General features: G+C 48.2%; 6 protein-coding genes across 11 annotated transcripts; 2 read left to right on the plus strand and 4 right to left on the minus strand.

Annotated features, from left to right (window-relative positions):
* Nucleotides 1-22,620: 22,620 nt before the first annotated feature.
* On the plus strand, nt 22,621-31,203 carry Agmat (agmatinase (putative)). The gene is made up of 7 exons (XM_076862645.1): nt 22,621-22,892; nt 24,345-24,547; nt 26,487-26,535; nt 28,011-28,206; nt 28,773-28,952; nt 29,776-29,860; nt 31,130-31,203. The coding sequence occupies exons 1-7, from the start codon at nt 22,621-22,623 to the stop codon at nt 31,201-31,203; spliced, it is 1,059 nt and encodes a 352-aa protein (XP_076718760.1).
* A 764-nt stretch (nt 31,204-31,967) lies between these two features.
* On the minus strand, nt 31,968-76,127 carry Dnajc16 (DnaJ heat shock protein family (Hsp40) member C16). 6 transcript variants are annotated; one of them, XR_013091854.2, is made up of 16 exons: nt 70,914-71,001; nt 68,938-69,122; nt 64,539-64,605; nt 60,948-61,284; nt 50,855-51,039; nt 48,359-48,463; nt 47,193-47,351; nt 43,542-43,672; nt 41,398-41,581; nt 40,007-40,189; nt 39,770-39,846; nt 38,406-38,486; nt 38,148-38,246; nt 36,270-36,440; nt 35,138-35,592; nt 31,968-34,364 (listed from the first exon to the last, which is right to left on the minus strand). XR_013091854.2 is itself a non-coding variant. In XM_076861235.2 (15 exons), exons 2-15 carry the CDS (start codon nt 69,102-69,104, stop codon nt 35,193-35,195), a joined length of 2,343 nt encoding a protein of 780 aa, XP_076717350.2. In that variant the 5' UTR covers nt 69,105-69,122; nt 70,914-71,001; the 3' UTR covers nt 31,968-35,192. The 6 variants fall into 6 exon arrangements, 5 of the variants coding, with proteins under 5 accessions (XP_076717350.2, XP_076717348.2, XP_076717349.2 ...); XM_076861235.2 differs by having other exon boundaries at nt 31,968-35,589; XM_076861233.2 differs by having other exon boundaries at nt 31,968-35,592.
* Nucleotides 76,128-76,505: 378 nt separating this feature from the next.
* Nucleotides 76,506-97,974, plus strand: Casp9 (caspase 9). The gene is made up of 9 exons (XM_076861238.2): nt 76,506-76,672; nt 79,672-80,023; nt 87,019-87,053; nt 87,818-87,994; nt 88,392-88,481; nt 89,438-89,585; nt 94,105-94,284; nt 94,831-94,940; nt 95,952-97,974. The coding sequence occupies exons 1-9, from the start codon at nt 76,541-76,543 to the stop codon at nt 96,039-96,041; spliced, it is 1,314 nt and encodes a 437-aa protein (XP_076717353.2). The 5' UTR covers nt 76,506-76,540; the 3' UTR covers nt 96,042-97,974.
* On the minus strand, nt 97,076-109,332 carry LOC143403284 (chymotrypsin-like elastase family member 2A). The gene is made up of 8 exons (XM_076861239.2): nt 109,293-109,332; nt 108,929-109,017; nt 104,722-104,819; nt 103,478-103,603; nt 102,868-103,004; nt 100,910-101,055; nt 100,051-100,203; nt 97,076-97,118 (listed from the first exon to the last, which is right to left on the minus strand). Exons 1-8 carry the CDS (start codon nt 109,330-109,332, stop codon nt 97,101-97,103), a joined length of 807 nt encoding a protein of 268 aa, XP_076717354.1. The 3' UTR covers nt 97,076-97,100.
* A 12,136-nt stretch (nt 109,333-121,468) lies between these two features.
* LOC143404540 (chymotrypsin-C) lies at nt 121,469-126,943 on the minus strand. Its single transcript, XM_076862646.2, has 8 exons — nt 126,904-126,943; nt 126,442-126,533; nt 126,248-126,345; nt 125,197-125,319; nt 124,365-124,501; nt 122,931-123,076; nt 121,934-122,086; nt 121,469-121,483 (listed from the first exon to the last, which is right to left on the minus strand). The coding sequence occupies exons 1-8, from the start codon at nt 126,941-126,943 to the stop codon at nt 121,469-121,471; spliced, it is 804 nt and encodes a 267-aa protein (XP_076718761.2).
* Nucleotides 126,944-132,158: 5,215 nt separating this feature from the next.
* Nucleotides 132,159-136,743, minus strand: LOC143404541 (chymotrypsin-C-like). The gene is made up of 7 exons (XM_076862647.2): nt 136,704-136,743; nt 136,242-136,333; nt 136,048-136,145; nt 135,475-135,597; nt 134,662-134,798; nt 133,243-133,388; nt 132,159-132,404 (listed from the first exon to the last, which is right to left on the minus strand). Exons 1-7 carry the CDS (start codon nt 136,741-136,743, stop codon nt 132,159-132,161), a joined length of 882 nt encoding a protein of 293 aa, XP_076718762.2.
* Nucleotides 136,744-139,537: the final 2,794 nt, after the last annotated feature.

Below are 139,537 nucleotides of genomic sequence, written 5' to 3' on the forward strand. Positions count from 1 at the left end.
ATTGGTTCAGTGACTCAGTGATATCAGGGTGAATACTTCTACAATTTTTTTGGCTTCTCCCTGAGGGTTACAGTATGGCTGGCAGCCTCTAATCCATGCGTCATTTTACTTGTTCAATACAGGGGCTTGCCCAGAAGTAACTCAGCAGATTTTTGCATGCCTCTCACTGGACAAAACTGTATTACATAGATGCAAGAGAGGCTAGGAAAATGAGTATGTTGCCTTTTCAACCTATTTCCCCCTTTTGTGGCACAGAGGATTAAACCCAGGGCCTTTGCATATGCCAGAAGAGTACTTACCACCGAGCTCCATCCCCAGCCCCCTTTTCAACCTCTTCAATGGACATTGTCAAGAGAAAAAGGGTTTGTGGGTCCAGAAAAAGATTGAAATGACCATTGTAAGTTGAAGTAAATTAAGCACAGAAATTATACAGGATTTCCAGGTGGTGTCAGCTGAAGTTAGAATAACAATTGATTGATTTCTCTATTGTGTTTTTTTCTAGTAGTGCTCAGGTTCCTAGCTCTGGCAGAATTAATTTTGCAGACAGGCACAACAGTATCTCCCATCCTGTGTGTTCTTCCTGCAACGTGGTGACATTCCTCCCATTTAGAGGTAAGGCTTATGTCCTTCCATTTAGATCAAGTCAGGGTGACCCTGGCATAAGTGACAAAGTATGATTTCTGAGACTAAGTAACACATTTTCTCCTTGCTTCTTTTGGAACACTTGATCTCAGAACCAGTAGTTTTGCTGCGAGGGAACCCAAATTACTCCATGCAGTGAGACCACCGTGCACTGTGTATAGATATTCCAGAAAACAGCTCAGCTGAAGACAAAATAGGTTATGAGGAAAATCCACCAAGTCAAGTATATGAGTAAAGACACTCTCAGATGAATCAACCCCAGCGGTGAGTCATCTCCAGCCTTTGAGTCTTTCCGGTTGAGACTTCAAACATCATGGAACTGCTTTGGCAGTCCGCTCCTTCAAATTCTGACCCGCAGAATTTGTGAGCATAAGAAAATGGAAATGCAAATTAAATCAACAGTAAGAGACTACTCAGTCCTATTAGGGTGACTATAATAAAGAAGTCAGATGATACAATGGTGGCGAGGACAAGGGAGGTCTGGAACCCTAATACACTGCCACTGGGAATGTGAAATGGTGCAGCCACCTTGAGATACTGTTTGGCAGTTCCTCAAAATGTTAGCTAGTGGGGGTAGGCGGGGTGTGGCTTGCTAGCATGCTGGAAGCCCTCAGTGTAAACAACTCAAGCCCAGTTTGGTGAGGCACACCTGTCATCCCAGCAACTCAGGAGGCTGAGGCAGGAGGATCACAAGTTCCACATCAGCCTCATACCCAGTCCTCATGTCTCAGGAACCAAGATGTACTCTGTGTTAAAACAGGATACAGACACAAGATCCTAGTGGGTGGAAGCAGGGGTATATTCTACAAGCCTTCCTACCTAGATCCACCAAGCCCATGTAGCAGGGCCCTCTGCCAATAGCTCTGCTCACTGGTTTAATGGCCCTGAACTCCCTCTTACCTCTGGAGCACAGAGTTCTCTCAGCTCCTCACCAGTCAGCCCCTTTCCTATTTGGACTCTGATCAGTTGCCTCCTGGGATCTGGCTCAGAGTGTGAACTTTTCTCTCACTGCCCCTGAGATAGACTTCACACCTCTATTACCTGCAACCACTAATGGCTTGAGAAGTTTCTAGTACTTAATGCCAAATCAGGATGGGGTGGAGTGGGGTAGAGGTTAAGAGAAGGGAGGTCTCAGAATCTGAAATCCTGCTCTAGACCAGCAGGGCTACAAAGAATGGACCCTGTTAATTGCTCACTGCTGCCAGAGGCAGTGGTGCCCTCCTGGAATCCTAGTGACTTAGGAGTCTGAGATAGGAGGATCACAAGTTCAAGGCCAGCCTCAGCAATTCAGGGTGACCTTCAGCTCTCTTAGCAAGACCCTGTCTCACAAATTAAAAGGGCTGGGGTTATATCTCATGGTGAAGCATCCCTGGTTCAATTCCCAGTACAAACAAAGCAAACAACAACAACAACAACAAAACACCTCACTACTGTGTGCCAGGCACCTTGCAAATGATTGCTGACATTTACTGAATGCTGTCTTTTCAAGCACTCTTCAAAGCACTTTGTGTTATTTAATCCTTGTAAAAATCCCATGAGGTAGTGTTTCTATTTTACAGATTAAGAATCCAAGGCATAGATAGGGGATAGTCTCTTGCCCAAGGATCCAAAAATAATAAAGGTCAGCTTCAGGAAATCTGACTTGAGCCCACAGACATTTTCCTTTCTTTTATTTGGGGGTGGTGATGCTGGGGATTGAACCCAGGGACACTCTACCACTGAGCTAGCCCTTTTTATTTTTATTTTTGAGACAAAGATCTTGCCAAATTGCCCAGGCTGGCTCAGACTCCTGAGTAGATGGGATTACAGGCATGTGCCACTGCACCCAGAAAGCCCGCAGTTTTTGTTTGTTTTTTATTTTGGTCCTGGGGATTGAACTCTGGGGCACTCAGCCACTGAGCCATATCTTCAGCCCTATTTTATTTAGAGACAGGGTCTCACTGAGTTGCTTAATGCCTCACCATTGCTGAGGCTGGCTTTGAACTCGACATCCTCCTATCTCAGCCCTCCGAGCCACTGGGATTACAGGTGTGCGCCATCACACCTGCCAAAAGCCCACAGTCTGAACCACTTTGTTACACTGCTACCACGTAGGATCTCATTTTATTCTTTTAAATGCCCTCAGAGGGCATTGTGTTCATCAGTTTTTGGTCGCTATGGCCAAACTACAAGATACAAGCTACTTAAAGGTGGAAAGATTCATGTTGGCTCGCAGTTCCAGTTCATGGTCAATCCATTGCTTTGGGCCTGGGAAGAAGCAGAATGTCATGGCAGAGGGTGTGGTAGAGGCAGGCAGCTCACCTCCTGGCAACCAGGAAGTTGAGGGAGAAGAGGGGGCCAGAGACAAGATCTAGTCCTCAGGGCATGTTCCCAAGGACCCACTCCCTGCAACTGAGCTCTACCTCCTGCAGTCCTCACTGCCTTCCACTAATATCATCAGATGACTAATCTGTCAATGGATTAATCTGCTGATAAGACCAGAGCCCTCAGGATCCAGTGAATTCTCCTAAAGTCTTGCATTTGAATATTGCTGTGTTGGAGAACAAGCTTCCAGCAAGTGAGGCCTTGAGGGACATTTCAGATCCAAATTGATACAGGCATCCTTCCCATTTCACAGGTAAGGCAACTGAGGCCTGGGCACTTGGATTAATTTACCTGTGTTCACAGGGTCAGTGAGTGGCAGACTCCTCACACTGGGAAACAACTTTAAGGGCATAAACATCTATTCCAACCTTTTATCTAGAACCCAAATGCTGGGCTGGGGATGTGGCTCAAGCGGTAGTGTGCTCGCCTGGCATGCGTGCGGCCCAGGTTCGATCCTCAACACCACATACAAACAAAGATGTTGTGTCCGCCAAAAACTAAAAAATAAATATTAAGAAAAAAAAAAAAAAAAAAGAACCCAAATGCTCTGCCTATGCATGTGTGTGGAATCACCTTGTTCTGCTCCCAAACCCTTTCTCACCATGGTGACCACCCCAATCTTCCATCACCGGGGTTCTTGCCTAATTCTTTTCTAGTTGAAAGAACAAGTCAAAAAGGCATCTACCTCAGTTGATTTTTAACATGCCTATAGTAGGACCTAAATCTCTCTAACATAGTCATACTTGGTTTGGTATTTGGGAACTGTTTTTTTTTTTTTTTTTTTTAAGGCAAGTATATATTGTTTAGAATTTCCCCTTATCATCATGTCCTGGTTATGTTGCTCAAAGAAGCCTCTCTCAACACTGTACTATTTCTAGCATATTAATGGATAGCAAATAGAGCTTCATTTTACTGGTTTTACTCTAATGCAAAAACTTCCCGTTTCTTTGGCCAGAATCACATGATTCTGTTTAAGGTGACGTCTCCTCCCTCTCCTGCTTATCTTTCTGAAGATCCAAAGGTGGTTTACTCTGTTCCCAGGTAGCCCCTCCTTTCTGGTGTTCCTGGAATCATTTCTTATCAAAACATCTTGAGTAACTATGGACTTTTCTCACCTCTGAGTTCAGGTCTCATGATTTGCTGACTCACATGTTTGGGGCTAGAAATCAATATGTAGGATTGTGAGAATCCGCCCTGGGCAAAACTAGAAAATAGGCCAAAGTTTGTCCTTGCAAGCTCAACTTTGTGCCCCCTCCCTCGCCCCTGGACTGTCTCTCTGAGTTCTTACTTTCTTCACTTTCCTTTTCTTTTTTTTTCTTTTCTTTCTTTCTTTCTTTTTTTTTTTTTAGTTGTAGGTGAACATAATTCCTTTATTTTATTTATTTTTATGTGGTGCTGAGGATTGAACCCAGGGCCTCACACATCCTAGGCAAGCGCTCTACCTCTGAGCTCCAGCCACAGCTCCACTTTCATTTTCAAAAACTTCTCTTAAGAAAGGATCTGATCCTCAGCACCACGTACAAAGATGTTGCGTCTGCTGAAAACTAAAAAAATAAAATATAAAAAATTCTCTCTCTCTCTCTCTCTCTCTCTCTCTCTCTAAAAAAAAGGATCTGAAAAAACAAAAAGAAAAAGAAAAGAAAGGATCTGAACTAACATTGGGGTATTAATGATTGCTGAAAATATGATTGCTCTTAAGTTACTTGTATTTTAATAGGGGATAAAGTTGTCCATCATAGGCTACAGATTTCTAGGTTTCAAGGAACTTGGGGAAGGTAAATTTTCCCGAGAACCTTCTGGATTGAACAAGCCTACTTCATCACTGTTCCTGAGAAGGGTTTTGTTGATCTATTATTGACACATCTAGTTCATACCTACCTTCATATTCAATTGTTCTTTTTCTTCTCTCTCTTCCAGAAACATTTCATTCTTTACACACAAAGAAAACCTTGGGTGTCCTTCTTGGAACACCACATCATAGTTATGGAGGAATATCAAGGCCAAGATTATAAAGAACCAGCTTTAAAGGTACAAAGTGGATACAGAACACTCTGAAGTGGACACTGCCAGTATTGTTGGAAGCCTTTTACCCACTTGGAACACGGGTCCACTCAACATAAGAAGTAACAGAACCATATTAGGTATAGAACATTTATGCATATCTTCAACAATAATTAACACCTACTACATGATAAACATTGTCCTAGGTACTAGTAGTTCAACAGGGAACAACTGTCTATTCATGTGGAATTTACATTCTAGTAGGAGGTGATGGACAAAGAACATAAATGTGTCAGGTGGTGATTAAGTGCTCTATACCAGGGGGAAAGCAAGGAGTGAACCGGGGCATGGAGGTGGGTTGACAAATGGAGGCAGTGGAGTAGTTGCTACTTGGTACAGGGTGGTCAGGGAAGGGTCCCTTATAAAGTGACATTCAAGCTGGGCACAGTGGTTCATGCCTATAATCCAAGCAACTCGGAGGCAGAGGTAGGAGAATGGTAAGACCCTCAGCAATTTGACAGTATCCTGTCTTAAAAATAAAAAGGGCTGGGGATTTAGCTCAGAGATAGGGTGCCCCTGGGTTCAATCCCCAGGGGCAAATAAATGAAAAATCTTCAAGTAGGTGAGTGAAGGTATAAGACAGGTGGACATCTGGGAAGATACTCAACACAGGTAAAAGCACAGGTAAAAGTGAATGCAGAGACCTCATCGTGTTTGCCCTGTTTGAGAAACAGCATCAAAGGCAGCACTTTTGGGAGAAATGAATTAAAAGGCAAGTGGATAGGAGTCTCTGGGACCAGATTAAGTGTAAGTAATTGTAAGGACCCTGACTTATTGACTGAAATAAGAAGCCACTGGAGAGAGTTTGTTGTTGTTGTTTTGTTTTCTTGTGGGGAGGATCAAAGTTAAGCAATGCTGTACCACTGAGCTACACCTCCCACATTTTCTGGAAGGTTTTGAGCAGAGAAGTGGTATGATGTGGCTTGTGTACTAAAAAAGATCCCTTTGAGCTGGAAGGTGTAGCTCAGCGGTAGAGCATGGGCTTGGCATGGTTCAGTAACAAAAAAAAAAAAAAAAAAAAAAGAGGATAAACCGGGCGCCACTGTGCTGGCCTGTAATTCCAGCTACTTGGGAGGCTGAGGAAGGATCACAAGTTCTAGTTCATCTTCTGCAATTTAGGGAGACACTGTCTCACAAGAAACAGAGCACCCCTAGGTTCAATCCCTGGTACTGAAACACCAAACACTAAATACTTCTTTTGCTCCAGGTAAATCTCTCTTCAGAGCTGAGTAAACACTGCGCAACTCATTATCTTTAACTCCTTGTCTTGAAACATCTTATCACCTAACATTTGCTGGCATTGAACTCTTTGGTCAGAACTTCCTCTGTTCCTAGAGGAAGCCTCTGACATAGCTGGGTTTTTTTTTTTTTTTTTGGAGAGGGTTGCTCGGGATTGGAACCAGGAGTGCTTAACCATTGAGCTACATCCTCAGCCCTTTCTGTTTTTTTAATTTTGCGAAAGTGTCTCACTAAGTTACTGAGGCTGTCCTTGAGATCCTCCTGCCTCAGCCTCCCCAGTCTCCAGGAGAACAGGAAGGCGCCACGCGCCTGACAGACATCAAGTCTTATTCAAAGCAAATGCTCCTCCGCGACCAATTCAGGACCATTTCACGCCTAGCCACGGCGGGCGCATAAAGGCCTCGGTGGCCACGGCTGCTTCCCTGGTCCTATCAGTGGAGGCCTGGACTCTGTACCATGACAGGGCGAAACTCCACCAAGCAGCTTCTCTAAAGGACCTCCGCGATCGCGATTGGTGAGAGCTTGGCGGTGCCGCTTCACGTGACCGCCGCGCCCTCTCCTAGTGGACAGGGGTGCCTGCTCACGTGACGGGAACTGGCCAATGGCTGGCCTCTGCGCGCTTGGCTCCTGGTTGCTAGGCGACCCGGTGGCGGCCGGTCCTCCTGGGCGGCGGACTTGCTACGGGAAGTTTTCGGTGGCTGTGGAAGCTCCTCCTGGCTGCCGCTTTCGCTCCCGCGGGAGTCCCGGGTGGCAGCCCCCTTCCAGGCTTGAGCCAGGCTTCCCGCCCCCACGGTCAGGCGGGCGCTGGATCCTGGAGGCTGACCCGGCGGCCTTGGTGCTGCAGGGGCGGGCTAGCCAGCATCCACCCTGGGCCTCTCAGCTCAAGGGAACGGGTCGCGCTCCACGTCCTAGGCACTGGCGGGCAGAAGTGCTAGGACCTGGTAGTAGCGCCGGGCGTGGCTTCCTGCAACTTTCTTGCTGTGCAGGCCAGGGCTCTTGCCTGGGCTGGAGGAAGTGCGCGATGGGGGCTCTACACAGTGCTTCGATTAAAACAAAAGCAAAAACCCAACTTGAACCCAGAGGTGTAGCTCAGTAGTAGAGTATTTGCTTAACATGTACAGGGCCCTGAGTTCCATCCCCAGCACGCAAAAATAAATAAAAATGAAAATAATATTCAAAGCATCAGATAAGGGCAAATCTGTTTTTCTTTTTAAAAAATTTGTTCTTCTTAGATTTACATTACAGTAGAGTGTATTTTGACATACACATACGCGGAGTATAAATTCCCATTCTTTTACATAATGCCGAGTTACTGGTTCCGCTGGTCATGTGTCATATATGAACGTAGGAAAGCATGGGATTCATTCCACTGTCCTTCCTATTACCATCCCCTTCCCTTCATTCCCCTTTGTCTAATTCAGTGAGCTCTATTCTCTGTCCCCCACCCCTTATTGTGTGTTAGCATCCATATATCAAAACATTCGGCCTTCGGGTTTTTGAGGACTGGCTTATTTCCCATCCATTTACCAGCAAATGTCATAATTTCATTTTTCTTTATGGCTAAGTAATATTCTATTGTGCATATGTACCACATTTTCTTTACCCAGTCATCTGTTGAAGGACACGGAGGTTGGTTCCATAGCTTAGCTATTGTGAATTGAGCTGCTATGAACATTGATGTGGCTGCACCTCTATAGTATGCTGATTTTAAGTCCTTTGGGTATATGCTGAGGAGTGGGTTAACCGGGTCAAATGGTGGCAAACCTAGTTTCTGATACGAAGCCAGAGCAGTGAAGGTTAGCACACTTTTATTCTATTTACAAGAGAAGAAATTTCTCAAATTATATAGGAAACATTTGGGTATCCAGAAACCCAGTGTAATGATTTATAGGCTTGATGGGATTTCATTTATGTAAAAGTTTACTGGAAGGAAAGTGACTACAACACTTGGAGCGACCAAGAGATCTTTATTACAGCAGTGCAACAGAGGAGAAGAGAGAGAAAGAGAAGGAAAGAGAGGGAGAGAGAGAGAGAGCGAGAGAGAGACAGAGAAAGCAAGAGAGATAGCAAGAGAGAGAGCAAGAGAGAGAGGGAGTCCGGCAGGAGGGAGTTTTTATAGCCCAAATCTAATGAGGTCTCTGAGTCTGCAAGCTGCCTTGTTGGCACAAGGGGGGTTAAGTGTTTGGCCTTGAGCGGGGGCTTGGGCCTTTGGGCTTGAAGCAAATAGTTGATAAAGAACCAGACAGAGGGTTTGAGTGGCCAGGTCATCCTGCAGCTAACTTTGTTTGGCATTCCCTGCAGACAGCTTACTCAGTCTGTCCTGCACCTAACATTTACAAAAACCATTATACTGGAATTATGAAATTCAAATGTCTCAAGTAAACTTTGACTCAGATAAAGAACTATGGTTTTCTTACAGTTTGTTGTTCTTGGAGTTCACTGAATTGTTTGAACTGCTGAGGTTTTAATTTTCATCAAGTTTGGGAGAAATTTGAGGTCTCCAATTGCACATGCATTAGGCCACTTGATCTGACCTTGAATTCAATGATGCTTTATTCTCCCTGCCCCCTCTTTCTTTTGTCACTCACTAACTCTTGGTATCCTCTATTACTGTGCTTTTCAAACTTAACTAATTTTATTTCTGTTTGTGGTGGGGTCTCTCCTGGGGCCTCATACATGCTACGCAAGAGCTCTCTGAGCTCTCTCTCAGTCAGACTTACTACATTTTATTTGGTTTTGTTCCGTTTTGTTTTTTCCTTTTGGTTGTGGGGTTGAACCTAGGGCTTTGCACATGCTAAGCATAGACTCTACTGATTCCCAGCCCAAACCCACAATTTTTGGGGGGCAGTGTTTACTCTACCTTTAATCCTATCTCTTGTGGTTTCAGACATTATAGTTTTCATCTATACAAGTTCAATTTTATCTCTTATGTCTCTAACATTTGGAACATGGAATATAGTTATGGTAACTTTCAATGTCATTGATGCTAATTCTAACATCTGTGTCACTTCTGGCTCGCTTGCTCTCTCTCTCTCTCTCTCTCTCTCTCTCTCTTTCTTTCTTTGATACGAGGAATTGAACTCAGGGGCGCTTAACCACTGAGCCATGCCCCCAGCCCTTTTTTATTTTTTTGACACAGGGTCTCACTAAGTTGCTTAGGGCCTCACTAAATTGCTGAGACTGGCTTTGAACTTGGGATTCTCCTACTGTAAGGGTCCAGCGAACGTTGGAGGAAGAGATCACCAAGAGACTGGCTCATGCAATAGCAAAAGGGGTTTATTGAGGATCCAATCCAGCGCTCTGGGGCTCCGTGCTCACTCAAGAAGGGAGAACAGCCCAGAGCCCCGAGCAGGGCTTGAAAAGTGTTTAAGTACACTTTTTGGGGAGGGTGGGGGCTTTGCATACATCACAGTCTCCTTTAACAAATCATCATACACTGCGGGAAAATCAAACAACAATTCTTAGACATGATTAGTACATTCATTAGCGGGAACAGGTTGGGCGGGGGTGATTGGTCACCCCTAAGTGGGGTACACATTCAAACTGATTGGTTTTGGGCCCTGAATGCCTACGTGCCAGGCTACACAGGGTCCTAGGTTATTAAACAACCAGAGGGTCAGGGGGAATATTTACTGGGCAGTTCGGGTATTGTCCTAACAGCTACAGGAATTTCAGGTTTTGGGGGTAGCAGAGGAACTTAACAATACCTGGTCCTTTACTTTTTAACTCAGGCCTTGCAGCTTAGAAACTTTACAATGCCCGGTCTTTTATACTTTAACTTCAATTTCTTTTACCCTTACACTACCTTAGCTCCTGAGCCGCTGGGATTACTAGCATGTGCCACTGCACCTAGGATGTTCTGGGTCAGTTTTAATTGTTTGCCTTGTTTCTTCATCATGGGTTATATTTTCCTATCTCTTTGCTTGCCTGGTCATTTTTTATGAGTTGCCAGACATTTTGAGTTTTGAGTTGTTTGGTCCTGGGTATTTTTGTATTCCTGTAGATCTTCTTGGGGATGGCATTAAGTACTTGGAAAAATTTTTACTCTTTTGAATCTTTTAAGATTTGTTAGGCAGAACCAAAGCAATTCAAATTATTTTCCTAAGGAAGACCTTCATAAGTACTTTTCCCAATGCCCCATAAATTATGGGATTTTTCCAGTTCAGCTGGCAGTAAGACACCCTTCCCTCTAATCCTATTATCTCCTCCTCCCCCTCCTCCTCCTCCTCCTCCTTTTACATGGTTCTTGTCTATTTTGCAGTGCTGGGATTGATCCCAGGGCTTTGTGCATGCCAAGCTCTTGCTTTCCCACTGAGCCCCACAGTAGCTCTTTCCCAAACCTCAGCTAGCTTGCTTGCTTCCTTCCTTCCTCTCTTTCTTTCTCAGGATCTTGCCATGTTGCCCAGGCAGGCCTTGAACCCTCAGACTCCTGAGTGGCTGGGATTGCTGGTGTGTACCACCATGCCTGCCCAAGGCATTTTCTTACAAAGCAGTGGTCTGCTGAATTCTAGAGGCATGTACTTTACCCGCCTCTGGGGTTCTCTCCTGGCCCCCTCCTCTCTGATGCTCTAGCTGCCTCTGCCTCCTTGGACTCTCAGTTCTGCTCAACTCAGGGATTCCACCGAGATCGGCCTTGGTTTTCCTTCTCTGCATGGTAGCCTGGAAACTCTCAAGGCAGTGAACTGGGACAATAATCACACTGAACTTATTTGTCGTACATTTTCAAAACATTACTTTCCTCTGTGGCCCAATGTTCAGTGGGTCTCTCTCTCTCTCTCTCTTTTTAATTGTCTTTTGTAGTTGTAGATGGACAGAATGCCATTATTTTATTTGTTTATTTTTATGTGGTGCTGAGGATCCAACCCAGGGCCTCACGCATGCCAGACAAGTGCTCTGCCACTGAGCCACAGCCCCAGCACCAATGTCCAGTGGGACTTAAAAAACTTTTTTACCTTTCTTTCCTTTTTTTGGTCGTTCTTTTCTTTGTTCTAGGCAGCAAAGTAAATACAGTCTGTTTCTTTGTCTCTATTTCTGAAAGCAGAAATCCTGTTAGATCAGGACACAAGAAAAGACCACTGACTCCAATTAAAATCAAATTAAAGCAAGCTTATTATTTCGACCAGCCGGGCTGCCTCTTCCTCCCAAAATGGCGGGAACAAGACAGCAACCCCACCTTTCCTACAGCCCAGCCTTATAGCCCAGAAAGTTACACAAAAAGGGGGTTACAGATAACAGAACTCTGACAAGCATCACACTAATGGTAGTTTACATTTTTTTTTTTGCTGGCCCCAACATCAGAATTTATGAGGACCATTAGAGCCTCAGAGAGGGTCGTTGTCTGGCCAGGGAAGGCCAATATTTATAAGGTGTCACTAAAGTTTCAGAGAGGGCTGCTATCTGGTCAGAGAGCCAGGCATGGGCGAGTTCAAGGCACGGGCAGGCATTCCAAGCAGGTTCAGAATTTGCAGTTGAAAGACCCACCGATTCCCTGTCCAAGAAAGACGCACGAGGCACTGGCTGCAAACGCAAGAGGTTTATTCAGACACAGACGCCTGTGGGTGCTCAGCAAAACCCCAGCCGGAGCTTTGGTGAACTGGCACACCGGGCTTTGGGGTACAGGTCTTTTATAGGATAATGGGGCAGGTTTCGCGCGCGCGGGAAGTGACAGGTTTCTTATTGGTTATTTTGAACCCAACATATAGATTACCTAAAGGGCAAAGTTGTTTTTCACTTTATGTTCCTGGATAAACCTCATGACAGTTACATATTAACACTCTGGTTTTTCTGCTCCTGCTTATCATTATCAGTTCCTGTTTGTTCAGGCATGCCTTGGGATCTGCTTTTCTGTTCTTCCTCAACCATCCTGTCCCCTCACAATAGACTACCCTTAACTGATTAACAGAGAGACCTCTCTTTACGTGGGTTAGCAACATGCCCTGATGGTTTCACAATGGGGCCTGGGGTTTCTGGGCTGGGGTCTTTCACAGTAATTTATAGTAAAGCCGAAATTATCTTTTCATGGCTTTGTGGCAAGATGGCTCCCAATTTTAATAAAAGATCAGGTTGGGTCTATCAGTCCAAATATCTTGCCCATCTGCAACACTTTGAACACCCCAAATCACTGCATATTGAAAATTCTTTTTTTGTTTAGTGTATCTTTATTTTATTTTATTGTTTTGTGGTACTGGGGATGGAACCCAGTGCCATCACACATGCTAGACAACTGTTCTACCAATAAGCTACATCACCAGTCTGTTTTTCTTTTGGTTTTGAGATAGGGTCTTTTTATGACACCCAGGCTGACCTCTAACTTGAGATTCTCCTGCCTCAGCTACTTGAGTAGCTGGGATTATAGGTGTGCACCACCGCACCAGGCTGAAACTCTTTTTAAATTGGATTATATGCTGTTGAATTTATAACCAGTTATTTCCAGGGGAAGAAAGCTTTTGTCCTGCTTTCTACCCCTGGCAGACTGAACCAAAGCCTGGCACTTGGCTCATGCCCAGTGAGAGCTGGAGTAGATGGATAAACTATTTTGAGCAAACAGCTGTTGATGAGCTTATGGTGTTTTCTTGCAACATTTGCTGATGGGCTTTTGCAATCTTCTTCTTGCCTGCCAGCAGAAAAATGGAAGCCAGGCAAAATGGAAATTTCTGAGATTTGTTATTCATGATTGCAATTATCTACAAAATGTACCCTTTAAGGGCTGGGGCTGTAGTTCAGAGGTAGAATGTTGAGGGCCACAGCCCAGTCGGGATGAGGAGTGGCATTCTGCCAGAAGGGAGCCATTGAGATGATGATGGTTATGTTAATCTGTGTATTCAGTTGTATATGGACCCCTGCTGTCCAGCCTTAGGGTGGCTTCCAGGATAGGGTGGTTCCTGCTGCCTCAGGTGCTGGCTACTTTGGAGTTCCAGTGGGTCCGAATGGGGTAGGCATGGAGCCCAGGGGAGAGCAGGGAGAGTTCCCAAGGAGTGTGAGTGGAGTGCTGGTGGAGTTTGGGGCACGGTGATTTGTGCCCAGCCAGACTGCGGCAGTAGAACTTTTGCCTACCATGTGCAAAGCCCTGGATCTGACCTCAGTGCCTGCCCCCGCCCAAATAAAAAACCAACCCAATCAAAAACTGCTTCATTTTAGCTTGGTGCTGTAGCAGCTACTCAGGAGACTGAGGCAGGAGGATGGATTGAGCCCAGAAATTCAAGGCCAGCCTGGCATGGCAAGAGAAATCTACAAAAAGAGCTCCAAAACAATTTTGATAGTAGCTTTGGGAAAGATGTCAACACCGGGGATCCTTTTGTCCCCTTCTTAGTTCTTCAGTAAGTGATGAGGCTCCTTTTCTACCAATCACTCTGACCTAAACCAAACAGGTAAGGCTATCTCTAATTGTCCTGGTACAATAACATCATTGTCTTAGCATTTCGGTTTCTTATCAAACATAAATATTTTACAGGGTAATCGGAAGTACAAATGAAAGTATGTCAACCGTTGAATTCAGAAGAAATTTAGATGTAAAGGCAAGTCATAAAAGAGAACAAATATTTTATGGTCTCACTGATTTTTTTTTTTAAAAGAGAGAGAGAATTTTTTAATATTTATTTTTTAGTTCTCGGCGGACACAACATCTTTGTTGGTATGTGGTGCTGAGGATCGAACCCAGGCCGCACGCATGCCAGGTGAGCGCTACCAATTGAGCCACATCCCCAGCCCAGTCTCACTGATTTTGTTAGGCCACAGGACACATTGTCTCACAGGCGCTTGACTTATGTGAACCCTCTATCTGAACTTCAAGCATTATTATCCTCCAAGCACATACAATGTTTTCTTCCTTTTTATTGCTTAGCACACATTGGCTTAAAGAGGCATTTTTGTCTAAAACACAATTTCCCATGTGTCTTTTAAGTTACAGTCCCTTTAATCATCAATTATTGAGTATTCAGTCTTACTAATAACTTGAGTCAGATCTATTTAGCCAGAGTATATAGTTTAAAATTAATAATCATCCTTTGCATTTGTCTAATGCCTTTCTCTCTAAGGAGCAGGTTGATGGTGACAGTATGCCATCACTGGGCAGACAGGAAGGATAAGTGGCAGTTCTCACTTTGCAGACAAGAGGAGCTACTCAGAAGTAGCTAACTTAGGTGGGTGTGGTGGTGCATGCCTGTAATCCCAGCCATTTGGAAGGCAGAGGCAGAAGGATCCCAAGTTTGAGGCCAGCCTTGGCAATTTATCTAGACCATGTCTCAATAAACTCAGTGGTACCTCACCTGGGTCTAATCCCTAGTACCAAGAGGGGGCAGGTAGAAGCAGCAACTGAAGTCCTTACACTCATGGAGTGCCATCTAAAGCAAATGTATCTGAGACTGGCTGGAGCTTGGAAAAAAAATCTCAGTGTTTTCTTCAAGAAAACTTTAAGAGTGGGTGCAGGGGTGCACACCTGTAATCCCAGGGCCTTGGGAGCCTAAGGCAAGAAGATGGCAAGTTTGAGGCTAGCCTGGGCAATTTAGAGAGACCCTGTCTCAAAATAAAAAATAAAAAGGTCTGGGGATGTGAATCAGTGGTTAAGTGCCCCTGGAATTTGTCCCTGGCTCCCCCGACCCCCCAAAAAAGGAAAAAATTAAGGGAGGAAGTTTAAGCCTAACTCCAGCAACGCAATAAAAAAAAAAATAAATAGTTAATTAAAATAAAATTTTTTTTAAAGAGAGAGAGAATTTTAACATTTATTTATTTTTTTTAGTTTTCGGCGGACACAACATGTATATGGTGCTGAGGATCAAACCTGGGCCGCACACATGCCAGGCGAGCGCGCTACCACTTGAGCCACATCCCCAGCCCAAAATAAAATATTAAAAAAATAAAACTTTAAGTAGTGCAAAGACTACATTAAGATAGCCTAATGTGTAATAAAACTACCGAGGTGTCAGGATGAAGTCAGATGACTCGGTTATTTTTCTGGATGGTTTGAGAGGCGTCCGGTCTTTAGGGTCTCTCCTAAAGTTACCTTGTTACCATAATCTCAGGTGTCAGTTGAAGGGGACAGATGTAAATTGTGTCATAGCTGTGATATAAACTGTCACCTGATTGAGGTGGGGAGAGCTCTATCCACTGTCTGAATTCCTCTCTTCCTCTCTGTTAGCAGATCAAGCAGAGGTTTTCTGGGCCCTCTCCTGGCTTGACATTGAAACTACGTAACAGTGACTTTTCTCCCCTTCAGGGATGGGTCTTTATATAAATCCATGTTCTTCCATCTTCCATCCCTTTCTCTTGCTCTAGGAGGCTCATATTATTATTACTTTTTTTTTTTTTTTTTTTGGTACTAGGGATAGAACCCAGGGGAGCTTAACACTGAGCCACATCCCCAGTCCCTTTTTATTTTTTCAATTTTGAGACAGGGTCTTGCTAAATTGCTGAATCTGGCCTCTAACCTGATTTTCCTCCTCAGCCTCCTAGATGGCTACATTTACACATGTAAACGAATGGCAGGAGGCTCATTTTAGATGATGAGGGATAGAGACAATGAGGGATAGATAGAGCCAATAACTTAGTATCTGGAGAAAAGTGGTGAGATTAATCTGGTTTCAGATGTTCATGGGTCATGCTGAACTGAGACTGAATAACTAATCACATGTTCAAATAATACACACTACTCACTACTCTCTCTCATATATATATCTTTTTTTTTGTACCAGGGATTAAATTCAGGGGCACTCAACCACTGAGCCACACCACCATCCCTCTTTAGTATTTTATTTAGAGACAGGGTCTCACTGAGTTGCTTAGCTCCTTGCCGTTGCTGAGACTGGCTTTGTCTCAGCCCCTGGAGCCCCTGGGATTGCAGGTGTGCACCACCATACCCGGCTCACACTGCATTCTGTATTAAAAATGGTATTGCTGGAGGTAACGCCATGTGAGTTTGTGAACTATACCATGAGGTGTTGTTGAGCGTGTAAGGGTACGGTGAAGCGTCAGAGGAAGAGACCACCAAGAGACTGACTTTATGCAATAAGCAAGAGGGAGTTTATTGAGGATCCAATTTCAGCGCGCTGAGGCTCCAGGCAGGCTCGCTCAAAAAGGGAGAGCAGCCCAGAGCCCCGAGCAGAGGTCAAGCAGTGCTTAAGTACACTTTTTGGGGACGGTGGGGGCTTTGCATACATCAGAACAAATCATCATGAGGCACGGGAAAATTGAACAACAACTCTGAGACATGATTAGTACATTCATTGGCGGGAACAGATTGGACGGGGTGATTGGTCACTTCTAAGTGGGGTACACATTCAAACTGATTGGTTTTAGGGCCTAAATGCCTACGTGACATACTACACAGAGTTCTAAGTTATTAGGCATCCTGGGAGTCAGTGAGAACATTTACTGAGCAGTTCGGGTATTGTCTTAACAGCTACAGGGATTACAGGTTTTGGGGGTAGCAGGGGAATTTAACAATACTTGGTCTTTTACTCTTTAACCCAGGCCCCGAAGCTTTTCAATGCCCGGTCTTTTACACTTTAACTCAGGCTTTGCAGTTTAGAATCAGCTTAGAAATTTTACCCTTACAAGTGTATACCCTTATAGGCAAAATAAACAGCTTTGAATCCCAGACTTCACATACGAATGCTAGGTAAGCACTCTACCACTAAGCTACAGCCTCAGTCCTTCTTTAAAAATTTTTATTTTAGCCTGGTGTGGTAGCATATGCCTGTAATCCCAGCACCTATGGAGACCAAGATACGTAGACCTCAAGTTCAAGGCCAGCCTTGGCAATCTAGCAAGACCCCGTCTCAAAATAAAAAATAAAAAAGGACTGGATGAAAGTGGTAAAGTTCGGTGGTAAAGTGCCCTTGGGTTCAATCCCTGTGGGAGACCAACCTCGCACGGACTGAATTAACTCCCCTGCTGGGGGATATGGCGTCAGGCACCCATGCTGCTAGACTGCCGCACTCTTCTAGGGTTCTAGTGTAAGGGTCCAGCGAAGCGTCGGAGGAAGAGACCACCAAGAGACTGACTTTATGCAATAATCAGGAGGGGGTTTATTGAGATTCCAGCATGCTGGGGCTCCGTGCCCACTTGAGAAAGGAGCGCAGCCCAGAGCCCAGAGCAGAGGTCAAGCAGTGCTTAAGTACACTTTTTGAGGAGGGCGGGGGCTTTGCATACATCAGAACAAATCATCATGAGGTGTGGGAAAATTAAACAACAACTCTGAGACATGATTAGTACATTCATTGGTGGGAACAGATTGGGCAGGGGTGATTGGTCACTCCTAAGCGGAGTACACATTCAAACTGATTGTTTTAGGTCCTGCAATGCCTACGTGCCAGGCTACACAGAGCCCCAGGTTATTAGACAACCAGGGAGTCAGTGGGAATATTTACTGAGCAGTTCGGGCATTGTCTTAACAGCTACAGGGATTACAGATTTTGGGGGTAGCAGAAGAATTTAACAATACCTGGTCTTTTACTTTTTAACTCAGGCCCTACAGCTTGGAAACTTTACAATGCCCGGTCTTTTACAGTTTAACTCAGGCTTTGCAGTTTAGAAACAGCTTAGAAATTTTACCCTTACACTAGTGACTGTCTTCTTGCCTGAGTGTGTCTTGCTACAGCCCCACGGGTGGAGCTACGCTCACCTGTTCCTTTGTAATATAACCCCTTGCCCCATTTAGGGTAGAATCTTCCATGGAAGTGCCTTGTGTGTGTCCCCTTCTCTTACTGTGCCCTTGGGTGTGGCCTACCCAGGTGTCAGTCAACCTGCTGACAGTGGACATCATGAAGATAGACTCAGACCCCTGAAACCTGACCCCTTGCCTCATTTGAATAGCTTCTCCTCAATAAAAGGGGTCAGCGCATGCTCTTGTTCTCTTTCTGCGGACCCTTAAGGTCAGAGGAGCCGTCACAGTGACCCCAAAGAAAAAGGTATTTGTGTCTCTTGTGTGGTTATTTTGCATAGCCCAGTCAGCCCAGTTCAACTGGAGTGACCCCTGAGCCTTTTAGTTGAGAACAGAAACCCGGCAAATCCCCAGTACCAATACAACCATAAACAAACAAATAAATAACTTTGAGACAAGCTCTCATTTAGTTTCCCAGCTAGCCTCAAACTTATGATCCTCCTGCCTTGGCCTCTTTTTTTGTTCTTTTTTTTTTTTTTTTTTGGTGGTGCTGGGGATTGAACTCAGGGCCTCACACATGATTGCTGAGAGCCATAGCCAAGTAGGAATGACGCATGGCAATTTCCTTGTCAGCCTACCCAATGTTGCTTAGAGGGAGGACTCTCCATTGTGGAAATGGGCTTGCCTTGGACCCAGGTCATTTGCAGTGACATTGCATGAATGTTTGAGAAAGGTGACCCTGCTCAAGGACCAGGGTGAATCCGGGTTTAGGGTGTATCCTGCTGGGAATAGGGCGTATCCTGCTGCCTCAGGCACCTGCTCCTTGAGTTCCCGCAGGATTCAGAGAGTATTTGGTATGCAGAGCCCGGTGGAGTGTGTGGATTCTCCCCAGAACAGGCTTGTAGAGTGCCGGTGACAGTTCGAGAATAAAGAGTTGCTGTTTGAATCTACAAGGTGTGTGGTGGCTCGGTTATTTTGTGCCCAGCCAGACTGCGGCACATGATAGGCATTACCTCAAACTCTTGAGTCCCTGGGATTACCAAGTGTCCGCCACTGTGCCTGGGTGGATTTGGACACACCTGGATGTGACCGATTCTTTGCTTGGTCAAACTTTATTCAGGTTTCTGAATCATCTTCTGGGCCTTTTTGTGTATTTTCTTATAAAATCAAGTGTTAGCAAAGAACCCTACAAAGTCAATTTAGCAAGAACTCCATACTGTGGATATCTGATCATTCTCAGTATCCAATCAATTCCCGCAGGTGAAGTCTGCTCCTTCCCCCACCCCCTGTCTTCAGCAAACATCCAGCTAGGTCGAGTGAGCCAGGACACTCCTTACCTCTTGGTCACTACATAGACTGTCCCCCATAACCCGCTCCTTGGCTATAGCCACTCACCATGCTGTATTGACTGAAGCCCAATCTCTGTCTCCTCTCTGCAGAATCCTATTGCAACAGTCCTGTACCCATTTCCACAATCCTAAGTGAAGTACACATTTCCACACGTGCCTTAGCAAGTGTGATTGAATTTTTTTTTCTTTAACATAGGCATGTATTCCAAATGGCATGGTTTGGATGTAGTTCATCCCTGAAGGTCTCCAGTGGCCATGTTAGAGGTGGCAGCAACTTTAAAAGGTGGGGGTGTATTGGGAGGTAATTAGGTCATTTGGGGTCACCGTGAGAAGGGATTAATGTAGTTCTGATGGGACCCAGTTTGTTCCCAAGAGAGTAGGTTGTTATAACAAGAGCAAGAATGGCTTCCTGTTTCTTGTTCTACCATTGCGATAGCAACCCCTGTGTAGCCCTCAGCACGGGGCTAACCAACAGGGATGTCCAAGCTCAGCCTCCAAAACTGTGTGAGTTTTCTTATAAGTAGCCAGCTTCAGGCATTTTGATATGGGAAGAGAAAATGAACTAATACACTAAACATGATAAAAAAAATATCAATTTTTTTTTTTTTTTGGCTAAGGGTGTAGCTCAGTGGTACAGAACTTGCATAGCTCTATCAGGAGTAAGAAAATGATACATTCGGGCCAAACGATATGAAAGAAATAGTAGAACCTGTGTCTGGGATTGGGGTCTCTGGTAAACTGCATGATTGTGGCCTGCTTGGTGACTAGGAAGTTTCTGTGCAAAGACACAGGATGCCTGGCTGCTATAGCAATGTGCTTTACAAGGAAACTCTGTGTTGGAGTCTTATCAGTTTTGCCCTTCACCTCAGGCACACAGCTCCTGGGAATATAGGGACCTGTAGGTATTCTGGCCATGGAAATGTACAGGGAAGCGTTTCTCTGGTGAGCAAACTCCGGGGCTGGGGGGGAACAGGTGCTCTGTCCTCCACCCTCGGAATGCCCAGCAATTTCTCTTTGAAGCTAGTAAGATAACTCTACAGGTGCAGTATCTAGTTACTATGGTAATGTCCTTAGAGAAAAGGGGGCTGTCTTAAACAGCTCGGACTTTGGTCTCAATTATCTAGCACCTGGGATTAAAGGAATACTAAATAAGAATGTAGTCACAGTAATAAGGAGCTATGGAACTTTTGATATAAAGAAACCTGGCTGCTTGGAGGGACGGCCACTCTTTTTCTCTTCTTCCTGGCTCTGTATCTCGTCTCTGTCTCTCTTTTTATTTTCCTTACGGAAAGAAAAGAAAAACCAGGAGAAAAAAAATGATACACTTAGGACAAAAGATGTGAAACAAATAGTAGAATCTGAGTGTTGACAATAACAGAAATTGTTGAATTTGTTTTGGAAAATGGTCAGGACTCGCCGAAAGGTCTCTTGCAACAATGAACTCATTATTTACCACTAGAGAACTTTGTTCTGGTCCTGCAGAGTGGAGCCTGGGGTGATGTGGGTTCAATGTGTCATCTTTGTATAGAAGTTACAATTTAATTCAAACTTGGGCCATCCAATGTCAGAGATTAAAAACAAAACAATGAATGGGTCACATAATTCATCACAGTCACTCCTTTCCTTCCCTGGTGTATTTTTCTTCTTAGAAATAAAGAGGATAGCAGATTAGTGGACTTCTGGTTCTGTGCCCTGTCCCAAGTCCTTTTAAATCTATTATTTATTTATTTATTTTTGCATGTGTGGCACTGGGGATCAAGCCCAGTACTTTGTGAATACTAGGCAAATGCTTTATCACTGAACTACACCCTCAGCCCTCCTTTTAAAAAACAAAGTTAGGGCTGGGCACGGTGGCACATGCCTGGTAATCCCAGTGGCTAGGGAGGTTGAGACAAGAGAATCACAAGTTCAAAGCCAGCCTCAGCCACAGCGAAGCGCTAAGCAACTCATTGAGATTCTGTCTCTAAATAAAATATGAAATAGGCTGGGCTGGGGCTGGGGCTCAGTGGCAGAGCGCTTGCTGAGCACAGGTGAGGCACTGGGTTCAATCCTCAGCACCACATAAAAATAAAAAATATTTTAAAAATACAAAATAGGGCTGTGGATGCGGTTCAGTGGTCCATGAACTTTGTCCAGAACTTTGTCCTGGTCCTGCAGAGTGGAGGCTGGGGTGATGTGGGGTTCAATGTGTCATCTTTGTATAGAGGTTACAATTTAATTCAAACTTGGGCCATCCAATGTCAGAGATGAAAAAAATAAAACCACTGAATGGTTCACATAATTCCATCACAGTCACTTTTGGTACCAGTTCAATCTCTGGTACCAAAAAAACAAAATCAGCTGGGCACTACCCTGCCTGTAATCTCCGGAGGCTGAGGCAGAAGAAAAGAAAGTTCAACACCAGCCTCAGCAAAAAGTGAGGCATTAAGCAACTCAATGAGACTCTGTCTCTAAATAAAATACAGAATAGGTCTGGGGATGTGGCTCAGTGGTCAGTGCCCCTGAGTTCAATCCCCAATAACCGCACCCCCTTGCCCCCCCAAAAAGTTAGCCAGGCATAGTGGCACATACCTGTAATCCCAGCAAAGTTTGAGGCCAGCCTCAGCAAATTAGCAGGACCATTCTCAAAAACTAAAAATATATAATGGCCTGGGGGTGTAGCTTAATAATACAGTGTCCCTGTGTGTAATCCCCAGTAAAAAATAAAAAAAAATAAAAAATAAAGATCAGACTGCTTTCTGAGAATTCCTTTTTCTTTCTTTTTTTTTTTTTTTCGGTACTGGGAATTGAACCCAGATGTATTCTACCAGTGAGCCATATCCCCAGCCTTTTTTATTTATTTCTTTATTTTTCAGACAGGGTTTTGCTAAATTGCTGAGGCTGGCCTCGAACTTGGATCTTGCTGCCTTGACCTCCCCTGTCCCTGGGATTACACGTGAGCGCCAAAGCAACCAGCTCAGACATGTCTTGATACATTATTGTTTAAAAAATGCATTTCCATTTCCATTGCTTAATGAAAGATCACTTTTCCTTCAAACCTTTTGGGCTTTAAAAATGATACTCTGAATGGGAGAAGAGCCTGCCAGAGGCCAGGTGCGGGGGGACGCAGGGCGCAGCTGGGGCAGGAATGGTGGCAGGAGCTGGGAGCCCTGCTGGCTGTTTACCTACGGAGCCAGAGGCTGAAGTTCAGCCTGCGCTGGGGGCAGAGACGCTGGTCCCGAGGACCTCCCCCGACTTTGATCGCAGGGCGCCCTGTCCTTTGAGCCTGGCGGCTCCCTCCGGGCTGGCACTCTCGCCTTGCGGGCTAGTGGGACCCTTCGGGTGCACTCTGGTCCCGTGGCCTCGAGGGCTCGGAAGCGGGCGGGCGACATGCTGCGTCTGCTGGCGTCTCGCTGCACCCGGGGCCTGGGGTCCAGCGTGCCTGCGCGTCCTGCCACCGGCCTCTGCCTCCCGGGGCGCAGCCCGAGCCGCCGGGCCTCCGACATGCCCCGGAACCACCCGCCCAGCTCCGAGTTCGTGGCACGGTCGGTGGGCATCTGCTCCATGATGCGCCTGCCGGTGCACACGTCCCCAGAGGGGCTGGACGCTGCCTTCATTGGGGTGCCCCTGGACATTGGGACCTCCAACCGGCCCGGTGCGAGGTAAGGTTCCCCGGCGTCGGGGTTGGGACGTGTGGCTGGGACTGATTATGGAGCGTGGAAGGCGCGCGGACAGACACCTCCGCTCACCCTGGGTAGGTTGGAAGCTGGTGGCCGGCTCCAAAATGGTTTGAGAGACCTTTGATTCCCCTCCTTCCTCCACAAGCCGTCCAGGGCTCAACACGTGACTGGCTGGTCATCATTGGTCAGGAAGGGTTTCTGGAGCCCCCTCCTGGGACCTTGCTGGGATGGAGGATGTGGGTACCTTCTCTGCTCTCTCCACCCGGCCTTACAGTGGAAGGTGACGTTTTGTTTGAGAACAGAAACTGGCTGCCCCTTCCCCAAATCTCTAAGTATAACTGACTGGGGGTGGTGGGGAAGCAAAGAAGCTCAAATTAAGGAAAATTTCTCAGGATCAAATTACAGAAAGTAAAACCCCTTTTCCTAATTATTGCGCATCAGCAATTTCTAATTCAGCTCTTTGAATCTGATTGTAACTGTCTGAATAGTCAAAGCCTTATTTTATTTATTTATGTAGGTACTGGGGATTGAACCCAGGGGCACTTTACCACTGAGTTACATCCCCAGCCCTTAATTGTTTATTTTTTGAGACAGTCTTGCTAAATTGCCAAGACTGGTTTTGAACTTGTGATCCTTCTGCCTCATTTTCCTGGGTCACTGGGATTACAGGTGTGGCCCATAGGCCCAGCTCCAAAGCCACCATTTATTATTTAAATGTAAGGTACTTTGCATAGATTACCTAATTTCTTAGAACAAGGATGTGAAGTAAATACCATTATTATCATATGGATTTGGAAACTGAGTCTTGGAGAGATTAAAATATTATCTAATGTCATTTAATAAGTGGTGATGAGTGGGCCCCTAACTCTGTGTTTTTATTTATTTGCAGAACTGGGAATTGGACCCAGAGATGCTCTACCACTGAGCTATATCCCCAGCCGCCCCCCACCCCCCGCATTTTTTTGAGGCAGGGTCTTGTTTGATTGCCTAGGCTGATCTAGAATTTGTAATCCTCCTATCTCAGCCTCACCAAATTGATGAGCTTATAGGTTGCGCTGCCATGCCCAGCAAATTTGTGCCTTTAATTTCTTTAATATACAACCTAGGGCTGGGAGGTAGACAGCTTACTTAGCATGCACAAGACCCTGTGTTTGGTTCCCAGCACCGCAAAAAGAAGAAAAAAAATTATGATCAGTGGTTCTCGTAGGGGTGGGTTTGCACCCAGGGGACATCTGGCAATGCCTAGAAGTATTTTGCTTTTCACAACTTGGGGGAGAAAGTGCTACTGACATCTAGTGGGTACAGGCCAGAGAAGCTGTTAAACATCCTGCAAGGCAAAAACCCGCAGAAGAGACCCGAGCTGGCAAAGCCTGGCCTAGCAGAGAGAGCTTTTGCACCTGGGCATGGGGCTGACAGGTGATTCTTTTCCTCCAGATTCGGGCCCCGACGCATCCGGGAAGAATCTGTGATGCTTCAGACAGTCAATCCTAGCACGGGGGCCCTGCCCTTCCAGTCCCTCACAGTAGCTGACCTGGGTGATGTGAATGTCAATCTTTACAACCTTCAGGACAGCTGCCGGCTAATTCAAGAAGCCTATCAGAAAATAGTAGCAGCTGGTTGTGTTCCTCTGACCTTGGGTAATGTCTGCTAGGGTGAAGGGAGTTCTCTGGGCTCATTTGTCATTCGCTTGAGTACTGCTATTTCTGCAGAAGATGGTAACAGTAGGAAAGAGAACATTCTAATTCCTTTATTTTAGTCCCTGGGGACAGGATATGTAAAATATTGGAGTAGTGTGGCCAGTAGGGCTGGTGGACTAGGGGAAGGCGGATGAGGCCTTTGCTTTGGTGTATAATTTAAAGGATGCCAAAAAAAAAAAAAAAAAGAAAAAAAGAAAAAAAATCAGCAATCAAAATCAATATGGCAGGATAAATATTACCAATTTTTCTTTTTTGCCTTTGGCTCCAGCATGGCTGGAACAGCATGGTTACTGATCTTGTCTTTATTTTTATTTTTTGGTCATCACAGATTTTTTTTTTAAATCTTTTGTAAGGTTAAGGGTAGAACCAAGGGCCTTGTCAATGCTTGGCTAGCGAGAGTTCTATCACTGAGCTATCTCTGCAGCCCTGCATTGATTTTGATCTTCAACAATACTGTGTTAAGCCTGGCATAATGGTGCACATTTATAATCCCAGCAACTTGGGAGGCTGAAGCAGGAGGATTAAAAGTTGGAAGCCAGCTTCAGTAATTTAGTGAGAACCTGTCTCAAAATTAAAAGTAAAAAAGACTGGAGGTATAGCTCAGTGGTGGAGCACTCCTGGTTTCAATCCTCAGTACAAAAATAAACAAGCAAACAAACAAACAAAAATCTGTGTTAAAATAGGGTCACTATTTTACTAAGTGCTATGGCTTCCTTTAAATGTTATACCCCAGCATGTGTCTCACCATCTCAGGCCCTGGGAAGGCTGCCAGTAGGGACTCCCTGTGACTTTCCAAGGATTTCAAAGACAATGTTCATTCATGACTGTGGGGAGAGCTGCAAAGGGTGTCTGTCCTGGTCAGGATCCTCATCAACCTGTAGGGTAACTTTCCCTTCACCCTCCTCCACTCTCACTTTCTTATTTCTTTCTTCTCTGATTTGTAAATAGTTAAAATGACCCACAACTTTTTCTAAATATTCCAATTTATTTTTGCCAAATGAGAGGTCTGCACAGCATGGTGGTAGAGACCTTGGCTTCTAGGTGGAAGGTTTGAAATCTCAGCTCTACCTTTCACTAGCTGTGTTACTGTATCCACTGCTTGGTGCCTCATTTCCTCGTTGTGAAATGGGCATAGTAATAATGCCTACCCATTGTATTGTGGAAGAAGCATATAATAAATGGGCATATAAGATGCCCATCCTAGCTGGGCATGATGGGGCCCACCTGTAGTCCCAGCGACTCAAGAGGCTGAGGCAGGATGATTGCACCTTGAAGACCGCCTCAGCAATGTAGTGAGGCCCTAAGTGACTTAATGAGATTCTGTCTCAAAATGAAAGGGGCTAGGGGATGCGGCTCAGTAGTAGAGCACTTGCCTGGCATGTGAGAGGGTGTAGGCTTGATTTCTGCCACCACAAATGAACACATAAACTGCCCATCGTTGTGCCTGGCCTATTTTAGGCTTAAATAAACGTTAACTATTGATTATTAATAATTATCAATAGTAGTACTTTCCTAGGCCTGCACTGCTCAAAAGGGTAGCCATTAGCTACATGTTAAGTTTAAATTAATTAAAATATGCAGTTCCTCAGCCACCATATTGGCTAGTGCAGACAGAACATTTCCATCATCCCAGAAAGTTCTCTTGGACAGAGTTGATCTAGGGAATTACTTGTAAGCAATTCAATTCATAGATTCATCTAATTTTCTCTTTTCAGTGACAGTGACATCTGAAGCGTCCCTCTACTGACCACGATCGCTCTTTGGCTGTGTTTTTAGACCTCTAGTCCAGCTGAAAGGAGGCAGAATTGGCAAACTCGGGGTTGTTGCACATGATCATCTAACTTATGTTCCAGATGTTTCTCTATTTTATGCTTTGCAGGTGGAGATCACACAATCACGTATCCCATATTGCAAGCACTGGCAAAAAAGTAAGTCCCAAATGGCCAAGTGAGGTTTCAAGATTCAGGAGCTAAGGAGCAGCAGTTTGCTGCCAGGTGGTATTGGGTGACTGCTGTGGGCTCAGGTTATTGGGAGTGACAGGAAAATCCCAACCAACTTGCTTTTTTTTTGAGAGAGAGAGAGAGAGAATTTTAATATTTATTTTTTAGCTTTCAGCGGACACAACAACTTTGTTTGTATGTGGTGCTGAGGATCGAACCTGGGCCGCACGCATGCCAGGCAACTTGCTTTTGAGATCAAAGTTAAGGCTCAGGGGCTGGGGCTGTAGCTCAGTGGTGGAGCACACACCTAGCTCGTGTGAGGCATTGGCTTTGATCCTCAGCACCACATAAAATAAGTAAATCAAATAAAGGTATCTACAACTAAAAAAATTAAAAAAAAATTAAGGCTGAGCTCCAGGTGTGTCTGTCAGTCTCTGGCCCTTCCCTTGGCCCAGACCTGCTCTGGTGCGCACCCGGCCCTCTCCACTGGCCTGTTGGGGAAGATGAGCCCCTCGTGAAATACACAACCCCAGTTCACTTTGGTTTCTGTTTCGCTTCAAGGGCTGAATCCAAACTGTGATGGGCACAGCAGTGAAGGGCCCTGTTTTCTCGTGCCAGGGCCCCTTTCCCAGGCAGTGTCTTTTCAGGGATGAAGTCAACCAGGGACTGACCAGCTTTGGTTAATTTAGTTGGAGGAGGAGACAGAGGGCTGAGGCAGTGGGTGGCAGCTCCAGAATTAGTTTTTGGGAAGGGCGTATGGGCGCTTTGCGGCTGGAGGTACATGGATCAGAGCCCGTCTCCAAGCTGCGCCTGCCTCCCACTGGCGGGGACCACATGTCCCTGTGGGGAGCCCTCAGGGTTGCTGGTGGTTCTGGAGAAGAACCGGCTCACAGCTCCCTGTTGGTTCCGCAGTCGGAATCGCCGTGGCTGCTTGGTCTGGCCTTCATCTGAGCTCTCTCCCGTCCTCCCGGCCTCTTTTATTTATCCATTTATTCATTTAATTTTGGTTCTGGAGGTTGAATCCAGGATGCTTTACTACTGAGCCACACCCCCAGCCCTTTTACTTTTTCATTTTGAGTCAGGGCCTCCCTAACTTTCTTAGGTCTTGCTAAGTGACCAAGGTTGGCCTTGAACTTGCAGTCCTCCCGCCCAGTCTCTGGAGTTGCTAGAATTACAACTGCCACCCTGTCCAGCCCTCCAGCCCTCTGAAGGTGCAGCAGTCCTGGATGGGAGACCCGGGTGGTAGCCTAATTACATGTCTCTTTCTGCCTGGCTGCTCTCTGTTTACCGCTGCTCTGAGATGCTGAGTGATTTGAAGACACAAACCAGTTGGCACGCGGGTAGTTGAGGCCAAGTCTCTCCTCTGTGACTCTGAACTGTCACCAAGTTTTGGCGACCTGAAGGGTGGCTGTGCTTGGGCCCCACAGGGATGTTTGGCCTCTAAGCTGTCCTGTGGTCCTCAGGTATGGCCCTGTGGGGCTGCTGCATGTGGACGCCCACCTGGACACAGCCGACAAGGCCCTGGGGGAGAAGCTCTACCACGGGACACCCTTCCGGCGGTGCGTGGAGGAGGGGCTCCTGGACTGTCAGCGGGTGGTGCAGATTGGCATCCGGGGCTCTTCCATGACCCTGGATCCCTACAGATACAACAGGAACCAGGTGACAGACTGAGTGCTCCCTAACTCCTTTCCATTGCCTATCACGTGGTTCAAGGTGGGGTCAAAGGGCTGATTTTCCTTCAAGAGGGTCATGTGGCAAAGAGGAGTGAGGGTGCTAGTAAGGCAGAGGAGACCTATTTGGGGGCTGGGGAGGCCAAAAGAAACAACCAACCTCTCAGAAAAGAGGTGGGGGGTCCCAACACAAGGGACCCCCACCTTCTGATTTCTCATCCTTACCACTTGGTAGAGTGGCTCTGGGGTCAACACAGGATAAAGATCCAAGTGGGAAGACACCTCCCTTGCTGTTGGGGCTTGCCAAGGCAGTGTTCTGGACAGAACCATCCAGAAGGGGCTCTTGTGAGCAGCCCAGGTTCTGCCTCTTGCCTTAGCAAAGCTTCCCTCTGTTCCCTGTTCAGTGCTTAGCTTTAACCCTGTTCCCTCCCCTTACCTGTGAACCAGGGACAGCAGTTCCTCCCCGGGGAGGCTGAGGGTCGGATGTGATGTGCCCATAAGAACTGAGCAAGGAGCTGGCCTTGACTTCCAGCTCTTCCATTGTCCCCTCCTCAGGGCTTCCGTGTGGTCCTGGCTGAAGACTGCTGGATGAAGTCGCTGGTCCCTCTGATGGCGGAGGTCCGGCAACAGATGGGAGGCAAACCCCTTTACATCAGCTTTGATATTGACGCCTTGGATCCTGCCTATGCCCCGGGGACAGGGACGCCTGAAATTGCTGGTCTCACCCCTGGTCAGGTAAGGAGCCTTCCCCAGGAAGAGTCCTGGGCCAGGGGAAACTTGACCCCCCACTCTCCTAGGACTTGTAGTCCTTAGTATCAGGAGAGGATTTCATGGAACTGGACTTGAATCCAGGGGTGCTCTACCACTGAGCTACATCCCAGTTCTTTTTATTTTTTGAGACAGGTCCTCACCAAGTTGACCAGGCTGGCCTTGAAATTGCCAGCCTCCTGTCTCAGCCTCCCCAGTAGCAGGGATTACAGATGTGCATCACTGTACCCAGGCTGCGGTGCCCTTAGAATTCAGAAATTGGAAGGATTTCCTCACCCTCTGCAGATCCTCCTTCTGGGCTTCCTGCCTGCAGGATGGAAACCCTTCCACGCCATCTTCCTACCTGTCCTCCCTTGTCCTGTCTTCAGGCCACACCTCACTACCTGGGCTCCTCCCATCACCGTGTCTACCCCTTCTTTCCCTGGGCCTGGGGTGTCCTTTTCCGCATGAGCTTAGCCAAGGCCTTGAAATGTTTCTACATTTCGAAGCCTTCCTCCCCCTCCTCCTCTCCAGGCTGTCACTTGTGCTTTTTCTATTCTGGACTTGCTTTTCTTAAAGCCCTTCATACACAACATTGAACAGACTGGCCTGTCTCATCATCAGTGAAGTGCTCAGGAGCAGGGACCGGGCACTAGTTATTCGTTCCTCTGGGAGGCCACTGATGTGGCTGCAGGAATTCTAAGGATGGCATGTGCCCGGAGCAACCCACGGAATCTTCTCCACTGGTCATTTTTCTTCGTTAATGATTCTAGTAATGACAACTTACTAGTATGGTTTTCATCTTGGACAGGCTCTGGAGGTCATCCGGGGCTGTCAGGGCCTAAACGTGGTGGGCTGTGATCTTGTGGAGGTTTCCCCGCTGTACGATCTCTCTGGTGAGTAAGCAGGAAAACTGACCTGTGGGCAGCTGCTGGTTCACGTTTTCTTTGGCATGGGGGATTGAACCCAGGGGTGTTCTACCAAAGAGCTGCATTCCCTCAACACCCCACCCCCGGCCCTATTTTTTTTTTTTTTTTTGAGAAAAAGAAAAAGATTTACTGCTTTGCTAGCAAAGGAGAAACACAGGAGACTTCTGTCCCAGAGGCTGTGATTCTGCCATCAGCAGGAAATGGGGAGGGGGTGGCTGGGAGGGTTTAAGTGACTCTAAGGCTACAGTCCACTGGTCTGTTGAGTTGTAATCCACTTGTTGATTTGGGAGATAGTCATTTCTGAGATCTTCTGGTACCAGCCCCAAAGCCTAGATTACTTCCTTCCTATGGTGGGTGTGTACTCAGGGACAGAAAATTTGTGCCTAAAATGGGGAAGAAAGACAATCCCTTTTCCCCTGAGATTAGGGAGGACCAGTGAGGGGAAGAGAACCACATCCATTTAAAAAAATCAAGTTGCAGTGGCAGAGCAGCAAGGGCTGTATTCAGAGCACAAGGTGGCCCACTGTGGCATCTCCACATTGCCAATTTCTACATTGCATTTCTATGGAAAAATGGGTGACTACGTCTCCAAGCTGCTTCTTGCTGAAAGAGGGTGAAGTTGGGGGAAGTACCCCGAAGTCCTTGTTCTCTATCAGTGGGGCACCTCCCTGCCTTTTTTGGAGTCAGGGTCTCATTAAATCGCCCAGGCTGGCCTTGGATCTGTGAACCTTCTGCCTCAGCCTCTCTGGTAGCTGAGGTTAGAGGTGTGCACCCCCACCTCCAGCCTGGGGAACCTGCTGAGTATGTCTGACAGGGGAGAAAATAAGCCTCTATAAATATGAGCAGCAACCCCAATAAAACCCTGGAGTTGCCAGGTATTAATAGCTTGCCCACATCAGGAGGAGATGGGTGCCATCTGTCCTCCTCTGATACTTCACTTTTTTTTTTTTTTTTTGTGGCGCTGAGAATCAAAAAAGCTCATAAAGTTAGGCCTATGAGCCTCAGAGGATAAATATAATATAGTACATGCCATTATTATAAAATTTCCTTTTGGGGAAAAAAGATCTAAGTGTAAACCAAGAAGCTTCTGAATTTTCAAATACTATTTTCACATGTTGCTTGAGGAGGGCAGAGTGCCAGGGGGGCACCCTCAGGGTGGGAGTTGGGGGATGGGCAGCAGGGAGGGCGGCCATGTGCCCCACTCACCCGGGTCTCACTCTTCTGCTTTTGTCCTAGGGAACACGGCCCTCCTGGCAGCTAACCTGCTGTTTGAGATGCTGTGTATTCTCCCCAAAGTGGCAACTGCCTGAACCTTGTCTCTTCTAGACAAAATGGGTGCACTGCCTACCACTCCTCAGGAGCTTACTAGCGAGCAGTACGAGTACTGAAGAGGGTAGGCCAGGACAGCTTGCTGCTCAGGGTCGTTGGTGGCTATAGAACAAGGACATTGAGAATTCTAACCCAAACACATTTCTAAGGGTTTCAATTGACTTTAAAAACTGAGGCACTTGACACTGCTTAGATTTTTTTCTTTTTTTCTTTGATGAAAGATGGAGGAGGAGAGGAAGTGGAGGGAGAATTTCACTCAAGGTCACCTAAAAATGGGATGAAGGAATAAAAAAAATTATGAAAGGATAGTGCACAAAGACTCCACATTTCTATACTCTCTTCCTTTAAGAGAGCTCCTTTGAGGAGCTCAGAGCTGCATCTTGGTTGACTTATTTATTTGCGGTGACTGAACTCGGGGCCTCACTCATGCCATCACTGAGCCACGTTCCCAGCCCCCGCATCTTGGTTTTAGGATCACTGAAACATAAATGATCTTTGAAGAAAAACAACATGCAGTTCCTAATAAAGAAATGTCCCCAGAAGCCCAGATAACATCAGCTGAGCCCTTGATGGACCTTCTAATCCATTCTCTAGGAGACTCAGTTTTGCATTATTTACTTTAAGCCAACACACTCTCCTGGCCAGCAGTTCCTGAAATCTTCAGCTGGGCTGTGCTGATCCCAAGCGTTGCTGAGAGAAACTTCAAGATGATCATCTTGCAGTTCAAGAGCTACCCACAGTCATCACACATTAAAATAGTTTATTTGTTTCCAGTCTGTAATATTCTTAAAACAAAATAATATCAGCTTCAGTGCCTGTTCACAATACAAAAAACAAAACTTAAAAAACAACAAACAAAAAACCCTAAAACATAAAAAAGACACAATTTGCCAAATAAGTTATTCGTTCCTAAGGGTATCAAAAGTGCAAAATAGTCACCTTCTTAGATATGTCTCCCAAGTACCATCATCTTTCTGAATAAACTCAACAGGGTCAGCAGCTGCCATATGGCGTGTGTTTTTCAAGAGACAATGTAAGTTCAGGCTAAGAGTGTTTTGCATGTTTCTTTATTTTGCAGTGCTAGGGTTGTAGGCAGGTGTAGCCACTCCCCAGGCCCTGTATCAGCTTTAGTAGTTTTTTTTTTTTTTTGTGGCGCTGAGGATTGAACCAGGGCCTTCTGCACTAGATGCACGCACTCTACCTACTGAGCTGTATCCCCGCCCCTGCATCAGCTTTTAAGGAGTTCTATTTTAAAGGGACCCAAAACAAAACAAGGCTGGGTGTTTGTTTCCAATTTCTATTCCCAAACAAAGCAAATCACTTAACAATAGTTCCCCTGTCTTTCTACACCAGGGGAACTCTTAAGCACTAATGGCAGCTGCAAACTGATTAGGATGATAATAAGTAACAGGCTAGAGTAGAAGAGGATGTGAATCAGGAGGAGTTCCACCTATTTGAAAACCACAACCCAGCTCTCCTGGGAGACCAGGATGCCTCCCAGGCTCGGCAGTCCTGCTGGTGGAGAGGAAGGGCCAAGGACGTCAGTGTTAGGCAAATACCTGAGCGATAAACAAGTATTTCTGAGATGGGAGTGTATTCTACAAAGACTCACTTCAGGCTAGTTCTCATTCCTCTGCTAAACATGATGCACAGTCTGTACAGACCAGAAATACCCACCTCTGAGAACATCAGCGTTGATATTTGAAGACTAGAGAGTTACACCCCAACTGGATGATTACGTACAACAGAATGAGAAGTGGTGGCACTGGCTGAGTGTGACAACGGCTCATACATTTGACACAAAATAAAACTCATGGAAATAACATTCAGGAGGAAAGGCTTGCATGGTTAAGGATAAAGTTCAATCTAAAAAGCTCCCTAGCGTCCTCGTGGAACACATCTACCAGCCCCCGACAGAGCTGCAGAATTTTTGGACTGAAATATTTGCCGGGATTATTGTCAACTCCAATCACCATTTTCCTTTCCTAGTGCAAATGGAAAGTGCAGTGGTCTGTAGGTTCTCTTCACTTTAATGGTACAAAAAGGGGGGGGAAAATCGGGGGGAGTTTTTGGTTTTCCATTAGTACCAGAAATTAAAAACAAAAGCCTGCCAATTGAACAAAGCACTGTTCACATGAGCAACAGGCCATAAAAAATCCAGACAACGGCAGGGCACAGCGCACCTGTGATCCCAGTGGCTCCAGAGGCGAAGGCAGGAGGATCACAAGTTCAAAGCCAGCCTCAGCAACTTAGCGAGGCCCTAAGCAACTTAGCGAGACCCTGTCTCAAAAAATAAAAAGGGCTGGGAGTGTGGCTCAGTGGTAAAGTGTCCCTGGGTTCAGTCCCTAGTATCCAAACAAAACCAAACCCCAGAAATAAATTTTAAGGACTGGTTTATCAAAGAGCTAAGGAGCTCCCGGGGCTGGGTGCCATGAGACAGGAATTCCAGAGTGAGCATCCACTTCCAAAGGATCATGGGAAGAATGAAGCCCTGGCAGTGATTTATTTATATTTAAATAAAGCTCTAGACTGACTCCATGAAGCTGTATGAATTCCTGGGCTCATATGATTTATTATTTACCACTGTAGCTCAAGGTTTAAATTATTCAGGATCCAAGTGGCTTGGTTTAAAGCAATTATGATTAAAGAAATACTAACTTAGTAAATGACCCATCCCTGATTTTTGCCCTTTACTCTACAAAAGGGCATTTGCTTTGACAGAGAGACCACTCTTGGAAATTGTCCAAATTCCTGGTGGTCTGGCCCTAAAAACAAAGGCCTGCCCTCAAGGGGCTCAGAGCCCGTGTAGAGTGTACAGCAAACCCAGAGCTGACAGTTGAGGGAGAGGGGAACAAAGCCGTAGTGCCAAAGCACAGCCAGAGGCGGAAGGCAGGCTGCTTGCAAAATGGGCCTGGAGTCCGTCTGAGCTCACCTGTCACAAAAGACGACTTGAAGACAAAGCATTTTTTGGGTAACAGTGTTCAAAATACAGTTGTTGAGGGTTTAAGTTCCTTGATACAAAGATGTGTCTAGAGTGTTACTAGACAGACGCCACCGGAGTGAAGAGCTTCCTCCCCGACTCTGGCAGGCAGGAATAATCTGTTTTCAATTTGACATCTACTGGCTTTATATAGCAGCTTATCTACGTTCAGAGAACAAGATCACAAGTTATGGCTCCTAATATCCACACCCTACAGGCAGAAAGGCATCTGAGAACTACAGGTCAACGGCTCAAAGTCATGACAGTGCTCTTGCTGGGCAGACTCCTCCCTGGGATGGGCGGGGGTGATGTGATGCTCATAAAGGATCCCTCCAGCCGCCGCCCAGACCTCCCTTCCCCTGGGAGGAAACAGGCTCCTATGCGGAGACCCCACTAGACCCTTTCCTTTCAAAGCTGTGGCTGGCAACTGCCGTGGGGGATACCCCGCAAGATGCACTCCTTGCCACTGTGCATGAGACTGCTTGGCACCAGGCCTCGTTCAAGGGGCAGGCCGAGAAGGCAAGGTGGTGGTCAGGGTGGGGAGCATGCGCCTGGGCAGAAGCTCAGCAGGGGCCAGCGTGGGCCTGAGGGTGCGCAGGGGCAAGTGACTGGACTTGTGGGACAGGCTCCTGAGGTTCCGTCTGGGTGCCGCTGTTTCTCCAATGAAGGGTCAGGAAGGGGCAGGTGGTGTGAGCCTGGGATAGGGGCAGCAAAGAGGAGGGAATGAGCAGTCTATTTAAATAGTGCGGCATTCAACTGAAGTCAAAAAACCCAAAGGGAAATATTTTGATCTAGAGAATTCGAACCTGTAGCGTGTTTCCCTCCCCAGTGAGGACGGGAGTGAGGGCCGGACGGAGAGGTTCTTCCCACCACTGTTCTAAAAGAGGAATCTAAAATCTATGCTTTGTCCGTGGTGATTGAGTCCTGAAAAATACCTGTTCCTGGGGCATGTTAAAAAGCTGGAGAGTTCACATCTCTTTTTGAAGCCTCTCAGTCTAGCTCGGGCCAGGAGGGGATGTAGAACCTCTGCAGGGACCCTTCCAACAGGCGCTCCATCCATAGGGACAACTTGCTCAACTTTCCCTTGATGGGCCGGGGTCCCAGGCCGCAGGAGGGTCTCCCCCGAGACTCGCCCAGGGGGAGGGAGGGGTCGAGGTCCCCGCAGGACCCCATGGCCTCCTCCTCTTCCACTGTTTTTTGGGGTTTGAAGAGGCAGAAGTATTTCTTGTGGCCGTTCAGGGCCAGGACGTAGCCAGTGTAGTCCCGCTCCAGGAAGTGCTTGTCATACTGGTTTGGGATTGGGGCTGCGTCTTGAGCGAATTCCAGTAAGTATTCCAGCCACTCTCTGTGCTTGTCCAGGCTCAGGAAGGAGAAGTGCAGGCAGCTGCTGCTGTAGGGAGAAGGGGCGGACTCAGGGAGCTTCCCACGCCAGTCAGACTGGAAAGGACAGGAAAAGGAGGGGCCTGGACACAGGAAGAAGCCCAGGGCCTGTGACAGTCCCTTGGCTCACTCACCCGCCCCCACTCATTGCTGGCTCAGAGAGTGGCGGGGACAGTCTGTTTTCTGAAGGGCTCAGGGAGCAGCATGGATTTCAAGCTCTGTTCTGAACAGAGAGATCATGAAAGTTGAGGGGGAAAGAGGGCCCCGTGATGGCCCAATGTGTCCAAGACCTCGCTGCATGGATCAAGCCCACAGCCACAGAGGAGTGGGCACAGTGGTCCCCAGGGGCCCTTCACCCGAAGGTGCATACCTGCTCCCTCTCTCCCTGCGGCTTCCACACCCCTGCAGACTCCTTGAAGGCGGTAAACTTACAACCCCTCAGGAAAAAGGAAACTTAGGGCTCTGACCTCTCGTCATTTCCCAGATGTGCCCAGGTTCCCATGACCCCCAAAAGTATCTGACCTACTCCTCCCCTGACAGGTGCTAATAAACCCTACACAGCTCGGCCCTTGGCATAGCCAGTGCCAGTTCCCTCTGGAAACTGTGCCCCTCCACCGCTTAACAAAGCATCTCTGATCCGCTGAGGTCTTTTTCTTTCTGGGTTCTCTTTCCTCACACCACGCTTACCCAGTGAACGAGTACACCTCCAGGGCAAACTTCTGCAGCAGGCTGTTCTTGGTGGAATTGGACAGGATGAGGACCACGTTCATGTGGCCTGGCCTAAGGCGCACCAGGTTGCTGGTGTATGTCACATCCGTGAGTTCTGTTACCTCCACGAAGCCTTTCTTAGGAATCTTGCTGTGGGGAAACGGGGAGAAGTTAAGATGTTACCAGGGCAGCTGATGCCACTACTTTAAAAGGGAACAAGTTGAATGACACACTGTGTTCTTTTTTTTTTGTACCAGGGATTGAACCCAGGGGTGCTTAACTACTGAGCCACATCCATAGCTCCCTTTATTCTATTTTTTATTTTTAGACAGGGTCTTGCCAAGTTGCTTAGGGCTCACTAATTTGTGAGGCTGACTTTTGACCTTGGGATCCTCCTGCTTCCATCTCCTGAGCTGCTGGAATTACCGGTGTGCGCCACTGCACTTGGCTGAGAGGCTGTATTTGAACCAGACCACGTTATTTAGTAGCGACTCTGATGTGGCAGGACAAGACAACCTTGATTTAGTAAGTAGCCCTTGGCCTACAGCAGCCCTTCTCCCGAGGCTGAAGGGTGGCACTACGGAGGCAGGTCTGCTTTGTCACAGAGACCCAGGTCCCTCGATATTGGTTGTGTGCTCTCAACAGATCAGTCATCAACACTGTTATGAATTATGGTGACATGCCACTCTGCTTCTGGGTAATCTACCACCTTTCTGGTTGTGTGTATGTGTGGGTTGCAGTTTTGGCCTCCCATGTGCTGGGCAAGCACTCCTACATCTCTGGTCCTTTTTACTTTCTGAGACAGGCCTCAAACCTGTGATCCTCCTGGCCTCGGCCTCCTAAGTCACTGGGATTGCAGGTGTGCGCCACTGTACGTGGCCTGACGTGCTTTTTCACTTCCTGCCTTCATTATTACATCTGTGACTGAGAAAGCAAAGTCCCAGGGCATAAAGTAAGTAGGTCATATGGCTAGATGCCTAGGAGGTCTTAGTGAACACGAGCCAGCAGCTGCCTTTCCCTGGATAGGCTGAGTATCCTCCATCTGAAATGCTCAGGATGAAATGTTTCAGGTTTTAGATTTTCCCATGTTTTATTTATTTGTTTATTTATTTATTTATTAAAGATAAACATCACATTTTTAAAAATTTTTTTAGTTGTAGTTGGACACAACACCTTCATTTATTTATTTTATGTGGTGCTGAGGATTGAACTCAGGGACCGGCATGTGCCAGGCTAGTGATCTACCACTAAGCCACAACCCCAGCCCTAGATTTTTCCACGTTTTAAAATATTTGCATACATATAATGAGATATTGTAGGGCAAGCTCCCAAATCTGCTTTTTTTTAATACTAGGGATTAAACCTAGAGGTGCTTTACGACTGATATACATCCCCAATCCTTTATACTGTTTGAGACAGAGTCTCACTAAGTTGCTGAAGCTGGCCTTAAACTTGGGATCCTCCTGCCTCAGCCTCCCGGGCAGCTGGGATTACAGGTGTGTGCCACTGTGCCCAGTTACACCCAAATCCAAACATGGAATTAACCTATGTTCTGTGTACCCCTTACCCACACAGCCCAGAGGGAACGTCACACTGTGTGTCTGGTGCACCTGCATTTTGACTATGACCTGTCATACAAATCAGGTATGGAACTTTTTACTTGTGCTGTTAAGTTGGTGCTAAAAAATTTCAGATCCTGGATCATTTCAGATTCTGGGTCTTAATCAGGGGCGCTCAACCTGTATTCCCATCTCTCACTCAGGAGCGGAGCCAGCCACTCTACACACTCGCGTCCTGACACTGCTCGGGGATCTCTGGGGCGGGCGCCCAGGGCAGCGGAGGTGGTGTGGGAAAAACCTGCTGTTCTCCTTGGTGAAGCTCGGCTCAGTCTTCCCAGCCTTCTCAGGGGCTTCCTCTTTGTCTGGAGGGTGGGACTCTCGCTCATCATTTGAGTCACTAAAGAAGGAAAAAGGATATTATGCGTATAAATGAACACACGACAACCCCCAACATGATGACAATAATAATGCACCAGCAAAAAATGTGGGGAAAAACAAGGAAAAGAAATTTTACGAAAAAAGAGCATATAAGCTGTGGGCAGCCCTCTGCACTCACCTGAAGGCCTGGACGATGACCGTGCCGAAGAGGATGAAGAGGGCAGAGAAGATGAGGGAAAGGAGGGGCATCATCTCCCGCCTGAAATCAAGAGCACAGCTGGGTGAGCGCCTGCGCGGTGCCGGCTTTAGTTTCTACTCTCAGTTCTCAGAAGAAACAACCCAGCCCAGAAGCCGTCATCCCAGCAGACAGCGCTGCTTCTGGGGTGGCGGGGAGGGGGAGGTGGTGTCCTCAGAGTTCTGATTCAAACAGCTCATTCAGGAAGTCTGACTGTGTAATGGGTTGTGCTTAGGAAGCTCTGTGGGGGACACGACAGGATAAAAAGGATTTAAATTGTAAATGTGGACCAACCTTCTGATGCTGAGATATCAGTGATTAAAACGTCTGTGGAATGACCTCAACTTTATTATATGTATATGTTTTACATATTTATTATATATAATATATATTCTTAACCTTCATTTATTTCTATGTGGTGCTGAGGATCAAACTCAGTGCTGTACAAGTGCTAGGCAAGTGCTCTATGCTGAGCTACAGCCCCGGCCCGTCTATATCTATGTTTGTGTGTGTATGTGTGTGTGTATATACACATACATACATACACACAGATAGACAGATAGAAAGAAAGAAAGAATAATCCAGATGGGGTCAAGGCATGGAGCAGGGAGGGAATGATGGTTTTTCATGATTCCCCCCGGGGCTGCTGTTCTAAAACTCTATGCTCTTGCAACACCCACCAAGGGCGTGCCATCTTTCAGGGGCCCTACTGGGTGCCAAGAGTTAGAAGTGTGAATTCGAGGTGGTTCTGCCCTTCAGGAGAAAAGGGTAGAACTGCCTCTTGACCGAGAGGCAGCATGGGCATCCTGCTGTGCCCACTGCGCTGCTTCACTGGTGCACCTGCAAACGAACTCCACGTGCCAGGCCTGTGCTGAGCACCAGAGGCCCTAGCTCTGCTCTCTGGAAGGGCAGTGGGTCATCTTTTCCCAGCCAATGGGAAAGATTCATTGGCAAATTTTTTAAAAAGTGAAGTTGCTGAAAGCAAGTAGGTGAGCAGTTAATGGAAACTGTAAAAGTTCTTCCACTTGCTATGTTAAGTGCACACTGAAATCAAAGTAGGCCGGGCATGGTAGTGCATGCCTGTGATCCCAGAGACCAGCAGGCTGAGGCAACTTGGCAAGACCCTGTCTCAAAATAAAGTGAAAAAGACTTTGGGTGTAGCTCAGTGCCCCTGGGTGCAATCCACAGCTCTGCAATTAAAAAAGAGAAAGAAATAGAACTCAAGGGAGGATGGGCTCTTTCCAAAAGAAAATGGGTGACGCTGGTATCAGTAGATGAAGGGCACCTCACCCCAGCATCATTCCTACCAGTTGCTATGGAATATGCCGTCCCAGCAGTCGGCCAAGTAGTCAGAGGCAGAGTAGAGCCACCGGAGGAGAAAGATCTATCAAGGGAGAAAATGGACATGGTCAGCACTGACCAGAGGGGTCCCCACCCCACAGCACTGAGCTGTTGTGACACTCTGCTCTTAGCAGGACTTAGTTGCTGGCCCTGGCAGCCCATGGGCCCCCTGGCAGCCCACCCTCCCTGGTGATGATGCTCACGGGAGCAAGTTCGTCCATTAGGTCGGGGAGCACAGCTTCAGAGGACAGAAGAGCTGGATCTTTCCGCAGTTGGTCGAGGTAACCCAAAAGGATAAATTTATCACTCTCACTCCCAGTCCAGGGATCTTCCAGGGTTTTATACACCACTCTTCCTGCTGTGTTACGTCTTTCTAAAATAGACACCTGGGAGACAAGGAGAGAAAAATCATGAGAAGTCTCAAAAGCGTCATAAGTTATAGTTGTTTGTATTTTTGCAGGGAGGATGGACGAGAGAAGTCACAGTAGGCTCAAACATAAATGCTAGAGTCTAAAATATTTGCAAGAGATTGAAATCTTTCTCATAAAAGGAGCTGTTATTATCATTATTATTATTTATTTTTTTTTGAGAGAGAGAATTTTTTAATATTTATTTTTTAGTTATTGGCGGACATAACATCTTTGTTTGTACGTGGTGCTGAGAATTGAACCCGGGCTGCACGCATGCCAGGCGAGCGCGCTACCACTTGAGCCACATCCCCAGCCCTGTTATTATTTTTTGAGACAGGGTCTCATTATGTTGCTCAGGTTGGCTGTGAACTCTGAGGTTAAAGTCATTCTTCTGGCTCAGCTCCCAGAAGAATCATTTTCATGGTGAATTTTCAAAGCTTTTGTCAAAAGTTAAAGTTCTTTCTTCCCCCTCAATAGGCTTCGTTCTATAATTTAATAAATGAAACCTTAGTGTTTTTTTTTTAGTTGGCAATGGACCTTTATTTAATTAATCTATTTATGTATTTGTTTGTGGTGCTGAGGATTGAACCCAATGCCTCACGCATGCTAGGCAAGCGCTCTACCACTGAGCCCTGGCCCCAGTCCCCAAAACCTTAGTTTTTTTAGAAAATTTTTTCATGATTACCAAAATGAGGACAGAGAAGAATTTCTTTTTTCCCCCAGTGCAAGGGATGGAACCCAGGGCCTAGGTAAATGCTCTACCACTAGCTACATCTCCAAGAGGAGAACTTCATGCTTCTGGAGAAGAGGGAAAAAGGAGAAATCCATTAGGATGAAGCGGAAAAGGCAGAAGGCGGGGAACTTGCCAGGAGTACCATCAATGCCTATGGGTTTGTAAAATCTGGCATCTTGGATTCTGCAGACCAGATCTGGGCAACCTGATGAGATGGGCCAATGTACCTTAACCTTTACTCATAGGAGACATGCCTTCGGTGGAGGCCTAGGCTGACCTCTAGGAGGTGAAATGACCACGTGGAAGACTGTTGTCAGGGTAGCCTTACAAAACAGGGCCCGGAAGGTTCCAGATTTTTGGAATCTGTAGTCAACGTCCCCCAGAAAGAAGGAAACGGAAGCGACGGCAGTGCTTGGGAAGGGGCTGGGTCAGGAGAGAATCCGTGGCTCACCGCTGACTTCCCCTGAAACGCCTCGCTGTCTGGCAGCAGGGTGCGGGCAAACTCCTGCTGCCGCCCACTGTGGACGTGTACAAACCGCACGGTGTCCTGCGTGTTTGCCAGGGCAAAGGACAGGAAGGCCTCAAAGGGTCTGCTCAACTTGGGAGCCTCGGCAGTCAGTAAGACCACACAGTACCTGCATGAGAACAGAGAGAGGACTATAACCAGTTCCTGGGCAGGGCCAGAATCTGCAATCCATGATGAAGGGTAGGAGGAGTCACTTTACAGAGTGAAGATATTGTGCATCAGGAGAGCTACCATCTCTTTTTTATATATTTTTTTTTTGTGATCCTGGGGATTGAAAGTGGTGTGCTCCACCACTGAACTACGTCCCTGGTCCTTTCTTTTCTTTCTTTTTTAAATTTTTTTAATTCTTTTTTCTTCATTTATTGCCTTCAATATGTTGCTGAGTCCACCCCAGGGGCAGATTTTTTTTTTTTTTTAATGTGGTGCTGCGGATTAGAACCCAGGGCCTTGTGCATGCAAGGCAAGCACTCTGCCAACTGAGTACATCCCCAGCCCTCTTTTTATTCTTTATATTGAGACAGGGTCTTGCTAGGTTGCCCAGGCTGGCCTTGAACTTATAATAACTTTGTCTCAATCTCCCAAGTAGCTGGGATTACAGGGCCCCTCATCGTGCCCAGCTTGCGAGCTGCCATCTCTGAGACTTCCAAGTCAGTAATGACCTGTTGTTCCTTTTCCAGACTAGTAATGTTCTCCACACACCCAACTCCATAACATCTAGGAATTTCTTTTAGGCAATTGGGCCTTGATCCTTGATGCAGAAGGTCCTTTTAAGGAAGCCATCTTGTCCCAGTTCTGCTACCACAGGAAAGACTAGTTGAATCTATCTTAGGACAGTGGCTACCAAACCTCATTCTGAAGGAGTTTCCTTTGCAAGGTTCCAATGTAAACTCAGCCATTCATTCTCCTGAATACTGACTGAGCACCTGCTACATGCCAGGGAAGACAGAGGACTTCCTTGCCCTCAGAGCTCACGTTCCAGTGAGGAAGACAGACAACAAACAGATTTCACAATAAACAATCAGTGCTCTAAGAAAGAGAGGAGAAAGGGATATAGAGAGGCCAGTGTTGGGGGAGGTGAGGGAAATGGCACCTGAGAAGGTAACACTTCTGCAGAGACCTGAATGAAGTATGTACGAGAGGCAACAAGGTCAGAGTGTCCTGGGTAGAGAGAACCACAGCATGGAGACCCCAGGATGGAGAGTGATGGGTTTGGGTGTTTGAGATCACGGCTGGTGTGTGGAGAACCCGCCTGGAGCAGAGGAGGAGGACATGGCGCAGAGGCGAGCAGGAGGCTGCATGGGAGATGGGGCCTGCTCCAGGGCCGCAGCGGTAAGGAAGCCAGGCGTGTGGGTTTGGAACACGTTTTATGTAAATGACAATCCTTACAGTTCAGGACACTCTTTAAAAATCTAATTAAAGTCTTTTTTTTTTTTCCTTCCCTCTCAGACTCTGAAGGAATTGGCAAAGTCTGAAAATACAGAGGGATTTTTAAAATTTAAACAATATTTTCAAACAATATGATCAGATACCTTTTACAGATAAAATAATTCTAAATTTAAAGCTCCACTGATTCATTAATTGTACCTATCTGAAAAAGGTATACGAGACATTCCCCTGTATTTCCAGGCTTTTTAGACACTCTGCACAATCACATTCCTCATTCTTTACTGAAATCACAGGCTAATCATTCTGACATTCCTCTGCACCCTACCTCACTTTCCCTATCATTTAACTGTTGTCCTGGCTCTCTCCAGACCTCCAGGGACTCGCCAGGCATGCATGCTCTGTAGGGAGAGGGACAGTCATGCTTATGCTTCACTAAGGGACCTGCCTCCTGACACCTGCTAACATCTGCTTGTCTGTCAGGTTCCAGCTAAAGTGTTACATCTTGGTGTGCTCTGACCCCGAGGCCAGGCTGGCACAACCAAAAATTTGACCCTAAGGTATCCTGGTTGAAAACACCCACTAACATCACAGCTGTTAATTGAATGAAGAATAAATGCTGTCACCAGGTGGGTGCTCAGTTCCCCTGTAGTAAACTCCAAGACAGGAAAAGTCTTGGGCCTTACTTCCTCTGTCGGTGAGATCGTTTCACTGGGCAGAGCTCATGGAACAACTTCTGGCTGGTAAGCCTGGCTGCCAACAGGTACTTGTTTTGGGTTATAAAGTCTTCAATGACCTGCTTCTTCAGACCTCGAGCCTGGGGGAGAACCAAGAAGCAATTAGCTGGATTCAGTTTTCTCACTGCAAGTTGACTTTACTTAAAAGACTAATAAAAACCTGGTGGACCCCGGCTAAAATAAGAAAACCGGGTTAGATGGGCCAGTCTGAGTAAATGAATACAGTGACCTAGGCCAACCATGCAGGATGAGAGGAATGATGTTGCTATTCCAGTCAAAGCAAAAGTCAAAGGGTCTTTCCACAGAGAACTTCTGTAGGTTGTTTCATGATGACAATTTAAAAAGTCAGTCAGGATCTGTAGCAAGCTGTACAATTAAAAATAAACTCCCAAGTAACAATGTTACTTCACATTAAAGACAGACTACAAAATCATATGAGGGCCAAGTGCAGTAGCACAAGCCTGAACGCCCGTAATCTCAATGGCTTGGGAGGCTGAGGCACGAGGATCACAAGTTGAAAGCCAGCCTCAGCAATTTAGTTGGGCACTAAGCAATTCAGCAAGATCCAGTCTCAAGACAAAAATAAAAAGGGGTGAGGATATGACTCAGTGGTTAAGTGCCCTTGGGTTCAATCCCCAGTACCAAAATAAAAAAAAAATCACATGACGACTGTTTTATACCTTTTGAAAGACTAAAATCAGAGGCAGCAGGTTCATAGAACATAATGTAATTAAACTAAACCTTAATATGAGATAAGCTTGGGTGCATTCAGAGTGGCATGGCCGCAGACTAAAAATATGAATCAGACTAAAACTTAATATGAATATAAGCCAGAAATCCATTTTTTTGTTTGGAAATTAAACACACTTTGAATAAACCATTTACCTAAGAAAAAAGCCTATCAGATATTAGAATACATTTAGAATTAAAAGAAAAATACTGTCAAAATTACTACTTGGGAGGCTGAGGCAGGAAGATGGCTTGAGCCCAGAGTTCAAAGCCAGTCTAGGATCTAACAGATGTGAAACACAGTTTAGGATAATAATCTACAGCATTCATGGAGGAACTCAGTCACTAAGGAACAGAGAACTTCTTGAATCTGATAAAAAGTATCTCTGAAAAGCCTTCTGAGAAATACTTATTGGGGGACTGCCAAAAGCAGTTTAAGATTAAACACAAGGTGCCCCTCCCATCACGCCACTTCTCATCTATACCAGAGCTCAGTGCAAGAAAGGATCAAAAAAAAAAAGAAAACGGGGGGTGGGGTGGGGTGGAAGAAGCAGCAAAATTGTCGTTAATCTCAGATGATACAATTGTGTACTTAGTAAATCCAAAAGATGACAGAGATCAATTTTTAAAACCGGTAAGTGTTTGGCAAGAGTGATGGATGATCATGCAGCATCAGTATTTAAAAGTCAACTATATGTTTTATGCCAGCAAACTGAAAATGTAACAAAAAAGATTCCCTTTCTAATAGCAAGAAAGTATGAGGTATCAGAAATAAGTTGAGAAAAAAATTTCTTCACAGGGAAAATCATAACACCTTAGGGAGACACATACACAAAGCAACCAAGCAAATCCCACAGAGTCGTCATGTTTATGGGCTAGAAGGCTCAGATTTGTAAAGATCGATTTAAATAATTGGTACAAACTCCCCAAACCGATTGTGTTCAAACAGATTTAAACAATCAGTACAAACTCTCAAAACCCCAGTAGATTTTTTTTTTCTGTTTTTTTGATGTAACTTGATGGACAGAATTTAAAATATATATAAAAAAGTACAAAAGACTAAAAATAGCCAAGATGCTTTTTGAAGAAAAACAAAAACAAAACAACCCCCCCAAACTCTCTTTCAAAAAAACAAACAAAAAAACACCCAAACTTCCCCAGATGCCAAAACAAAGGATATGATTCTCCTATCGACTTTCACATTTGTTCTGACCAGAACTTTGTGTGTGTGTATGTGTGTGTGTGTGTGAGAGAGAGAGAGAGAGAGAGAGAGAGAGAGAGAGAGAGAGAGAGAGAGAGGGAGAGAGAGGGAGGGAGGGAGGGAGAGAGAGGGGGAGAGAGAGAGAGGGGGAGAGAGAGAGAGAGAGAGAGAGAGAGAGAGAGAGGGAGAGAGAGGGAGGGAGGGAGGGAGAGAGGGGGGGGGAGAGAGAGAGAGAGAGAGAGAGAGAGAGAGAGAGAGAGAGAGAGATATTAAATCAGGGGCACTCTATCAATAAGCTACATGCCCAGCTCTTTTTACATTTTTTTATTTTGAGGGGCACTGAGGATCAAACCTCAGGTGCTCTACCACTGAGCCACATCTCCAGCACTTTCTAGTTTATTTTTAGACAGGATCTTGCTGAGTTTCCAGGGCTGGCCTTGAACTTGTGATCCTCCTGCCTTGACCTCCAGAGTCACTGGGATTACAGGGTGCAGTGCTAACATTTTATTAGGCTCAATATCCCACCCCACTGATTGCCAGGGCTGAAACCCCACTTCCCACAGATAATACAGTTGGAAAAGGGAGGCTTGTTTTCAGATATCTGTGACTATTCTTTGCTATATCAAAACTCAATTAATGGTAGTTTCTTTAGGGTTAATTGCTGCGTTGATACAATAAATGCTGGATAGTTTATCAATTACCTTTTACTTAGAATGGATATTTTTTCATGTTCTATTTTAGTAACACTCCTGATTCTATAATATCATGCATTAGTCATTTGGAATATTTGTTCACTAACCTTCAGTACATTGATATGGTTAATTATACCTATGGGAAAAAGAATCACATCGCATTGATGGACCAATCTAATCAGAAAGTTCTGAGGAGCTGTTAATTTGCCAATGCAAATTTTCTGAACTTCAAATTTTCTTGGAAGTCCGAATTTTATCGCTGGCAATGGATGCCATCAGTTGTTTTCATCAAGTTCCAGCCTCACTCCACTCATTTTTGCAGAAATGTTTTACAGAGCCCTGATTCCTGCACAGGTGCTAACAGCTTTACCCACTGCTGTTTGTCCTGTCAGTGCAAATGTCACCACAGTGAAATAGGCAAATTAGGTCTTGGTGTTATCATGAAGTCAGCTTTCCCCTTGGATTCCCTCTTAAAGGGTCTTTGGAACTCCCAAGGCCGTGACCACATTATGAAACTGCTGTCCTTTTGAACTCAGGTGCAGCAAGGGACGTATGATATTCATGGCAACACTGCTCCTCAAAGCCCCCCAGTGGCTACTGACAGAAGTATGAATTAATAAATTATAACGTAGCCAAACCACAATATAGCCAGGAAAACAAATTACTTAGAGTACAGGAAACAACTGGCGCTACCAGTGTTACTTATGCTAAGCAGCTTGCCTTGGGAGAGTTTACGTTAAGTATATAGTTCTTTTTTTTTTTAAATTTAAATTACTGGGGATTGAATCTAGGAGTACTTTACTTCTGAGCTACAGCTCCAACCCTTTTTTTGGAGACAGAGTCTTGTTGAGTTGTGGAGGCTGGCCTTGAACTTGCAATCCTCCTGCCTTAGCTTCCTAAGTCACTGGGATTACAGGTGTGGCCACCAAGCCCAAGTAAATGTGAAGTCTATCTTGAAACATGGAGATTCTCACATACCTGGATCATGTCAGCCGGCTTGTTTATGTGCTCTTTAAAGATCAAGATGGTGGGGGCATATACATTGATGTTGTACTGCCTGGTCATCTCCTCCACCCCTCTCAAACCGACATATACATATCCAAAGGACAAATAATCTTTGTATGCAAAAGCGGTCAACTGTGAGAGCATAAGGGAGAAGAAAATGAAGTTTATAGCATGCCATCTAAGGTACAAATCAAATGGCAAGTTGACATCAATGGGTGGAGATGCACATCCCCACACAGCCCCACCAGGTCTCTTACACCCTCCCACACCTCCCGAATGTCATGGCGTTCCAGCACAAAAACTGTACCAATAAAAGTAAACAGCTATTTTTTTTTCCACAGATAAAAAGTAAAATAATCATTTTATTGAGATTTGTACTAGATCTAAGGCTGGGATGTTTGGAGAGTTATGTCAGAAGGCAGTGGCTGTGCCAATGGATGGGCACTCTCCTCTCATCTCAGGTCACAGTGATGACAGATGTGAGTGGGAAGTGTAGTCCAGGGTCTCACAAAGAGCAGGTGTGCAGTGAGACCAGGGGCAGGTTGGATGTCCGCCGTGAGCCTCAGCATCTTGGGCTCTAGAATATGGATAATATTCCTACCCCTAGATTCCTCTAGGGACGGAGGGCACCTGGGGGCGGAGAGCACTTGCACATGAGGTGACCAGCATCATGAGGTGCTCCATGGGCACCGGTGAGGAAAATGTCTGGGCTTCAAACATTTCTCATGCAATTAACTAGCACAGGCTCAGCGTCCCTTGTCTGAAATGCCTGGGACGAGTGTTTTGGATTTTTTCAGATTTTGGAATATTAAAATATGCACAGAGAGACAGCCTGGGGGCAGGGCCGAGCCATGACATACCTGATTTGTTCCATATCCCCTGGACACACACAGCCTGACAGTAATTTTACGCAGTATTTCTAGCGCACCTGCATTTTGACGGTGCCCTATCCACGAGGTCGAGTGTGGAATTTCCCACTCATGATGCCATAAAAGTGCTCAGAAAGTTTCTGATTATGGAGCTTTCAGATTTTGGTTTTATGGGTTAGGGAGGCTCAGATTCACTTGTACTTACAAAAAGACACACAGGTTACAAGTGTTCCACCTAAAATATAAGAACACTTTACCAGATATAAGTACCTTGTACAGCAGTGGCACAGTAGGCCCCTGGTCGAACAGAAGGACGTGAGGTTTATTCTCTTGCTGCCAGCCAGAGAGGAATCGGATGTAATTTTTATTTGTAACCTTAAATTAAAAAGAGGACGTTAGTTTCAATATTTATTCTTTTTTTTTTTTTTAAAGAAAGAGAGAGAGAGAGAGAGAGAGAGAGAATTTTTTAAATATTTATTTTTAGTTTTCGGCGGACACAACATCTTTGTTTATATGTGGTGCTGAGGATCGAACCCGGGCCTCACGCATGCCAGGAGAGTGCACTACCACTTGAGCCACATCCCTAGTCCTCAATATTTATTCTTAACAACTACATTATACTCCAGTCATAAAATAATTAAAAAACTAGATATGTGTAAAAGATTGTCTGCAAAACGTAAAAAACACAGACAACTTTTTTCTTCCCCTGGTACTGCAGATTGAACCTGGGGGTGGGGGTGGGGGGAGTTGTGTTCAAGCTCGGAGCCACTTCCCTAGCCTTGCCCTTTTCATTTTTTATTTTGAGACAGGATCTCACTAAGTTGTGATGGCTGGCCTCGAACTTCTGATCCTTCTGCTTCAGCCTCTGGAGTTGCTGGGATTACGGGCATGCACCATTGCACCCAGCTGATTCTTGCTTAATGGTAGAATGTAATTTTTTTTTTCCATGGTGGGGATTGAATGCAGGGGTCTCCTGCGTGCTAATAAGCAAGCATGTACTCTACAACCAACACCTGAGAGTGTGCTTCTTGATCTACTAAAGCCAAAGATATTTGATACTTGCCATTTTACTTATTTACTTATTTTTTGGGGGACGGTACCAGGATTGAAATCAGGGGCACTCAACCACTGAGCCACATCCCCAGCCCTATTTTATTTAGAGACAGGGTCTCACTGAGTTGCTTAGCACCTCGCTGTTGCTGAGGCTGGCTTTGAACTTGTGATCCTCCTGCCTCAGCCTCCCAAGCCACTGGGATTACAGGTGTGCGCCACTGCGTCCGGTTGATACTTGCCATTTTTAAATGGCATAAATAAAAATAAGGTAGCCCATCCCACCGTACATCAGGTAATTTCACTTAGAAGTTCCATATTTGAATTGTTACTTCCAGGTTTCTTGCAGGGCCTGGAGGTACTCTGAGGCTCTCCCAGCCAGGTTCCTGTAAACCCATCTAACCCGCTCACCAAGGAGCCTGCGGCTCACTCCCTGCTTTTCTCACCTTACCTGCCAAATCACTATAGGTACCATTTCTGTAAAGAAGCCTTTTCCAATTCTTAGGATGGGCTCCAAAACACTCCAAAGCCCAGGAGCTGCTCAGAAAGTGTCCTCAACGCTATTCTATACCTGACACTGAATAGATTTTTTTTTAAAAATACATTTTTTAGTTGTAGATGGACATAATACCTTTATTTTATTTATTTATGTGGTGCTGAGGTTCGAACCCAGGGCCTCACACATGCTAGGCAAGCACTTTACCACTAAGCCACAGCCCCACCCCAAGAACAGATGTTTTATAAATGTCTCAGAACTTATTGTAACAACCTCTTGTCTTTTTAGGAGCCTATGATGCTCTCTGACCTTTTAAGCCGACTCTAACAAATCTTTCTCCTGTGGATAACCCTGGTGGGACAGTCAGTAAACAGCCCAGGTAAAAATATTATAGAAATTTTTATAATTCCTCTCTGGTATTGTGAATGAATGAATTATTTAAAGTACAATAAGAGTCCTTTCCTAGATGCTTTGATCCCTATCCTAACACACTTGGAAAAACATTAAGGTGCTTAAATATACAAATCATATGAACTGTATGTCTGTTTCTTTTTTTTTAATTTTTTAGATGCTAATGGACCTTTATTTTATTCATTTACTTACACATGGTGCTGAGGATTGAACCCAGTGCCTCATACATGCAAGGCAAGTGCTCGATTACGGAGCCACAACTCTAGCCCTGTATGTCTGATTTCTTTAGATCAAGTTTTTCTTCATGAATTTCATCCATATTATTGTATCACTGTAAGTTTTCAGAGACCCCTAAACAATAACTGAGTTCATGGAATCTGGTGTTTTCTATAGATATGAACATTCAATGCATGAGCAAATGTAATTTTATTTGAATATTTTCACAAGACAAATAACTCTGCATGAACCAATTCATGAGCCACAAAGAAATCTTTTATCCTACTATGTGATCTAATTTTTTGTTGTTGTTGTTGACTAGAAAACAAGTCATTTTGGCTCAAATGAAATTTTACCTATAACAAGGTAAAATCTGCAAGATGCTTATTAACATGAATGAATTTGTTCAGTCTCTGTACTTCATCTGTTTTGGTCTCCTACAGTTTTCATTTAAATGATTCATTTTAAAGTGATCAATTAATATATCTTATCCTGTTCAAAATGAAACTCAAGTCTGAGAGTGTCACAGGTAGACTGTGGGCAGCCAGGCACCTGGTAAACCACTTCCTGCCATATTCTCCCCAGGTACTCACCTTCTCCACCAAGTTCCCTGGAAGAAGGCTTTCTACAAACTGCCGGAGGTTCTCACGAACAACTGCATTGTGGAAGAAGGAGATTTTCCCATTTATGATTCCTAGGATAGAGGGTGTGCTGTGTGCTCCCAGGTGATGGGCCAGGCGTCTCTCGTACCCAGCATGGACCACGCCGATTCCCACACCTGCAAAGTATGAAAAATCTACATGTAGGCTCTGTGTGTCCCACCGCAGCTGGGAGAAACATTGACAAGGAAGTTTTCAGTGTGAAATTAAAACTGACTTAGCAGGAGAGAATTTCCTCCCCCTTCCCTTCCTTCCTTGGTACTGGGGATTGAACCCAGGGGTGCTCTACCACTGAGCCATATCCCAGCCCTTTTCCTTTTTTAAGACAGGGTCCTGCTAATGACCTTACTAAGTTGCCCAGGTTCACCTTGCTTGCAATCCTCCTCCTGCCTGAGCCCCTGGGGAGCAGGGATCACAGATGTGCACCACTGCACCTGGCAGGAGAGAGCACCATTCTAACAGACTGGCTTGTATTTTCATTGTTGAAATTCTAGATTGGTCAGTTTTTCTGCAGAAATGGCAATATTTATTTATTTGCTTATTTTTAAAATATTTTTTTAGTTGTAGATAGACACAATATCTTTTTTAAAAAAATATTTATTTTTTTGTTTTAGGTGGACACAATATCTTCATTTATTTTTATGTGGTGCTGAGGATCGAACCCAGTGCCTCGCGCATGCAAGGCAAGCACTCTACCACTGATCTACAAACCCAGCCCCACAAAACAGCAATATTAAGAAGCACATATATCTCAAGTCTATTACTTCTAATTTTGGGAATCATCATCATGGGAATCATCATCATCATCATCATCATCATCATCATCTTGGTACTGGGTAGTGAATCCAGGGTGCTTAAACACTGAGCCACATCCCCAGTCTTGTTTTGTATTTATTTAGAGACAGGGTCTCACTGAGTTGGCTTAGGGCCTCGTTAAGTTGCTGAGGCTGGCTTTGAACTTGTGATCCTCCTGCCTCAGCCTCAGGAGCCACTTGTATTACAGGCATTCACCACCATGCCTGGCTTATAGAAATTATTTTATTGAGATATTAGTAAAATACAGATTCCTGGAAAAGTAAAAGAAACTATAAAGTTAATATCACTTGAAAACCCATATCCCACTTGATCTGTTAATATTTTGGTATCTGTTTGTCGCTGTTCTGTATGTACAGTATGCCTAAAATAAAGTGGGGGTCATCTGATCCTTATTTCCTTAATAAGAATAACTTCTCTTGTTCTTTGATTCAACCAATGTATCTAGAGGGCTAGTATTCTGCTACTCACTGGAAGATTAATCTACTCACGTGAAATATTAATGGTCAACAAATAACAAGTGAACATTTTCATTTGGATGTTTAATAGACTTTTAAAATTAATTAATTAATTTATTATTGTAGTGCTGGGGATTGAACCCAGGGCCTTGTGCATGTGAGGCAAGCACTACACCATCTGAGCTATATCCCAGCCTGTAACAGATTCTTGAGCTTCAAAGCGCAACTCCTGATCTATGACTGTTCAGCCCACGCCTCTGCCACTTCAGCTGGTGACTCCCTCGTTCCTGTTACTGGGGCCATACATCTGAGGAGTCATCTTCCACTTCTCCAACTTCTCACATCCCACGTCCAATCTGTCAGCAAGTCTGGATGGTTCTCTCTTCAGAGTGTGGCCAGAATTTGACTATTTTTTTTTTTTTTTAAATCGCTTCTATTATCCCGAGTCACCCCCCTCTAGCCTGGGTGGCTATACTAATCTCCTAGATTGACTTTCAGTTTTGCCTGCTTTTCTTTTTTTTTTTCTTTCTGGTTCTGGAGATTGCACCCAGGGGTGCTCTACCACTGAACCGAATCCCCAGCCCTTTAAATTTTTTAAATACCATTTTTTTTTGTAAGAGTCTTATAGTTACACACAGTTGTTGGGTTCATTCTGACAAACTCATACATGCATGGAAGCCCTTTTTGATTTTTATTCTGAGACAGGGTTTTGCTAAGTTGCCCAGGGCTGGCCTCAAACTTGTCATCCTCCTGTCTCTGCCCCTTGATGGCTGGATCACAGGCCTGCACCACATGCCTGGTTCTGACAGTCTATTCTTAACATAGTTACTGGGTGGTTCCTTCTAAATCATAAAAATGGTTCACAATGCTCTTCAGCTCAAACCCTGCAAAGACTCACTCATTTCACTCAGAATAAAACCCACGATCCACAAACAGGCCAACAGAACCCACTGTGCTGTGGTTCCTGGTCCCCTCTGCCTTGGGTCCACTCCTCCTGCAGCTTGCTCCATCCCTGCACTTTTGCTCCTGTATGAACGCTAGCTAGTGTGCTCCAGCCTGGGCCTGGCGCTGGGGGCGCTTGCTGGGGTGCCCATCTCCCCTCTCACTCTTCATCAGCTTCAAGGAGCTGCCCTTAGCCAGGGGTCAACCTGGCCCAGTGTGTGAAGCAGCACTCCCCACCCTGCACCCTGCTTGCTTTCACTCCTGTCACAGTGCTTACTCTATCCTATGTTCTTCCCCATCCCTGCCCCGTGGGCCCCCCCCCCCCCAGTATTGGGGATTGAACCTAGAGGTGCTCTCCCGCTGGGCTCCACCTCCAGCCCTTTTTGACACAGTGTCTCACAAAGTTGCCCAGGCTGGCTTAGAACTAGCGATCCTCCTGCCTCTCCTGCCTCTGCCTACGGAGCAGCGCAGGCTTACTGTTGTCTTTTGTGGTGCTGGGAATGGAACTTAGGGCCTTGCAGGTGCTAAGCACATGCTCTACCACTGAGCTAGACCCTGGCCCCTGCTACCTTCTTCTAACAAACAACAGGTGCCACCTTTTTCTGTTGATTTTTATTTATTTATTTATTTTGGGGTACTGGGGATTGAACTCAGGGGCACTCGACCACTGAGCCACATCCCCAGACCTATTTTGTATTTTATTTAGAGATAGGGCTTAGCACCTCGCTTTTGCTCAGGCTGGCTTTGAACTCATGATCCTCCTGCCTCAGCCTCTGTTGATTACTTATTGCCTGCCTTTTCCTTCCAGAACAGAGGCCTCATGAAGGCAAAAATCTTTGTTTCATTCACTGACGTGTACCTAGCATCAGAAGAGAGCTGGGCAGAGCAGGGCACACTGGAACTGGGGTCATCAGGCTACCTTGCTAGTGCCCTACTGTTATCCACTGAAGTCATGAAAGCGAAAGGAGGGCTGGGGATGTGGCTCAAGCGGTAGCACGCTCGCCTGGTGTGCGTGGGGCCCGGGTTCGATCCTCAGCACCACATACAAACAAAGATGTTGTGTCCGCCAAAAACTAAAAAATAAATATTAAAAAAATTCTCTCTCTCTCTCTCTCTCTCTCTCTCTCTCTCTCTCTCTCCTCTATTTAAAAAAAAAATAAAAAAAAAAAAAGAAAGCAAAAGGAAACACAAACTGATTTCCCTACTCTCACCCCTACACACATCTGTACTGCACTTCCGATGCCAGGTATTCAGGGGTTTCCCTAAACAGCAAGAGATCTCCAGGGGTCACCAAGGCGGGGATCCTATAATTCAAACCAGTTCTGATGCCACCTCCCTAACTGGAGAGCAGGAGCTCCCGCAGGCTCAGGGCTGGGTCCCACAGCACTGCTCCCACGTCAGATGCCAGCTCAAAGCCCCCGGCTGTGATCTGCTCCCCTGCCCGACTGGCTCTAAACCAAGGGTTCCCATGATCCTGTCCTTCACTTTGATTAATTTGCTAGAATGGCTCAGAGGACTGCTTACCTATTTATTACAAAGGATACTATAAAGGACACAGGTGACAAACTGCAGGGAAGTGACACAGAGAGCAAGGCATGGGGAAGGGGTATGCAGCTACTGCCTGCCTGGGCGTGCCCCTCCAGTACACCACATGTTGGCCCCCAGAAGCTCAGGGGCTTTATGGAGGATGGAGGGAGGGCTGAAGCTTCCAAACTTGTAGTCATGGCATGGTTATTTTTGTCCAGCCCCCGTCCAGGAGCCCACCCAGAGTGGCCAGGAGATGCAGCACTGTTCTAACAGGGCCATGAGGTCTGGCAGGACTTAGGGTCTCAAGTCATAGCAAACAAGTTTCCCCCGACTTCTCTATCTTCAAATTCTCACACTAAGGATTCTTTTCCTTTTTTTGGTGGGCACTAAGGATGGAAGCCAGAGCCTCTCGCATGCCAGGCTAGCACTCTGCCACCGAGCTACCCTCCCCGCTCCTTAACTTCAGGATGCTGTGTGTGTGTGTGTATGTGACACCAGGGATTGAATATAGGTTGCTCCTCCACTGAGCTATTTCGACAGCCCATTTTATATTTTTATTTTGATATAATGTCTCACTAATTGCTCAGGTTGGCCTTGAACTTGCAATCTTCCTGTTTCAGCCTCCTGAGTTGCTGGAGGATTCTTAAAACAAGTTGAGAGAGGCCAATAGCAAGTGAAGCCATTTACACATACTTGTCCTTATTCAGCAGGATCTGGCTAGATGACAGACAGACCTGCCCAGAGGCCAATAAACTTGAGCAACATAGCTTTTGTGTATGTGGTGCTGAGATCTAGGTTTGATCAAACCCAGAGCCTCCCACATGCCGTTGAGTCCTCTGCCACTGTGTCACCTCTAGCCCTTAGTAGCAACTTAAAAGTACAGGGGACGTCTTTCAGTGATGTTGTTTTTCATGTGGACCTGTGTTTCTGGACAATTTGTATGCCCTGGGAAATTAAAAACACCATATTTTCTCCTCTTTTTGAGAGCCTTCCTTCTGAGCAGTGCTGAACTCTCGGCTACGCCTGTATTTTGAGGTGCCAAGTGATCCTCGTGCCATTGCAGAGCCCCACACACACAGTGAATCCTTTAGGGATGTTCCTTCCCCCCTCAGTACACTTACATAAACATTTATTTTTTTCCACCTCTGAATATGCCTTAAAGGGCCAGTGGGGAATCCACCATTGTCAAATCTGGCTAAAAACAAACCTGCTGCTAAACAAACTATGAAGATGCAAAATGATGTGAAATAAAACCAAGAAAACAGAATTAATTGCTATTAAAAATATATATATATATCTATCAATTTGCACGCAAATTTTTCTCCTAGATTATATGAGACTGTTATACACAGCAAATACTTGAAAGAGAGGGATTTTTTGCTTTTTATTTTTGGTACTCGGGATTGAACCCAGAGGTGCTTACCCACTGAGCCACATTCCCAGCCCTTTTTTATATTTTATTTAGAGATAGGGTCTCATGGAGTTGCTTAGGGCCTAGCTAAGTTTCTGAGGCTGGCTTCAAACTTGTGATCCTCCTGCCTCAGCCTCCCAAGTCTCTGGGATTATAGGTGTGTGCCACCGCACTGGGCCGGACTTTCTTATTTCTGAAGCAGTGCTCACAGTGCGGTGTCTAAGAGGGTGAGACTTCTGGGTCCTTACCCCACCATTGTTGTTTATTGATAGTGTGACCTTGAATCTATTCCTTAACCTTCTTCTGCCTGTTCTTACATTCATAAAATAGGGATAATAATAGCCTCTCCCTCACTGCGTTGCTTTGCAGATAAAGATAATCCATGTAAGTGTTTAGCACAATGGAAGGTAATGAAATGCTCAATCAGTAAAATTATTATTACATATTCTTCAGTGCCTAATGTAATAATTGGCACACAAAAATTGATCAAGAAAAAAGGTTTAAATGAGAATATAAACTGGGTGTGGTGGCACATGCCTGTAATTCCAAGGATTCAGGAGACTGAAGACAGGAGCATCACATGTTTGAGGCTAGCCTGGGCAACTTAGTAAGACCCTATCTCAAAATAAAAAATGAAAAAGGAAGGCTGGGATTGTGGCTCAGTGGTAGAGCACTTGTTTGGCATGTGCAAGGCCCTGGATTTGATCCTCAGCACACATAAAAATAAAATTTGATCAACTGCAACTAAAAAATAAATATTTAAAAAAAAAAAAAAAAAAGGACTGAGGAGATGCAGTCAGTGGTACAGCACCCCTGATTCAATTCCCTGTACCAAAAAACAAAACAAACACAAAAAAACAGAATGTGGGACAAATTCCCTGGTCCCCCCACCTACTCCTCCTTCAGCAGTATGTTGTTCTGCATTTGCAAATATGAGGTCCATGTTAATTCTCTGCATACACTAAGGGGTGCACTCCCTGAGGCCGGGGATGGCGCTGACCATTTCTGGGCCCTCCTTCCCAGGGCAGCTGTCGATGGCGGCTGCTTTTCTACACTGGTTATTTCAACATTGCACAGCTGTCGACTGACCCTAAAGAGTCGTGACACCTCTGCTCCAGGCAGAACTGTTCTACTTCCTCCACACGCTGCATTTTAGGGACCAATTCTAAGATGATGTCCAAGCTTCCCCAGATCACTCAGCTAATTCTGAGACTGTGCTGCTCCTGTCGATTCAAAATAGAAATATTCTCTCAGCAACCTCCTAAGGTGTGGTGTTACCTCAGAGGGGGAACAGCCATGGGGACGGTCCTGACCTCATCTCAACGTCACCAAACTACAACCAAGTAGAACCAGCTGTCAGGAATCTTCAGCCAATCTGAATGTTCCAAAAGGGAAAATGTCCTATAAACCTAATTAATCTAACACATTTTTTAAATTAGTTGTTGGTGGACCTTTATTTATTTTTAAGTGGTGCGAGAATTGAACCTAATGCCTCACATGTGCTAGGCAAGTGCTCTGCCACTGAACCCCAGCCCCAGCCCCTAAACTAACACGTTCAACTTCCCGTCTTCCAGGGCTGTTGTCTAATAAGAGCTGCACTGATAACGCGAGCTGGCGTCATGACTGTGCCTGTGTGTGTCACGGTGACCACTCAAGCAGTGTTAATTCTGACCACTTCTCCCCTGCTGACTCGGCTCTCAACTGTATTCCCTGAAACCTGGTAGCTCAAGTGCAGAGTCCACCTTGACCCCTTTCTCTTCTTTTCTCATGTCTTACATTTCAATGGTTCCTGGAGAGCCTGCACTTTCCATCTCTCTCTCCCTGCTGCCCTGTCCAGGTCAGTGGCTGCTCTCTTGCCAGGGCTGGAGCACTCCCTGCCTCCATTCTTACCTTCCTCAAATGCTCTTCAAGTAGCCTTCCCAGCGGGGCTTTCTGAAGTGCAGATGTGATAACGCCACTCCTCTGGGTGCAGACCCTATTCTGTACTACTGACCTTTTTACACACTACAGCATCAAGCCCAGCTCCCCTGGCCTGGAGTCCAGGCTCCTTCCTGCTTGGCTCCTCGCTGCTCTTCCTGCTTCCTCCTCTTCCACCCACGCAGCCTTGCCCAGCAGCGATGCTGCAGCTGGTCTGTGGGTGCTCCTGTTTCTCTGCTGCCCTGCTCCTGCGGCTGGACGCCACTGCTCACTTTTCTGCCCAGCCAGCTTCCAGCCCTCTTCAAGGCTCAGTCAGTTCAACATAAGTCAAAAGCCGTGCTCTGCAGTTAATGAGCTTGAAGATAGTGGAGTAATTCACTCAAGAGAGTTTTCAAAAGGGGTTTGTAAAACAGACACTTAAAAAATTTTTACTCTTGGGCTGGGGATGTGGCTCAAGCGGTAGCGTGCTCGCCTGGCATGTGTGCAGCCCGGGTTCGATCCTCAGCATCACATACAAACAAAGATGTTGTGTCGGCTGAAAACTAAAACGTAAATATTAAAATTCTCTCTAAAAAAAAAAAAAAATTTACTCTGGGGGCTGGGGTTGTGGCTCAGTGGTAGAGCGCTCACCTAGCATATGTGAGGCCCTGGGTTCAATCCTCAGCACCATATATAAATAAGTAAATAAAATAAAGGTATTGTGTCAACTACAACAAGAAAATATTTTTAAAAATTTGTTTTACTCTGGTGTAAGGCATAATAGTGCATGCCTGTAATCCCAGTGACTTGGGAGGCTGAGGCAGGAGGATCAAAAGTTTGAGACCAGCCTCAGCAACTCAATGAGAGCCTGTCTTAAAATATAAAGGGCTGGGGATGTGGATAAGTGGTGTGCCCATGGACTCAGTCACCAGTACCACCCCTGCCCACATCCAACCCCTAAATTTACTTTGGTAAACCATAAAACCCAGTTAATCAGAAATTCCCTAAGTTTCATTTATTAGGTGCTTAATATCTATTAGGCACTTGGCATAAGTTTTTCTCATTTAATCTTCATAATGATAGGGCTGGTTTGACATTATTGCTCCTGCTTTAGGGGTGAAGAAACCTGGGTTAGATAATATTTCAAAAGGATATAAAGACAGTAAATGACAAGTTGACATGTGAACACTGGTCCTCCTGATCTCAAGCCCACAGCCATGACCACTGTGCTGTGCTGCCTCACACCACCTATGTCTGTCTGGCACGTTAAAAATGAAGTTTGGGCCCTGATTTGATTTTGGTCCTGACCATGCAGTGGCTTAGTTTTATGCTCTAGGACAACGTCAGCTACTGGATTAGCTTTCAGTACACCACTGAGCATGGCATGAGACATACCTAGCCTTGTGATGAAGGAGCTGTTTGATTCTGTGACTTCCACCTGATTCATTCACAGTTGGCCACACTAAGCATCCACTGGCAGTCCACCACATGCCAGACCCTGCTACACTCTGCCCCTCAGTTTCTTCCAAGGGCAGCTTCAGTCAGTCTCAGGAAAGCACCCCACCAAATCTGAGTACCCAAGTGCTTCTGGACAACAGGTTCAATATCTGTTGTGAAATAAATGAACCAATGATTTCCAGCAGTCTGCTCTCTCCAGAGAAATCCAGGCCCCTCAGCCCCTAGGGTTGAATTTGTTCCCTTTTAGGTACTGAGGAACTGGGTCTGCTAATGCCTATAAAACATAGCATACACATACTTAATTCAGTAATTCCAACTTTTAGGAAATAATAGAATCACTACTATCTTCCTGGCACTAAGAAGTAAATATGGGTGAAAGAGAGGTTAATGTGTACCCTACAGCTATTGCAGACTGCTATGGGCTGAATGTGGGTTCTCCCCAAATCCTTACTTTGAAGCCCTCACCCCATTTATGATGCTATCTGGACAGGGGCCAGAGGAAGAAAATTAGGTCATGAAAGGTGACATCCTCATGATGGGATTATTGGCCTTATAAGAAGAGATATGAGATACAGCAAGATGGCCTCCCATAAGCCTGGAAAAGAGTTTTCACAAGAACCCAACCAAGCTGGCCCCTTACCTTGGACTTACAGCCTCCAGAACTGTGAGAAAGAAACCTACTGTTTAAGCCACCTAACCTGTGGTGTTTTATTGTGGCAGCCTGAGCTAAGAGTGAAACTTTTAGAAGAAATTCAGTGAAACTGTGCCCATTAAGATGAGCTCTAATCTGAAATGACGTGTCCTTACAAGAGGTAAAGATACAAAAAAAGATGCTCAGAGAGATGACCGTGCGGCCCCACAGTGAGAAGCTGGCCATTTGCCAGGCGAGAAGAGGTCTCAGACTTCTAGCCTTCATAACTTATGAGAAAATAAACCTCTTCTTTAAGCCACCCAGGCTGTGGCATTTTGTTAAGGCAGCTCTAGAAAACTCATGCACAGTGAAATGACAAGTACCGTAGCATCTGCAGTACCCACTGGCATTAAAATTCATGCTTGAAGATAGGTGTGGTTGAACATACCTGCAATCCCAGTGACCTAGGAGGTTGAGGCAGGAGGACCACAAGTTTGAGGCCAGCCTTGGCAATTTAGTAAGACTGTGTCTCAAAATAAAAATAAAAAGGGCAGGGTGTGTGTGTGGCTCAGTGGTAAAGTACCCCCGGGTTCAATGCCCAGTACCAAAATAAAACAAAACAAACCCCAATACTGGGGGCTGCTTTAATCAACCATAATTAATTTGTTAGCTTCTTTATGTGTTAGGTAGGCATCTAATGTATCTATAAGGTTCCAATCAGTAATGCAAAATCAAAGCAGCTTACACATCTACCCTCTGCAAAAATGCACCCTTGGAAAGCACTGATCACCATGAACCTGTGCTGAGGTCACGCTCATTGCTTCCTTCCCCCAGAGACCCATAAAAGTCACCTGGTGAATAAGTCTCCCCCAATGGAGAGAATTATCTTACCCAATCCTTCCAGTTCTTGGACTACTTCTTTCCAAACAGGCTCAATATGGATACAACTGAAGCACCAATCCGAGGTGATCTTAATGAGGTAGGGTTTCTTGAAGCTGTCTGGAACTACTTCGTTCACATAGTGGGAAAAGTGCAATAAATACTTCTCATCGATGGAGTCCCGCCGCTCAGAATTGAAAGGAAAGTGAAAGAAGGATTCATCAAAATAAAAATTCTCATGGAAATGGCGGAAGCGATATTCCCGCTGCTGCTGCTTCTGGTAGTCCTGGCTCTCCCCAGCATCGCCATAGTGGTCATAGTGGGATCGCTTTTCTTCATTGGAAAGAATCTATAAAGAAAGAAAGAAAGAAAGATGAGAAATCTAATCCACAAAAAGGTTAAACCAAAGGACTTTTCTTAAGCAGTTTGAGAAGCAGGAAGAATATAAATGTAGAGAATAAGACATGATTAGACACTCTAAACACACAGTCTCAACATACGAGAAACTTCTCTCAAGAGAAACAGGGCAGGGTGGGGGATGGTGGAATGAGATGGACATCATCACCCCTAGGTATGGGTAATAATGGTGTGACTCTGCATCATGTACAACCAGGGAAAGAAAAGTTGTGCTCCATTTATGTAAAAAAATAAAATTAATTAGAGGGAGAAAGAGAGAGAGAAACAGTGAAGAAAACTCAAGACTGACGTGTTTCAGGTGTTCAATACTCATGCCTGTGTCGGCATTAAAGACTTTGATCTCGGCAGTGAGCCCTTCAGTAAAACAGATTAAACTTAACATAGCGTTGACCCCCAGGGCTCAGTCACAGGAAAACTGACTTGGTCATGCTTTAGAGGTTGGAAAGTTCAGATCAAGGTAGGGAAAGCTGTGAGTCCCAAAGAGAAGCCACAGAATTGAGTCCAGGGCCTGTAGGTTGGTTGACTTTGTTTTACCTAAAAATGTCTTTGACATCTAGCATTCGAGAATCTGTTTAGGAAGATGAGTCAAGCTGAGACAGGTGGGCTCTTAGGGATAGAGCAAGAGAACCTTACTAGATGGAGACCTGGATCTATGAGCATGACCAGCCATGCTTGTCACTTTAGTTAGGTGAAGAAAACCTCCAGGGCATGTTTGTACCAGATCAACCAGAACAAAAACATAATTGATATAAATGTCACCAGATCCACAGACCTACACAATGTGCCCACAACTGATTATGGCTGGACTACTTACACATGAAACACCCTGAACCCCGGATATCAAATGATTGACACAGAATTTGATTTTCACAAAAGTATGCCTGGGAATCCACACTTCTCTCTCTCTCTCTCTCTTTTTTTTTTTAAAGAGAGAGAGAGGTAGAGAGAGAGAGAATTTTTAATATTTATTTTTTAGTTATCGGCGGGCACAACATCTTTGTTTGTATGTGGTGCTGAGGATCGAACCCGGGCCACATGCATGCCAGGCGAGCGCGCTACCGCTTGAGCCCCATCCCCAGCCCTGAATCTGCACTTCTCTTCCCAGGAAAATCCTCCACATAGAGGGCTCATTCCTCGCCCTGCCTCTGCTTCGCTGCCCTTTGACCAACCTTTGCCTGTGCCCTCCTTCCCACACACCCTCAAATTCCTCTTTTCCGGGCTATAAGTTAAGAGTCCATCTGGAAGTTGAAGAATATCATGCTAATCAAAGTAAGCCAATCCACCAAAACCAAAGGCCGAATGTTCACTCTGATAAGTGGATGCTGATCCTTAATGTGGAGGAGGGAGGCAGGGAAAACGGAGGAACTTTGATTGGGCAAAGGGGAGGGAAGGTAGGGAGGGTGCATGGGGGCAGGAAAGATGGTGGAATGAGACAGACATCGTTACCTTAGGAACATGTGAGATGCTACATTGTGTACAATCATAGAAATGTAAAGTTGTGCTGCAATTGTGTACAATGAATCAAAATGCAACTGTTGTTATATATACCTAATCAAAAAACAAAAAACAAAACTCCTTGAAAGCAGGGAGTGTTTCATTTGTCACTGTATCCCACACCGAATACCAACCTTAACATGGATGAGGTCTCAGTAGATCCCATTAAATGAATTAATACCTATCCACTGAATTCATGACACACATTTCTATTTATGTTGCTCCATAATGTCAAACATCTCACTTCACTTTCAATATCTGGATAGATAATAAATATGTCCATTCAAAAAAAAAAAAAAAAAAGGTTGGGCTGGGTTTGTAGTAGCTCAGGGGTAGAGTGCTTGCCTTGCATGTGTGAGGCGCTGGGTTCAATCCTCAGCACCACATAAAATAAAATATTGTGTTCATCTAACAACTAGAAAAATTTTAAAACACACACACACACACACACACACACACACAAAAAAAAAAACCCAAAAACAAAACAAACAAACAAAAATTCTATCTGGGCCAAGTCAAAGTTACACTGCCTCTCAGAAGGGACCTCCTTGGAACCCTGTCTGGTAACAAACCTAGGGGCTCAGTTGTATTTGCTCAAGAGCATCCTCTATCCAAATTGGGAAGCCAGGGAATTCTCTGTTAAGCTCATCCCAGACCAAGCTACTCGAGCTGCTATGCTGGAAGATTAATGAAAACCTTGTGTTTAAAGGTATCTGGGCACTGTATCACTGTAATAAACATAGGCATAATGGTGGCGATTCTTTTTGTTGGTATTGGGGATTTAACCCAGGGACACTTAACCACTGAGCCGCACTCCCAGCCCCCCCCCCACCTTTTCTATTTGAGACAGGGTTTTGTTAAGTTGCTCAGGGCCTTGCTAAGTGGCTGAGGCTGGCATGAACTTGTGGTCCTCCTACCTCAGCCTCCCAAGCCAATGGGATTACAGGCATGTTTCTACAAAGGTAATAAAGACACGTTCTGGGTAATTTTACAATTCTAATTAAACCTTTAAAATAGGCAGGACTTGGGTTGGGGCTCAGTGGCAGAGTGCTTGCCTATCATGTCTGAGGTACTGCATTCAATATCTAGCACCACATAAAAATGAACAAATAAAACAAAGGCATGCTGTTTATACACAACTACCAAAAATTAAAAAAAAAAAAATTGCAGTACTTAGCAGGGCTTGGTGGTCAAGTTGGTGCAGGCAATCCCAGCGGCTCGGGATGATCAAAGCCAGCCTCAGCAACTGCGAGGCGCTAAGCAACTCAGTGAGACCCTGTCTCTAAATAAAATACAAAATAGGGATGGGGATGTGGCTCAGTGGTTGAGTGTCCCTGAGTTTAATCCCTGGTACCCCACCCCCCAAAAAAGGCAGGACTTGGGGTTGGGGCTGTAGATCACACACAAGGCACTAGGTTCGATCCTCCTCAGCAATACACAAAAATAAATAAATGAAATACAGGTATTGTGTCCCTCTAAAGCTAAAAAACATTAAAAAAAATAAAAATAAAATAGGCTGGACTTTTTAAGAGCTGATGATCAGGCACATGATTCAACATAATGGATGTGACAAGTAGGTTTTCTCCACCATTTTTCAGAAACCGGGTCAGAGCATGCTTTTCAGAAAGGACATTCTAGAACTGACCACCCAAGTCAAAGAACTTGTGGCTGCACCACAGGTTGACATAGTACCTCATAAGCCTTGCTGATCTGAATGAATTTGTCTTCTGCTCCAGGGTCTTTGTTTTTGTCAGGATGCCTGAAACACAGACGGGCAGCCAGTGAGACAGGGTTTCATTCTTTACCCACAATTACTTAACATCCTTACATACACAGTTCACCACATCAGAGGCAAATGGAAGACATTTTGTTAGGACAGTTTCCTAAAATAAATGGTAGAAGCAATCATTTGCTTCACATGACTATAATAAATGAAATTTTGAAATAGGCAATTTCCTCCCAGCTGGGCACATTTTCAAAGTGCCAGATAGCATGGCACTTCGCTGAGAAGGGGGACACGTGCCTGTCTTTGCTCTACTCCCCAATGCTGCTCAAGTGGGTTCAGGCTAAATCACTTATCCTTAAAGAACAGGTGTTTTCTCTCAGGACAGCAGCGTTCCCTCATGTTAGCTTGATATGATGCAGGTGTGTCTGTGACAGCGCAGGCAAGTTTTAAGGTTCTATGATGAAAGTAATGCAGGTTTCCAGTAGCATCTTGCTGCTAACTTTCATGTTAGAACACTTTAGTGTTCATCAGTACTCTGGTTGTCCATTCTGCCTTCTACCTATGAAAGGATAATGACTTTCCAAGGCCATGTGTTTAAGCTGTGAAAACGTCTATCATTCATGCAAGGTTACTTCAACTGATATGAACAAAATCTTCAACATTTGCTGTTATTTACAGCTGGTAATGAACTGTCTCATCTTCTTAAAGTCATGTATCATTCTATGACCCTTTTGTGTTTATACTAATTTCAGCTTTGGGGCTTTTAAAGCCCTGGGGAGCTGGGGCTAAGTTTACTTCCATGCAACCCACCAAGATCTAAATCTGTGTTTTGTATAGATTAATTTTTCAAGACATCCTGTATATCAAGAGTTTTATTCTTTATGTAACCTTGTTTATTAACCTCTACTAAATCTCCCTTAGCAAAGGTCCTGGAAAGGAAAATAATTCACAGGAAAGCAAATGACTAAAACACATCATGTGTCTTGGAATAATAATTTTTTAAAAAACTACAATTTGACAAACTTATTCTAGCCAGAATATGTTTGAATTAATTACACCACATATTCTGGTCTCTCTAAAAACAATGAAACTTCAAAATGTTTGCTCTTGAATGAGGACATCATGCCTCCTTCACTATTTAACCCTTGTTATGGATGTTAGTCAGGGAAAAAAATCCTGGCTAGGTGTAACGAAAAGAGCATGACTTAAGGAAGTGAGAGGGCGACTCCACAGAAGGGTTCTGAATGACAGACAAACAAACAAACAAAAAACCAAAGTGTTTCCAATTTCAAATTCAGGCTAAAGGCTGAGTAGATAAGATTATGCAGTCATACAAATGATTTAACAAAAAGAATTTGGGGGAGAAGGGTAGAAAGGGATTTTTTTGGGAGACTGAAGCAAAATCTCAAGGATGGCTGGCTTAGGGAACATGGATCCTGCGACAAGGTGGCCAAGGCTTAAGAACCAGGGAGAGCACAAGACAGTGTCAGCTTAGAAAGAGCATTTTCCTAAATGTGGGAAGATACCGCAAAGTTGAAAACACTTAGAAAAGGGTAAGTTTAGCCTTAAGAAAGTATCTCCAATGCTGTTTTCAATGAATATGAAATTATCTCATGAGCTGTAATGATAGGCAACCTTTAAATTCCAGTGAAGAGAACAGTGTGCATGGTACCTCCTGGCTATCGAGGAGGTACCTTTGCCTTAAACACTAAAGGAATAAAAACAAAGAAAAATACAGCAGAGAACAAGACGAAATCATTTAACCATGCAGTTGCCTGAGCCATGCCATACCAATTTGTTTTTCTTGGGGTAGAAGGACCCTTTTATTTTGCTAATAGAGATGATAAATGAAAAGTACCTAGGAGAAAACTTAATTATTGGGAAAGAAACATAGTTTTCCTGAGAGGAAAAAGATAATTTCAAGTGGTTTCACCAAACAAGGGAAGATTCTTGTGAAGTCTAAGAAATGGTTAGTAAATCACTTAGTAAAATATGATCTAACAACCACTTCTCCCTTCTACAAGGGAAACACAGCTTTTTTCAGTGTATATGAAACCATTATGAAGTGAAATGGAAACTGTTCCAAGTGATAAAATGCTGCCATGGCCAAAGCTGCAGAAAATAACAGTATAGAGACACAAAAAAAAATAAAATTTTAGATTTTCACTAGATGACACTATATATTTGTATGGTGATGAATTACTCCTAGAGAGAATCTAATTAAAGAAGAGAAGCATATGACTCATTTAATTAATATCATAACACCCCTTTCAGCTCTGGAAGACAGAAAAGTCAAAGCAGTACAATTTAATAGGTCCTATGTCCCCAAGCTATCTTTTCTGCTCTGAAACTACTATGCGAGGCTTTGCCCTGTCCAAGTGTGTACATATGGATTAACTGCAGATTTGTACACTTTGCCTTAAACACAAAGCAAGAGTTTAAAAATGTTATTGAGAGCAATGTACGTGTATATGTGTGTATATATATGTGTGTGTGCACACACACATGGACACACACACACACGTATTGGTACTGGGGATGGAGCTCAGAGATACTTTACCACCGAGCCATATCTCCAGCCTTTTAATTTTTTGAGACAGGGTCTCACTAAATTGCTTAGGGCCTTGCTAAATTGCCTAGGCTGGCCCTGAACCTGTGATACTCTCAGACTCCCAAGCTGCTGGGGTTATAGAAGTGTGCCACTGCATCTGGCTCAAAATCTTATATTTTAAACTCTTTTACCTTTATTGCAACCAGGCCAATTCTAAGATACATCTGCTTACTGAAGAAGAATGGTGCCAGGCAGAGTCACACGCCATCACCCACACGTGGCAGCTCTGCTCCTGCCCAAGTCCCTCCTCCCCTTCAGATCCTTCCCCTACAAACACTAACCCACTCACCCATACTTTAAATGATTAAAAGCAAAAAAAAAAAAAAAAAAAAAACTGCAAAAAGACCGCCCCCCCCAAAATACTAATGGCGCAGAGATCAAACCATGGAACTGAGAGGTAGTGTACCTTTACCAACCCAAGCCTTGATTTTCTCATCTGTACAGCAGGGCAAATGATATCTTCTTTCATGGGTTAATAATAAGATTTCTTTTTAAAGAAATATTTTCTTTTATTTATTTATTTTTATGTGGTGCTAAGGATCGAATCCAGTGCCTCATACGTGCTAGGTAAGCACTCTATCACTAAGCTACAACCCCATCCCCAATTAAAAGATTTCAATGAAATAAGATGCATAAAACTGAAGGCTAGTATACAGTAGGTGCTCAATGACAGCACCTATTACAAACTTTTCTTCACTGCTGATGGGTTGGTTCAACCTGTGTCCTTTCTAACCTTTTTTCTCCTCTCCCTGATAGCTACATAAGCTACATAACCAACAATTCTTCTGTGTCATAGCCAGACCTTTGGTGGGAGAAACCAATGATGTCTATCCAAAATAATTTTTAGATTGTTATTCTGCCAACAAACAAAAACAATTATTTTACTAAAAATTTTTTTCTTAATAGTTATGTACTCAGTTCCTGAATATTATTTTTTGAAATGAAGGCAAAAAGCTCTTGAAACTTTCTCTATTTTTCTACTGGGAATTGAACCCATGGGTCATTTATCAGCTACAACCCCAGCCCTTTTTACTTTTTTTTAATTTTGAGACAGGGTCTGGCTAAGTTGATCAGGGCCTTGCCAAGTTGCGGAGGCTGGCCTTGAACTTGTCATCAGGAGCTCCTGCTTCAGCCTCCTAAATCACTGGGATTACAGGTGTGCCCCACTGTGCCTGCCTCTAAACTGTTTATTAAAGCTGAAAAATTAATAATTTAGGGCTGGGGAGGTAGGTCAGTGGTCCAGCACTTTCGTAGCATGTGTGAGGGGTCCTGGGTTGAATCCCTAGCACTTTAATTTTTTTAAGTGAACATGATATTTGTGTTCCCCTTAGCAATTATACTAATAAAGAATTGATTTATGAATAACATATCATGGGAAGGTTAGCTTACCCATTGTTGATTGCATTTTTTTTTTAATCAAAGTTTCTTCTTACTTTAGTTTAACACTAAATATGCTAACAGTATTAAGGGAAGAATTTAAGCTAAAGTATTCCTAAAAGGGAATTCATAGTAAATATAATCTTGAATCTTACCACTAAAAATTTTAGTACATAAACATTAGTTCTACATAAATATTCTAGACAAATATGTATATATATACGTATATATATATATATATATATATATACGTATATATATATATATATTTTGAACATAGAAACAGAGACAGATATAAGCCAATTATGAATGAGGCTTCATTCCTTTGCTGAGACTTCTTAGCTTATATTAAACTTCCATTTCTTTGTTTCACCTACCATTCCCGGGCGAGCTTCTTATAAGCCTTTTTAATATCAGCCTGACTGGCTGTTCGGCTGACCCCTAGGACTCTGTATGGGTCAAAATCCAACGCAGACAGAATTTGCAGGATCAGAACCAGAACTATCAAGAACTGCCAGGAAATGCTCAATTTTTTCACTTCCATTTCTCTTCCTTTCCAGAGCTGAAATGATTGAAGAGGCAGTAAGTTTTAGTGGTAGAAACCTGGACAGTCTTGCTTTTCAGGTAAAGGTATAAGATATATAGATGAAAAACAAAATAAACAAAACCTGTTTTTCGGGAAATATATCAAGCCGTTTGACCATATCTTTTAAAATCAACAATCTCACTACCACTCTTGAATATCATAATTAAGAACAATTATAGATGAAAAGATAATAGCAACTCTTTAGAATCCTTGGATTAGAAAAGCTTTAACAATGACTGAAAATGAGATGAAGAAATAAGTGAGTGTGAAAACATTAGTAAGATAATCAGGGCAACTATATCTCAAATACATTATTTCATCTACCCTGACAGAAAACTTAAAATATGTGGTTTAAGATGACTTCACTGAATATGTTAAATAAACTCATGAAGTCACAAGATTTACCATGTGCTGAACTATAGAGTGAATCACTATGCTGTTCTTGGGCTTTCAGTAAGTACAAATATAAAAGTGAAATACTCTAGGCAAGTTTCAGTATGCCTCAATTTTATGTTTTTCTCATCATGTCCCTTCAAACTAGGAAAAAAAAAATCAAACTGCTTTTTAATTTAATCATCACCAATATGGTCATTACAAATGAAAACTTCAGATGAGAAAAAGTAGTTGCTATTTAGTTTTCTACATAAAGGAGAAATAATGGCAAAGAGTGAAGAATAGGCTTGGTCTTAAAATGTCTTAAGCTCTATCTCTGGTGAGTGTAGTGATTGAATTCATTGTAGGTTTTGGAAATATTCCTGGCGGTTTCACGAGCATGTTAGGGCTAGTATCACAGACATTCACATCCCAAGATTATGATCTGTGTTTACCATACAATGCTTTTTCCATGGGTCACATGTGTCTTGACATCTCATAAGCTACTATGTGTTAAGGTTCAAGTGTGTAATGTGATGCTTTACTCAAAGGGGGCAAAGCTTAACAGCAGTGGATTTTTGATAAGTGGAAGACTAATGCTGCCTGGGAGTCCCCACAAAATTGATTAATCTGATGACCAATGTTCAGAATTGCATGCAAGCCGAATCAAATCCTAAAGCAATTTTTTCCTAAAGACAACCTCTTCTGTCCTAAAGCAAAAACAAACAAACAAACAAACAAAAAAAGCGAAGGCGAGTTGGTTACTGGTTAAGCACATGGGCTTGGGAACCAGACTCTACCGTCCTCAGCCACTCTGTGACCTAGGACGAGTTACTTAAACTTACTAAGCCTGTGTCCTTATTCATAAAACGGGAATGAATATCACCACCTGGAAGGATCGTCACGGGGGGTTAAACGTATGTAAAAGACGAAGTAGAGCCGACAGTGAGAGGTGGCATTAGCACTAGTTCTGCCACGCAGGGCTGCGCTGCCTGATTCAACTCTGTCAGTCCAGTCCCTTCAGTTAGAGGTGCGGGGCGGGGGCTGTGAAGTTCTCTGCGGACAGTCTCGAGCTCCACGGTGCGGGCCTCAGGGCAGGAAACCACCTGCCCAACAGGTAGGATGCCCGCCCTCTGGGCAGCATCCCCCGGACCAGGCGGCGGCTCCCGGGGACACGCTCTAGGTCTCCGCCGGGCCTCGAGCCACAGGTCGCAACCTTCCAGGAGGCGGCCCCCTCCCCCGCCGCCCCCGAGAGCCCTGGGCTGGGCCCTGTCGGCTCTCGGTTCCCTCCGGGCCCAGTGGGGACCGGAACGAGAAGGAACTGACGGGAAATCCCTGAGCCTGCCCGGCCCCGCCGCGTCCGCGGCTCCGCGCGTCACGCCGGGAAGGAGTTACCGGGAAAGGGCACCGGCCCAACCGGCTGCAGCGTCCGCACTCCAGCTAGTCCGCCGGGCCGGGAGCTTCCCGTCCACACCAGCGCTCACCCCGGCCTGGGGAGGGGAAAGAGGCGGGGACCCGGCAGAGGGAAGGCACGTGATACTTAAAGGGCCCATGCACCAAAGTCAGAGACTGACCTGAATTAGATATGCTAGTTATGCTAGTTTGCGAATATATTTTGACCCTTTCTACCCGCCGTGGTCGCATGGACCTGGTGCGGTTGCTATAGAAACGAGGCGCACTCTTTGGCTGGATCCGAAGGGTTGATCGTGACCAAAGAGACCGAGACGTGCCTCCTAGCGAGGAGAAGTCGCTATGCATTATGGGATGCCTGGAGGACCTCCCAGATTCACAGAGGGGTTTCCACTCCTACCAGGAGATGGCCCTAGTCTAGCAACAGTTACTAAGATGGGGAAGCAATAGCTGGTCCCTGTTCTCTTTAACCCTATTCATAGAATCCTGGAGCGTCAGGGTTGCAAGAGGCCTTAGGGATCATTTTCTAGTCTGACTCCTCCGTATGCTGAGGCCCAAGAAGGTCAGGGACTTAACCAAGTCCTAGAATCCAGGACTCCTAGTCCTGTGTACCGATCGGGAGCTCCACTCTAGAATGTGGAGGCACAGGTGAATGAGGTGAACTTTTTTTGAGCCATCAGAGGTCCTTTGGGGGCAGGAAGAAAGCTTTCCTATTTCCCTGCCCTGTTCTTGTTGTGGTGTGGACTAATCAATAAAGTCAATAAGAGTAAAAGTTGTAGGTATAGGTTATAGACTGATCCTGGGTGTGTAAAGCAATTGCTGTGCTAAAACTACCTGATCACTTGTAACAGTTCCCTCCTTGCTGGAGCAGCAGGAATGGAGTCACTATGGCTATAGGAGCAAACAGGTGTGGCTGTAGGGACTCCATCTCAGCTATTCTAGCTCCACCTTAGTTTTTCTGTTATAGCTTCCGTGAAGAGACAGTTGCAGGACCCATTTCTGAGAAAACAAAATGAAAGCTGTTTTCTGCTAAATTCAAAAAAACATTGTCTTCTGTACTTTGTTCCCCACAAAATGTACTCAACGCAGGATATGGTGGTCTTGGTGACCTATATGACTTTGAAGTAGATTCTCACCCCAGCTGACCACCTGTTTGACTGTTGTCTAGCACCTGCTGGACCCAAGATGAGGTTGACTGAGTTGTTCTGCTAACAGCTTTCTTTTTAAAATTTTTAAATTTTTTTATCTTATTTTTTTTAGCTTCTGTAACTTGCTTGCTTACTAACTGAAAAATTCCATAGGATGTGGTTTTCCTCCTTACATAGCAAATTTCCCTCAGAGGGGGCTCCTGTTCTTTCAGAGGGTCACTTGGACTCTGTTAGACTCAGCCCCTGGACAGGTATAATTGGCAATATAGGTAAAATAAAAATTCTTCAAATGATTTCAAATTCGGATTTGGTGTATTTTCTGAGCAGTCTCCCCACAACATTCTTAGTTTTCTATCATTTGCATTTATCACTATTTATCATGCTGTATCTTTTATTTGTTTATAATTTTTTATGATCTATCTCCCTACTGCAATGTAAGCTCCTGAGGCAAAGGTTTTATTTTGTCTGTGTGGTCCTGGAGGGGGATCCAACTCAGGGCCTTAGATATGCAAAGCTCTGTCCTGAGCTACCTCCTCAGTCCTTAAAGGATCTTATCTGTATTGTCTACATCTATATTCTTTGTGCCTGCACAGACCTTGGCACATGCAGTCTCCAATACTTGTGAAATATGTGAAAGAATGGAGCTGCTTTTGATTTTCTCCAGTATTGGGGACTGAATTGAGGCTCTCAGTCCCATGCTAGGTAAGTGCTCTAATCATTGAACTACACCACAGCTTCTGAGCTACCGTTCTGCAGCTCAAGTGGTTTCATTTGTTAAGCCAAAATTAGTTGTTTTGGACTGAGCGCGGGTACTAAGTCCCAACAGATCAAAACAGTCTCTGTAAGCAAAAGTTTTGCTCAAAGGAGGAGGGCTGGAAGTGGGAAGCAGGCCTCAGATCTGCAAGCTCTTTCTTATTCAACGACAGAGTCAATAAGTGGAACAACTTGTGTGGCTCATTTTCACCGTGGAAAATGGTGAAGGCTGAAACAAGGGTGTGGGTTATCCTCAGGATGGCAAACGTGCGACCCTAAGGGATGTCAAGGGGAGACATGAAGAATGTCCATGTGCTAATGCTGTTTTCAATGCTTAAATCACTCAATACAATTTGACTCTATAGGTTCTTTTTTTTTAATCATTGATTAAGAACCTAGTTAAGAACTTAATCTAGATTAAGAACTAGATTATTAATCAAGAAAATGACAACCTTTAGTGCTGGGCACTGCAATAGACATAATCAATTCAAAACAAACAATTCTAAGTTAACTCTAAGCACTGCAAACACACTTAATCATGACAGACTCGTGCCAGACATTCCCTCTGCACGCTCAGCTTAAGTGCCAAGTCTAGAGTCTCAAGCCTTAGGGTTTAAGTCCAGCAGATGCACACTCACTCAGGCTGCAGTGATCAGGTCAGGAACTCATGGAGGCTTCTCCTGGGGTGGAGTTGATGAGGAGAGAGTCCTAAAGAGAAGTCACCATTCTCACCAGGGTCTTCACTCTTGGTTTTGTCAGGGGTGTAGAGAGTGACTTGTCTTTATCAGGCTATGCCTGATTCATATTGGAGGGCTCTGGAGGCTGTGCCTGGTGGACCTGCAGGTTTATTTTAAACTGGAGTTACTTAGGCTAAGGCCATTGTTAGGTTAAGGCTTCATTTGGTGGTGACAGGAGGGTAGTTTCTGGGGTTCATTGTATTGGGGTTGGCTGATACCTTAGGGTGGGACAGGAGTGTGAATAGGGAATTTCCTGGGGCTTATGGTATTGGGGTCTGGTGCCAATCAGGTTCTTTTTGTGTTACTTCCCTCTGGCTGAGGCCTGGACTTTTAAATGACAAAAGTTTCAATTTTACCCCAGAGAAGCCGGACAGGTGGGGGAACAGTTGCAAATAGTGGAAATGTCCTTGGACTTATTATTGTGAATATCCTTCAGTCTCTCCAGCCAAAATTCTGACCCCAAGCCAAAGCTAAGCTGTTTATCTGACCTGAGAATTCAGGAGAGAGATAATATCCAATCCCCAAACAGGCCAGTTTTAGCCAACATGATAAGTCTCCCTTTTGTGTGTGTGTGTGTGTGTGTGTTGCTGGGGATAGAACCCCGGGTCTTGTGCATGCAAGGAAAGTACTCTACCAACTGAGCTATATCTTCAACCCCAAGTCTCCCCTGTTTTAACCTGTGTAAGGAGAGTTGATGAACTCAGCCTAATTCCATCTTAAGATTGGGAGCCATCTTGTCACAAAGTCATGAAAAGATAATTTCTATTTTATTATAAATTACTGAGATTTCTAAACATGTTTGTAATTCCTGGCCATGCTCTGAACACACCCATTCCTGGCTCCCTTTAATCAGATAACAACCATCTCTAAAACCTTAGTGGTGCCTCATAAATCCTGGCTCCCCTTGATCAGATAACAACTCTCTCTGAAATCTCAGCGGCACCTCATAAATTCTGATGTTGGGGTCTGAATTTACTCCCTACCTTGAAATATCATGCCATGTAGATCATTAAGCTGTTATCTGCCCTTATAATATGTTTGCCAGAACCCTTTTGGCTGTAAGTTCCCAAGACAACCGCCTTTGGTCACTTTTTACGCTATATAAAAACCTTTTCTTTCCTGAGAGCTGGGCTGATCTCTAGCCTGATCTCTAGCCTGGCTTTGGAAGACACAGCCGCTGGCCAGCTTTTGTGTACACAATACAAGCTTGCTTTAATTTGATTTAAAATTGGAGTCAGTGGTCTTGTCTTTGCGTCCTGATTCAACAGAGTAACTTTGAAACAACTAATCTGTTTTCAGTTTCCTCTTTCTGCTTTCCTTAACTTTGATTTGTCTAGAAAATCAATCTCCCCTGCTCAATTTATCAGAATGTTCATTCCATTTTATGGGATGAAGTGTTTCCTGATTTTAGAATCATGAAGCAAATTGAGATCTTACAGTATTTTTGTGTTTTGACATATTCCAAAGTGGATTCTTGGTTAAGAGTGTAGAGTCAGCTGGCCACAGAGGCACATGCCTGTAATCCCAGCAGCTCAGCTCTGCAGGCTAAGGCAGGAGAATCTTGAGTTCAAAGTCAGCCTCAGCAAGGTGAGGTGCTAAGTAACTCAGTGAGACCCTGTCTCTAAATGAAATACAAAATGGGGCTGGGGATGTGGCTCAGTGGTCGAGTGCCCCTGAGTTCAAGCCCCAGTACCCCTCTCCAAAAATGTGTAGAGTGCCATCAGTGCCTCTGAGATGCTGCGTGACCAGATGAGCGTGTAGTGGTGCACGCCTGCAGTTCCAGAGACTCAGGAGGCTGTGGGGGAGCTCAAGTTTGAGGCCAGCCTGAGCAATTCAACAACCCCATCTTAAAATAGAAAGGGCTGGGGATGTAGCTCAGTGGTAGACCTGCGTTCAATCCCCATACCGTAGGGGTGAAAGTGTATGGAGAGTCAGGTTAGGGTTTGAGTTCTGCATGTCTCTGCATGTCTCTGCCTGTCTTTGACTTCCCTTCCCTGAACCCCAGTGTCTACATCTGTATATCAGGCAAAGATTTTTTTCTCTGGCAGGACTTAGTCAGGGATAAGTGATATAAAGTTTGTAGAGTAGTACAAAGATGGCGTTTAGTAGACGCTCAACAGAACAACTAGTTTTGAAAAGTAGGAAGAAATGAGCACAAGAAAACTATTAGCGTTCAGAAGACTAGATTTCTGCAGTGTTTTTTCTTGGTGGGATGTGCTGCGGTGGGAGGGAGGGAAGGGGGGCTTGGAGACTGTATAAGGTAGGCTTGGTCGGATGAGACACACGCCTTTGGAAGGTAAGCGCCAGATCCGAGTCTCCGGGAGGAATGGGAGCGGAGGCAGGCGGCTAGAGGGGAGCCTCACGCTGGAGGGGGCCGAACGCGTCAGGACAGACAGGGCACTAGGCCGGGCTTTCCCTTTTGCTAGTCGTGTGAGTGCCCCGAGTCTCCATAAAAGAGGGTCATCGTGCCGAAGGCAGGGAGAGGGGAAGGTGTAAAATCGCTTACAGTTACCTGCACGCGGCGGCGCGGGCCGCAGGAGGGCCCCCGAAGGGAAGCCCCGACTCAGGGGCGGAGCAGTGGCGTCGGGGTTGACCCGAGGGCGGGGTAAGTAGGCGGCATTGGTGTGGGGGCGGTTCCAGGGGCGGGACAGTGACGTAACCGCACGCAGGGGGCGGGGTTAAGGCTCAAGGGCGGAGAATGACATGGGGGCAGGCCCTGGGCGGGGCGAGGGCGGAGCAGCATCGTGGGGCGGGGTTATGGGGCGGGGCGATATGCTGGGGGCGGAGCCAAGTGGGCCCGGAAGTAGCTGTGGCTCGGCCTATTGACGGGCTCCCGGGAAGCGGTGCGGTGCGGGGGCGGGGCCTGCGGAGGGCGCGGGGCGATGAAGGGGCGGGGCCTGCGGGGCGCGGGGCGCGGGGCGCGGCCCTGGTGCCCGGAAGCTGGCAGGGTCCCGGGTCCAGCGTTCTGCAGGCCATGGATGAAGCGGACCGGCAGCTCCTGCGGCGCTGCCGGGTGCGCTTGGTGAGCGAGCTGCAGGTGGCCCCGCTCTGGGACGCCCTGCTGAGTCGCGAGCTCTTCACGCCCGACATGATCGAGGACATCCAGGTACGCGTGTGTCCCTGCTCGTCTGCGTTCTCTGCTCCTTGCGCGGCGCGTGGACGTTCACGTCTCTGGTGGGAACCGCGAGGATGTGCCAGGAAGGCTGTAGAAGCCACCCCTTGGCTTAAAGGCCCCGCTCGCGCCCTCCTCTCTCCGCGTTGCACTTACGGTGCCCATCCCTCTTGGGGAGCCCCCGAAATCCTGCAACGGAAGCAGAGAATCCCAGGCCCCCCTGGTTGCGGGTCTGCTGAGGCGATTCGACGCCCCGCACGGTCGGCGCTGCCACCACGCGCGTGTCTTGTGAGGAGGAGGCTGTGTGTTTTCATTCGGTAGCACAGAGGTTCTGGACGCCCACTCCTGTCCCCTGAGAGTCCGATCCCCTGAGAAATGGGGCAGCGGTGATGGCCCGAGGACGAAGCGAAACAGTATGTGAAATGGGGCGGCGCCAGGTGCAGACAGTGTGCCCGTGCCCTCTTCACCCACCTCCTGCATGAAGTGAGAGGTTTTGAAAATGGGGGATGGATGGACTAATAAAGGCAAACTGGAGGCTTTCTAAACAAGCACTTTCACATCTTTGCCCAGTTTGAGCCTCACCACAGGCCTGTAAAGATACAGGAAGGAGTATTTCCCGCCATGAGGTGAGGTGGGTGTGAATGGCCAGCTGGAGGTCCCTGGCTGGCGCCCCAGGGGCTGCTTTACAGGCCAAGGCTCCATCCTCTGCATCATCCAGGAGCTTGGCCTGGTCCTGAGAAGGCAACTTTAATAGGATAAAGTGGTCCAGTGTCATATGGGTAATTACCAGTTAATAATAAAAGAAGTATCAGGAGAACCTGTTCTGTGGCCCATACTGGGCAGTGAAAGTGGTTTGAGGCCATAGTCCTTGCTTTCAGACACATGCACAGGGACCACAAGCTAAAGGGAAGGCCCACAGGTGGACACTAGAGCAGCCTCTGCCCTCAGCCTCACTCTAGCTGAGTGTTGCTACCTTTTTCAAATTTTGAGAGAGGCTGGGAATCTCAATTTCTGTCATTTTTCCTTGACTTAAAATGTTAGCAACAAATTCAAATTTTTTTCAGGTAACCACAGGTGGCCATTTTGACACCACTGGTATGGCTGGTAAACACACAGGCTTAGGACCTAGATGAATCTGAACCCCATTCTGGCTTTGTTACATGCAGGTTGAATCAATATCTTGTATCCAAAATGCTTGGGACCAAAAAGTTTTGGATTTTTGATTTTGGGAGATTTTTGAAATACTTGTATGTACATAATGAAGTACCTTGGGGATGGAACCCAATTCTAAATAAGAAGTTCATTTATGTGTCATATATATACCTTATACACATTGCCTGAAGGTATTTATTTTCCCAAAGTGATGCACAATTAAATAATTTTATTGTTGTTGACTGTCATTTTATTACATTAAATATATTTTCTTATGTATATGAAACTTTTAATATACACCAATAACATACTCATTAAAAAATCATAAAATAAATACCTATCTACTACCCACTTTAAGAAATAAAATAACCACTATCTTTAAAATACACATTCATGTCCTTCTCCCCCAAAGGTAATTTTTAACATAATGTTTTATGTAATCTTGTGCATGAAATAAAGTTTCATAATGTGAATTTTTCCACTTGTAGTATCATTTTTGTGCTCCAAATATTTAGGATTTTTGGAACGGTTTTGATTTTCTGATTAGGGTTGCTCAGTCTGTATTAGTGAATAGCAAAAGAAACTAAAACAAAAAACTTTTGGGGACTCAGTTTCCCTCACGAGTAAGGTGAAAAAGTTGTAACTTAGCCCTTCGAGGTGGTTGACGGGGGAAAATGAAATGATGCATCTAATATCACCATTAGTGCCCAGAGAAATCACAACACCACTGTCTGTTTGCAGGAAGCCATTTTGCCAGAGACATTATCCTCCCAGTAACATGGAGGGCTATTGTTTAGTTTAGTAGCCATTGGCCACTTGTGGCTATTTAAATGGATATTAAGTAACTAAAAAGTTGGGTTCCTCATCTGTTTGTCCCAGGCACTCAACAGCCACAAGTGACTGATAGCTGGCATGTCAAACAGCTCAGATGCAGATTTGCAGCACCATGGAAAGTTATCTTGGACAGTGCTGCAGTAGAAATTTTGAGGACAAGATGGTGTCATATCCCTGTGGATCTTGAGGTCCCACCTCTATTTTTGTCCTGTGGATCCTGAAGAACTTGTCCAGTGTCAGGTCTCCAAGAAAGGGCAGCAGATAACCAGCATCTTGTCTTCCACCTGTTCTGTGACGGTCTTGATCATTCTGTCCTCACGTCCCACCCAGTCAGTGCCTATGTCCTGTGGATTCTCCCTCCTGATCTGTCCTCTCATTTCTCTCCATTCCAGCCATTTTTGGGCACCTCCCGGTGTGGCTGTGGCTCACTCCTTTCCGTTGTCCTCCCTGTCCGCAGGTGACTTTTCAAAAGTCAGATCTCACTCTGTCGCTTTGGTTGCTCCTCACAGCTCTCAGGATGAGTTCTAGGCCTGGTCACACAAAGGTCTCATCCCTCACCACTACCCACCTCCTCCCTTTGGTTTCTGTAGTTCACTGTTCATTCTTCATCTTCCCTGGGGTCTCAGCTAAGCCTTCCCATCCTGGGGCCTTTCCAGCCCTCAGGGCTGAGTTGGCTGGCAGTTGTACCCTGACAGCCTCATGGGCTTTCCCTTGCTGTGTCACCGGGGCTTTTCCTCCCTGTACCCCCACTAGATGTTTGCACCTGAGGAGTGCCCTGTCCCTGCTGTGCTTTTAGCACGTAGCATCATGCTGGGCAAAAGCATGTGCCTCTGAGATGCTGCGTGACCAGATGAGCAAAGGCTGCAGAGGAGCGTGGGCTCACGTGCAGCTCAGTTTCTGCCTGGTGGCCTGGTTGTCTAGACTTCTGCTAGGTGGGAAATGGGGCACAGATGAGGGCCACATGAAGGTGCCTGGGGTAATGTATGTCTGATCTTTCTCTCCAACAGCTGGCAGGCTCTGGGTCTCGCCGGGATCAGGCCCGGCAGCTGGTCATAGATCTTGAGACCCGAGGGAGGCAGGCCCTTCCTTTGTTCATCTCCTGCTTAGAGGACACGGGCCAGGATACACTGGCTTCATTGCTGCGGACAAGTCGGCAAGCGGTAAAGTGGGATCCTGAGGCCGTCAGATCCCTGGACCTTGTGCCAGAGGAGCTGCGTGTGATGATGCTGGATCCAGTGAAGCCAGCCTCAGGAAACCTCACCCCAGTGGTGCTGGGGCCCAGGGAGCTCCCGCCAGCTAAGCTCAGGCCAGAGGTTCTCAGGCCAGTGGACGTTGGTTCTGGAGAATTCAGGGATGCCCGTGAGTACTGAGAGGGTGGTTGGTGGGTGGGCATGATGCGTGGTCACTGGTGACTGGGTACGGCTAGGTAGGCTAAGGTTCAGAATTCAATCATGGTGTTGCCTTACTGAATGCTGATAGGTAGAACATTCTAGTAGGTCTTCAGAGACATAATTTTGGCAGGTGCTGAAGTCTATTTTGGGTGTCCCTGTTTTTGATCAGAGTGTTGAAGCCCAGCTGTTCTGGATTTGCCTTTGGGTCTTGGTGAGTACCTTGGACTAGCCCATGGCTTGTGGCAGAAGGGGGTCAGCCCAGCGTGTTGTACACCCTGACCTCCTTCCCTCACAGCAGCCCTAAAAGGCAGTATTTAGTGCTATCTGTCCTGAGTGACAGGAATGAAGCCAGATCCAGGGAGGTGAAATATTTGCCTGAAGTCACAAGGTTACATCCAGTAACATGCATAAATCCCCGGAGTGCAGCTGGATGATTCTCTCCACACAGGTAACCACTGCGCAGTTCGTCATGGTACAGAATATTCCAGTGTCTTAGGAGACTCTTCTCTTCCGCCTATCCCCCTTCTCAGCCTGAGGTAGTCATTGTTCCAGTCTCTGTCATCACTGATCCCTTTTGCTTGAAGTGCAACGTGAGTGACATCTGTGAGTGTGAGTCTGGAGTCTCTGGCTTCTTCCTGTCATGTCTCTGTGGGATCCAGTCACTGTGCTGTGCGGTCAATACTTCATTCCATGCGGGAGGTGGCAACTCCTATTCTGAGCAGCTTAGGGTTTATCTAACCTCCTGTTGGTGGTTTATTGTCAGTTAGGGCTTTGCCTCCAGGGAGACTTCATGTCCCCTACCCCTACCTCCAGGCACTCTACCACAGAGCTATTTCCCCAGCCCGTTTTATACTTTGAGACAGGGTCTCACTTAGTGTCCCAGATTGGCCTTGAACTTAGGATCCTCTGCCTCAGCCTTGTGTGATTACAGTGTGCACAACCTCACTTGGCATGTGCTTCCTCTTCTGTGACTGCCTAAGGGACCCTTGCGTGCCATTGAGCTAGTAACAACAGTAGGGTTAGCGTCATCCACTGCTTGCTGTCTGCCAGGCCCTCTTCGCCGCTTGCATGATTTAATTTAATCTTTCCAACTCAGGTGAAGCAGGTGCTATGGTTTTCCTGTTTTACTGTTGAACAAAGTAAGTTACAGGCTTGGAAATGATTGTCCCCAAATCACACAGCTGGTGTGAGGTGGAAATGGAAATGAAATGGATAACTGCCCAGGCCACCCTGCTCTGCCTGCACCGCTCTCTAGCCCTGGCAGCGGAGATAAGATAACACCTGAGCTTCCTGGAGGTCACAGGTCATGCTGTGTTCTCAGCTCAGTGTCTGTGTGAGAGGATTTCAAGCAAGACACAAGACTTGATCAAAGTATAGCGCAGTTTATTAAAAGAGGAAGAGGATGGGGAAAATCACCCAGGGAGAGGGTAGGTGCACTCAGAGGAGAGTGACAGCTCACTTCCTGGTGTCCCAACTTTTATTGGGGAAGGAGGGAGTTTGATAGATCCTGCCCAGGTGTCACCTCTGGGCTTGGGGTTGACTACAACCGAGGGCATCTCTTGGTGGTCTTGGCCTGGCTGACAGGTCCTAATTGGAATGGTTTTGCAGAGTTTATGGTGGGTGGGCTCCATCTCTAGCACCAGGCTTTCCCAGGTCTGGAAATCACTGCTCTGTGCTGCGCAGGGTGGTGTTGAGAGGTCTAGGCGGTGTGCTCTTCTGAGCAAACATACCTTTGTCCTCCCTTGACTATATATCTCTTTCTCTTGCTGTTAGAGGAATAGATTATAGGGCTGAGGTCAAACCAGCCGTCCTGAGATAGCTACCTTTTCAGACCTTAGGTGCCACCAAAGCAGGGCTGTGGATTGACCAGTTTGTTCTGTGCTAAGTACTCAATCCTGCAGCTTCATGTGGGCTGCTGTGTGTCATTTGTCCCACCCCTCCTGGCACACGTCTCTCTCTGACAGGGGACGTTGTTGTGGGGCAGGTTGCTCAGAAAACACATGAAGTCCCAGTTTTGTCCAAATTGAAGAGTCTTTATTTAGCTGTCTGGCCGTGACTGCTGCCCCACAAGACCCATAAGCGTCTCTGCAAGGAACAGTCCCGAGCCTGAGCATTTTAGGATAGTTAAAGGCAAAAACCTATCCGGGTTACCGTAGCTGCAAGCAAGCAGGTACAGAAGCTGAGCTGGGCAGTTAGCGAGACTCCATTGGTATTTCCCACAGGACTTTCCAGGTTGGCATGGCAGCAAGCCAGCAGAAGGGAAGGGGGTCAAAATGACCCTAGTTCAGTACATGTTAGAGAATGGTTTCTAATGTCTAGACAGTCAATCTTGACAAGGTACATTGCCCAAGAAAAATGGAAACCAGGGGCTGGGGATGTGGCTCAAGCGGTAGCGCGCTCGCCTGGCATGCGTGCGATTCGGGGTCGATCCTCAGCACCACATACAAAGAAAGATGTTGTGTCCGCCGAAAACTAAAAAATAAATATTAAAAAATTCTTTCTCTCTCTCTCTCTCTCTCTCTCTCACTCTCAAAAAAAAAAATGGAAACCAAAGAGAACAATTTTACATTGTATAAGAATTGCTATTTTGTGTTGTGTTGCCAAGTATGCTCTGCTGGGTGACTATTAGTGGGAACAGAGGCGGGCTTTCCCACAGGAGAAGCCTTTCGTACATGATAAGGAGTCCAGGGTAAAATGGAGTCTGTGTGGGCATTGCCCATATAGCCTGGCCCATAACTACGTGTATCTTCAAAAGAAATTGTGGTTATCCCTGTGATAGATGCTACCAGCTTGGCTTTCAAAAATGTGTTTTATAATCTCGTGAAGTGAGGGTAGAGGTGATCCCTCCTCCACGTCCTTGCCAACAGTGACCGCCCTTTTTGATGCCTTACACGTTTTCCTGTGAGCCGTGTGAGAAGTGCTCTGTCCTGATGACTGTGACTTCAGACAGCCTGCGAAAGCAGAACAGCCAACAACATGAGGAAGTGAGGTGCTGGAGTTGTTCTATGCATTATTGCCCGGCTAGGGAAGAGGCAGGCAACATACAAAGTTCCCATGTTGCCGTCTGGTTCTGAGAAGTGTCCGTTTGAGTCATTTAGGACCAATGGTCTGGACTTGAAGTGTGCTGTCCTAAGGGTAGATAGATGATACTAGTGATAATAGGATCACCTTAAATATGAATATCACTTTACTGTGCATGCTGTTTTTTTCTAGGTAGTCTAAACTGTGCCATGGCCATATGCGGTGGTGTACACACCTGTAATCCCACAACTCAGAGGCTGAGGCAGGAGGATCATAAGTTGGAGGCCAGTCTGGGCAACTTAGTGAGATCTTGTTTCAAGATAAAATAAAAAGGAACATACGTTATATACAGAGATATGAAAAATTGTGCTCTATATGTGTAATAAGAATTGTAATGAAAAAAAAAAAGATAAAATAAAAAGGGTGGGATGTAACTCAGTGGTTGAACACTAGGTTTCCATCCCCAGTACCAAAAAACAAAGCCCCAAAACACTAAAAAACCTCAAGAAGTAAACAAATGATGCCGGGTAGTGGCGGGCAGGGAAAGCCCTTTGTTATCATCTCCAGTTTGTAGGGGAAGAAGCAGGCCTCTGAGAGCAGGTCCATAAGGGTTCCGGTGCAGCACTGGGCTCTGACTTCTGGTGCTGGTCAGAGTTGTCCTTTTTAGGTGCTGGGCGTGAGGTCATGGGCACTGTCCAGAGGGTTTTCTTAGGTGGATTTCATTCTGCAGTCGAGGGTAGGAACATCTGGGCTACGGCAGCAGGGCCACCAGCAGGACTTCACAGGGCCTTTGCTGAGTCGGCCCGGGAAGAGTGCTATAGGAAGGTCAGTGTGTCTGAGCAAAGAGCAATTTTTATTTTGTCCCCCTCCCCAGGGGTGTTTGGCAGTGCCTAGAGGTACATCTGGTCATTACAGCTGAAGGTGAGTGGGTGCTGCTGGCATCTGGTGGGTACAGGCTGGGGATGTGGCTGTACATCCCATGACACATGGGACAGCCATCCAAAATAGAGTAACCCAGCCCAAAATGTCAGGGTGCTGGTTAGTACCCCTGCTGCTCTGGAGCAGGAGTGTGAATAAAAACAAAAATGGGCACACTCAGTGTTACTGAGCTGTCGATTACGGCAGGACTGATGTGCCCATCAACTGGGAACTCACCACAACCCTGATGCTGGCAGCTGCTTCTCTCATCCTGGGATACAGATGGGGGAACAGAGGCTCAGAGACTCTGAGCAACTTGCCCAGGGTCATGCAGCAGATAAGTGGGAGGGCTAGGATTTGAACCTTGGCTCCAAGATCTCACTCACTCCATCTACTGCCTCAAAGAACAAATGGCTCATCTTCTTTCTTGTCTCCGTTTGTGTGCCACCAGAGCACGTGGCTTTGTTTCTGTACACTGGGGGGAAATGTGTTTGCTTCAGAATGGAATGAGCTTTTAAAATGGGATGGCTCGGGTGGCGGGTGCTGGGGTTGTGGCTCAGCGGTAGAGTACTTGCCTTGCATGCACAAGACCCTGGGTTCCATCCTCAGCACCACATAAAAATAAATAAGTTAAATAAAAGTATTATGTCCAACTACAACTAAAAAATAAATATTAAAAAAAAAATGTGATGGCTCGCTTGTAGCTGCTTGTCCTGGCCAGGGCCTCCTGCATCAGGGAGCTGGGAGAGCTGTTGGTGGCTGTATCAGGCAGGGTTCTTCTGAGAAACAGGACCAACAGTCTCTGTGTACATACACATCTAGAAAGAAACTTCTCATAAGGAATTGACTTGTGTGATTATGGAGGCCGAGAAGTCCACGACTTGCTGTCCCCAGGCTGCAGACCCAGCTCTGCAATCCTGATTCATGTAACTCTGGTTCGAGTCCAAAGGCCTGAGAACCAGGTGCACTCAAGTGTCAGTCCCAGTCTTAAGACAGAAGCGTGACGTCCCGGCTCCAGCAGTCAGGCAGAGAGAGCGAATTTTCCTTCCTCCGCTTTTTTGTTCTTCTCAGGCCCCTGGCGAGTGGGGGAAGCCTGCCATGCTGGGCGGGGCCCCTGCTCTGCCCAGTCCACTGAGCCAACCATCTCCTCCAGAAGCTCATCACAGACACACCCACAGGTAATGGCTAACCAGATACCTGGGCACCTTGTTGCCCAGTCAAGTTGACACAAAAATTAATCACCACCATGACTTTCTCTGCCCGTGCCCTACCTGGGTTGGAATTTTCTTGAAAGTAGAAGTTGGCTGTTCACGCTATCTGGCCTCTCACCTGGCTGGTGGCTATCCTCTCCTCTCATGGCCACTCAGGTTCTCTGAGCCTCTGATTCCCTCTGGCTCAAGGGGACAAATGACAGCACTTCCTTGTTGAAAGCACAGCTCCAAGGGTGAGTGAGGCAGCCCTGGGAAAGGACTTCACACAGGGACTCACACTGCCTGAGCCTGGATCCAGTCGGTCAGCTCTCTGCCTCTGATTTCTGAATTGCCAGGGCTGCTGAGGGGCTGGTTCTGCACCTCCCCTTCCTTCCCTGGGTGGCAGAGAGGAGCAGTCACAGCTCATGTTTTAAGTTGGAAATGGTAGCTGGGTGCCATGGTGCACACATGTAATCCCAGCTACTCGAGAGTCGGAAGCAGGAGGATCCTGAGCTTGAGGCCACTGGGCAACTTAGCGAGACCCTGTCTCCAAGTAAAAAAAGGAAAAATCTGGAGTGTGGCTCAGTGGTAGAGAATCCCCTGAGTTCAGTCCTCAGTACTGAAAAGAGAAAGGAAGGGAGGGAGGGAGGGAGAGAAAGGAAGAAGAGAAGGAAAAAAAAGAAGAGAGGGAAGGGAAGCCGCTGACCGGCCTGGACACTCCCCTTTTTACTGGAGACATGGGCGTGTGCCAGTGACTCGGGCCATCAGGCTGGTTCTTTTGTACATACACTTTACACTTTGCCATGGGAGTGCGTTGTCCCCATGTCCACGGAACAAGTTTAGAGAAGCTGCTCTTGTGCACAGGTCTCTGTCCCTGTTGCTGCTGGCCCCGCCCACTTTCCCCTGGTGTGTGAGTTGAATTGCTCCTTCCAGGCGCCTTCTGCCTGTGAGCCCCATTCGGAACCAGTGAACTCTTTGGTAGTGGATAATGGTTATATTTTGGGGGGTGAGTGGAAATTTGGGAATGAGCAAACATTCTCAGGATGAAGCCCGCAGACTAACAGGAGTCCTTGGGCTAGATCAGGCCATTTCTAATTTAAAGTCATGGGTACTGCTGTTTAAAGGGCAAGGGTGTAGTTCCCAGCAGGGACCTGGTGGGAGCCCTGAGCCATAAGTGGCAGGGCACCACTGTCACCCCAGGCAGCACTGTGGCCTCCTGGCTTCAAAAGGAAAGAATGTCTCAGAGCTTTACAGGCTGGCGGCCACTTGAATTCTTGCTAATTGAAATTATAGAGTCATCTTCACTCATTGATTCTCCTTCTGCAAATATTTCTGGAGGACCTACTGTGTGCCAGGCCATGGATCCCACAGACCGTGGGCATCTGCTGCCTGGAACGTCTCTGACCCTTTCTGTTTTGGGATTTCATGTAAGTGGACCCCCGTCTACAGTCCTCAGCATCTGGCGTTCTGATGCAGTACCTGTTTTAAGGCCGCCTGTGGCACCGCGTGTGTGGTAGCCCGTTCTGTGGTGGGCTGTGTGGCTGCTTGTCAGTTTGTGTGTCCGTCGGCCTGTTGTTGGGTTGGTAGCTTCGCTCTGGGGCTTTATGAGGAGGCCTCTTGGAGAGGTGGCCAGAGGCCCAGGGTCTGTGTGTGTTCGACTTTGTTAGAAACTTCCACTCAGTTCTCCATGGTGGCTGTGCCACTTGATCCCATCACCAGCAGAGCGCAGGGTCCCGAGTCCCGGCTTGCTCTGTTTTGTGGGAGCTCTCCCCACGTGGTCCCTTGGCCTTTCCCTGGGGACCCAACACTCACGTTTCTCTGTCTGTCTCTCCAGATGCTCAGGAGCCGTCGAGGGGAAACGCAGATTTGGTGAGTCTCCATGAGACTAGGGGCCTGTCCCTCTCATCAGCCTCGCCCCTTCCCTGCAGCCATCAGGAGTCCTGGGGACCCAGCCCAGTTGGGGAACGAGGTTCCGGCCCCACCGTCCATGGCTCTGACCTGGGCTTGGTGCTCACTGAAGCCATCGAGCGGGCCTGCTTCACCCCAGCGGTAGAATCAGGTCCCACCTAATGGACGTCGTCAGCACCGGCCATGGCGCTGTTCCATGCCAGGACACTTGCGCTCTTGTCCCCACCTGTGTATTGTTGGGTGGCTCCTGGGTGCTGCCCTGGGATGGAGGCCACAGGGAGCCCTCAGTCTGACCCGGGAGGGAAGCTCAGCAAGGGAAGGCGCAAATAAAGGGCACCAAGTCCCAGAGCAGGAAGAGGCAGCTGAGGAGGGTCGCGGGGGCTGAGCCGGGGGAGGTGGCCTCGGCCTCCGGGGCCAGGCCTGGGTGAAGTCTGTGGACACAGCTGCCTCACGACGCCAGGTGCACCTGGGTGAGAGCCAGCTGCTCCGTCCCTGAGCACAGAGTCGGGAGCCTGCCTCTCTCGGTAGAGGGGCAGCCAGTGCCCGCCCTGCGGCTCCCTAGGTCCCTCTGTGTCCTGGAGTCCCCGGTGGGGCCTGCAGTGGAAGGGACCCCCAGGCCTCTCCCACCTCTCAGCTGTCAGCCCCTGAGTGAGAAGCAGGGTCACCTCCTCCAGGAAGTGGGACAGCCCCACTCACATTGGTCCTGTCCCCTGTCCCTGGGGCAGGCGTACGTCCTGCGCGCGGACCCCTGCGGCCACTGCCTCATCATCAACAACGTGAGCTTCTCCCGTGCATCGGGGCTCAGCACGCGCCTGGGCTCCAACGTAGACTGTGAGAAGATGCAACGCCGCTTCCGCTCGCTGCATTTCACTGTGGAGGTGACGTGCAACCTGACTGCCAAGGTACAGTCACAGGTCACTGCATGTGGGGGAGCCAAGGCGAGTGGGCAGTGCCCTGTAGGGGACCCTGGGAGCAAGCTGGGGACTTCCCTGTAGGACCATGGGGTGTGGCCCAGGGTGACACTCAGGAGGGCATGAGGCCTGGTGCCTGCATGTGACACGTGCCTCAGTGTCCCTGTCTAGAAGGCCAGAAGAGTTCCCTGGGGGGCTGCTGTGGGATTACAAGAAGGTGCCTGAGCTCAGACCTTTGCCCCTGAGCATGGGGCTGTCGTGACAATCGTGGTGACCATTACCTCAGAATTGGCCCTTGGAGGCAGGGCGAATGCTGGGCCCTGCCCTCTGCGGCAGGCGGGTGGCCTGATGGCCAGTGCTCTGGCTCATCTGCAGCTTTCCCTTGTAGAAGATGGTCCAGGCTTTGGTAGAGCTGGCGCAGCGGGACCACCGCGCCCTGGACTGCTGTGCGGTGGTCATCCTCTCCCACGGCTGTCAGGTAGGAGGCCTCTCCTGGACCCTGCTCCCCGTCAGGCACAGGCGAAGCTGGGCGAGAGGCCCTGCAGGACTCCTGTCCCTCATGTCCACCGCACCCTCGGCTTTGTGAAGAACCGTGCAGCCCTGTCCACCTCTTGCTGTTCTCCCAGGGGTCCCTGGGTGGGCAGCCTCCCAAGAGAAGCCCGCAGGACACGAGGGAGGGGCGAGCTGTACTCCTGTAGCTTCCACTCGGTTCTGTGCAGAGCTGTGTGCGGCACTCAAATCCTCAGGCCCCGCAGGGTGTTCAGGCTCCTGCCCCTGCCAGGCCTTGGAGTCCTTATGTTTTATCCTGGGGGTTGGACAGACCAACAGTCACCCCTTGGCCTTCACTGTGTTTTCAGAACACATAAAAATCAGGATTTCCCCTTCTTGGAAACCATCATGGACTGGCCTGCCAGCCTGCCATCCTCCCAGAGCGGAACTCTGGCCTGACACCAGCAGGCGCTACCTTTTGGGCCTTTCACTCACAATGTGGCAGCAGGGGTGTCCCCTGAGCCCTCATGAGAAGCCTCAGGCCCCATGTGGACCTGTGTCCAGAGCTTTGACAGGTGGCCATGTGGTCCTGTGCACAGGAAGAGCCCTGGAGCAGCGGCTCTGACTCTCAGCGCCTTGGGAGGATGACTGGGCGGGGCCGGGGATCTGTACTTCTGAATGTTCTGAGTGATGTGGATGCTGCTCGTCCAGAGATCACACTTGGGGGGGCTTCTGGTCTAGCGGCAGCTGGCCAGCACTCTTGATAGCTGGCCTGTCCAGGGACAGATGCTACTCAGGGTCCTTCCAGGATCAACCTGCTCTGTCACAGTCAGTCCAGAGCCCCAGGGGGACCTTCTGAGTGTGTGGCCCCCACAAAGCCTCTGGAAAGGCCTTTGGATTTCTGCCGCGGTGTCTTGGTTTTAACCAGGGTCCTTGGTCTTCTAGGCCAGCCACCTCCAGTTTCCGGGTGCTGTCTACGGCACAGATGGATGTTCTGTGTCCGTCGAGAGGATTGTGAACATCTTCAACGGGACCAGCTGCCCCAGCCTGGGAGGGAAGCCCAAGCTCTTTTTCATCCAGGCCTGTGGTGGGGGTAAGCAGCCCTGATGGGGAAGGAGCCTCTGCCCCTCCCGTCCCCAGCAGCACCTCCCGTGTCCACAGGGCCGCCCCAGGCAGTCAGAGGGTACCAGGCGCGGTCCCTGCTGCAGGGTGGCAGTGCTTCAGCTGTCCAGAGGAGGCCCAGGCTTGTCCGCTCTGAACAGGGTGGTCTTCATTTTACACTGCAGTAGCATCACAGGCTCCTGTGACTTTGGCAACTTCAGAATTTTGGTAAAAACAAAGCAGTGGAGAGAGTGGAAAACTGTCTTTCTGTTTTCCTGGTCGTCTTTCCTCTGACCTTTGTTTCCACTGTGGCGGGGAGAGAGGCCACAGCTGAACGACAGGGAGAAACCGAAGAATCTAGCCATTGGGATTCCCCAGAATCCGGGTCTTGGTGATTTAAGAAACCTAAAGGATTATTTGTAGTTTTGCTTTATGCTGTGTCACTCCATTTTCTGTTACGTAATCAAATACCACATACTGGGTGATTTATAGAGGACAGAGGTTTGTGTAGCTCGAGGTTCAGGAGGTGAGGAAGAGCAGGCTGTGGTGCATGGGAGGGTCTTGGTGCATGTCAGCCTGGCAAGAGCATCATAGAGAGACAGAACAAGCTTGGGTCCCGCTCCACTTCCTGATTTTTAAAGACTGGATCTCGCTAGATTGGCCTTGAACTTACGTGTTCAAGTGATCCTTCTGCCTGTGCCTCCCCAGTATAGGTGTACGCTGCTGCTCCGACTCCTCACTCCATCCCTCCCTTTTTTTCTTCTATCTTTTATATCCGGGATTAAATCCAGGGGTGCTCTACTACTAAGCTACATCCCCAAAATTTATTTTGGGACAGATTCTCACCAATTTTCCATACTGGCCTCCAACTTGTGATCCTCCTGCCTCAGCCTCCCAGGTACCTAGAATTATAGGGATGTGCCACTGCACCTAGCTTATTTCCTGGTTTTCATATAGAAAAGAAGCTGGGTGTGATGGCAGCACCTGTAGTCCCTGCTACTTAGGAGGAAGGCTAAGGATCATTTGAGGTCCAGAAGTTTGAAACCAGCCTGGGCAATATAGTGAGGCCCATCTCAAAAATCAAAACAAACAGACCAAAAAAAAAAAAAAAAAAATTAAAAAGACAAAAGAGGAGTGCTGCTTTCCTGGCTTGGTTATGGTGGTGATAGTGGGGGACGCCAGAAATTCTGTCCCAGGTGTCCCTTCTGCCTGGACTCTCCAGGGGTTGAGACAGTTGAAAGGCCTGTCATTTCCTTGTCCCTTTGACGGACCTGACAGAGAAGTGGGCACCATCATCCCACACAGCTGCCCAGTCCACCCAAGGGGACTCTACAGCATGGAACCCGCCAAGAAAACAAAGCAGAATTCACCGGAGCAGCAGGGACAGGCCCCTGGAGACTTTCTTTTCTGCTGCTTTTCCCCATCCGCTCTGCTGCCTGGTGTTCAGAGCTGTTGCCACATAGTGGCGCCACATCAGCCGAGAACAGAAATGCAGAACTGTCCCCATTCCTTGCAGGGTGGCCTGTTTATGTGCGTCAGAAACCCTGCCCTGCATTTTGGTGACTTTCGTAATGCTATTTTAAAACTCAGTTATAATTTAAGATAATTTTAAAATGCCACAATGTTATCCACCCCTTCATTGAGAGGTGGCACAGCTCCAGGGCTGAACAGCGGGCCTTGAAGTCAGTAACTTGGTGTAGAGTCAGTGTGACACAACATGACACGTGTGGTTCACGCGACGGAAGCCAGGTGGCTGCCTTGATGAGGCCCAGCTGTCAGTTTTGGGGTGACCCCTCTTGAGTTCAGACACCAAGCCGAGAAGGCAGACAGCAGGCACGTGTGCCACCTGGTTGTGGTTGTGGGTTGTGTGTAGAGGGAGCCCTCCTCCTGCTGTGTGTTTATTCTGTGGGGATTAGTCTTGCTCTATAGGAAGTTTTGAGTTAATGAGGCTAAGAACCAAGCTGTGCCTACAGTGCATAACCCTGAAGGCCAGGCCTTCACATCAGATTTGTAGTGTAAAGACAACACATGTGTGTAGATGCAGCCTGCAATTCTGTATGACTCAGCCTCTCCCCTTTCCTGCACACCCCTGTCTTTGAGCCCACTTTGTCCTTTTATTTTCACACAGTCTCTGCTCATCCCTATCTCCTTTGGTCCTCCTTATGGTCTCTCCCACATATTAGTTAGTTTTCTGGTACTATAATAGAATACCTGAGGTTGGATATTTTATAAAGAAAAGTGGTTTACTTGGCTCATGGTTCTAGATTTTGCTCTATGTTTTCTTCTAAGAGTTTTATACTTTTAGGTCTTAAAATTAGGTCTTGATCCAATTTGAGTTAATTTTTTGTATATGGTATTAAGGAAGGGTCCAACTTCATTCCTTTGCATGTGGCTATCCAGTTGTCCTAGCGGTGTTTGTTAAATATTGTCCTTCCCCCCTTGAAAGGTCGTGGTACCCTTGTGAAGTATCATTGGACTGCATTGAGGCTCCATTCTAGTCTGCTGGTCTCTGTGTCCGTCTTTATGCCAGCACCACTCTGTTTTGATTATTTTAGTTTTGTAGTAAGTTTTGAAGTCAGGAAGTTCTCCAGTACCGCAGTCCGGCTGCAGCAAAATAACGGGGGGGGGGGGGGGGGGGGGGGGGGGGACGAATAACTTGTGTACGTTGATACAACAGGAATGGGAGCCGTTTATTGTAGGACAGGAGTGGTATTTATACATTTTACACAGTTTATCTAATTAGCATAAAATAGATACAGCAGTCAACCAATAAGGAATCTCCACACTTAATGGCTCGCTTTTGTTACTTCACAAACCACTCCCTCTGGCATTTTGCCAGGCACCATGCAGACTTGTTTACAGACTCTAACATTTCTCTGGCAAAATAACAGGTGCCAATCTGACTTGTTTATGTACCTTAACACTCCAGCTTTATTCTTTTTTTCCCCAACATTGTTTTGGCTTTTTTGGAATCCATTGAGATTTCTTTTGAATTTTAGAATTTTTTTTTTATTTCTGCAAAAACATCATTGGGGGCTGGGGATAGAGCTCAGTTGGTAGAGTGCTTGCCTCGCATACACACAGCCCTGGGTTCAATCCCCAGCTCCACCAAAAAAAAAAAAAAAAAAAAAAAATCATTGGGATTTTGACGGGAACTGTATTTAATCTATAGCTGTGTTGAGTCATATTGATGTCCTAACAATATTGTTCCCTAACTCATAGCCATGGGTAGTATTTCTATTTATTTATGTTGTTTCAAATTTCTTTCAATTTTTTTCAGTTGTTAATGGTCCTTTAATTTATTTATTTATATGTAATGGTGAGAATTGAACCCAGTGCCTCATGCATTCGAGGCAAGCGCTCTACCACTGAGCTATAGCCCCAGCCCTGTTTTTAATTTATTTCAGTAGTGTTTTGTAGTTTTCATTGGTTAATTCCTAATTTTTTGTTTTGATGCTAGAATTGGTTTCATGATTTTCTTTCCTGATTGTTCGTTGTTCGCTATATAGTTCTCTGCACGTGTACGTGTGTTGACTTGTACCCTGCTCCTTTGCTGATTTCATCTTTATCAGTCCTAACAGTTTTCTTGGTATAATCTTCAGGGTTTTCTACTTAATTAGATCAAGCCTTCTGTGAACAAAGGAATTTTCTACACAGGACGCCTTTTCCTTTTCTTGCCTAATTGCTCTGGTTAGAGTTTCTAGTACCATGTTGCATAGCAATGGCAAAACAGTCATTCCTGCCTCGTTCCTGACCTTGGAGGAAAAGCTTTCAGTCTTCACCATTGAGTACAATGTTCACTGTGGGTTTTTCACATGTGGCTTTTTTGTTTTCAGACCTTTTTAATTGGTATATTACTTGTGCCTAATGGTGGGGTTTGTTATTATATATTCGTGTGCACAAAATACAATGTAATTTGGCTAATGTCACTCCCCCCTTCCATCTTCTCACCCTCTGGGTCCCTTTCCTTTATTCTTCTGATCTCACATGGCTTTTATCATATTCAGGTAGTTTCCGTCTGTCCTTAGTTTGTTGTGTTTTTATCATGAAAGGTTGTTTGTTTTATCAAATGTTTTTTCCTGTGTCGTGGGAGAGGGTCATGTAGTTTCTCTCCATTCTGTTGGTGTGCTGGGTTACATGGATCGGTTTTCAGTGCTGAGCCATCCTTGCATTCCAGGAGTAACTCCCCCTTAGCCATGGTGTGTGACCTGTTTACTGTGCTGCTGAATTTGACTTGCTAGTTATTTTATTGAGGACCTTTGCAGCAATGTGCATAAGGACTATTAGTCTGCAGTTTTATCATCATATCTTAGCACCTGGCTTTAATATCAGGGGAATGCTGACCTTGGAGAATGAGTTAGAGAGTATTTCCTTTTAATTTTTTGGAAAAGTTTGAGGATTGGTGTTAATTTCCCTTTAAATGTTTAGTATAATTCACCAGCGAAACCTTCAGGGCCAGGGCTTTTCTTCTGTGTGTCGTGGTGATGAGTGCTTGTTTCTGCTTCCTGCAGAGCAGAAAGACCATGGGTTTATGGTGGCCCATGCTTCTCCTGGAGACAGGGCCTCTGGCAGCAACCCTGAGCCAGACGCTGTCCCCTTCCAGGAAGGCCCGAGGACCCCTGACGAGCTGGATGCAGTGTCGAGTTTGCCCACACCCAGTGACATCCTTGTGTCCTATTCAACCTTCCCAGGTGAGCGCATCCCTGGGGGTCTTCCCATCTGCCCCTCAGGCAGCCATGCTGTGAGGTCCTGGTTCTGAACCTTGCTGCTTCTGTGACCCCAAGCAAGTTACTTCACTTCTCTGAGCCTCAGCTCAGGGCGAAGTGGGTGAGATGCCTGAGGTGCACAGCCACTGGGTTGGGGTGCTTCTGCCTCACCCTCCGCCAGCTCTGCCTCAGCCTCCTCCCCTTTAAAATGGGAATAGTAATCCTACCTTGGCGTTCTTGGGGATCATCCAAGGGGCTGGTGCGTCATGGGGCACAGTGCCTGTCACACAGGAGGAAGGAAGGGCTGAGACGTGTCCTTCTCTCACCCGTGAGTCACTGGGCTCTCAGAGCCTCGGTTTCCTTGCTGGGAAAACAGTCGCAGCCAAGCTCAGGAGGTGATCACGAGGTTGAAGTAAGGTCACCGGTATACAGGGCCACGGGGACGTGGCTCCTTCCGCCACATGCAGATGGGCCCCAGTCCGGAGGTGGCCCCCGCAGCTCTCCAGTGGAGCTAGTCTCCTCTTCCCGCAGGTTTCGTCTCCTGGAGGGACACCTCGAGCGGCTCCTGGTACATCGAGACCCTGGACAGCGTCTTCGAGCGCTGGGCTCACTCTGAAGACCTGCTGACCCTGCTGCTCAGGGTGGGTGCCACCTCACTTTGGAGGGCAGCATGTCCTCCTCAGGGCATGGGCAGGCGCAGCACACCAAGCCCACACCAAAGGCAAGGGACAGGCGGCCTTGTGTGCCTCTGAGCCTTGGGCTTTGATTCTCTCTGCCTGCAAGGGCAACGCCCCCTCGCTCCCTCAGAGCCCCAGGCCGAGAGTCCCCGTTGACATAGCTGTCCTTGTTGCCACAGTGGATGGCTCAGTGAAAGGTGGTTGTGGGCCCCCTGTCCCCTCCCGCCATGGCATAGTTTTTACTCTTGACCCTGAGGAATCACGATGCCCCTGCTGTGCATCCAGGGCTCCAGGGAGTGACAGACAGGGAAGGGCAGGGCGGCCTGACAGGCTCGGCCCGCTCCTTGGAAACCCCATCTGGAGCAGCTGCTTCTTCCAAGGGTCCCAGAGTATGTGGCTGCCTCTGGGCCCTCCTGCTCCGCCCTGGTGTTCTGCGCCATGAGAAGGGGCTTTAAGGGTTCTGCTTGCTTCTGAGGGAGGTTCTGGCCTGAGCATGGCCGAGTAGAGCCAAGGCCACAGGCAGCTACCTCCCACAGTGCCGGGTTGTAGGTGCCACAGCCCTGGGTAGGTGACCCCCAGAGGCCACTAGGACTCCTGGTCTAGTCTCTTCTCTCGACCTTTCTTCATGTGAAGCTTTTGTTCTGATTTGAACTTTGTGAAGTTTTGGGTTTTAAAATTTTGCGTTTTGTGCTCTTTAAACTTGTAGTGCTGGGTGTGGTGGCCACACCTGTAATCCCAGCGACTAGGGAGGCTGAGGTGGCAGAATGGCTAGCTGGAGGCCAGCTTCAGCAACTTAGACCCTGTTGCCAAAAAAAAAAAAAAAAAAAAAAGTAATAACGAGCTGGGAGTGTAGAGAGACGGTCCAGTCCCAGCACTGCACACCACACACCCCGGGCCCGTTTGGTGCTGGCCTCCCAGCCTGGCTTGCTTCAGCTGAGAACTGAACTCTGACTCCCTGTGTTCTCCTTCTTGCAGGTGGCTAATGCTGTTTCAGAGAGAGGAATTTACAAACAGATTCCTGGTTGTTTTAATTTCCTCCGGAAAAAACTTTTCTTTAAAACTTAAAGGGACCAGGATGCTCACCCTGCCTCATCGTCATCCCAAGACCTTCTGCTGCCGTCCTGGAGGTGGAGAGGCCTGGCCTCCTACAAGTTGAGGGTTCTGTGGCCTGTGCAGGGCCTGCTCCTTCCCGACCCCAGAGGGCAGCTTCTGGTCTGGAGGCAGATGCCAACTGTGTGAAAAGGAGCAGAAAGTCATGGGACCTCTTCATCAGTGGCCAGTCCTGGATTTGTGACCCCACGTTCTCCCTGGAGCAGTGCCTCTGGCCCCACACTGGTTATTTGCAGGGCCAAATGGCCCTTTGCTGTGGGCCTTCCCTGCCCTGTTCCTGGCTCCCTCCCTCCAGATACAGGAGCATCCCTCCCCAGTCCTGAGTCATGCCAACCAAAAATATCTTCAGACATTGCCAAATGTGCCCTGGGGGACAGAACCGCCCACGCTTGAGAATCATCCATCTGCAGGGATTTGGGGCTACAAACCAGCCAGCATCTCTCTTAAATCAACAAGCTCGGGCTCTGGACTCTGGCAGCAGGGGCCTGGGAGTTCTGAGTGAATTTCAGAAATTTATTGCATTATCTAGTCTTCACAAACAGCCCTCAGGTGAACATGGGCCCTCTGGCCTGTCTCCCCGTTTTGCTCTGGTGCTTTGTACTTCCTCATAATGGAGACTCTGCCTGTTTGAGAAAGTGGTCTTATTCCACTTGATCCCCCTGCATCCCAGGGGAGGGGTGAGACCACAAGCGCAGAGGACAAGTCTCTTGTCCAGGGGAACACGGTTACCAGATCTGGCCAGATCCAGGTCTTCCAAGTCCTGACCCCTGCTTCCCATGTGCCTTCCTTGCTGAGGGACCCCATCCAGGTAAGATGACCGTGCTGTGCCCTGGACAATGCTGGGCTTGCCCAAGTCCGCCCTGGCCCTGAGCCCTGCTGTCCTTGTTTGCAGGACCATGAGCTCTGGATGGTCTGCTAATAAGTCACACCAAGATGTGAGTCGTAGTAATTGCTACTTTATTAGTATTTTGCTTCTGCCATCTTTCCAGTTCTGAAGTCCAGAGGCTTCTTTGGTTAGTTATTCGCAATGACCTGCAGGACACACACAAGAAAATAAGCCAGTGGTCCGTGTGGCAGTGTCTCCACCTGAGGAATTCTGATATTTGGGAGAGACACGGGAGACCACAGCTTTTCATTGACTCCTGGGGTCTCACAGTAAATAGGGGTCTCAGCCTGGAGTCCTGTTTGGGCTTTAGATCAGGGGCCTGTCAACCCCTCAAAATCATATGCAGATGGGCGTGGGCTTAGATTTTATTTTGTTTGTTTCTCAAATCCAAAGTGCTGTTTGTGAGGCACCTGCAACCTGCCTTCAGAGACTGTTTCCTAGATTCTATTCAGGCTTTTTTTTTTTTTTTTTTTTTGATGCTGGGGATTGAGCCCAGGGCCTCTTACCTACTAAACACCTGCTCAACTACTGAGGTACACCTCCAGCCCCTGAACAAGCTTCTGGATCTCTGCAGCACAGATCCTCAGGTGTGCGGGATGTGTGTGCAGGGATGTTCACCGTAGCGACATAAGGGTGAGAAACAGGAAACAGAAGCCCCTGTCCTCATGGTGGGAGTCGGGAAACCAGTTACCACTCAAAGGAGTGACATGGGTCAAAATGTGACAGGGGATCAAGTGGAGAGCTAAGTGGCAGATCAGGAGTTGGACCCTGTTTTTGGTTAGAAGTCTGGGAGCATCGTTGTACATCTGTAGGTATTTTTTATATGCACACATAGCCCAGGTCACAAGCCTGCACTGTTAGCAGTGATGATATCTGCAGAGGAGAGACGGAAAGTGTGGGAATGTCATCTTTTTTACCTGATGCCCTCCTGTATTATTTTAGTATTTTTATAAAGAAATGTTTTACCTTCTGAAAAAGAAAACAAAGCTAGTGACTGCTGAAGGTTCATGTGTTGCTGTCATCCAGGGGACATCTGTTGAGAGGGTGGGAGTCCCGGGCCATCTGTCTCCTCCCTGAACCTGCCTCTGGGCAGCTGCAGGGAGGAGACAGATGGGCAGCTCCTGACCTTGACCCACCACCTGTCTAGGTTCACCCAGCAAGTGCTCCCAAGCACCCCTGCGCCTTAGCTGTTGGTGCCTCCTGCTGCTCATGGTGTGTCCCTGGCCTGGGACCCCTGCAAGGTGCTACCAGCCTCTTGCAGCTGCTGGGACAGCCTTTGCCAGGGGACAGCTGGCTGCCTGACTGTCTACTCCGGAAACTGTAGCTGGGCATCAGTGGCGCCCTGGCTGCTTTGTGGTGGATGCAGCGTCCATCCAGCTGCCACCCAAGGTTGGCTTCCCATTGATCCCCCTGCCATCTGGCCCACACTCTGCTGTGCTGCTTCTGGGGCTGGGAACAGCTGAGGCTGGGCAACACATCAGGGCAGTTGCCCTGGGCCCTGCTTTGGGTCTAAAGGTGCTGCCAGGCCCAGCTGCACAGACTCACGGGGCAGCTGGGGCTGGAACAGCATCCTGGGCCTTGGCTGGGCCAAAGCCCCGAGCGCCCTTCCATTCAGTCAGTGAGGCCCTCAGCAGTGCTGGTGGCTCCTTGAAAGTGGCATGCAAGTGTCCTGCCAAATCCAGTCCTGGCTCTCCAGTCGACAGCCAATACCCCAGCATCAACACAACCTTGAAAATCAGCTAACGGTTTTGGAATCTCTGGGGCCTGTGGCCACTTGGCCAAGCAGAGCCCAGAGGTGGACAAATGAACATGGAGCCACCAAGCAGTCTGGGCCAACTCGGAAGCGGCCACCTGCTCGTGTGGACAGCATGGTTTTCTTCGTGTGGCCAGGCTCACGCTGCAGTTTCCTATTTTGTTTTGTAACAGAGTGACAATTTAATTCAATTGAACCGTTTCCTGCAGATTAAACTTAAAATAACGAGATCAGATGCCAGCTCCCCTCCTTTGCAGGCTCCTCCAGAAGCACCGCAATCCCCACTTGCTCTTCTGTAAAGTCCCACTTTACAGAAGAGCAAACCAACTTGGTGGCAATGCTGGGGTGGCTTAAAACCTGCCTCCATGGCAGTTTCTCTCCCTCCTGGCTTTGGTCCCCAGACAGTGCGCCTCCTCTACTTGCCCCCAGAGTCCCTTTCTTAGGGATGAGTCTTCCTGTCATCCAGCTGCTTCTAATCACTGGTGCCAGTGATGAGGATGATTATTTTTTGGGTAGGGGGGATTGAACTCAGGGGTGCTCTACCACTGAGGCACAACCCCAGGCCTATTTTGTATTTTATTCAGAGATAGGTTCTCACTGAGTGAAGACCCCTGCTATTGCTGAGGCTGGCTTTGAATTTGTGATCCTCCTGCCTCAGCCTCCTGAGCTACTGGACAGTGATTATTTTTTAAATTATTTTTAATGATTTTTATGGTTATTGTTGTAAACAAATTTGTTTGGCTGTAATAAAAAATAGAAATTGTTGTGGAAGCTCATAGGAACACAGCTCTCTGGGGACATGTTCACAGTCACTGAAGGACCAACTTGGCCCCATTTGCCCACAAGCATCCCAACCCAGCCCTGAAAACGCTCATCCCAGGAACCCTCTCAGTCCTGGCAAACCAGGATGGTTGGTCACCCTACAAAATACTCTCCAGGGGGACTAATTTCTAATGATTAAGGTTGGGGGGTGTCTCAGACCATTAGGTTTGGGCTTTGCAAATAAATATGGTCATTTATAGCACTGGATGGTGGGGTCTGGGCCCCCACACTGATAAGCAAAAATGAAATATCCCACTAATCCTAAGGAACCCACTCAAAATGCCTGAGGGGTGTCCTGTGTCCAACCTCTTTGGGCAAACTCACCCTCTATAGTTGCTTTTCACCCAATTTGACATGCAGAAATTTTGGATGTGATTATGCAGCTTCCTCTGAGGGCCCCCCCCCACACTCTTCAGGGAGGGAATTCTAGACCCTAGGTGGCATTTATGGGGCCAGGTGAGCAGGGCAGGACCCATGGGGCTCAGGATTGGTCTGGTTCTTACCGTATTGATCCAGTCTATGTAATTGGAGACCCTGGTGAAGACGGAAGGCTTGCGGTAATAGTTGCAGCCGAGAGAGGACCCGAAGCTGACCACGCCGTGCACTTGCCACTTGCCATCAGCCGCCTGGCAGTTCAGGGGCCCTCCAGAATCGCCCTGAACAAGAGTCAGATGAAGGGAAGGGAAGGGAAGGGGCTGCCCAGGGGGACCCCTGTTCTCAAGGCACTCATGCTGCTCTGTCGTGGGTTGCCACAGCTCTGGGTGCTACGGTAGAACTTACAAGAGCTGCATTTGTCCCTGGGTGTCCTGAGCTGAGCTAAGCACTTTATTGGCCTCATCTCCTTACAAAAGCTATGAGGCAAGTGTTGTGAGTACCCAGTTCACCTGAGAGGAAAACCTGGGGTGTTCAGAGGCTGCACCTTGCTTGAGATTGTCCTGGCACAAATGACCCTGTGGAGCTGCACACCAGTTAGGCCGCTGAGCTCTTATCCACCACCAGCCACCTCCTCCCATGACAAGGAGTTTCCTGGGGTCTCTATGGGCAGATTGAGGGCACACTTGGTCTGAAGGACATGAGAACCCCTTCCATCTCAGTCCCCACTGTACTGCAGAGCCCAGTTAAGACACCATCTCGGGATGGGATTGTGGCTCAGTGGTAGAGCGCCTCTCTAGCATGCGTGAGGCGCTGGGCTTGATCTCAAGCCACCTTTTCTGGAGATTATAAGGACCAGATTCTGGAATGTCCAGAGGGGTTTCCAGTGCTCTGTCAGGAGGGATGAGAACGGATGCTGAGACCTCTGGGGCCTCTCCTCGTCCCCAGTCCCATTTTGCTGTCGAGGGAGCCCTGACGTTGGATACTCACATTGCAGCTGGAAGTCACACCGTCACCCCCAGCGCAGACCATGGTGGTCTTCACGGAGCTGCCCCACCAGCTAGCGCTGGAGCAGGTGGCGTAGTCCACAACCAGCAGCAGGCCCTGCTGCAGGATGTCGGGAGAAGCCCCATTGGCTGAGCGAGACCAGAAAGAACGGATCAGAGGGACAGAGGGACTCCTGAGTAAGAAGGAAGTGGTGACACCTGTTGGGCTGTCCCTCTAGCCCCTTTTGCTGTGGCCCTGGTCACTTTCTCCCTTGGCTCTAATGGGAGCAGCCATGTTTTCTAGCCTGTGCCCTCACAGTTGATTGGTCAGTGTTCTGGCCGCTGCTGATTGGTTCGGGGGTGAGCACCTGACTTACGCTAAGCCAATGAGCTTCTTCCCCTGGGAATTTGGGCTGGAGACTAAGAATTCCCGCCCAGGGAGGTCTCAGCAGTAGCTGCCATTTTTTTTTTCTCCATGGAGAGAAGCTTGAGGGGGACCCACCCAGGAAAGAAATTCCGAGGGCGGGTTCATGAATTTCTTCCACGCTCCAGTTCCTGGTTCTGGCCTGTTCCTAATGGCCGGCTGTGTCTCTCTGCCCCGGGGTTGAGACTCTTAAATCCTTAAAATCTTAAAGCACACTAGTTGGAAAAAATAGTTGGTGTGGTCAGGGTAGCACTTTCCTAGTAGCCCCCTGTGACACTGCCACCGTCACATACTACCCCATCATTACCGCCCCTACTAATGGAGAGGATAAGGAGTATTTTCATTCTTGCCCTTTACTAGGCTTTCCAAAGAGGCAGTCCTCACAGAAATATCAATAAATATTGTTTGATACATGGGACACTGAAATCAAGAGAAATTAAGTCCCTTGCCTAAGATCACTCTCACTGATATATAATTAACACTCGGATAACACCTGGCACGTTATCACACATGTCTTCCAATCTTCACCAACAGAGTTTCCACTTTAAAGATGAGGAAACCAAGTCCAGAGGAGGTTGCTGAGGTTACATAGTGATCTTCAGGCAGGCATTAGGACACTGCCTGGCCCTGGCCACTCCACCACCTCACCATCTCCCTGCCCTGGGGTTTTCTGGATAACAAACAGGTGGGCACACTTGTATCTGATTTGCATGAGGCGCCCCCTCCACCCTTCCTGCTTCTGCACAGTTTTCCTGTGTCCTTGGTTTTGAAGACAAGCTAGTCAGGAGGGCCGTCATTTCTCTGAGTGCATCAGTGTTGATGTGCTCATCTGTCACTCATAGATTTATGTCATTATGAAAAAGAAATCCCTCTTCTGCAAAGACCTCCCTAGAATCTTCCAAACCTCTGGTGATTTTATAAGGGACAGGTAGGTGCTCTGTCCCTTTTGGTGGCATACTGTCATGGGATTTCTGACCCTTGGGTTTATGTCAAAAGAAGACTCATGCTCAGCCATGTTCTCAGTAGCAAGACCAAGTGGCCCAGGAGACAGGTTTGGATAAGGGCGGGGGGTCCATTCGGGCTCCAGGGACCTCTGTGGAGCTCCAGAACCTTGAGGTCCTAGAATCTGTGCTGTTCTGGGCCCATCTGTGCTATGCAGAAGTGTCATATGGTCTCTGTACTGCTCATTCAATCCCAGTGACAGTAACAACTAGCACACAGCAGCTACTATGTGCCCTTGCTTTTTGGTCTGAGTGCCTCCCTTGGACTATCTCCTTCAATCCTCTCTGTGATGTAGGTGCTGTTATTATCTTTGTTTTACAGATGAAGAAACTAGCACAGAGAGGTTAAGTAATGTGCCCAGGGTCACAGAGCAAACAATGGGAGAGATGGGATTGGAACCCAGGCCGGCTTGGAGAGATTATTCTACCTCTGCAAGATAAACACCCCTGGATGACTTGTGGGGTGAGAGACCCAACCTGACAGGTGATAGCACCTTCCTTCCCTGCCTGGCCCGGGTCCTCCCGGCCAGCACTTACTCTGCAGCCTGCCCCAGCCTGTGACGTAGCAGGGGTACTTGTTGGGTAAAATGGTGCCAGCAGGTGGGAGGCAGGCCAGTTGGATCTTGTCAGTCAGGGTGACAGATGTGGCCAGTTTGAGCAGGGCAATGTCATTCCTGGTCAGGAAAGAGGCAGAGCTCAAGAGCATTAGCCAAGCAGGGCTTTGAAGAGTGTAGCTGGGCATCTTTGAAAATGTAAAAGACCTTGTTAGGAGGCTTCAGGCACAGGAAGTACAGAGGGATTGTGTCCTGCTCCACTGAGATCACCATCCCTGTGTCCCTTGTCACGGACTAGACACACATGGTCAGTGATGGCTTGGGGCACACAGGGGCCTCCATGCTCAGGAGGCAGGAGACTCAGGTTGTTCCCCGAGTCTGCTCCCTGCCCCCCCCCCCCCCCCCCCCCCCCCCGTCACCCCCGACCCAGGCAACTTGTGCACTGGCCGCACCTCTATGAGGTCAGAGCCCTTCCCCTCCTTACAGAAGGATGGAAGCGGTGGGGGTGGGGGTCAGCCCACGGCCTTAGTGACACCCCGTCTGTGCTCCTGCCACCTCCACCCCCACCCCCAGAGCCCTGAGACGGAGCGTACCCTTGGGCCAGATTGCTGTTCCACTTCTCGTGTACGACAGCCTTGGAGACCTTGACGGCCAGCGAGCCCGCCTCCTGGGTGGAGAGGCTGTGCCGGCCCAGCACCACGCGGTAGGTCCTGGAGGAGCTGGGAGGGCACAGAGGGTCAGTCCCTTGCCCTTAGGCCCCCCTAGGCAGGGACACCCAGGACATGAGCCACTTGGGATGGGCCCAAGTAAGTGATGGCTGCATGAGCCAGTAGTGGGGCTTGGGACCTTGTCTTTCCTGGGAGCCATCTGTTGGTTACTAGGTAGCATAAATGCCATAACATAAAACCCATCACTGTGATAATTATAGCAACCCTATACTAATTATAAACTGACTTAATAAAAGTTGAGATAATAGAAATCCTACATTACTCTGGAGGGAATGAGAAAAATAAGAGTCCCTTTTTAGTTTTGATTCTCCACCCTTATTTTCTCTTGGGGAAACTGAGGACCAGGGAGGGGTAAAGAGTCCAGAGAGAATCTAGAACTGGAGTGCAGGACGCCTGGTTACCCGGCCTCTTTGTTTTTTCCACCCCCTCTTAAAGCCTATACATCCGTGGGGGTAGGTTCAATTTCAGGGCCAACCCACGCCAACCCACGTGGAATGCTGAAGAGTTCCAGCCCATGTGAGATAAGCCTCGGACATGGGGAGGAAGAGGCTGTCCTCTCATTTAATTCACACTACATTCTGTTATGACTGCCAGGCGCCTGTGATCCCAGCCACCCAGGAGGCTGAGGCAGGAGGATGGCATGTTTGAGACTGGCTGGGACAATTTAGGAAGACCTTGTCTCAAAAATTTAAAAATGGCTGGGGAATGTGTCTTAGTAGTAGTACTGAAAAACAACAACAACAACAAAACAAAAAAAAACAAAACATTCTGTTATCTCATTTTTTTCCCCAGGGGATATGTTAAAACTTAGAGAAGTTATTTACACTGTGAAGTGGACCCAGTTCCAGATGAAGAGGCCACATCTGATACTCCCAGGAGGGCAGAAACTGGGCCTCCCCGTCCTCCACACCATTCCTCAGTCCAGCCAAGATTGTCTGTCGACCACAGACTGAATTACAGGTCATCTAAAACTTGTGTCTGGCCAGGCAAGTGGTTATTTGCAAGGCCCCTTTATAGTGTGGTTCAGGCCTTTGGGTCCCCTCTCTTGGAGGTGAGCACTGGCTGGTGGGGCGAGCAGCCTGGGTGACCTGGGAAAGGCAGTTAGTTACCTGATGCAGTGGGCAGCTGTCAAGACCCAGTTCTTGGCCACCAGGGATCCTCCGCAGGTGTGGCTCCACTGGCCATAGGCACTGTACTGCAGGGAGACCTGTGGAGAGGCACCTGTGGGCTGAGTTCTTCCGCTGAGAGCAGGTGAGGTGGCACTTCTCGCCCCAGGTGCAAAACTTAAGGGGCGCCTGAACCTCAGTCATCAGGGTAAAAAGCCCTTTAGTGCTTTGTAGAATATAAACAGTCCGGATCTACACAAAATGGCATGATTAAACAATATTGAAAAGTTAAATAGACTATTAAAAATTAACTTCTGAACATCTTTCTGGGATATGCCCTTTCTTCGGAACTATTTCCTTAGGACACGGCCCTCCAATTTAATATGTCCAAACCCAAACTCTTAATTTCCCCCAAACCTGTTCCATCCTCAGGTTTCCCTGCACGGTCAATGCCACCTCCACTTTCCTGGCTGCTCAGGCTAAAATCCTTGGGGCCGCCCTGGGCCCCTTTCTCTCTTACCCCTCACTCAAACCCAAGAGCGAGCCAGCTGGGTGGCCCACACCTGCAATCCCGGAGACTCAGGAGGCTGAGGTGGGAGGATCACAAATTTGAGGCCAGCCAGGGAAACTGAGAGACACCCTGCCTCAGAAAATAAAAAGGGCTGGGGGTGTAGTTCAGTAGTCAGGTGCCCCTGGGTTCAATACCCCATACCAAGCACCAACCCCAACAAAACCAAACCTCATCAGTGGTAACTTTATGCATGAGAGAAAGCTTCCCTTGGATCCTGACTCTGTCCCAGATGCCTCATCCCTTGCCTGGATGATATCCTGGTCTTCTGTTTTTTTTTTTTTTGGGGGGGGGTGTGGTGGTGCTGGGGATGGAACCTGGGGCCTCACACATGCGAAACACCCACTCTACCACTGAGCTGAACCCCTGCTCCTAGTCGCCTATCTTTCTTCCATCTCCCACTTTGGCCCACCCCTCACCCCAAACACACAGCAGCCAAAATGATCCTTTCTACACATAAATCTGATTATATCTCTGTTCAGAACCTCCAATGGCTCCCCCTCTTGCCCAGTGAAAACTCAAAATTCGGGTGGTCTTCTAGGTCCTACATCACCTCTCTGACCTCAGCCTCCCACTCCCCTCCCTTTGGCCATGCTAACCTCCATCAGTTCTGCAAATATACCAAGCCTACTTCTGCCCCAGGGCCTTTGCCCTGGCTTCTGTTTATAAAATATTTATAAAATATTCCTGCTGCTGGAATATTTTTCTCCCAGGTATCAACCTATCTCCTCCACTTCCTCTGGGTCTCTGTTCCAGGTTACCTTCTCTTCTGAAGCCTGTATGACTTTGGGCACATTTTGGGTCCTGATTGCTTTATACAGAAGATAGGGACCATAATGTTCACCATGCAGGGCCCTCAGGATGATTAATAATCACAGTATCCAACACCATGAACTTCCAGTAATTTGACCGCTCACCTTGTGCCCAGCACGGCCCTAAGCTCAGAGTGTGCATTGGCTCATGTCTTAATTAAGGCAGCTGTGAACACGTGTACAATGTGGTCTGTGCCGTAAAGACTGTTAACTATTTCTAATACGATGTGTGCAAAAAGGTCAGTTTACTTGTTCCAAGTCATACCAACAGTACCTGGCGGAGCAGAGAGCTGAGCCTGGTCCCTGCTCCTGAACATTTTTTTTTGTATTGGATGGATCCGGAGACTGTCATGCTAAGTGAAATAAGCCAGTCCCCCAAAATCAAAGGTTGAATGTTTCCTCTGATATGCAGAAGCTAATCCAAAATAAGGAAGGGGGGATTAAAAAAAAAGAATAGAAGAAAGATCAAAGGAGTAGACAAAGGGGAATGAAGGGAAGAGAGGAGGGATGGGATAGGGAAAGACAGTGGAATGAACCTGACCTAATTTTTCTATGTACATATATGAACATACCACAGTGACTTCCACCATCAACTAAAAGTAAATAGCAGAAAGATCAGTAGAATAGAGGGAGGGGAAGGGGGGAGGGGGAGGGGAAGGGGAAGTACTGGGGACTGAATTAGAGCAAATTATAGCCCATGCTTTTATAATTATGTCAGAGTGAATCCTATTGCTATGCAGAACACCAATAACAAAGTAAAAAATTCTACTTTAGTTCTAAAGTGCTTATGGTATTTCCGAGCACGCTGTGGTTTGGATTTAGGGGTATTGACGTAGGGCCACAGTCTTGGGGTGGGTGGGAGAGTCCTCTCAGGCAGTAGAGTGCCCAGGCACATTAATTAATCCTGGCTTTGTTTAAAGTTCTGACATTTTGTTCATCCTGGATATTTTTGCATAGTTTGATTTTAAAAAATGTTGCATGAAAACATTACTCATTTTGGGTGCTGAGCCTTAAATTATTCTCCCAAATTGAGGGCTTCACTTGCCTCACCTGAGACTCTGCCTGGGCTAGATTGCCCACCCGACCCAATTAAAAAACAAAACAAACAAACAAACAAAACACCTCCTCAGGGAAACAGAAGCAGGAGGGGCGGGAGCTCCCCGAGACTAACATTAATTGGTTCCCAAGGCAAGGATTGAACCAGGAAGTATTTTATGCAACATCAATTAGTTTCTCAGCACAAATACTCTCTGGGTTTGGGGATCCCATAGGGGAGGGGATGTTGCCCCCCTTCCACTTCCCACAGAAAACAGTGTGAGACTGAAAAAGGTGAAAAACTAGCAAAAGTACACAGAGCCATGAGTGCAAATTGGGGAATATCAGGCACCATTCTGTCATTGACACTTTTTCCTTTCTGCTGTGCTGGGGGTGGAACCCAGGGCCTTCTTCATGACAGGCAAGCGCTCTGCCACTGAGCTACGCCCCACACCCCAGTTGTCACTTCTTAATCTAGATGCCATTCCCTCCATGAAATACGCACCTGCTGCATGGGACCCCCTGGGCACTCATCTCTGACAGGTACTCTGACCACCTGGGTTAGAAATGTGCCCGGATCCAGCTGGGTCTGTTCCCAGCCTGTTTCCATCAGTTACACTTGCAATTAATGTGTTTTGATAAGACACAGAGCTGATGAAACATGAGTTCAAAAAATATGGGGCTGGGGTTGAAGCTCAGGGGTAGAGCGCTTGCCAAGTGTGCATGAGACACTGGGTTCCATCCTCAGCACCACTAAAAATAAATTAAATAAAGGTATTAAATTCAAAAAAAAAATAAAGCTGTGATTTATAGAGAAACTAAATTAAATGCTTGGAAGACACTGGCTAATGGTGACTCTTAAAAAATGGCAATCCCCCCCCCCCGCCAAAAAAAAAAAAGGCTATTGAATTAGGTGTCTGTGAAAAAGTGGAAAGAAGGGGGTAGTGGGTGGGGATGGGGCAGAAATGACAAAGTCAGGACCAGCTCATTACTCAGATTGCTTCAGGAGCAGCTTAAAGTTCTGCTCTACTTGAAAGAAATGGACATATTACAGGGGTTGGTTTTTATAAGAAAGTTAAGAATTCGAAAGATTGGTGAACAGATAAGTAAAATGTGTATTAAGCATTTCTAAATCAAAGTAAAATGTTTAAAGCATATATGTAGGATTGAAAATGATTTTTCTATACCAACTTTTCAATGACCCAGTCCCAATTATGTCAGACAGGAGAGTTTCCTACATTTGTTTAAGCAATTGTAAATTCACTCATCTTTGTGTGCCCTGTCACTAACAGTCTGTAATGTGGTCCTGTGTCCCATACAGTGTTTCAGTCTTGATTTCCGCATGATTTATGTCAAAGTAAGGAAGCATTTGTATTCATTGATAACACGGAATTGAAGATTAATTTACATAAGCAGCACTGATTGGTTTCATAAAGCATGGACAGTTGCATAGATGGTGATGAATGGCTCATAAAAATAACAGTATATGTGTAAGCAAATGTCTGATTGGTTAACAGAGTGAGACTACTTAGCAACTTGGGTGCAGGGGTAAGTGGGGTGGCGCAGCTCCTTATGGAAGCTGGAAAAGGACCTCTTCCCCAGCCCCAAGGTTGGCCAAGGCCACAAAAATGTGTGGGTTTTTTTTTTTTTTTTTTTTTTGGTGAAGTTGTCCAAGCTGCCTTCTAAGGTCCCACCGATCCTCATCTCTACCAGCATAACAGACCCCAGGGTGGGAGGGCAAAGGGGGGGATGAGAAATGATGGGATGGAAGCGGGGTACAGAGTGGTTGACTCACCTGCCAGGGCCAGCTATTGGGTGTCGCCTCTTCACCTCCAACCACCCTACTCAGTTGGGGCAGGTGAGTGGGGAGCCCACAGCTGAGAGCTGTGGAAGGAGAAACGGGGGCGAGTACAGGAAGCAGCGACCCAATCAATGCTTTCTGCACACCCAGCACCCAGACAGAAAAGCCTTGCTCTAGAAGGACCCCAGAGGCCACAGTCCAGCCTTGCTTTGCTTCTCTGAAACCCCACTCCAGCCTTCCTATAACTACACAGGTGGAGTGCAGTGGGAGAGCGCCAGGCGGGGACGGAGGGCAGGGAGGTCCCCTTCCCAGTCCCACCAGGGGTAGGCAGAGCGGCGCCTCCGGGTGATGGGGTTACCTCCAGCCACCAACGCAGACAGCAGTAGGGTCCTGATCATGGTGAGTCCGTGGGAGTTCTGGAAGCCCGGCCGTGGCTGAGCCCTTGTTTTATGAGCTGATTATCAGCAGGCGATATAGCAGGAGCTGCAAGATGGAGATTTTCCCAAAGCTCAATGGAATAAAAGGTTGGCGTCCAAATGTTTTTTTTCCGTCGTCTTCTACCGTCATCCTGAAAACACACTGATAAAGATGCCAAAGGTAGCTATTGAAATGTGAGTTCTATCTACTTTCAAGAGGTTATGTGTGTGTCAAGAGAAGAAAATTATGGGTTATTGGTTCTTGGGGTTGCATTTTTCAAAGAAAAGATGAAACTGGCAAAGAGCACCCGGGCCCGTGGTTCTTGGGTTTAGCTACTGGGAGACACTGGATGATGTCTGGAGCTGTTTTGGGTCATCGGGGCTGGGGTTGGGGTACTCTTGGAATCTGAAATGTGGAGAACAGAGAGGCTGATAAACACCCTACAATGCACAGGGCATAAGAAACTGTCCCCCTCCCAACGTACGTCAGTGGTGTTGAGATGAAGAAACCCTGTTCCAGGCAATGCCATGGCTTGTGTGTGACCCAGGTTGAGTCATGTAAGTCTCTAGGCCCAGGGTCACCTGTTTGTGAAACAGGGAGGGAAACATGTACCTAGCTTGTCTCAGAGCATTGGAGGATTTGCAAAGCATAGGAGAACATGCTTAGGAGAAGGGCAAGGTGGACCCACACAGTTGGGGTTTAGCAGTCCCAGTGATGGGACAGAGGAGAGTGTTGGCAGAGGACAGCGTCACTGGGGTGGATCAGATGTCTTTTATTGTCTGCTCCTAAGACAGCAGTGGTTTGCATTTTTCCAAACTCTGTCTTCCAAATGGGATCAAAGCAAGAGCTTCTTAGGGGAGCCAATAAAGGCAGACACGCTGACACTCACCAAACACCTGAGATAGGTTAGACGCTGGCACATTTCTTATTTAAACCTTAGACAACCCTGCAAGAAAGTCCTTTATTTCAGATGAGGAGGCTGAAGCTCAGAGAGGTGAAGTGACTAGCTCAAGACCACACAGCTTCTAAGCAGCAGAATGAAGATTCAAACCCAGGATGGTCTGATTCCAGAGCCAAGGCCTGATTACTTGAGCCACTGAAGATGACATTCTGCGTGACATCTGAGTGCTGTAAAAGCCCCCTGTTGGCAAGGCAAGGGTGGAGAAAAAGAGCAAGTTTTCCTGATGGGCTTTCCTGCTCTTCCTGGGGCCTTAACTCCTGCTGCGGGCAGAGCACAGTGCCAGGCAGTGCCAGTGCGGGTGAGGTGGCCCTGCTCTGATCACAGACTCTACTTCTTTCTCCAACCAGAAAAGCAGAGGGAGAACAACTTCAGACATCAGCTGTCGACCTGGATCAAGTCTTTGCCTGCCAGTATTTTGTGGGATTGTGTTCTGTGTCAGAATCTGGGGGTGCAAGAACTTGGTAACCTCCCAAGGATCACACAGGGCGAGGGGACCTGGGCTGCAGAATCCCCCTTGGGTTGGATGTCAGAGGACCTGGCTTCTGGTCCCAGTCCTACTCCTGACTTCCTGTAACACCTTGGCCCCTTAGACTATGGCAGCCAACTATTCCTGGGGCCTCGTATTTCATCTTAAGGGTAACTGTGAATGTGGCATTCTGTCTATGTTTGTTTTAATATAAAAACAGAGTTTTCCTGTGGGAGTCCTTGGACAAACACCAGGTGACACGTGCTGTGTGACCTTGGGCAAATCACAGAGGCGCTCTGGCCCATTTTTACAAAACAAGCATTATGGTTCAGATGTGAGGTGGCCCCTGAAAGGAGAGTGACCATGACTTTCCTTTCAGGGGAAGCAACCAAGAGATCTTCATTGTGGTTGCTAAGGGTGTCATCTTCTGCCTTCCAGTGGACTGAGCATAGGCTAGGGGTGGGTTGCACATCGAAAAACAAGAGAAGGTAAAGGGAAAAGGTGCCAAATAACCCAAAGGGCTTTGGGTTTACCCTGCAGCTAACAGCCCCCCAAAGCTCATGAGTGAGACAATGCAAGAAAGCTCAGAGCTGAAGTGACTGGGTTGGGAGAGTCTTGACCTGATTCCTGATGGGGATTAACTGGGAGCTGTCGGCAGGAGGGTGTGGCTGGAGGAGACGGGTCCCTGGGGTTGAGCCTTTGGGGTTAATATTTTGTTGTGGTGAGAACTCTCTCTGTGGTGCCTGGTGGCCGCGTCCTGACCTACTTTCTTCTACATACTTTCCCTCCGTGATGTTCTGTCTCATCTTGGGCCCACAGCAATGGGCTGGCCGTCTTTGGACGAGGACCTCTGAAACCGAGAGCCCCCAGATCAACTTTTCCTCCTTAAAATTGCTCTTGTCAGGTCTTTTGGTCACAGCAGCCGAAAAGCTGACTGAAACAGAAATTGGTAGCCTGAAGCGGGGTTGCTGTTGTGACTAGCCTGGCCATGCGGTTTGGAAGCTTTAGGAGGTTTTGGGAGTTTGTGGGAGGAGTTTTGAAAACTTTAGAGATGCAAGCTGGAAAGGTTTTGGATTGTTGTAAGCAGAGTGTAAGAGGCGATTCTGGTGGGAGCTCGAGGGCCAGATTGCCGAAAGGACTTTGGACAGTCGAGACCGGGGTCATGAGGCTTCAGAGGGGGAGGACTGTATTGGAAATTGGAGGAGAGGCCATTCATGTCAGGTATAGGTTAGGAAGTCGTCAACTTTTGCCCATGACCTGAGACTTTCTGTGAGACTGTGCTTAAAGGTGATGGACTAACTAATCCGGCAGAGGAGATCTCCAGGCAGCAGAGCATTCAGGCCGTGGCATGGATATGGCCCGCAGCTTTTGGCCAAGTGTCCTGTGATAATCAGGAACAGAAAGCAAAGCATAAGGTCTGAAAAGTTTGCAATTTGGCCAGAAAACTGCAGGTAAAACTGTGGCTAAGGAAGTTGGATTTGTTAAAGACATTAGCTACTAAAGAAATGCTAAATTCCTTAACCTGAGACAACAGGTTAAATGGCTTGAGGACATCTCAGGAACTGGCAAGACCACACCCCTCTCAGGCTCAAGGGAATAAAAGTAAAAATTCCTCAGAGGAGAGACCAGTGGGGACCCTGCTGGCACAGGGGGGCCTAGGAAGTTGCTTCACCAGGCCCAGCCCCCAGGCACTCAGAGGCTGCGGCAGCCCTGGTCCCTGGAGGCTTGGCTGTTGCTCAAGATGGAGGGAAACCTTGGCAGCAACCTTGGGGTGCTGGTTCTGTAGGAATGCGGGATGCTGGGGTCAGGGGGTCATTGGAGGCTTCCACTGGACTTTCAGAGGAAGGCCTGGGAGGCCAGGCGAAGTGCAGCAGGGGTGGATTCCCTGCAGGCTGCTCCTGAGAGGGTGACAGGTGGAGATGTGAGGAGGAAGCCAAAGCCGTGGTGGAGACCCCTCCCCCCAGATTAAGGAGCGCCAGTGGAGGAAAGTTTCAGGAATCAAGCGAAGACAAGCCAAGAGAGAGGCCATGTGATGCCAGATTCGTGGGACCCCAATAGACCTCCAGGAGCCGAATCCAATGCAATCGCACTCTTTTTTTTCTTTTTTTTATTGGTTGTTCAAAACCCTACAAAGCTCTTGACATATCATATTTCATACATTAGCATACATTAGCTTCAAGTGAGTTATGAACTCCCTTTTTTACCCCAAGTACAGATTGCAGAATCACATGGGTTACACATCCACATTTTTACATAATACCATAATAGTAACTGTTGTATTCTGCTACCTTTCCTATCCTCTACTATCCCCCCTCCCCTCCCCTCCCATCTTCTCTCTCTACCCCTTGTTTATTTTCCCATTCCGCAATCGCACTCTTTATTGCAAGCTCAAGCCTGGACTCACAGCCGTCCCCAACGCAGCGGTCCCAGGGAGTGAGTCCTGGTCCTTTGTTCAGTGAGATTTTATAGGTTTTGGGGGGATACTCTATGTGTCCACAACATCACACAGCAAATCATTTCACACCGTGGGAAAATCAAACAACAACTCTTAACATTGATTAGCACATTCACTGGCGGGAACAAGTTGGGTAGGGGTGATTGGTGAGAACAAGAGGGGGATTCCTTTGAACTGATTGGTTTAGGCCTCGAGGGGTTGCAAGAGTGTACATGCTAAACTGCTGGGTGGCCTAATCATGTTATCAATCACCAAAACTACTGGGAGGGTCACCTGGCATTTCAGATATGTTCCCTGTCTCACTCTGGTTGTTGCTATGGTCCGAAATTAGGTCTCAAGCATTCTTTTGGTCTTTTCAGGAACTTGCATTTGCTGAGTCAAGAACTTACAACAAATGACTCAGCAGGTTAGCTACATGCCTAGGAACCTGGGTCATCCCTGCACCCCCACCTTTGGACAGGCCCTGCTCTGAAGTAGAGGCTGTTTTTTTTTTCAAAAAATGAAGTCACATCAGTTTCTCAGCCTGGTGGGGTGCAACCAGCAAAGCCACAGGGGGGGAGCTACACAAGCCCTTTGGAGAGAATGTCGTCATGCTATGTGCCCCAGATGCCTTTGGTCTTGTTTTGATCCCATCCCTTCTTTCTGTGTCCCTATTTGTCCCTCATGGAATGGGAAAGTTTGCCCTTTTGACTTTTGGGAAATCTTGAAGATGGACTGACTGTATTTTGCACTGTGAGACAGGCATGAGCTTTTGGGGGCCAGGGGCAGAATTATATGGTTTAGATGTGAGGCGTCCCCCAAAAATTCATGTGTGAGACTTCTGAGAGCCATAGTGAGTCCGAATGACGCATGGCATTTTTGCCAGAACGGAGTGGTTGAGAGGTGACGCCAGCAAACCATTGAGATGATAATGGTTATGTTAAGCTGTGTATATTAGACCCCAGCTGTCCGCCTAGGCCTGCTACTTTGGAGTTCTCGCGGGGATTCTCGGAGAGTTCCCATTGGTTGGGGAAGTGCCAGAGGCGGGATTTCCGGTTGGTGGTTCCTGGAGGAGCCGCGTGGTGTTCCGGAGAGTTCCTGGGGAGCGTGTGTGGAGTGTGCTGGTGGAGTTCAGAAATAAAGTTTGTTCCTCTTGTTTGTTTGCTCGTGATTTGTGCCCAGCCAGGCTGCCGCATGAGACAATGCAAGAAGGCTTAGAGGTGAAATGACTGGTTATGAGAGCCTTAACCCCAATCAGTGTGTTAATCCACTGACAGGGACTAACTGGTTGGGAACTGTAGGCAGGGGGTGTGGCTGGAGGAGGTGGGTTCCTGAGGGCATGCTTCTTGGTGGCCGTGACCTGACTGGCTTTCCTCTGCCACTCCCTTCCACCATGATGTTCTGCCTCCCTTGTGGAGCCCTGTGGAATGCAGCTGGCTGTCTATGGACTAAGACCTCTGAAACTGAGCCTCCAAATAAGCTTTTCCTCCTAAAATTGTTCTCATCAGGTCTTTTTTGGTCACAGCATTGAAAACGCTTGACTAAAACAACAGGGAAAAAAACGTTTGCCCTGTCTTGCCACATTGCTGTGAGGATTTGAAAGGGACACAAAACATCACCCATATGGGCGTAGGCCAAAAAGTCACTCATTGACCCCAAAATGGAAATCCAGGAGCAGAGCTGGTTTCAGGCACAGCTGAATTCAGGACTCTGATATGCTCCCAGGTTTCTCTCTGCTTTTTGTCTCTACTTTCTCAGGTTCCATCAAGTGGCCTGTGGCAGCACCAGCTTCTGCCTTCCTTTGCGACCAGATCACTGCAGAAATCTCTGGCCCAGCCTTTCTGAACTGCAGCTCTGAATTTGGGGCTGGATGATTGATAGGGGGAGTGTCCTGTGCACTGGAGGATGTGTGGCAAGGTCTCTGTCCCCCACCCAGCCGATACCAGTACTATCACCCACTGCAGTCTGTGACAACCCAAACAGTTTCCACACATTACCAAATGAACCCTGGGGGGCAAAATCAACCCTCTTCCAGAGTTCTCCCCATTTCTCTGCTGCCCACCCACATCTCCTCAGGGCAAAGGGTCACAGTCTTCTGGTTGTTCCCCGCCCATGGTCCTGCCAGCTCTCTGATTGGACCAGCCTTTGGTCACATGACCATCCCCCAACCAATTGTTGTGGTGTGGGAGAGAATGCAGCGCATCCATTGGCTGGACCTGGAACACATGCTCCCCCCTGGGTCCTGGGCATCCAGGCCCCGCCCAGACCCTGGGTGAAGCCGGACGGGGGCTGGGACTGCCCGCCCCTGTTCCCCAGCAAAGCGCCAGGCTTCTGCCTTGGAAAGAGAGGAAGCGGAGGCTGCAGAGGGGGACAGCAAGGAGTCACTGCACCCCTGTCCCAGTCTGGGATGCAGTTCCCCAGGTTGTTTGACGGTGTGGCACTCTGTCAAGTTCTAAACTTGACCTTGGGGTTTCCATGGGGGCAGATGTGAAATTCTCATGGGTTTATGACTGATTCAGAATGAGGCTTCCAAGCCACCTAGCTCAGGGCTCAGGGCTTGGCCTTACACCCAGAGCTCCTGCACAGTGACTGGATTGGACCCTTGCATGTGGCCTGGTGCGCAGGAGCTGGGTGGAGATGCAGAGCCCCCCACGCGACCTCTGCCTCCGCGTCTGCAGTGTATCAATTCTCCAGGCGGCCCTGCTCCCCTCACTTAAGGTTTGAGAAGCTCTGTACCAGGTCGCGACTGGGTCCCTCTATTCCTGTCCCCATCCCCCCACCCCCACCTGTCAAATAGAAGCAATAACAATGGCATGGAGCCCTTCCTGTGCTGGCTAGAACTGAACGCCTGTTATTCATCTAAGGCACTCAGAATAGTAAATGCACAATAAATGTCCATTCTTAGTTCCTTTGTCAGGCAAACCTCAAGATCAGAATAGCACACAGTTCTTCAGACTTTCCCAAGAATCCTGTGGATTGGAGTGGGCAAACGTTTAGTAGAAAGGGCCAGACAGCAAATATTTTAGGTTTGCAGGCCACGCAGTCTCTGTTGCAACCAGTCAACTTCGCTGTGGTAGGGCCAAGTGGCCATATGGGCATAGCCGTGTTCCAATAAAACTTTATTTACAAAACTGGGTTGGTTGTAGGCTCTCATTTACAGCAGCAACAGTGACCTGGAGTCAAACACCCAGAAAGCACAGCGGTGAACTGTTTTGGAAAAAGTCTCATTCTTCATCTCAAAAGCTTAATTTGAATTTGGTGACTTTTTTTGAGGGGGTGGGTGGGTCCCAAGGATTGAACTCCCGGGTACTCAACCACTGAGCCCTATTTTGTATTTTATTTAGAGACAGGGTCTCGCTGAGTTGCTTAGTGCCTTGAGGTTGCTGAGGCTGGCTTTGAACTCGTGCTCCTCCTGCCTCAGCCTCCCTAGCCACTGGGATTACTGGTGTGCGCAGCCTCGCTCAGCTGAACTTGGCGACCTTGTCAAAGAGCTGGGTTTATTCCAAGAGTCTTGTGGCTCCTTAGCCCATTGCCACGAGACTCTTGGTAGACACGTGTCTCAAGCTGACAAGATGACAAGAATGAGCTTCTGGGGACAGTCCCCATGGACATGCTGGAGGCTGAGGCCTGCTGGGAATGAGGCTCCCTCTCCCAGGGGACAAAGGGCAGAGGGAAGACTTGAGAGCAGGGCTTCAGGTGTGAGGCTGTGGCGGCAGTGAGTCCATCAACGCACAGCACTGTTATTTCATTATCTCCCTAGGGGGACACAGGCCAGGTGTCCACTTGAAAATGAGGGGATCCAAGGCTCAGAAAGGTAAGTGTCTTGGTGGCTGACACTGCCTGTCACCGTTGGGGTTCAGAGCTGCAGCCCTGGGGGTGCCCTCTCCTCTGTCCTGCTGTAAATTATGCTGTGAGTTTGGGTCAGAGGTGACATGGGAGTGGCAGGAGGCCCTGCTCCACCCCTCTATCCATGCCCTTTGCCACACCTCAGCACGTGGCCTCCAGGGGTAAGCTCGAGAGACGCAGAGCCCAGCTGCCCAGGGTCCCACAGCAGGCAGCCAGCCCCAGCAGGCCACCAGGCAGAGAAGCGAGGCCAGCCGAGGGAGCCGGGCAGCCTCACTGACCCCTGGTTGGCCCCAACAGATACTCACCGTGGCCCGCCACAGGGGCCTTGTGGTCGGGTGGTTGCACCCCACAGCAGCTGATGAGGTGGCTGGAAGCCATGTGGAGCATTCTCCTCCCATCTCCGTGTCCCTGGGCTCCCTGTCTGCGTCACTGAAGTTGTTAGTTCCCTCCAGCCACCCCCCCCCCCAACCCCCTGTCACTAGAGGACTTGAGCGTTGAGCGTGGGCAGGTCACTCGTTGCTGCACAGGCCCTGCAGTTACACTCCCTGGGTTTAAGTCCTGGTGTCCCGTCACTAGCTGTGTGATCTGGGGTGAGGTTTTAAATCACTCTGAGCCTCAGTTTCCTCCTCTAGAAAGGGGGATAATCATAGGGGTGTTCGTGAGGATTAGATGAGATAGTGTAGGCGAGGGCCCTGGGTGGTGCCCAGCAAGGTGTCCAAGTGCTTGGTACACACCAGTTATAGCAACCACAGCTGGACACCTAGTGGCATCGCAGTGGGCCTTTGGCACAGGGCTCTTGGCACCCTGGCCAGACCCTCCTCTCAGGCAGGCAATGGAGGCAGAGGTGGAGGGTTGGTCTCTCTGCTCCCTGCCTTCCAACAGCCAGGTTAGGACCTCTTGGATAAAGTCCATGAATCCCAAAGGTCCCAGGAAGTCCTTCCTGAGCCTGCCCTCCCCCTCACCCAGTTTCTCTGAAAGTTCCTTCCAACCCAGGAAGGTGGCTGATGCCTCAGGAACCTGCTGCTGCTATAATGAGTCACCCCAGGTGCAGTGTTGTGACCACGCCAATTTATCATCTTCCAGCCCTGGAGATCAGAAAGCCACTATCTCACTGAACCAAAGTCAAGGTGTTGGCAGGGCAGTGCTCCTTCTGGACCCGGGAGGGAGGGCCCCACCTCCTCCAGCATCTAGAGGTCACTGTGCTCCTTGGCTGGCCCTCCCCCTCCCTCTTCAAAGCCTTTAGGGAAGTATCTGCATATCTCTCCCTGACCACTCCTGCTTTGGTCCTTAGGTCTCTTCCTCTTCCTCTTCCTTCTCCTTTTGGTACTAGGGATTGAACCGGCTCTACTGCTGAGCTACACTCTCAGCCCTTTTTACTTTTTAATTTTGAGATGGGGGGGGGGTCTCGCTAAATGGCTGAAGCTAGCCTCCAACTTGTGATCCTCCTGTCTCAGCCTCCCCAGTTACTCAAATTACAGGTGTGCATCCCTATGATCAGTTCAGGTCTCCTTTGTACAAGGACCCTGGGCCCAGCCATTTAATACAGGATAATCACCCCTTCTCAGGATACCTGGTCATATCTGAAAAATCCCTTTTTGCCATGTAGCATCATGTGCAAAGGTTTTGAGGCCAAGGGCATTGACTCTTGGGGACAAAGCAGATTTTGTTTCTAAGCCTGAGTTTCATACTCTTGTTAAATGAACAGGACTGTGGCTCATAATTCACTATGTATTAGCTGATAAATAGTAGTTTTAATCATTTGATCACATTCCCCAAATTTATATAGATTTGGGGCTGGGAGTTTTCTCAACACCTCAGGTTGCACCTCTTAGATAATGACTGAATCTCCCTTTCTCCTTTCTATTACTGCTTCTGCCCAAGCTACATGTTTTTGGTTTACACCAATTGCAGAAGCCTCTTAACTTGGCCTCCCTGCCTCCACTCTTTCCCCTCTTGCCTGCTCTAAGCCACCCTCCACAGGGTCATCAGAACACTTTGTTGTACACATGCCCTCAGCCTTTACCTCTCTCTTTCTGTGGGGCTGGGGATTGAACCTGGGGGTACTTTACCACTGAGCTACATCATCCCCAGTCCTTTTTATTTTAATTTTTTGGTTCTGCATATTGAACACTCAGGGGCAATTCACCATGACCCACATCCCAGCCTTTTTTTATTTTTATTTTTTTGAGACAGGGTCTCAGTAGGTTGTTGAGGCTGGCCTTGAACTTGCAATCCTCCTGCTTCAGCCTCCTGGGTTGCTGAGGTTACAGGCTTGCACCTTTGTGCTTGGCTCAGTCCTCACTTCTTTGTGTAAAACCTCTCCATGGCTGTCCTCTGAATAAAACCCCAACACCTCCTCTGCTCTGGCAAGACCAGCTGCTAGAGTTCTTTCTGTGTGGTAGCCGTGGCTTTGCTCAAGTTGTGCCCTCAGCCAGGAAAGTGACCTCTTCTGTTTTTTTCCCTCTGATATGAATCAGGAATGTGTTGAGCTGCAAGTAACTGAAAGCCTACTGCAGTGGCAAAAATGAATCAGGTTTATTTATTTATTTATTTATTTATGTAGCAAGACATTTAGGAGAGACAGATTGCTGGTCTTGGATCTGTAACATGGTGGGGGTCTGAGCTGACGTCCTTGCAGTTCTCTTGGCTACAAGGCAGCTTCCCTGGCTCTGGCCATCATGACTATATTCAGGACAAGAAGGGGAAGGCATAGCAGCAATTGTATCAGGCCCCTGTTAGCAGGAACCATTTACTTTTCTAGCAAACTTCTCCTTACACAGCAGGACGGTGCAGCGTGGTAGTCAGATACAAGGGTTTTGGAGCCAAATTACCAAAGTTTGGATCTCAGCTCCACCACTTTCTAGTTAAGCCACGCTGGGAAGTCACTGGCTTTCTCTGACCTCAGTTTTCTGATCTGTAAAATGGCGAATGTTGTTAATAACAGTCTAACTCATAAGGTTGTTTTGGGGGTATAGAGATAAATGTAAGACCTACAGAAGAGAGCCTAACACATACTAAGTGCTCAATCAACGTAAGAGATTAATTGTGCTACCCTAGGTCAGAGCTGGGGACAGTCAATATTTAGCATTTATGATCTCCAACAGAAACAGACATGAGAGAAGGTGGCTGGGAACGCAGTTTTGGTGGGGCAATCAGCAGTATCTTCTGTACACAGATATCCTCTAATTAAGTTTTAAGACTCAGCTGGGGTGTCACCACCTCCAGGAAGCCATCCCAGACTCCTCCTGCCAGCTGACACTGGCTTCAGTGTCTCCGGGTCTCTTGTTCTATTTTTGCATGTGTACTGAGGCATGCAGCAATCTGCTCCCTTAGCAGAACAGGGATGTTGTCCAAACAATCCTTGGATTCCCAGAACCAAGCAGGTGCCTGGCTCCTTGTGGAATCCATTTCTTGCTGAGTAAATAAAGTCTTTCCTGACAATCTGTTAGGCATCATGGGAGGGTGGGAGGCAGGTCCCAAGTCCTAACCTCCAGGAGTTGAAGTCTGATAGGGAAATGGAATAATTTTGGACCAATCAGAAAAGCTGTAGCTAAGGCTCTCCTATGAGGCCAGAGTCTAGGGCTGGGGACCACCCAGTAGATCAGCACTTTCCTAGGAGCACTACAGATTAGAAGCCCCAGTGGCCAAAGGAGGGTGCGTGCCCACCTCGGCAGTCCCTCACTGGACACTGGATTGCTGGCGTTTGTGGCCCTCCGTCGGCCACAGGAGAGCTCCTTTCCCGAGCTCCTCAGGCTGTGTGTTCGGGGCCCTGGCTCAGCTCTTCCTCTGGGGGCCTCAGTTTCCCTCCCTGTCTCACATAGTGGGAGCTCCCCCTGGAGTCCCTGCAGGTCTCACCCCGTCAGGGCTCACCACATGCTGCTCCAAGCCCAGAGCCCAGGCCAACATGGCCGTGGGGCGGGGGCTGAGGAACCTAGTGGGAGCTCCTTCCCCAAAGGGCCAGTGGGGTCCTGAGCTTGTGCATCCTCCTGGGGCCTGGCTTCTCTGGGCTGGGGAGGCTGCTCTTGGGGAAAGCCCATGCTCCACCTGCAGCTGGAGCCCTTGAGGCCCCTCCAGACTCACTATGGTGGCAGGACCAGAGAAGATGTCAGCTTATCAGAGCCACCTCATTCATAGCTTGGTCAGAGGAGGGGAAAAATGTTCCAAGTGTCCTAATCCCGGCCCCTCAGGTACCCACGCTGCCCCAAGACTCTCGTGCCTCCTCCCGAGGCCTTGCCAGCCTGGCTGAGGGTGTCTCTCAGTGGGCCCCTGTGTAGAGAGGGGCAGCTCCTGGGGAGCTGGCCAGGCAGCTGGGAAGAAGGCGGGGACAGAGATCAAGGTCCAGGCCACTTTCAGGGAAGGAAGTTTATTAATGCTCTTGTGGGATTGGCTTCCGCGGTTCCCAGAGACGAATCACAGCTGCAATTTCTGGAGGAGAGGGGACAGTATTAGGCCTCTGGGACCTGCCACCAGGTACGGGTGGCCTGGGGAGGGGACTGCATGGCACAGCAGGCAGCCTCCGGCCCAGAGCAGCCTCCCTGGTCTCTGCCCCAGGACCCAGCCCCACTTGGCACTTCACCCCCGCCCACCACGGTGAATGGCCGCGGTGGCACCTGCTCTCGGCTGGGGACCCTGCACTCTAGGCGCACAGCTCCCTCTTGGGGGAAGGTGTGTCCTGGGCGGGGACCTAGGTGTGTGCTGAAGCCCAGGGAGGGCTGGATGGAGCTCCTGACTGTGACCTTCACTGCGGCCAACTCAGGTCAGCAGTGAGCGCTCAGTCAGCGCTTCTCCAAAGAGAGGGAGGGGCGCGGGAGTGGGCGTGGTCGACTCTGTCAATGAGCGAGGGCGAGGGCGAGGGCGGGGCGGGGCGGGGCCCACCTGGTTGATCCAGTCGATGTAGGCAGACACGCGGGTGTAGACCGCGGGCTTCTTACGGACATTGCAGCCCTTACTGGAGCCGAAGCTGACGATGCCATGCACCTCCCAGGCACCGTTCTCCGCCTGGCAGTTCAGCGGGCCGCCCGAGTCCCCCTGCAAGAGACCCCTGAAGGCATCAGTCCCCAGGCCTCCCCCAGGGACAGGCTGGGGACTCAGCAGTGGCTGGGGCGGGCATGTGCTGAGCTGTCAGCCTCAGTACCCACTGTTGGCCTCAGCCTGCTCCTGGTGAGGGAGGCACAGAAGTGTGGCCTGGGGGCTGCCCTGGCCTGGTTCTGGGAGTCCTGGGGCATCAGAATACCCCTTGGTTGCTGTGTGATCTTGGGATGATGTCAGCCCTCTCTGTGCCCTGGTTTCCTGGGTGTTCAGGTCTGCATGGCTAAGCCTCTGTGAGCTGCCCAGAGAACCGCTGGGGCCTGGAGCCCTGTTGGAGCCTGGGCAGGACAGGAGGGTGGGAGTGGGGAGAGGGCGTGGGTCAGGAAGCAGGACAGTCCCTGGTTATCTTAGAAGTTTTGTGGTTCTCAGACTCCCTGACGCCCCAGCCTGCCTGGACTGACGCAGCTGGTGGCAGGGATGTGCACAGAGACTTCAGTGAAGCCTGTTCTGTGGCCCTTGGACTCATGTGGTCCCCACAGCAAGGCTGGGGAGTGTTTGCTACAGCGCTTTCCATCAGAGGGAAGGCTGAGGTCCAGAGAGGTTCATCAGTCTGCCCCAGGTCACAGAGCTGGTCATTGGGGCACAGGGAATTGAATGCAGCTGCTCATGCTCAGCTCTCCTCCTGTCACCCTGTGCTGGGGGAGTGGTGACAGGTTTCCCCTGAGCCTACCAGGCCCAGGCAGGGTCAGTCTCCTTCCAGGAGAGATGTGCTCTGCCCCACCCTCCAGTGTCCCCAGTGGTGTGGCTGCCTGGAGCAGGGCCTGTGTGGGGTCTGGACACTCACGTTGCAGGAGGAGATAACGCCGTCGCCCCCGGCGCACACCATGGATTTCGTCACCATGTAGCTCCACCAGTCCCATCTGGAGCACGTGGCATAGTTCACCACGGGCTGCAGGCCCTGCTGTAGCTCCTCAGCGATGGGGCCATTGGCTGGGGAGGGAGGGAGTGGGCAGTGAGCAGGGAGCAGCCAGGCAGCCCTGCTCCTCCTAGCCCAGGCCTGCGGGGGCCAGAGCCTGAGACGGGTGCAGCTGAGTCCTGCTACAACTCAATAGGGACCACACAAGTGCTGTTTGGGACCCTTGGCCAGCCAAGATCTGCTAAAGGTGGGGAAGGGGTACAGGGGCTACCTTCAGAGCCTCAAGACACAGATGTGTGCTGGGTTGTCTGTTTTTTTTTTTTTTAATTTAATTAAAAACATTTGTGTGTGTGTGTGTGTGTTGCTGAAGAATAAACCCCAGTATGCTGTACCTCTGAGCTGTATCTCCAACCCTTTGTATTTTTTTTTTTTTTTTTTTTTCCGGTACAGGGGATGGAACTCAGGGGCAGTCAACCACTGAGCCACATCTATTTAGAGACAGGGTCTCAGTGAGTTGATTAGCTGATTAGCACCTGGGCTTTGCTGAGGCTGGCTTTGAACTCATGATCCTCCTGCCTCAGACTCTGGAGCCGCTGGGATTATGGGAGTGTGCCACTGTGCCTGGCTGCCCTTTCTGTTTTTAATTTGGGAATGGGTAGGTTGCTAGACTAACCTTGAACTTGTGACCTTCCTGCTACTGTGCCCAGATTGAATTGTGTTTCATTGGGATTCTGGGGGTTGAATCCTCACTCCTTTCCCTGTAGGTCTGACGTTGGGGTTAAATATTTAAGGATCATTCTTACCCCAAGGTGTCCTAAGTAATGTTCTGAATCTGTTTCCCATAGTTTCATTTATTTGCATTTAATTTTTTTTCTTTTTTAAATTTTTTATAAAGATCTTTTTTTGTAGTCGTAGATGGACAGAGTACCTTTATTTTATTTGTTATGGGGTACTCAGGTTGGAACTCAGTACCTCACACATGCTAGGCCAGTGCTCTGCCACTGAGCCATGCCCAGCCCCTGCATTGAATCTTTTAATTCAGCTGCAATCTATTTGGGCATGGGGCATATCATAAGCTCTAATTCCCCACCCCCACTTGGCTTATTTAGTGGGCTTATATGTCACTTACAACATGCCAAGCCCTGCTGTAAACAAATCTATTTAATCCTTACTGCACCCAATACATGCATTTGTTAACATCTGTCACATAGTATGTGCTTAATAAATATTAGCAGTTGTTATTGTACAGTTCAAAAAGAGGTGAGAATGTTCAGGCAGAAAGGAAGAGAGGTGTGTGTCCCTGCTGATTGAGAGCTGCTTCCTCCAGGAAGCCTCTGGGGATTCCCCCGGGTCTGTACTCACTCCAGAGGCGACCCCAGCCAGTGACAAGGCAGGGGTAGTCCTGAGGCAGCACGGAGTCCTTCTGTGGCAGGCAGGCCACCTGGATGGTGTCACTCAGCTCCACAGGCTCTGCGAGCTTGATGAGGGCAATGTCATTGCTGGAATCCAAAGCAGAGGGCATGAATGGGCAGAGTGGCCCTGACCTCTCCAGACTGTGCTAGGAGACCTGGGGTTGTGAGCTGTGGTCACGAAAAGGTGACCAGAGAGTGTCCTTAAACATTCCAACAGTGAAAGGCAGATCAGATGAGGCCGGAAGCACAAGCCTTCTCAACCGTGAGAGCACCATCAGAAATGAAGTTGAAAATCATAAGAATAAAAGTGGGGTATGTATAATGATAAAACAGTGTGCTTATAATAATAAAAGATGATATTTCAATATTTTTCATTACCAGAATGGAGGCTGGGAACCCTAAACAGACCCGGTTTAATTCCTAGTTGGCCTTGTGCTGGGCTGTGCACCCTGGGGCATATTCCTTAACCTCTCTGATTCTTGGTGGCTTGTCCAGGGCTGTTGGGAGATTAACTGAGAGAGGGCCTCTGTCAGGCCTGCTGCCACGTGGGTGGCCCAGACTCAGCTCAGGAGAGTCAGGGGAGGCAGTGTGGAGGGATGGGGTCTTCCTCCCAGGGGCACCTTCCTGAGAATGCTTCTGTAAGGATGGGACAGGAAGGTCCCCTCTCCTCCTAGCAGAGCCTCATCACCTGCCTGCTGTGTGGGGGACAGGGTGTGGCTGGGGGTGGGGCAGGCTCTGTAGCTCCCTGTCCACCGCCCCTAACCCTGGGCAGAGGGACTCACCGCACCAGGAAGGAGTTCCACTTCTCGTGGACATAGATGGTGTCCACGCCCACGATCACGGAGCCCTCCTCGTCCACTGTCAGGTTGTGCTTCCCCAGGGCCACGCGGTAGGTCAGGGTGTTGCTGGGCAGGGAGGGGAACCAGGTCAAGGTGGCCAGTGGTCCCTGCCCGCCAGGGGTCAGACGAGGGGACTTGGGGCTCTGGAGGCTGAGTTTTGAGGCCCCTGTGGGACTCACTGGGGAGGGGCATCTGTCTCGCTGCCCCTCTGCAGGACAAGGCTAAGGGCCCTAGACTTGGCCTCCAGGGACTGGGGTTCCCGGTGTGGCCCTGCCATTCCATCCAGGGGGCTGGACCACCTGTGCCTCCTCTGTAAGGTGGGGGAGCCCGGAGCTCACCTCCTAGGACGGCCATTCGCTGGCCCCTACCTGTGTCCTGGCTCTCTTTCCACCTGTTCTTGACTCAGCTGTGAGTCTCTGGATGCCACCGTCAAAGCCCTTCCAGTAGCTCTAACTCGCTCAGGGTCCAAGGCCAAGTTCATACAGAAGCTTGAATGATGTGCCTCTGGTTTCCTCTCCAACTCCCCTCCCTCCGCTCCCTGCACATTGTGCCCTGACTGATTCACGTGCTTGTTCATTCTCAAAGCTACCCAGCAGGCTCCCTTCCCCTGGCCACCATGTTGGCTGTTCCCTCCATGTGGAGTACCCTTCCCCAGATGGATGATATCCACCCCATTTCCTTCATTTCTCTGCTCCAATATTGCCTAGAAACTCAGAGATTTTAACATCTTCTGGCCTCTTCTCCGTTAGATATTTCCTCATCCATCTGTTGCTCTGCCTCCCACTAGAATATCAGCTCCCTGAGAGCAGACGCTGTGTTCACTGCAGTTTCTCAGCACACAGCAGGTGCACAGAAATGTTCATTGACTGAATAAATGAACTCAGTGGATGTCAGTAGTTTATTGAGCCCAGAGCCTGGAGTGTGCAGTAGGTGCTCAATGAAAGTAGTTTCATGAGGCTCCCCCCGGGGTGATGATGGGTGTCATGTCACTCACCTGATGCAGTGGGCAGCCGTGAGGACAAAGTTGCTGGAGATCAAGGTGCCACCGCAGGTGTGTCTCCAAGTGTCATCCTTGAGGTACTGGAGAGAGATCTGCAGGAGGGTGCAGAAGAGCCACCTGTCAGCCCTCAGGTCCTGGGGACCCTCGCCTCCCTTTCCATCCAGCGTCCCACTCTGCAGCACACTCACCTGCCAGGGCCAGCTGTGGGGAACGGCATTGTCCCCTCCCACCACCCTGGCTGAGAGGTTGGGGGGAAAGCTGGGGACACCGCAGCTGGAGGCTGGAGGAACAGGAGGGAGGAGGGCGGGTGAGTGGGGCTGGCTGCCCTCTGAGAAGGGCAGGGTGGGCAGGGGAGAGGCCGTGGAGGCTGGGCAGGACAGAGAGCCTCCTTGTTCTCTGGGCCTCCACCCCTCCTCTCCAGTCCTCACCCGGGGAGGCAGCTTCTCAGCCCTGTCCTGCTGAGGTGGAGACAGGGTGGCCGAGCAGGAGGTGGCTCATCTGACCTTTGCTCAGTAGCCGGGCCCACCCTGGACCCCAAAGTGACTTTCCTGGTGGACGGAGGGCTCCTGTTCCTGTCCATGTCCCCAGGAGGCCAGTCTGAGCTCCCCAGAGGCTGAGTGCAGCTCACCCCGTCCCTCTCCCCAGCTTACCGCAGGCCAGGAGTGTAGCGAGAACCGTGACACCCAGCATGGTGAGGTGTTGGGGCTGTGTGGCCCTGCAGCAGGCAGAGGTCTTTATAGGCAGGTGGGGGTGGGCCTGCCTGGTCAAGGCCAAGCCACCCCTTGGAGAGAAGCCTGTTCCATTAAGTCCCTTTCCTTGACCTTGGTGGTTACTGTTTAATTTGGGCTGGAGATGGGGCTGGCTTTCGAAGCATAGATTTTTCCTAATAATTTTCCAAATATCCTGGGACCCAGCAACAGCTGAGGCGCAGGTTTTTTTTGTTTTTGTTTTTTTTTTAAGTGTGTTTGGGGGTGTGTGCCTCCTGCTGTGCTAGAAGTGTGTTTTGAAGTCTCTGCCTCATTCTTTTTAGTTATAGGTTACTATTCACCTCCTAGTGCCAGGTGGGCTTCCCCCTTCCTGCAGTATCTCACTGCGACTTGGAGGGTGAGGGACTGTCTGGGGCGCACAGCTGGGCAGCAGTACAGCTGGGCTCTGCCGTCTGGCCCCACCTGGGGCTCCAAGGTGCAGACTATCACAGCGCCCTCTTTCATCTTTGCAGGGCCTGAGGTCCTCCCACTCACACCTCCTGTCTCTGTCTTTTTTTTTAATCAAACTGATTTTCATTTTACCAAAGTAACACGTGATTGTTTCAAAAAAGAACCTAAACTGAGTAAAGACGTGCAAGTCAGCCTCCTCTTTCGCCCCTCAGATGGCCACCTCCAACCGCAGGCACGTGGGCTTCTGAACCTCTTTATCAGGAAACAAGTCCCAAGGAGACCAGAGGGTGTAACTCAGAAGACAGCTTCCAGGGAGACTCGGGCTTCCCCTGGGGCTCCCGCTCTCTCGGGGTGAGTAGAAAGGTGGGTTGCAGAATCTCCCCAACCAGGCTGCAGTCAGGTCTGGGAGCAAGGGGATAAAAACAACCTCATGGGGTGGAGGGGGTGCCCCCTAACTTCTGGGGACTATGGATGGGATTTCAGAGTGCTGGGGCTGGGGTTGTGGCTCAGTGGTGGAGCGCTTGCCTAGCACAGATGAGGCACTGGGTTTGATCCTCAGAACCACATAAAAATAACTAAACAAAATAAAGCTATTGGGCTGGGGATGTGGCTCAAGCTGTAGCGTGGTCGCCTGGCATGCGTGCGGCCCGGGTTCCATCCTCAGCACCACATACAAACAAAGATGTTGTGTCTTCTGAAAACTAAAAAATAAATATTAAAATTCTCTCTCTCTCTCTCTTTAAAAATAAATAAATTAATTAATAAAGCTATTGTGTCCACCTACAATTTTTTTAAAAAGTCACTAAAAAAAAAAAAAAAAAAAAATTTTTGAGCCCAGAGTCTTCCCAGTTCACACCAAGTGCCACAGATTCACGTCTGCCACTTACCCTCACGTTCAAATCACGAAACCTCGGAACTAAAAGGAGCCACTTAGATGTAGGCCCCTCTGCCTGCCCATCTCTGAAATGGGCAGATAGTACCGGATGGACTTCACCTGGTCTCCTCTGTGGGCCCAGTGCTGTGTTTAGGGGTGAACTGTGCCCACACAGGAAGGGAAACCCAGCACCCTCACTTCCTGGCTGCTTGACCTTGTGCCTGTGACTCAACCTCTCTGTGTTTTCACACCTTCATCTATACCATGGGGATAAAGTGGTATCTGCCTCCTAGGGCGGTTTCTAGGGGTGGCAGAGGGTAGGGACTATCTGAGTGTGTGCTGTTATTGTGATAGTTGTCATCTAGTCCTTATCTGATCATCTGGTGTGCCCCATCTCAGAAAGCTAAGCCTGGCCTGTCAACGAGCCCCTTTTTCCATCCATTACATTGCAAATTGCTTTATGAGCCATGAGTATCAAAGTGAGTGAAATTCAACTTGGACTACATTCATTTTTTTCCTACTTATTTTATTTTGTTCTAATTTATTTTTTTGGCACTGGGGATTGAACTCAGGGGCACTCGGCTGATCCCCAGCCCTACTTTGCATTTTATTTAGAAACAGAGTCTCTCTGAGTTGCCTCGTCGTTGCTGAAGCTGGCTTTGAACTCCAGGCCTCCTGCCTCAGCCTCCAGAGCTGCTGGGATCATAGTCCTGGGCCCTCAAGCCTGGCTCCTAATGATTTTAAAGAAATGGGAACACTGGCTGGGGATGTGGCTCAAGCTGTCACGCGCTCGCCTGACATGCTTTCGGCCCGGGTTCGATCCTCAGCACCACATACAAACAAAGATATTGTGCCCGCAGAAAACTAAAAAATAAATATTAAAATTCTCTCTCTCGACCTCTCTCTCTTTAAAAAAAAAAAAAAGAAAAGAAATGGGAACACATTTGTGACCCCTAAAGTGGAGAAGCAGCAGGCAGCACTCAGAGAGGAGAACTCCATATTTTATTTTAAACCCGTGGACCCAGAGGAAAACAAACTTTAAATTCTGAGCCCAGATCCACAGATTCTCACGAAATTTAGAGATTATTTGGTGTCATCCTAGATCCAGCCTATCACTGGGGCTTTTTCCTCTTTTTTGAAAAAATTCTCACTCTCTGTGGCTGCAGGCCTGTGCAGGGTCCCTAACATGAAGCCTGCTCACAGAAGCAGAGAAGAGAGGCTGTCCTCACAGGCACCTGTAACATTTCCAGAGGGAGCAGCCAGACTCCCAGGGCAGCTCTTTACAATCCAAAAGGCAGGGCCCAGGGTTCTTTAGGCCTCCTGAAGGAAGGCTGAGGGGGGGGAGGGCTGACAGGTGCTGGTCTCTCACCATAAGGTTTTTGTAATTTGATTTCACAACCAGCTCTGGTTTTGCCATCACAAAGGTACCAGGGCTCCAGGCCCAGTGCTCCCTGTACTTGCGGGGTACACACGTGCTCATGCCTGGCACCTACTCATAGAAGGTGTCTGTGTCTGAGCAGCTGAGATTTGGGGACTTGATCTTTGGAAACTTCTGCCACCTGCTCAGCATGACCTGAGGCACCCTGGAGAAAGCCATTCTTGCCTGGAGCAATTGGGCGGAGGTGGGGGCTCTTGCTGGGCAGGTGCGGGGCTGAAGCTAGTCCTACCTACAGGACAGGATGATCTCAGTGACTCACACTGTGACACCAGGTTGGCTGGGCTGATTTTTCCAGTCTTGGAAAGAAAAACTGAACAAGCAGTTCCAGGGGGCTGGAGGTACCTTCAGAGGAAGCCCTGTGGGTGGGTGTCCTGGGATTGGAGGGGTGGGGCTTGGAGGGGATCAGCTTGCATATGTTAAGAGGTGACTATTTTCTTTGTCCAGCTGTGAGGCGCTGACATGCTATACATGCAGAAACCATTAATTAATCCACCCATTCGTCCCTTATTTCCTAAGTACAGGCCCTGGGCTGGGACAAAGAAGACCCTTCAGAGCTGGGGGAGCTCCCTGGCAGCCAAGGTGAAGTGTTCCTTGGAGAGATAGGCCATGGCGGGAGGTCCATTTGGGAAGAGACTGGTTCTGGGTGGGAGCTGAGTGGGGTACAGGTTAGGAGAAGGCTCCTCCTGTACAGAGTCAAGTCCAAAAGGAATTTGAGGACTGGAGGAGTGAGGATGCTGGGATCCCTCCCCCACCCTGTTGGACCCATGGATTTCCAGGGCCTGGAGTCCCCAGCTGCCAGAGTCAGTCTGTGCTGGAAAAATAACCATGGGTGACGTGGAGGGGACAGGCTGAGGGGTGGTGGACAGGCCCAGATGATGTCCTGGAACCTCAGGAGAAGCAGTGCCAGGTTGGGGGAGGGTGGGGGGAGACAGCCTGAGAGATGGGCAGGTGCCACTGACAGGTCCTGGGACAGGAGCTGGGCACAGGTGTTGCCTCTCAGTGAGGCCCCTGAAGGCAGAAGGCTGCGGGGCTGGCAGGCTCCCCCACAGCCAGGTGAAATCTGGGGGTTCCGAGAAGGTCTGGGGCTCATAAGGACAGAGTTCAGTGTGGGAGTTACAGTTTCAGTGAGTCTGAGGTCCATGGGGGTTCTATCTGGGGACGGGGCTGGGACTCAGGGGCAGGGGCTTAATGGTAATTCAGAGCTGGCCCCCAGTCAGGGCTGTCAGTGGGACGAGTGCAGGCTGAGCCCAGGCCTCTATGGCCTCCATATAGAAGCCCCTATGTCCAGAGGAGGCTGCCCACCTCGGCTGTCCCTCACTGGACACTGGATTGCTGGCGTTTGTGGCCCTCCGTCGGCCACAGGAGAGCTCCTTTCCCCAGCTCCTCAGGCTGTGTGTTCGGGGCCCTGGCCCAGCTCTTCCTCTGGGGGCCTCATTTCCCTCCCTGTCTCACATAGTGGGAGCTCCCCCTGGAGTCCCTGCAGGTCTCACCCCGTCAGGGCTCACCACATGCTGCTCCAAGCCCAGAGCCCAGGCCAACATGGCCGTGGGGCGGGGGCTGGGGAACCTGGTGGGAGCTCCTCCCCAAGGGGCCAGTGGGGTCCTGAGCTTGTGCATCCTCCTGGGGCCTGGCTTCTCTGGGCTGGGGAGGCTGCTCTTGGGGAGAGCCCATGCTCCACCTGCAGCTGGGGCCCTTGAGGCCCCTCCAGACTCACTATGGTGGCAGGACCAGAGAAGATGTCAGCTTATCAGAGCCACCTCATTCATAGCTTGGTCAGAGGAGGGGAAAATGTTCCAAGTATCCTAATCCTGGCCCCTCAGGTACCCACGCTGCCCCAAGACTCCCTCGCCTCCATGAACACCCCAGTGGCTCCCTCCTAAGCGTTGCCAGCCTGGCTGAGGGTGTCTCTCAGTGGATCCCTGGTGTAGAGGGGAAGTCCCTGGAAGTTGGCCAATCAGCCGCGGGGGACAGAGAGGAGCAGGAGGCATAAATCAAGGTCCAGGCCACTTTCAGGGAAGGAAGTTTATTAATGCTCTTGTGGGATTGGCTTCCGCGGTTCCCAGAGACGAATCACAGCTGCAATTTCTGGAGGAGAGGGGACAGTATTAGGCCTCTGGGACCTGCCACCAGGTTCGGGTGGCCTGGGGAGGGGACTGCATGGCACAGCAGGCAGCCTCCGGCCCAGACAAGCCGCCCTGGTCTCTGCCCCAGGACCCAGCCCCACTTGGCACTTCACCCCCCGCCCCCCACGGTGAATGGCCGCGGTGGCACCTGCCTTCGGCTGGGGACCCTGAACTCTAGGCGCACAGCTCCCTCTTGGGGAAAGGTGTGTCCTGGGCGGGGACCTAGGTGTGTGCTGAAGCCCAGGGAGGGCTGGATGGAGCTCCTGACTGTGACCTTCACTGCGGCCAACTCAGGTCAGCAGTGAGCGCTCAGTCAGCGCTTCTCCAAAGAGAGGGAGGGGCGCGGGAGTGGGCGTGGCCAAGCCCCGGGGCCAATGAGCGAGGGCGTGGGCGGGGCGGGGCCCACCTGGTTGATCCAGTCGATGTAGGCAGACACGCGGGTGTAGACCGTGGGCTTCTTAAGGGTGTTGCAGCCCTGTCCGGAGCCGAAGCTGACGATGCCATGCACCTCCCAGGCACCGTTCTCCGCCTGGCAGTTCAGCGGGCCGCCCGAGTCCCCCTGCAAGAGACCCCTGAAGGCATCAGTCCCCAGGCCTCCCCCAGGGACAGGCTGGGGACTCAGCAGTGGCTGGGGCGGGCATGTGATGAGCTGTCAGCCTCAGTACCCACTGTTGGCCTCAGCCTGCTCCTGGTGAGGGAGGCACAGAAGTGTGGCCTGGGGGCTGCCCTGGCCTGGTTCTGGGAGTCCTGGGGCATCAGAATAGCCCTTGGTTGCTGTGTGATCTTGGGATGATGTCAGCCCTCTCTGTGCCCTGGTTTCCTGGGTGTTCAGGTCTGCATGGCTAAGCCTCTGTGAGCTGCCCAGAGAACCGCTGGGGCCTGGAGCCCTGTTGGAGCCTGGGCAGGACAGGAGGCTGGGAGTGGGGAGAGGGCGTGGGTCAGGAAGCAGGACAGTCCCTGGTTATCTTAGAAATTTTGTGGTTCTCAGACTCTCTGACGCCCCAGCTGCCTGCCTGCAGCTGGTGGCAGGGATGTGCACAGAGACTTCAGTGAAGCCTGTTCTGAGGCCCTTGGACTCATGTGGTCCCCACAGCAAGGCTGGGGGTGTTTGCTACAGCGCTTTCCATCAGAGGGAAGGCTGAGGTCCAGAGAGGTTCATCAGTCTGCCCCAGGTCACAGAGCCAGTAAGTGGGGCACAGGGAATTGAATGCAGCTGCTCATGCTCAGCTCTCCTCCTGTCACCCTGTGCTGGGGGAGTGGTGACAGGTTTCCCCTGAGCCTACCAGGCCCAGGCAGGGTCAGTCTCCTTCCAGGAGAGATGTGCTCTGCCCCACCCTCCAGTGTCCCCAGTGGTGTGGCTGCCTGGAGCAGGGCCTGTGTGGGGTCTGGACACTCACGTTGCAGGAGGAGATGACGCCGTCGCCCCCGGCGCACACCATGGATTTCGTCACCATGTAGCTCCACCAGTCCCCTCTGGAGCACGTGGCATAGTCCACCACGGGCTGCAGGCCCTGCTGTAGCTCATCAGCGATGGGGCCATTGGCTGGGGAGGGAGGGAGTGGGCAGTGAGCAGGGAGCAGCCAGGCAGCCCTGTGTCCATCCGAGCCCAGGTTGGCGGGGACCAGAGGCCTGGGACAGGGTGCAGCCCTCAATCAGCCAAGGATCTACTAGAAGGTGGAGAAGGGGTACAGGGGCTACACTCAGAGCCTCAAGAGACAGCTGTGTGCTGAGTTGTCTGTTTTTTTTTTTTTTAATTCAAAATAAAAAGAGTGTGTGTGTGTGTGTGTGTGTGTGTGTGTGTGTATGGGTGTGTGTCTGTGCTGAAGTTTAGACCCCGGTGTGCTCTACAACTGAGCTGTATCTCCAACCCTTTGTAAAGTTTTTTGGTACCGCGGATGGAAATCAGGGGCCCTCGACCACTGAGCCACATCCCAGCCCTGTTTTGTAATTTATTTAGAGACAGGGTCTCAGTGAGTTGATTAGCACCTGGGCATTGCTGAGGCTGGCTTTGAACTCATGATCCTCCTGCCTCAGCCTCTGGAGCCGCTGGGATTATGGGAGTGTGCCACTGTGCCTGGCTGCCCTTTCTGTTTTTAATTTGGGAATGGGTAGGTTGCTAGACTAACCTTGAACTTGTGACCTTCCTGCTACTGTGCCCAGATTGAATTGTGTTTCATTGGGATTCTGGGGGTTGAATCCTCACTCCTTTCCCTGTAGGTCTGACGTTGGGGTTAAATATTTAAGGATCATTCTTACCCCAAGGTGTCCTAAGTAATGTTCTGAATCTGTTTCCCATAGTTTCATTTATTTGCATTTAATTTTTTTTCTTTTTTAAATTTTTTATAAAGATCTTTTTTTGTAGTCATCGATGGACAGAATACCTTTATTTTATTTGTTATGGGGTACTCAGGTTGGAACCCAGTACCTCACATATGCTAGGCCAGTGCTCTGCCACTGAGCCACACCCAGCCCCTGCATTGAATCTTTTAATTCAGCTGCAATCTATTTGGGCATGGGGTATACCATAAGATCTAATTCCCCACCCCCACATGGCTTATTTAGTGGGCTTATATGTCACTTACAACATGCCAAGCCCTGCTGTAAACAAATCTATTTAATCCTTACTGCACCCAATACATGCATTTGTTAACATCTGTCACATAGTATGTGCTTAATAAATATTAGCAGTTGTTATTGTACAGTTCAAAAAGAGGTGAATATGTTCAGACAGAAAGGAAGAGAGGTGTGTGTGGCTGCTGATTGAGAGCTGCTTCCTCCAGGAAGCCTCTGGGGATTCCCCCTGGTTCTGTACTCACTCCAGAGGCGACCCCAGCCAGTGACAAAGCAGGGGTAGTCCTGAGGCAGCACGGAGTCCTTCTGTGGCAGGCAGGCCACCTGGATGGTGTCACTCAGCTCCACAGGCTCTGCGAGCTTGATGAGGGCAATGTCATTGCTGGAATCCAAAGCAGAGGGCATGAGTGGGCAGAGGCATCCTGACCTCTCCAGACTGTGCTAGGAGACCTGGGATTGTGAGCTGTGGTCAGGAAAAGGTGGACCAGAGAGTGTCCTTAAGCATTCCAACAGTGAAAGGCAGATCAGAAGAGACGGGAAGCAGAAGCCTTCTCAACTGTGGCGAGTGTGCACCATCACAAATGAAGCAATCATAGCTATAGAAGAGGGGTGCTTATGATGATAAAAGATGCCACTTTCAATATTTTCCATGACCCGAATGGAGCCTGGCGACCCCAGACAGATCCGGCATGATTCCTAGTTGGCCTTGTGCTGGGCTGTGCACCCTGGGGCATATTCCTTAACCTCTCTGAGTCTTGGTGGCTTGTCCAGGGCTGTTGGGAGATTAACTGAGAGAGGGCCTCTGTCAGGCCTGCTGCCACGTGGGTGGCCCAGACTCAGCTCAGGAGAGTCAGGGGAGGCAGTGTGGAGGGATGGGGTCTTCCTCCCAGGGGCACCTTCCTGGGAATGCTTCTGTAAGGATGGGACAGGAAGGTCCCCTCTCCTCCTAGCAGAGCCTCATCACCTGCCTGCTGAGTGGGGGACAGGGTGTGGCTGGGGGTGGGGCAGGCTCTGCAGCTCCCTGTCCACCGCTTCTAACCCTGGGCAGGGGGACTCACCGCACCAGAAAGGAGTTCCACTTCTCGTGGACATAGATGGTGTCCACGCCCACGAACAGGGAGCCCTCCTCGTCCACTGTCAGGTCGTTCTTCCCCAGGGCCACGCGGTAGGTCAGGGTGTTGCTGGGCAGGGAGGGGAACCAGGTCAAGGTGGCCAGTGGTCCCTGCCCGCCAGGGGTCAGACGAGGGGACTTGGGGCTCTGGAGGCTGAGTTTTGAGGCCCCTGTGGGACTCACTGGGGGAGGGGCGTGTGTCCCCCCTTTTTTCATTTCTCTGCTCCAATATTGCCTAGAAACCCAGAGATTTTAACATCTTCTGGCCTCTTCTCATATTTCCTCGTTTGCCTGTTGCTCTGCCTCCCACTAGAATATCAGCTCCCTGAGAGCAGACGCTGTGTTCACTGCAGTTTCTCAGCACACAGCAGGTGCACAGAAATGTTCATTGACTGAATAAATGAACTCAGTGGATGTCAGTAGTTTATTGAGTCCAGAGCCTGGAGTGTGCAGTAGGTGCTCAATGAAAGCAGTTTCATGAGGCTCCCCCTGGGGTGATGATGGGTGTCATGTCGCTCACCTGATGCAGTGGGCAGCCGTGAGGACAAAGTTGCTGGAGATCAAGGTGCCACCGCAGGTGTGTCTCCAAGTGTCATCCTTGAGGTACTGGAGAGAGATCTGCAGGAGGGTGCAGAAGAGCCACCTGTCAGCCCTCAGGTCCTGGGGACCCTCGCCTCCCTTTCCATCCAGCGTCCCACTCTGCAGCACACTCACCTGCCAGGGCCAGCTGTGGGGAACGGCATTGTCCCCTCCCACCACCCTGGCTGAGAGGTTGGGGGGAAAGCTGGGGACACCGCAGCTGGAGGCTGGAGGAACAGGAGGGAGGAGGGCGGGTGAGTGGGGCTGGCTGCCCTCTGAGAAGGGCAGGGTGGGCAGGGGAGAGGCCGTGGAGGCTGGGCAGGACAGAGAGCCTCCTTGTTCTCTGGGCCTCCACCTCTCCTCTCCAGTCCTCACCCGGGGAGGCAGCTTCTCAGCCCTGTCCTGCTGAGGTGGAGAAAGGGTGGCCGAGCAGGAGGTGGCTCATCTGACCTTTGCTCAGTAGCCGGGCCCACCCTGGACCCCAAAGTGACTTTCCTGGTGGATGAAAGGCTCCTGTTCCTGTCCATGTCCCCAGGAGGCCAGTCTGAGCTCCCCAGTGGCTGAGTGCAGCCTACCCCGTCCCTGTCCCCAGCTTACCGCAGGCCAGGAGTGTAGCGAGAACAGTGACACCCAGCATGGTGAGGTGTTGGGGCTGTGTGGCCCTGGAGCAGGCAGAGGTCTTTATAGGCAGGTGGGGGTGGGCCTGCCTGGTCAAGGCCGAGCCACCCCTTGGAGAGAAGCCTGTTCCGTTAAGTCCCTTTCCTTGACCTTGGGTGGTTATTGTTTAATTTGGGCAGGAGCCGGGGCTGGCTTTCAAAGCATAGATTTTTCTAAATAATTTTCCAAATATCCTGGGACCCAGCAACAGCTGAGGCGCAGGTTTTATTTTTTTTTTTTTGGTGGGGACCTTCTGCTGTGCTCGAGGTGTGTTCCCAAACTCTCTGTCTGCCTCATTCTTTTTAGTTATAGTTTATTATTCACCTCCTGTGCCAGGTTGTGCTTCCCCCTTCTTGCAGTATCTCCCCGAGTTCTTCCACCAACCTGGGGCTGGTCCTATTATCTGCTCCTTGAAGATGAGGAAACTGAGACTTGGCAGGTGAGGGACCGTCTGGGGTGCACAGCTGGGCAGCAGTACAGCTGGGATCTGCCGTCCAGCTCCACCTGGGGCTCGCAGCTGCTGACTGTCACAGGTTCCTCCTGCGTCTCTGCTGCACTGTTGCCCCCAGATTCTTGTCTCCCTCCCCCCTGGGCCCCCCCACTGGGCTTGGCTGCTCCTGCCCCTGCCCCAGGGCTGGGATGGCCTTATGCAAGCTCCTGGAAGGTGCTGGTTGGCCAGATTCCTACCTGAAGCCACTTAGATGTAGGCTCTTTGGCCTTTCTATCTCGGAAATGGGCAGATTGGACCCTATGGACTCTGTCCTCCGGTTTTGTGTCTTGAATGCCAAATCAGGGTCAGATCTAAATTTTTGGTGGGGGTTGAGAAGAGTCTGTGCACAGAAATTCTTTTTTTTTGTTATTATTATTGTTTTTATTTGTTCTACTTAATTGTACATGACAGCAGAATGCATTTCAATTCATTCTACACAAATTGAGCGCAACATTTCCATTCTCTGGTTGTACACGGTGTAGAGTCACACCATTTGTACACCAAGCATGTGCCTAGGGTAATGATGTCCGTCTCATTCAAACGTCTTTTCTATCCCATAACCCTTCTCCACCCTCCCCTCTGCCCAATCCAAACTGCCTCCATTTTTCCCATCCCCATCCCCCATCAAAGATCACCATCCACTTATCAGAGAAAACATTTGGCCTTGTTTTTTTGGGATTGGTTTACTTTGCTTAGCATAATATTCTCCAGCTCCATCCCTTTACCTGCAAATTCCATGATTTATTCTCTTTTAATGTTGAGTAATATTCCATTGTGTACATGTACCACAGTTTCTTTATCCATTCATCTATTGAAGGCATCTAAGTTGGTTCCAAAGTTTACCTATTGTGAATTCAGCTGCTATAAACATTGGTGTGGCTACGTCACTATACTATGCTGATTTTAAGAGTCCTTTGGCCATAGACTGAGGAGTGGAATAGCTGGGTCAAATGGTGGTTCCATTCCAAGTTTTCTGAGGAATCTCCACACTGCTTTCCAAAGTATTTTCACCAATTTGCATTCCCACCAGCAATGGATGAGTGTGCCTTTCCCCCGACACTCCCTCCAAAACTTATTGCTTATATTCTTGATAAATGCCATTCTGACTGGGTTGAGATGAAATCTTAGAGTAGTTTTGATTTGCTTTTTTCTAATTACTAAAGATGTTGAGCACTTTTTTCATATATTTGTTGATGGCTTGCATATCTTCTGAGAAGTTTCTGTTCAGTTCCTTAGCCCATTTATTAATTGTTTGTGTTTTAAAATATTTTTTAGTTGCCAATGGATTTTTCACTTTATTTGTTTATTTATATGTGGTGCTGAGGATGGAACTCAGGGCCTCACACATGCCCAGCAAGCGCTCTACCACTGAGTCACAACCCCAGATTCAGTTGTTTGTTTTTTGGTGTTAAGACTTTTGAGTTCTTTATATATCCTAAAGATTAGTTCTCTATCTGATCTGCGTGTGGTAAAAGTTTGCTCCCATACTGTAGGCTCTCTCTTCACCTCACTGATTGTTTCTTTTGCCGAGAAGAAGCGTTTTAGTTTGAATCCATCCCATTTACTGATTCCTGATTTTATTTCTTGCGCTTTAGGAGTCTTGTTAAGGTAGTTGGGGCCTAATCCAACTGATGAAGATTTGGACCTACTTTTTCTTCTATTAGATTGGGGGGAGGGGTCCCTGGTCTAATTCCTAGGTCCTTGATCCACTTTTTTTTTTTTTTTTTTTTTTTTTTTTTAGAGAGAGAGAGAGAGAGAGAGAGAGAGAGAATTATTTATTTTTTACTTCTCGGCGGACACAACATCTTTGTTGGTATGTGGTGCTGAGGATGGAACCCGGGCCGCATGCATGCCAGGCGAGCGCGCTACCGTATGAGCCACATCCCCAGCCCCCTTGATCCACTTTGAATTGAGTTTTGTATATGATGAGAGAGAGAGTTTTAATTTCATTTTGCTACATATGGATTTTTAGTTTTCCCGGCACAATTTGTTGAAGAGGCTGTCCTCTCTCCAATGTGTGTTTCTGGCCCCTTTGTCTAGTATGAGATAAGCATTTATGCGGGTTGGTCTCTGCCTCTTCTATTCTGTTCCATTGGTCTTCATGTCTGTTTTGGTGCCAATACCATGCTGTTTTTGTTCCCATTGCTCTGCAGTGTAGTTTAAGGTCTGGTATTGTGGTGTCTTCACTTTTTTGGTAGAAATTGCTTTGGCTATTCTGGGTCTCTTATTTTTCCAAATGATATCATGATCGCTTTTTTTTTATTTCTATGAAGAATGTCATTGG

This window comes from Callospermophilus lateralis, chromosome 7 (assembly GCF_048772815.1).
Source record: "Callospermophilus lateralis isolate mCalLat2 chromosome 7, mCalLat2.hap1, whole genome shotgun sequence".
Taxonomy (NCBI): Eukaryota; Metazoa; Chordata; class Mammalia; order Rodentia; family Sciuridae; genus Callospermophilus; species Callospermophilus lateralis.

What these genes read in the sequence shown, in the direction of transcription:
- Agmat (XM_076862645.1), top strand. Translation starts at nt 22,621, where the DNA reads ATGCTGCGTCTGCTGGCGTCTCGCTGCACCCGGGGCCTGGGGTCCAGC. An exon ending in TTGTGTTCCTCTGACCTTGG is followed by an intron (nt 24,548 to 26,486) that starts GTAATGTCTGCT and finishes TATGCTTTGCAG; the next exon opens with GTGGAGATCACACAATCACG. An exon ending in CCCGCTGTACGATCTCTCTG is followed by an intron (nt 29,861 to 31,129) that starts GTGAGTAAGCAG and finishes CTTTTGTCCTAG; the next exon opens with GGAACACGGCCCTCCTGGCA.
- Dnajc16 (XM_076861233.2), bottom strand. Translation starts at nt 69,104, where the DNA reads ATGGAAGTGAAAAAATTGAGCATTTCCTGGCAGTTCTTGATAGTTCTG. An exon ending in CAGGGAACTTGGTGGAGAAG is followed by an intron (nt 48,464 to 50,854) that starts GTGAGTACCTGG and finishes TTTTAATTTAAG; the next exon opens with GTTACAAATAAAAATTACAT. An exon ending in TTCACCAAGGAGAACAGCAG is followed by an intron (nt 36,441 to 38,147) that starts GTTTTTCCCACA and finishes GTTTCCCCACAG; the next exon opens with CAAGATTCCTAAGAAAGGCT.
- Casp9 (XM_076861238.2), top strand. Translation starts at nt 76,541, where the DNA reads ATGGATGAAGCGGACCGGCAGCTCCTGCGGCGCTGCCGGGTGCGCTTG. An exon ending in GTCCTATTCAACCTTCCCAG is followed by an intron (nt 94,285 to 94,830) that starts GTGAGCGCATCC and finishes CTCTTCCCGCAG; the next exon opens with GTTTCGTCTCCTGGAGGGAC. An exon ending in TGCTGACCCTGCTGCTCAGG is followed by an intron (nt 94,941 to 95,951) that starts GTGGGTGCCACC and finishes TCCTTCTTGCAG; the next exon opens with GTGGCTAATGCTGTTTCAGA.
- LOC143403284 (XM_076861239.2), bottom strand. Translation starts at nt 109,332, where the DNA reads ATGATCAGGACCCTACTGCTGTCTGCGTTGGTGGCTGGAG. An exon ending in ACAGCTGCCCACTGCATCAG is followed by an intron (nt 103,604 to 104,721) that starts GTAACTAACTGC and finishes GTGCCCTCCCAG; the next exon opens with CTCCTCCAGGACCTACCGCG. An exon ending in AACAGCAATCTGGCCCAAGG is followed by an intron (nt 103,005 to 103,477) that starts GTACGCTCCGTC and finishes TTTCCTGACCAG; the next exon opens with GAATGACATTGCCCTGCTCA.
- LOC143404540 (XM_076862646.2), bottom strand. Translation starts at nt 126,943, where the DNA reads ATGCTGGGTGTCACGGTTCTCGCTACACTCCTGGCCTGCG. An exon ending in TGGAACTCCTTCCTGGTGCG is followed by an intron (nt 124,502 to 125,196) that starts GTGAGTCCCTCT and finishes TTTGGATTCCAG; the next exon opens with CAATGACATTGCCCTCATCA. An exon ending in TGGCTGGGGTCGCCTCTGGA is followed by an intron (nt 123,077 to 124,364) that starts GTGAGTACAGAC and finishes CTCCCTCCCCAG; the next exon opens with CCAATGGCCCCATCGCTGAG.
- LOC143404541 (XM_076862647.2), bottom strand. Translation starts at nt 136,743, where the DNA reads ATGCTGGGTGTCACTGTTCTCGCTACACTCCTGGCCTGCG. An exon ending in CGCTACACTCCTGGCCTGCG is followed by an intron (nt 136,334 to 136,703) that starts GTAAGCTGGGGA and finishes CTGTTCCTCCAG; the next exon opens with CCTCCAGCTGCGGTGTCCCC. An exon ending in TGGCTGGGGTCGCCTCTGGA is followed by an intron (nt 133,389 to 134,661) that starts GTGAGTACAGAA and finishes CTCCCTCCCCAG; the next exon opens with CCAATGGCCCCATCGCTGAT.